This window comes from Petaurus breviceps, unplaced genomic scaffold, assembly GCF_028583685.1.
Source record: "Petaurus breviceps papuanus isolate PSGF00001 unplaced genomic scaffold, PetGlider_PUasm1.0 220, whole genome shotgun sequence".
NCBI lineage: Eukaryota > Metazoa > Chordata > Mammalia > Diprotodontia > Petauridae > Petaurus > Petaurus breviceps.
The window spans coordinates 21,103,454-21,229,171 of NW_027185876.1; the positions used below are offsets into that span (position 1 = coordinate 21,103,454).

Consider the following 125,718-nt stretch of genomic DNA (forward strand, 5'->3'; position numbering starts at 1 on the left):
ACAGCATTTCCCTTTCCTTCTCCTGTCCCAGGGGGAATTATTATACTACCTTCCTAACCCATGACAAGTTTTTTATTTATTTTTTTTTGCTTTTTGGAGGGGGGAGGGCAGGGCTCTTGGGGTTAAGTGACTTGCCCAAGGTCACACAGCTAATAAGTGTTAAGTGTCTGAGGCTGGATTTGAACTCAGGTCCTCCTCACTCCAGGTTCGGTGCTCTATTCACTGTGCCACCTAGCTGCTCCTATGACCAGTTTAATGTCATTTTGGACCCCTGAAATAATGCTGTGTGATACTGGGCTACAATGGTAGAACCTCTCTACTGCTGACGTGGAGAGGGAATTGCTATTCCTAAAGCACTGTATCTGGAGTTTAGAAGACCTGAGTTCACATACAGCCTCAGACACTAGCTATGTGACCATGTGCAAGTCTCTTAACCTCTGCTTGCCTCAGTTTCCTCAACTGTAAAACAGGATAATAATATTACCCACTTCCCAAGATTCTTGTGAGGATTAAATGAGATAATAATTATAAACCACACTTAGCGTAGTTCCTGGCACATAGTAGACACTGTGGAAAAGCTTCCCTTCCTGATACAAGCTTACAAGAACTCACTTTCCAGTCAGTGGAGAACAGATTAAATTTATTCATTTTATTTTCTAAGGAAATAACTAATCATAGGATTGTAGAGATAGAAGGGAACGTCCAGATTATTCTAACTCTAGGTAGAAGGAAGGGTTATTTTGTGGAATTCAGAATAGAATGTAAATTCATTTTTCAGATCTTGCCAGAATTCTGATTTCTAAAATAAGAATGATATTTTGTATTTGAATAATTAATTTTTCAAAATGTTTTATCATTAGATTAATAGGGGAAAAAATTCTACAACTTTTCCTGATTCTATATTTTAGTTTTTTATAATCTTGTGGTAAAGAAATTATTTCTGCTGTTTTCTTAATACCTGCTATAATTTTAGTTGATTTTTTTCTTGTTCTGTCTCCAGTAGAGGCAGCCAGGTGGCCTAGCAGAGAGATTGTTGATCTTGGAGTCAGGAAGACCTGAGTTCATATCCAACCTCAGCCACTTAGTTGTTGTGTGGCCTTGGGCGAATTACTTAACCTCTGGCTTCTGTTTCCTTCTCTGTAAAATGGGGATAATAATAGTACCTAACTCCCAGAGATGTTGAGGGTTGATTGAGACCACACATACAAAAAAGCTCCTATAAAGTGCTGAGTACCATCATCATTATCATCTTTATTATTATCATAAATGGTTAACTAGCAACTTACTGTCCTTTATGTATCCTGGAATATTTTAAATAGGAACTAAAGCAACAGCAACCCTTTGGATTTTCAGCTTACATCCCTTAGCTTTCCATCCAAGACAGTCTTTGTCAGCCTTTAAATCATTTCCATTGCTCTTAGATTGTGCGGCCATGACTGTATGCAGCATTCTGGGAAAATCCTTGCCAGTGCTGTAGAACAAGAGGATAAGCCGTGGTTCCTGTTTCCCAGACTTCTACCTAATTAATGTCTGCTTATATTTGGGAATGTCTCTCCTGAATTTGCATGAATATACCCGTTTAGTCTCTTGAAAGAAGAGTAATATGGTTTCCTTGATTTGTTTTGAGCTCAACTCATGAAGTTTGATGCTAATTTTTTAATGAATTCATAACAAAATTAAAAATAGAATGCATGTTATTGAAAGTACATGGGACATATAGCCATAATTTGAAAAGAATCTAGTTGATGATGAGGATTGTGGCAGAGGAAGGAAGCAAAAAAAGGAGATTAGGAATTTCTGCTTTTCGGCTTTCAGTAACAATAGCCACAAACATTAATTAAGCATTTACTGTTGACTCCACCCAGGGGGAGATGTAGAAAGTTTTTTCACATTCATTTTGTTCCTTTCTTTTTTATTTATTTAAATCTCTATTACTCCCATCTCTAAGATGGATTTGAATGATAGAAGAAATATTGGGGGTGGGACTGGAGAATTGTTTTCCTTGAGATTCCTGAAACTTCTAAATTATTACTATTATTTTAATAATAATATTATTATTTTATTTTACATATTATTTTAATAATAAAAAAACATCACTTATATAGTTTTTAAAGGTTTTCAAAGCATTTTACATATATTATTTTATTCTCAAAACAACCTTGAGATGTATGTGCTGTTATGCCCATCTTACAGATGAGGAAACCGAGGCAAAGAGAGGCTTAATAACTTACTTTCCTTGGTCACGTATCTAGTTAACACCAAAAGTACAGTTGAAACCCAGCTGCCCTTGAACTCCCAATCTAGTATCATATTGGAGTTTAAAGACCTGAGTTCTAATCCTGTTTTCCACTACTTACAAGATAGGTAACTGTGAATCAGTTGTCTATTCTGAGTCTCGGTTTTTCCATCTATAAAATGGGGGGAATAATGCCTTTTCTACTTAACTATAGAGTAAACAGTATATAGAATTCATGTAGTACCCGAGGTTCCTGGGATAAATTCTCTTGGAAAGTTTGTTCAAACAGATCATACGTGTTGAAGAGGTTGAGTAAATGGAAGGCCACGATATTTAATATAGGGGGCAGAAGTTAGAATGGTGAGTGTTATGAAGATCTAGTGAAACACCACATATTAAGCATTCTGTAAGCATGTTGTTGAGATCTTAATACCATAATAGTATGGCACAAATATAGGTTTCCTTAAAGAGAAGAGAATGGCTTCTGCAAGCTATTGGGCAGTAAGCTTTACTTGGGTTCCTAACAAAATTCTAGACTGTATTAATTAATTAAGGGATAGCAAACATCTAGAAAAAAAAAATACATATTACAGGTAGCTGACATCAAGAATAGGACTTGTCGGGACGGCCAGGTGGCGCATTGAGTAAGAGCACCAGCCCCAGAGTCGGTATGACCTGGGATTGAATCCGGGGGCTCAGATACTTAGCACCACACCCAGAAATAACTGGCTGTGTAACCTTGAGCAAGTTACTTAACCCCAGTTGTTTAAAAAAAAAAAAGAATAGGACTTGTCAGACTAATTTTTTTTCTTCACAAAGTTTTACTAGACTGCTAGGTCAGAAGAATGCTGTTGAATAATATTTACCTGTATTTTAGCAAAATGTTTGATAAAGTCTCTAGATGATTGTGAAATTTGGTGAATTTGGAACTGATACAACGGGCCTGAAGAGTGACCATTATGAGTTCTGAGGCAGCTTGGGAGGTGGTTTCTGCTGGTGTACACCTGTACACCTGGGCCCTATGTTTGTTCCCAGGATCATAAGAGTCAGGACAGTGTACAAATGAAGCAGCATGGGGCAAGGGCCTCGAAGGCAGGAAGTCCTTGGTTTCAAATCCAGCTCCAGATACTTAACAGTTGTATCACTGTGGACAAGTCACTCTCTCCATGCCTCAATTTCACCACCTTCCAAAGTTGTTCCTAGCTCTCAATTTGTGATCCTTTGTCATTCTTATCAATATCTTAGGTGCAGACACATGTGACCTACTTAGCATATTTGCAGACAGCACAAAGCTGGAAGGGATAGCTAACACAGTAGATGACAGGTTCACATTCCATCAAAATCTTCAGACTAGACTCTTAAGGCAGATTTAATAATATAAATTTTTCAGGGATAAATACCAAGTCTTAAATCACTACCGTGAGTTAGTAAATAGGTGGTGCCTCGGGCCTGTAGTCCAAAAAGCACTGTTGTGGCCAAATTTATAACACACACTTTGTTCAGCTATACATACATACATATGGATGGAGGGACGGACAGATGGACACACATACATGTAGCCATTAATTTGTCATGCCTTTTTTTTTTTTTCCGCTTTTTGGAGGGCAGTTAGTGACTTGCCCAAAGTCATATGACTAAGGGTGTCAAGTGTCTGAGGCCGGATTTGAACTCAGGTCCTCCTGACTCCAGGACCCGTGCTCTATTCACTGCACTACCTAGCTGCCCCAAAAATATAACTATTAAAATAGCTAACTATAGGAAGTAATAAATAGTGGATAATGTTACAAAGCAAATATGTAAAAGAAATGGCCTTGGGGCGGCTAGGTGGCACAGTGAATAAAGTGCTGGCCCCGGAGTCGGGAGGACCCAAGTTCAGTTTTGGCCTCAGACACTTAATACCCACACAAAAATACTAGCCGTGTAACCTTGGGCAAGTTACTTAACCCCAATTGACCTCGGAAAGGCAAAAAAAAAGAAAGAAAGAAAGAAATGGCCAGGTACAATTCAGTACCTTTTATCAACTCTTTTAATTTCCATAGCTCTAATTTTATACAGATACTTTAATTCATATTTTCATTTCAAAATCCCCCTTTTAGTGTCTGAAGCTTTCCTTGGATTTTATTTATACCTCCAGGCCTTTAAGCCAGCTTGGCATCAAATCTCTGAACTGTTTTCCTTAATTGCAGTAACTTTGGTTTCTTTAACAGAAAATATTTTCTATGACTACTTTGTGCTAATTATATGAAATCCTTTTGGTTGTAGTTTCTAGCATTCATCTCTCTTTTTGGCTCCTTTCCCTTTAGCTCCATGTGTCAAATTTTAAAAGACATAAATATAGACACAGATATACAGGCCCATGCACATGCATATACATATATGCAAGTATGTACATGACATATTTCCTCAGCTTCCACCCCTTCATCTAGGTTCCTTCCAAATGGAAGGAAGTAATTTGGGGAGTTTTCTCTTTGAGAAGATTAAAAAAACCACCATCCTACCAACTTTCCAGATGAATACTGCTAACCACATGCAATTTTAATTTAAATGTAGTACTTCTATTAAATCTTGAGACATTACCTTGATATAAATTGGAGGGGGAAAGGCATTAGAACCTTTGATTGAAAGAGCCTGAATCTTTTATGTAGAACATAACATTTTAAACAATAGACATAAAAACAGAGTTTTTAACAGACTTTTGAAATAGTTTTGTGACAGTTATGTTTACAGAGACCTCTTTGCTACTGGATAAAGCTAAGATTGAAGGTGAATACAGAGTTTCTCTCCTGAGCTCAACCTCTTAGCCTGCTTTCTCACCTCCATGAACTAGTAAAATATGGAGCCACATTAGAATCAGTCATTAGAGCCAGGAGGGACCTCCAGACCCCAGAAGATTAAATGACTTGCCCAAAGTAAACTGTGTAGTTAACTCTAAGTAAAAAATGTATTCACTACTTTTGTTATCTGCCAGTTCTCTTCATGAAGCATATTTAAATATCCAGGGCTACACAAAAAGCCAACATGAATCAGGGTTGTCCCCCCACCTTTTGTATTATGAGGGGTCTTGGCTCTAGAGCTGGGATGGACCTGAGAGGCCGTAGAGCTCAGGCCCCTCATTTGACAAGTAAGAACACTCAGGTCCATAGAGTTTGTCATTTGGCTGAGGTCCCATGGGTGGTAAATGGCAAAGCCAGGACACACGTCCTCAACTCTTCTGTAACCCTCAATGTCTTCTATGTGATACCTTTAATTTTCTAACATGAACAAGTGGAAGAAACTCTGTCTATCTAGAGTGTGTATCACTTCACATAAGCTGCACATGAATTTTGCCTGCATCTAAGTTGTGTTTTTATAAAACTATCTTTTATAAGCCAGTGTGTCGCATGTTACTTCCCCTTTTCAACCACATACCAGAAATCTCCCAAGTTACCTCTTTAACTAAAAAATTTGGTTTTAGTAACTCAACTAGTCTGGTGTAGTCTCCCTTGTGTCTGCTTTCTTATGCTTATGTTTGAGGGTGAGTGATTGTGGTACTATGAAATACATGTTTTGTGATTTTATTGTATTCCCCCATCGTACAGTGGACTTCATTCACTGTTTTCTTTATGTATGTAGGCGATCCGCTGTTGCCCGAATTCAGGAACTCTTCAGGCGAAGGAAGGAAAGGAAAGAGATGGAGGAGCTGGACACACTGAACATTAGGAGGCCCCTCGTAAAGATGGTTTATAAGGGTCATCGCAACTCCAGGACAATGGTACCAAGTGCTCATTGGAGTCTTTGGAAAGATGGGCAGTTTTGTGTTTTGGATTAAAATAGTTTATTACCTTGTGCATGTTTAAATTGTAAAGATTGTCCTGGCTGGGGTTCAGGAGAGGTTGCAGCAAAGTCCAGGGGAAAGGAACTTTGCCGCTGAACTTGGAGTTGTTGTGGCTCTACCTGTGAAGCTCTGGGCACATCCCTTCATCTCCTGGGGCTCTGTTTCCTCATCTTTGAAAATGAGGAGGTTGGACCAGATGGTCTCTAGGGCCCCTTCTGCCTCTGCATCTCAGTGATCCTCTGTATGTGTTCTGTAGGCATGAAATATTTCATAGAGTTATAATAGTTATTTTTGTGTGACACTTCAATGTCCACAACACACTTCACTCACATCAGTTCTGGGATATGGGTAATGAAAGTATTAGGATCCTTAGTTTACCAATACAGAAACTAAAGCTCAGGAAGGTGATTAAGTGACTTGCTCAAAGTTGTGTAACTAAGGAGCACCAGCCAAAATCTGGACCCAGACTTCTCAACTCTTAAGGCTTTTCTTTTTCCAGTACACCATGCTGACTCTCAAAAAAAATCTTTTTGTGCTAAGGAAATGTTTATACATTTTTAAATTTTCGCCTTTGTAAATTGTAACTGTCCTTTGAATTCTGAACTAGAATGTAGAAGTTTGCTTATAGTTGCTTTTTTGAGCTGATTAAAACAAAAAGGAAAGCCTCAGTAACTTTTCCAGTATTTTATATTGCTTCCATCTCATTGCTTTAGAAATGAAAGAATTTTTTTTCACTTCCTTTCTATAATGATTTGTTATTATTTAGTCATTCAGTCATGTCCAACTCTTCATAACCCTGTGGACTGTATTATGCCAGTAATGTTCATGGGTTGGTTTGAGGGGGGGGAGGGTGGAGGTTGGCAAAAGATACTGGAATGGTTTGCCGAAATTCCTTCTCCAGTGGATTAAGGCAAACAGAGGTTAAGTGACTTGCCCAGGGTCACAGAGCTAGTAAGTGTCTGAGGGCAGACTTGAACTGAGGTTTTCCTGACTCTAGGCTCAGCCCTTAATCCACTGAGTCATCTAGATACCCAGCTGCTAATCAGATGTTTGGTGCTTTTTGTCTGTTCTTGTACCGTAAAGCAAAAATACAAAAAGATGCCCATCCATGCTTCTGTTTTAATAGCTCAGAAAACTATACAATCTAGATAAGGCAGATAAAAATGGAACTGTTGTCCTAAACTGTCTTAGCATTAATTACTTGTCAGTTCTTTTCCCCTACAAATGGTCTGTGGCACTGTGTTAGCTAAAATGAGCTGATTGGAAATCTAGCAAAGATCTCTGTAAATTGTTCCCATACTGCTGAAAGCCCAGAAGCCTATGTAGCTGTCTCCCTGATTTATTGTCAGACTGACTGCTACTGATAGCTTCCCAGTTTTGAATGTAAGAGGCAGGGCAAAATCTCAAAGAACTTTTTATTTTATTCTTTTCTAAATCAACATTTTATTTTTAATTTGGGAATTAGCTTTAATGTTGGTCTCCTTGTCCTTGCCATCGTATTGTTCTTGCCATCATATAATTGACATTTTTTTTAAACTCATAGATAAAAGAAGCCAACTTCTGGGGCACTAATTTTGTGATGAGTGGCTCCGATTGTGGCCACATCTTCATTTGGGATCGCCATACTGCTGAGCATTTGATGCTTTTGGAAGCTGATAATCATGTTGTGAACTGCCTACAACCACATCCATTTGACCCAAGTAAGATAGTTCTCTGCCAGAAAGACTAATTAATGAGCTTGAAATCTTTTATGAGATACATGTTCCAAACTTTCTCTAAGTGAAAATAACAATAATAATAATAATAATAATGTATATTAAACTCACTAGATGAGAGGTGATTCCACTTTACTCTATACAACAAATATCCATAGCAAAAAATACAGAGAAACTGGTAGAAGAATTTATTTTTATGAAATTTTTCCTAGTTTTAATGCCTACAAGAGGTTTCAAATGTTTGAGCTTTTAAATACTCACCCAAATTGAGCCTTTAAGACTTACTTCTGCCTTCATAAATCTCCATGAAGCTTACTGAGAAAACAGTTAACCATCTTTTGACTTTCAAGTAAAATAGTTTCTCTTTTTAGGAATAAGCTATGGATAGGGGAAAAAGGAAAAAGTTGGGAGGTGAGGCTGGAGGGAAATAAATGCTTGATGATTTTAAAAAATAGGTGATTTAAATGTGACCTTGAAATTATATCCTCAATAATTTCAAAGCTTATAAATATCAGAAGATAATCTTCTCAGTAAAATGTACTAGCATAATTTTCAAGTATGTAATTAAAGTCCACAAAGTTCATTTCCAAGTTTTACACTAATATGTAAATTTATTTCTAGTTCTAGCCTCATCTGGCATAGATTATGACATAAAGATCTGGTCACCACTTGAAGAGTCCAAGATTTTCAACCGAAAACTTGCCGATGAAGTAAGACCATTAGTTTTTCTTTTCTCTTGAATAGGCTGAGTAGCACATTTATTAACTAGTAAAATGAAGCAAGTTAATTTATATTAGTGGAAGTATACAGTTTTTTGAGATGAAAAAAGAATTCAGGTAAAACTATAATAATAGGGTGGCTAGGTGGCGCAGTGAATAGAGTGCTGGCCCTGGAGTCAGGAGGACCTGAGTTCAAATCCAGCCTCAGACACTTAACACAAAAACTAGCCATGTGACCTTGGGCAAGTCACTTAATCCCAATTGCCTTACCTTCCCCCTCCAAAAAGCAAAAAAAAAAAAACAAAAAAAACCATAATAATAAAGACCAATAAAATCAAAACAGACCTCTTTACTAAATGTAATGTTGCTATATACTGCTTTTAGGCATTTAGTGAAATAAAGAAGCATTTAAAAAATCATCTAATCTTTTAGTCACGAGGCCTTTGGAAATAAGCTGTTATTTTTAATTACTTACATATAATTTTTCCAGTTTTTTTTTTTATTCTAAGTTTTTGTTTTAAAATAGAGGAACTATAGTTGGGGGGAAAAGTTTGAAGAATCTTCTCTGTCATGAAATAATCTCTTTTTTATGAAGTTTTCTTGTACTAAACTCTAGAACAGAGTTAGCTTGAGGTAGTGTACTTCACCAAATTCACTTCTCTCCCTCCTCTTTCTGTCATCCTCTTTTTTCACATCTTTGCTTTTTTCCTACCCTCTTTGCTTTTGCTCTTCCTTTTTTTTCATTTTCTCCATGGTTATTATGAGTTATGTTTCGTTTAAATGTTGGCATATTCTTTAGTCTTATTTGTGCTACTCAAGACTTAAGAGTTCCTGACCTCTCTTGTAGAGGCTTGTTGATCGAAAGTTTATACCCTGCTCAGGTTAGCAAAGAGGTGAAAAAGATTGCTGGAGATCTGTTCCTCTTTAGCCAGAATACATGTAGTAGGCATTTCATAGTTGCAGAGATGGAAGAAAGCATTCCCCTCAAGACAGTTTTAGGAAAGGCCTAGTATAATTCATCACTAGAGTGTGCATGAAAGTGTCAGCTGTGTCTTGGGACCCAGAGAGCACATCATGTTGTCCCCTCTGGGGAATAAACTACAAAAAATGAGGGTCTAAATTGTGCTTTCAGATGGGTATGAGCAGCCCAAGAATCGAGTTTTGACCTTGGCTGTCTGTGGTCTTTAAAGGAGTATTTGTATCTGACCTTGCTACCCCCACTAAGCATTTTGGCTTGAAGAAATCATTTTAATATAATCGAGGAGTTGCAGGCATTGTAAATTATCATAGGTGTAATTGTGAATTTATTTTTCCAATTTCCTTATGATTTTCAAAGTTCTGTTGATAGGTTTTTGATGTCACTGTGATCTCTTAAGCATTTCATTTGCCTTACAGGTTATAACTCGGAATGAATTAATGCTGGAGGAGACCAGAAACACTATCACTGTCCCAGCTTCTTTCATGTTACGAATGCTGGCCTCCTTGAATCATATCCGAGCTGGTAAGAGTCATAGATGGGGTCTCCCTGTCTTTACTGTCACCTTTATGAAATACTTTATTAACACTATACTGTCCAAGACATAAAAGAGATCACACCCATTCTCAACATGTTTATGGAGCTTTCATAATGTCACAGAATAAAAGACTTAACATCTAAGTCTTCAGTTTCATGCTATCATATGTCCCTATAAAAACTACTCATGAGCAGAATTTTATTGAAATTTATTAAAAATTATAGAAAATTTATATTTTAAAGCTTTTACCAACTACCATTTCAAATAAACCAAACTATTCTAGCTTAAGGTGCATTATGTGATACCCTTCGATAATATACCACATTTGGTCAGACCTAGCTAACTCCTCTAAAAAGTCATTGCTGAAAACCAGGAAAAAATACAGTGTACCAAGCCATAGAGGAGAACCAGAAACCCACTTTATTAAACCAACTTGTAAAAATTCAAGGAGATAAATTATGAGATTTGGTGCCCTCATGCAACCAAAAACATATGTTATAGTAATTGTTAAATTATGAATTGAATATTTATTATTCAGTAAAAATTTTAAAAAAGAAATTCTGTTAGTGATTGTGAACCAAAGCCAATTTGAGATAAGATTTCTGTGGCTGTTTTTGTACTATATGCAAGAAGGTAATTAGTAGAAAGGGCACTGAATGTGAAGGAAATATGCCTTGGTTTTGAAAACAAGTTCTGCTGCTTATTACTTGTGTGACCCGGAGGTAATTGACTTTATCTCGTAGACCCCATCTGTAAAATAAGCATATGGACTAGAGGATCTCTTATGTCTCTTAAAAGCTCCAAGTCAAATAATCTATTTATACATTGGGTATTGTCATGATGCTGGCTAAACTGGATTGGTAGTAGCTCCGTGAGTGTTTGAAATCATTGGTTCATGCTTCTGGGTTAAATTTGTTGCACATATGTACAAAACAGCTTCACAAGGAGTGACATCCTCCCCCCTCCCCACCCCACACGTCTTCTGTAGAATGAGCATTGTAGTGCCTTCTTCATAAAATTGATGTTACTAAAGAAGGTGAAATCACAGAAGTAAGAAACACAGGCAGAATATTTTAGGGTCTGGAGTAGGACTCTAGATAAGGAACTGTTTTCTTAGTGGTCATTCTGTCCATCAACAAGCATTTCTTTAACATTTATGGTTAGTTTTTGTTAAGGTTTCTTTTTCTCTCTTCCTTCCACCTCCCTCTACACACTGAAAAAAATACAGAACCTCTCCTCCACCTCTTGCCCATCACATACACCTGCTTCCATAAAACATATCTACGTTGGTCACTTCAAAAAATATGCTTTTAAAAATTCTTCCTATGAGTTCATCATCCTCTGTCATAAAAGAGGCAATGTTCTTTCTTTATTCTTAGTCTTTTGAAATCATGGTTTTGTTGCTTAGTTGATCTGAGGTGGTTTTTTTAAGATTCGTTTTTATAATATCAGTGTAATAGTATGTCATTCTAGCTCTATTCACGTGTCCTCTGTATTAGTTCTTTGTCCTTGAAATAGTCTTTCCCCTCATTTCTTAGAGCATTGATATTCTAGTAGTATTCCATTACGTTTGTGTTCCACAATTTGTTCAACCGTTCTCCAATTGATGTGTATCCTTTAGTTTTCCATTCTTTTGGATTCACCAAAACAAAACCAGAAAACCCTTATAAATATTTTTATACATATAGGACCATATCTTCTTTCTTTGATCTATTAGACTACCAGTGATGTAACTGGGTCCAAAGGAGATGCTTGGCTTAGTAGCTTTTTAGTGCATAATTCCAAATTATATTCTCTGAGGGAGCCCAGAAAAGGACATTTTCTCTGAAAAAAGGCCCCCACAAGTTGAATCTAGTGAGAAGATTTCAGCCAGGGTCAAACTTTGCTGGTGGCTAAAACCATTACTTAATTTGAATAATTTATGCATGAAAGTATTATGTTCATATTCCAAGTTCTACTAAACGGGGAAAATTGTCATTTTAAATAATCATTTCAAACCAATTTTCAAATTAAAATGCCCATAGTGGAAGCTTCTTTTTTCTAGAATCCTTTACCTTCACTGGTTCAACCATAACTCCACTGGATTGCTTTGAATTTTTTAGATACTATTCCCAAAGCTTTGTAAGAAACATTTAAAAAAAAAATAGAAGAACCAGAGCCTTGAGATTAGAACATAGTTTTTCTTTTCCTTGGCAACTTAATAATCAGGCAACACTAATAGTTCAGTGTTTTGAACCCAAAAATCATGTATTGGCATATTAAATTCTACTACTACAGATACCAGATAAATGAACCATAGAACCATGAGTAGAATGTTAGAGCCAGAAAGGCTTTTGGAAGTTCTCTGAACCAACTCTGTCTTTATATGGATTGGAGTAGAGCCACTAAGGCCTCTTCCAGCTCTGAAATCTGTGAATTTGGCCTCTCAAAGTAAGCTCTGAGGAGTAGTGGGTGGAGTCCGATGGACCACCCAAAATGCAGCAAGAAGATATATGGGCCATCCACAGGAGAACCACATTGCCTTTTCCATATCATTAGTAGGCATAATTTTGGTAACTGAATCACAAAGGAATATAGGCCTTGTGCACTAAGCTTCATGTTAGGTATTGTGGACAGACTGTTAGAAATTCGTCAAGAGGCCCTTAACATCCACTGTTTTTTCCCACAAGTCCCAAAAGCCTAGTAGTATACCTTTAGATATTCGCTGGGTAATTGGTTCCCACTGATTGGTCCACAGATCCTGGGATCATGTTTCCTTAGAGATTCCATCATATTGTCACAGTTGTTTATAAAGATAATGTCCACACTAGTGTTCTAGTTTCATAGCCCTTCTTTAATTCCCAAAGTATGGGGGCATCCGATTCATATTATTTCCCTCTTAAAGGTAGGCACAACTCCCTTTCTTCTTGTTAAAATTGCCAACTAGAAAGTTACCAGAGTATTCTTGAAGAGATTTGTTTGGCAGTTTGGATGACTCAGAAGAGCGGTGGCATATTTTTTATATTGGTAATACTCAGTGAACAAGATGCCATTCATTGTGACATTGTAAATGGCATTTGTGACCCGGATGACACTAGGACGCAGTGATGAATAAGGAGAGCTGAGTTTGAGGAAAAGAACTAGTTCTCTTTTTCCTCCTCACAGAAGCATTTATGAAATGCTCCCTCCTGTAGCGGGAAGATTCCCATCTTCATTTATTGCTCGGGAGATTGTCTTGGAACTCTCCAAAATCCCAAGCTCCACCACAGTCTCTTCACATTAAAAAACAGTTGGTTATCACTGGGCCAATGAAGTTGTGACCTTGCAGCCCCATTTTGTGAGGACACAATCAAAGAATGAGAGTAATATTAGCTCAAGTTTTATATGAAGCACCTTAGCCATGTGCTTTATTCATAGCAGTCCTTGTTTTATGAATGAGGAAACTGAGGTCCAAGACATGAAATGAAATATCTTGTCCATAGTTACAAAGTTAGTAGTGGCCTGCCTAGGACTTAAATCTAGGTCTTTGGATTCCTCACCCAGCAGTCTTCCTCCTGCCTCATTCTGCCTCTTAATTCTTTAATTCTGCCTATGAGACAATTCTTAAAAGGACCTTTTGGTGTAGTGGAAAACGCCTTTCATGAGAGGTCTTGGCTTTGGGTCTACAACCTTGCTGTGTGACTTGAAGGAAGTCAGTTCACCTCTCTGGGCATAAATTTCCCCATCTGTAAAGTAAGGTTAGGCTTAGATGATCTCCAAGGTTCTCTCTAGGTCTCAAATTCACTTGTTATGTGATCTCAGAAATGCTTCACAGCATGTTCAGGAATATGTATTGGTCATGTATTTCATATCAGCTCCTTTTTTACTGAATTTGGCAGAGCATAAGGTTCTTAAGAAACTAAAAATACAGTCACTCTCATCTTCTTTGAAAGGTCATCTCAGAAAACTAAAAAACCACCTTCACACATGTATTTATAGCCAATTATATATTATCCTTGCTATTGGAAAAGAAACAAAAATAAGGAGAATCCAAAAGTCAATTTTTACTCATCTATAAAAAATTTACATTGTATCCCTTGTGGGGTAATAAGGAAAGACTTTATAAACTTTAAAGTTCTCTGGAAATGAGAACTGTGATTCTTATTTTTTATGGGCATTGACAGCCCAGACTTAGTAGAACCCAGGGTTGCAGACTCACATCCCACCCTACAACATCGCAGGCTTTGCTGGTGTTATCCAGCTTGTGGTTTGCCCTTCATTCTTGAAGAGGACCATGACACCAGGTAGATGATGACATGGCTTACAGTTGACTTTGACTTGAGGGCTAGGGAGGTCACCAGCCTCACTCTCCCTTCCAGAGCCCTCTGGAGCCAGATCAGAGGTGGCCCAGGATGCAGTGGGAGACCTTGACCCTTTTAAGCTAAGATCTTCTCAAGTTCTCACTTTGAGTGAGGCAACGCCCATTCAGTAAATAGGCCTCTTTAACAATTGAGTCAAGAGATGGCCCCTTTAATCAAAAAAGGGAGGGGGGAGGGGGAACCCTCTGGGTTTTAGGCCAATAGAGAAACAATCACCAGGAGAGCCCCAAAAACAACCATTAAGTGATACTTGGGCAGGGACCTAATGTCTAATCCTTGAGATCCAGGGTTTAAAGCTTGGTCTTTTTGAGAAAGAAATCTAGCCAGCAAACCCCAAATTAACTAGGTAGTTGGCCATCAAAATTTATCTTCCTTTGGGCAGAACACCCTCAGGTAAGGGGAAAGGAGAGGAGATGAGCTGAGTTGCTCAACTGGGACTGGCTAGGTGGGTCCCCATTCAGGCAACTCGGGCCCCTCACCAGTTGTGATTTGTCCTTCCTTCTTGAAGAATGCCAACTATCTCTAGCCTTCGGGAAAGGAATGGTTTCTCTTTCCTCTCCTATGGAAATTCTTGCCCTTAAGTAGAACAGACACATTGTCCAAGTCTGACAACATGTGCTTCCTTTTGTGCCTGGAGTTCACCTGAAGCTTCTCTACTTAAAAGTGGGGAGTGTGTTTCAAACCTCAGTCCTCAGAAAACGTGACTGGCCATTGCATCTATCTGAGTCGAGGTCTCCTTTTGTTTTCTTTTATGTTAATTGTGGTCCTTGTTCTGCTTTCTTCATACTGCCTCCTTTCATAGTTTCTTCTCATTTTGGGATCCGGGAGTGGGATTGCTTGACTTGGGAAAATGGAAGGACAGAAAAAAATTAAGTTCGAATACATGCAGACTAAACCTATAGGTTTAAGAGGAATGTTGGGAGGGCGGGGTAAATGGCCCAAACTGGCATCCAGGAGTCCTGCTTTCTTTGACATAGGAATAGTAACAATAGCTTTTCATGTGTCTTGTACATTTATCCTTTATCCTAGTATTGTTAAGATTATCACTTCTTCACCAGTCAGGACAGAGACTTAAAAAGGGAAAGTGACTTGCCCAAAGTTCCAAATCACAGATTTAAAATATTACTTCATTGGCAACAATACCTGTCAAAATAATGTTCCTAAGGCACTAATCTTCCCATACTCAGAAATTGTCAGTGACTCCCTGTTGCCTATAGAATAAATAGAAACTCCTTAAGCTGTGCTCACAGTCTTGTCTGTCGCCTGCCTTCCAAACTGACTCCATGCTATTCACAGATTCTATATTCTAGACAGACTGGACTGACAGCTATTCCCAGAATTCAGCCAGATGGCTCTTATCTTCATGCCTTGGCATAGGCCGTTTCCCATACCTGTAATTCCCTCATTTCTCACTTCTACCTTTTAGAGCCCCTCACCTTCTTTGAAGCTCAGCTCGTTGTAGATGAGTCCTTTTCTGCTTCCCTATTGCTAGTGCCTCCTTCCCAAAATTACCTTGCATAGATTTTGTGTGTCTTTATTTGTACACGTTGTCTCTCCACATAGAACATAAGTTCCTTGTGGACAGAATTCCATTTTCGTCTTTGTATCCCTCAGCAGCTAAACACAATACCTGGTACATAACTGGTGCTTAATAAACGCTTGTTGATTGATTAAAACTGTTCCTCCAGGAGTTTATATAATGAGAACACTGGTGTTATCATTTGTTCTTTCTCCTTCTTTAGATGCTGATTTTTTATAAGTAACTTCTGTGAAATTTATGTAACCAAAAGGTTCTGATATTTCCAAAAGATGACTGTATAGTAAATGTTTTTGTTTTATTTTTAGTTTTCAACATTCATTTCCACAAGATTTTGAGTTACAAATTTTCTCCCCATCTTTCCCCTATCCCCTCACCCCAAGATAGTAAGCCTACTGAATACCCCTTCCCCCAATCTGCTCTCTCTCATATCCTCCCCCATTCCCCTCTGAATTTCTAGTAGGGCAAGATGGATTTCTATGCCCCAGTGCCTGTGTATCTTATTTCCCAACTGTATAGTAAATTGAAAGCTTTTCAGTACATGTCTATATAGTAGCACTTAGTGCTCATTTAAGTCATTCTCTTCTGATTTTCCAAATCCCTTCCTTCTTCAATATGGGAAATAATATCCTCTCCAGTTTACTGACAGATGGGGGGGTGGTATCCGTCACCAGAGGCTCCTTCCAACTCCTCATCCATTGCTTAACCATGCATAGCTCATGGAACTCAGATTTTGCATTATTCCAGCTACATTCTAAGCTAATAGCATCACAGCTTCCCTTTTCCTTCTCTTTTAGGAACACAGCTCCCATCTTCAGAAACATATGATAATCAGTGGAATATTATATAGTTTTTTTTTTTAATGAAAACTATTTCAAGCTGTTGACTATTGTAATGCTAGATATATATTCCCCTTACTAATTCCATATTTATGATTGCAGACCGTTTAGAAGGTGACCGATCAGAAGGCTCGGGTCAGGAGAATGAAAATGAAGATGAAGAATAATCAGCTTTACTCAGCAAGCACTTAGATGTTCTGAAATTTGTATACAACATTTATTATATTTTTCCTTACAGAGCTTTAGCACAATATTAAGGGTTTTTTTTTATAACATAACATTTATTTGGAACGATTGTGTGCATGAATTTGGGAGAGTGTGCAAGAAAAATTAGCAAAATGTTTTTAAACCTTTTGCCACATATGAGGGGTGCTAGAAGACACAGAGTGCAATATTTTCCCTAACCTGCAGATGAGGGAGCTTGGATCAATGTTCAAAAATAATTTTCATTATAGTGAAAATATTGGTTCAAATAAATTTCTATACCTGCTATTTGCATGTTTGTTGCTTTCTAATTAAAGGAATTGGTTGTTTAAAAATGTTCTGAATTTGGCTTCTTATATTATGATTGATATTTTCCTACATTATATTTATCCTTTTTTTAAATTATTATTATGCCAGCATAGATGGGGAAAAAATAATCTGAAGCTAAAATCTGTTTTTCTTAAGTGTTAGTGAAGTTAAAAAAAAAAAACTTGTAAATTTTTACTCCACAAACATTCCACCCCAGCTCTGGTACTTGCTAGTATGTGACTAATGATACCTCATTAGAAAAGGGCCATCATAATTTAGACATATTTCAGCTATGAATAACTGAGAAAAGCCGGGCTAGCACCCAATGGGAGAGATTCATTGTTTAGACAAAAGCACAAATTCTAATGATACGATAAACAACTGTTATCAATAACTAGTACTTTAACATAAATGTTTATCTAATCCTTACCACTTTCTCTCTGCCCCACTCCTAAAGATTGTCCTAAGCTACTTTCACTTGACTGGTTCAGTTTCTACCCCCTTGCTAGATATTATTACTGGTGTTAAATACCTCATTTGTGCTCTTCTTTGCTCATTTAAGCACTGAATATTCCTCAAGTAAGTTGTAAATTCTACCAGAATAAACTATCTGGCCCTATGTCATCCACAAGCACCTGCTTTGTGCCAAACACTATGCTAAATTCTGAGAGTAAGGCAAAAGACAGCCCCTGCCCTCTAGGAGGTCACACACAATATGCAAATATGTGACTGTTTACAAACAAGATACCTACTGTATAAATTGGAGATAATCAGTAGAAGGAAGGCCCCCTAGCATGTAGAGAGAGGCTTTTTGTAGGAAATGTAGTGGAAGTTTGGGGGGTGGGGGCTCGCCAGTGAAAATTCATGGAGTTGAGAGATGGAATATCTTGTTTGTGGAATAGCTAGGAGGCCAGTGTCATGGGATCACTGAGTATATGGAAAGGGATCAGGTTCTGAAGAGTTTTGAAATCTGTGTAGAGGGTTTCATATTTGATCCTGGGGGTGATAGGGAGGTACTGGAGGTTATTGATCGGGGATGAAAAATTTCACTTTAGGAAGATCGCCTTGATAGCTGAGGGGAAGAGGGACTTGAGACAGGGAGACCAGCCAAAAGACAGTATCTAGTTCAGGTGTAAAACGATGGTACTGTCCGAAGGGAACATACACAAGAGAGATTTCAAAGGCAGAATCGACAGGACTGGGTAACAAATCGGATGGAGAGTGCTCAGGGGAGAGTGAGGAGTCCAGTAGAACACCTAGGTTTTAGGCCTGGGAGACTGCAAAGATGACACTCAACCCGACTGGTTCCACAGCTCTGTGTGGGCCTTCGGCTACTTGCCAACACCCAGCTCCAAATCTCAGCATTTATTCTTTGCCCTCTTTTGTTCTAGGAACTCTGACTAAACTGCTGTTTAAAAGAGAAAATTTAAAAATTAAAATTAATTTAAATTAAAAATTAACAAAATTTTAAAAAATTTAAAAATTGAAGTTATTATTTTTGATCTCCTTTTTAAGTGTTGTTTTGATGCTTCTTTTTAAATATCACTGGCACTTGTCAGTGGTTTCCACCCTGTCCTCGTAAAGCCATCTCTTGTAATTAATATATGTATAGTAAAAACAAATCAATACATTGGCCTTTCTGAAAATGTATGCCTCATTCCATACCTATTGTCCACCACCTCTCTCCTGAAAGGCAAGAAATATACTTCACCATCACAGCATTGATCAGAGTTGCAAAGTCAAGTCTTCGATTGTTTTCCTTTTCATTATTGAAGTTGTCTTGTAAATTGCCTTTTTGGTTCTGCATCACTTCCTACAGATCTTTCAAAATGTCTCTGAATTTTTCATATTTATTTCTTACACGGCAAACATCACGTTAAGGTCATTGTAATTTGTTTCTGATTCCTTCACTTAATACTCCACTCCAGAAGGGCCTTTTAAGTAAAATGGATAATTTTGATTATATTAAATCAGAAAGACTTTGCACAAACAAAACCAGTACAGCCAAAGTCAAAAGGAAAGCAGGAAACTGGGTGGGGAATTTACATCGAGTGTCTCTGATAAAGGCTTAGTTTCTCAAATATATAGAAAGCTGAGTCAAATTTATATGAATGTAAGTTACTCCCTAATTGAATAAATTGTCAGAGGATATGAATAGGCAGTTTTCAGAAGAAGAAATCAAAACTATCTGTAGTCTTTGAAAAATGCTTTAAATCACCATTGATTAGAAAAACGCAAATTAAACAACTCTGAGGTACCACTTCACACCTATCAGATTGACTAATATCACAGAAAAGGAAAATGACAAAGATTGGAGGAGATGTGGGACAACTGAGACACTAATACATTGTTGGAGTTGTGAGCTGATCCAACTATTTTGGAGAGCAATTTGAAACTATCCCAAAGCACTATAAAACTGTACACCCTTTGACCAAGCAATACCACTACTAGGTCTGTATCCAAAAAAAGATTAAAGGAAAAGGGAAAGGACCGATATGTTCAAAAATATAGCAGCACTTTTTGTGGTGCTAAATAATTGGACATTGAGGGGAGGCCCATCAATGGGGGAATGGCTAAACATATTGTGGCATATGGTGGTGTGGCATACTGTGCTATGAGAAATGATAAGCAGAATGCTTTCAGAAAAATCTGGGGAGACTTAAATGAACTGATGCAAAGTGAGGTGAGTGGAACCAGAGCAATGTACATGGTAATGTTGATATCTCATGATAAATTGAATGATTTGGCTTTTCTGATCAATACGATGAACCAAGACAATTCAGAACTACTTAAGGGTGAAAAATGCTGTCCACCTCCAGAGAGAGAACTGATGGAGTCTGAGTGCAGATTGAGGTATAATTTTTCTCACTTTATCTTTCTTGCTTTTCCCCCCAACATGGCTAATGTGGAAGTGTGTTTTGTATTATTTCACACATATGAATGATATCACATTTTTTGCCTTTTCAAGGGGTAGGGAGGAGCAGAAGAGAAAGGGAATTTGGAACTAAAAGTTTTTGAAAGGAAAGATGCCCTTTTCTCACCTAGAAAGCTATGAACATGACTTTTAAAATTTTTTTTTTTACTTTTTGGAGGGGTGAAGGCAGGGCAATTGGGGTTAAGTGACTTGCCCAAGGTCACACAGCTAGTTTTTGTGTTAAGTGTCTGCAGCCGCATTTAAACTCAGGTCCTCCTGACTCCAGGGCTGATGCTCTATTCACTGCGCCACCTAGCCGCCCCAACTTCTAAATTTTTAAATAGTATTTTTCCAATTATATGTAAAGATGATTTTTAGCATTCATTTATACAAGATTTTTGACTTCCAAATTTTTTTGAGTTTCCCTCCCTTTTCCTTAAAATGATAAGCAATTTGATATAGGTTATATATGTGTAATCATATGGAACATTTCTATTTAGTCACAGTTGTGAAAAAAGAACAAGACCAAAAAGAAAAAAACATGAAAAAAGTAAAGTAAAAATAGTATGCTGTAAGGGTTATGGGATTTAAAGATCTTCCATGCCCCGTTGGACTTGCTGATGTAGCAGGAAGGGGCGGAGCAAGAGGAAGCGGAAGCCAAGCTAGCGTTCCTGCGTTGGCTGGCGGTGATGGTGACGGCGGCAGCAGCAGAGGCAGTGGCAGCACGAAGCCCTTTTTGAGTTAGGACTGCTAAGGACTTTCTGCTAAGGACTCCTGCTGAAGACTGCCAGGGGCCGGAGCTGCTGGGAGCGCGCTTCCAGGACGCTGGGTGGTTGCTGTGTGTGGGGAGAGGAGGACCTTTGCCTGAGGTAGCCTGTTCTGTTTTAAAGGCTTGAAAATGTGGGTGCTTTCTACTTTATCTACCTGTGTGAGCAGGCACCCTGGGGACACTGGGGTGCTTGCTGCTACATATGCGTCAATCCACGTTCATAGTCCATCAGTACTTTATCTGATGTGGATAGCATTTTCCATCATGAGTCCATTGTAATTGTCTTGGATCATTGTGTTGCTGAGAAGAGCTAGGTAGCTCGTAGTTGATCATCACACAAAATGTTGCTGTTACTATGTACAGTGTTTTCCTGTGAACCTGACTTTTTAAAGGAGCCACATCCTTATTTCTGCCACATGGTGTGAACCCAAAAAAGGTGAGCCATTAACCCACTTAATAAATTTTAATAATTTTAATGTCAAATATACATATTAATTTTTAAGAGATGCAAATCTCTGTTGCTAGCTTTGCAATTTGAAATTATACCTAAGAAGTGGAGAACAGGTCACCAAATGATTGTGTGAAGAACCAGGCATCCAGATGCCTCCCTGTTTACATCTGAACCACTTTTCAAAGAAGAATTCAAGCAGGAAAACATAGACAAGTATCCAGAGATAAATGATGACAGACAACATTACCTAGAAATGAATAGTGGACGTTTGGTTGGCATTACATCTGCTGAATAAGAACTCTTCAAGCTTACTTTTTCAAATCTGTTCCTGACTGAAGTAAAATGACTTCATCTGGGCATGTTGAATTTGAGATCCCTATGAGGCATCCAGCTTCCTCATTTATTTGCAAAAAGAATGTGATTAGATGTCCAAGCTCTAACATTCCTTATCTTGATCAATTCTGATCCACTTTCAAAATCACTGTGCCCGCATGCAGTGTGTGTGTGTGTGTGTGTGTGTGTGTGTGTGTGTGTGATGGGCTAACTTCTCCCTGCCAAAACAGAAAATAGTTAACATCTGCTACATACTCAGAGCAGCTTAGTGCTTTTATGTCAACTGCTTAATGCTCTTGCCTTTGGAAAAGGGGGAAAAGTGATTGGGCAAAAAAAAGAATTCTAATCACCTACTGCACACATATGTAAACATATCCATATAAATGCAGGAGAGGCTGCATGGTGGAGTGGCTAGAAACCTGGCCTTGCAGTCAGGAACATCTGGGTTCAGATTCCACCTCTGAAACACTGGCTGTGTGATCCTCCAAATGTCATTTATCCTCAGTGCCCTGGGCACCTCACAGTCTAGAATTCTGAGCTGCTGTAGTAGAGGGGCATTTTCCTTATTGATAAATTCCCTGTACTGGTGAAATCACAGGTCTAGTTCAAAACCAATATACAACACAAACAGTATGGCACAGAGAGCTAAGAAGACCTATTTTCAAGTCCTGCTTCTGACACTTGTGTCACCCTCCCCACCCCCCAGCCCGAGTCACCTAACCTCTGAGTGCCCCAGGCAACTTGGACTTTTAATTGTGGAGCAGACAATCTGCATTGGTTGAAGAACTTACCTGTACCAATAAAATCACAAATCTGGACCAAAGGCCATATAGATCTACATACCCACACACAAATAATTAGATATATCTCTATACACACACACTCACACAGAGTTATTTATAATTTATGTAACTGTTCAGTTTCAGTCATATCTAACTGGGATTTTCTTGGCAGAAATGCTGGAATGGTTTGCCATTTCCTTCTCCAGCTCATTTTATAGATGAGGAAACTGAGGCAAACAGTTAAGTGACTTGTCCAGGGCCCCACAGTGTCTGAGATCAGATTTAAACTGAGGTCTTCCCGACTCCAGGCCCTACACTCTATTGATTGTGCCATCTAGCTGACCCTATATAGGTATATTTACATATATATGCACATATATGTGGGTGTATATGTGCATGCAATACATGATACACATGTGTATATGTGCATTGATCATCTATTGTGTGTTGTACACACTATGCATATACCCACATGTGCATATGCATATATGCAACCTAGCACTAACACACATGTGCACGTGTATGCATTCACATGTGTGTACATATAGATCTGTATGTATGCACACACATCTGAGTGTCACTAGGTTCCAAGAGGCTCTATGCCCCAGCAATACATCAAATTTAACTGAATAAGTCACCCAGGACTCCCCAATCAAAGCCTCTACATGAGCTGCCTCATACACTCGGATTCGGCTTGGATTTTATGTCCTCTTACTTTAAAGGTTTAGGAATGTTTCACATGAGAAGTACTAAGCCTGAAGTCTCATTTTTTGTTTGAATAACTAAACTAGTGACTACCTAAATGTGATCTGTTGTTACTCAGATTGTGTACAGTGATTCTTCTGCCCCCAGGTGGCCAAGAATGGAAGAGAAAGTAGGAAAGCATTTCCATTATTTCTTCCTAACCTTTGAAGATATATGGTACCACATTTGGATCTGTGAAAGCCTGACCCCCACGGCTGTTAGGCCAAGAAGGATGAAGTTGTGAGTCCCACCATTGACTTGCACAGCCATTGGGTGAATCACTAATATTCTGCATTTCAGTTCTCGCACAGAAGTGGAGGAGGTATTAGGAAAGTTCTTTGCTGTTGACAATATTGTACATCCAAAGACATTTCTGCTCACTCAGATCACCTGTGCAGATACTAAATGCCTGCCTTAAGAAGAGGAATCTTTTGGCAGCTATGTGCTGACCTGCTTAAAGATCTCACTGGAATATCAAAATGAGTAATAAATGTGTTGACTATCTTGGGTGTGAATCATGAACATCAAAGGATACTGTGGAAAGATCTTGCCATGGAAATAGCTCCATCTTTCTCCTTTCTTCTCCATTAAATGGTATAAATACCAACATTTTTGCAGACAGCAATTGTGATTAGTTTAATTAGACGTTGTGGGATGCTTTTTCCTCATTGTGGATTTTGATATACATTCATTCACAGGATCGTGACAGAATTTCAATACAGTCGATCAGTGAACAGCTAGATATCCTAGCTCCTTTTAGTTAACTGATTAATCCTGGATTGCTAAAAATCAATTAAAAGATAAGTACAGACAAATAAGTAAGTTATGAAATGGCATTCACGTAGTACTTTAACATTTGCCAAACTCTTCACAAATATTATTTTATCTTGACAGCAACCCCAGAATGAAGGTGCTATGATTCCCTTTTGTACAGATGTGAAAAGTGAGGCAAAGGCTGTGACTTCCCCAAGGTTACACAGCTAGTAAGTAAGGGCAGATCTGAATTCATGTTCACTGCTCCACATGCCTCTCACAGCCAAGTTTAGAAAGACAGTTTCATGTCTTATTCAAAGGCTGTCCTCTAGACCATGAAATAAAAACAGTTCTCTTTTGTCTACTAATACTAAGGAGAAATAGGGATGGTGAGGCCAGGCTGTGGGATTCCCTTAACTCCTTGTTAAGAGGTTTAAGGAATTTTTGGAAAGGAGCCTTTGTTGTGACATTCATGATGGCTCCTTGATAATGTATGAGCTTGCTTTATACTGCATAGTGTTGGTCACTGATAGCACATGAAGAACAATTGGTTGATTTGTGACCTGTTCCAGACCATCTCCTTATTTTGGCCTTTAAAATGGAGAAGGCAGACATATGAGATGTCCCAGAGCTGAGGTAGCCAGACACCGGTAGACAAAAACTGATCACCTCAAAGGAAATCTGTGACCTCTCCAGGGGCCTGAATGACCCTAGAAATGGCAGCAGGTAAGTGACAAGATCTCTGGCCAAGCTTAATTATCTAGAAGCGACAGAATCATGAAGGGATTTCTGGACTGAGACAACACAAATTTTCTGAACCCAGTAAGAGCTGTAGCTGAAGAACAGTGGGAGCCAGGACTAAAACGTGGAGGAGTAGACCTAGACCTTGCCTGTTATGGGAATAGTTCCAATCCAGAGAGAAAGGAGTCACATTTCTAGAAGTCTCAAATGCTTCCCCCTTGTAGGGGAGCTTCAACTCTAGAAGAGCAATGGTAAGGTAGCAGTCTGGAAGATTTTATAGTATATATATATATAGTAGATTATATAAAATATATATTATATTATAGGATTATTCCACCTGGAGAATGTGGAAGCCCATCAGAAGAGGACAATTCTCTTGACTTTATGAACTCAAGCAAAAATATTTTGTGCTTTGAGTTTGTATCACTTAAATGAAGCTAATTAATGTATTGTTGGTGAGATGAAGGAAAAGCCTGAAACAGAGTTTCTGTGTAATTAATAATCATTTATTAAGTAGGCTAGCAAAAAATCCCTTCCTCCTTTATACTAATTGTATGCGTGTGGTGGCTGAGGAGGGATGGAGGTCATGGACAATGAGCAGATTGATAAACTAGGAAGTGAAGGTGTTTGAGGGAGTACCAATGTTGGTGCTGAAGTCACCTAGAACAGGGGACAAGAACAGAGGTAGAGAAAGACTGAGCTAAACACTGAACACATTGAAGAAGGAAAAAGAGGGCTCTGGGGTTTGGTAGACAATGCTTCCAGAATCTGGATGGAGTGATAAATTGGGACTGAATGAGCCTCAAAGGAGGAGAAGTAACTGAGTGATGGAGGGAGATTCTCAAGTTTGCAATGGGGACCAACAAGTATTCTGACACCAGGGCCATGAAAGATTGTTATACCCTTGATTCTGTCATCACTTACAAGTGTCCCACTTCCATGTTTCTGAACTCTGAAATCCCCAGTCTTTTATCATTTCATCTTTTCCTCTGTATTATTACCTCTATCACAGCTCTTCATCCTCTCTGTGACCTCGAGTTCCTCTACTTCTAAATTCCTTTCCAGGCTATCATGCTTGTACTGGCTATATTTTCCTTCCTTCCCTATTTCAATCCCTCAGTGAATCAATTAAACTCTTGGATATACTCTCCTCTATAACTGAGTTCTTTTCTCACTTATTATGTTACTAATTATGCCTTGTCAAGACACAATATTGGATTATTTCCACCATCTGCTGCTGCTTTTGCTTTTCTTCAAAGAACTGGAGAACATCATAAACTGAGGCTGAGTTCATTAATATAAATAATAATAATCGTAACTAACATTTATATAGTGACTAGTGCTGGAAAGAGTATCCAGGGAATCATGAAATCAGGGAAGAGCCAGGTCTCAGCAAAAGCTAGAAGATGGAAGGAATGGGAAATGAAGAGTTTAAAATGAAATCAAGTTGTTAACTTATGGAACAGGCATTCCAGAGCACAAGTGGAAGGGGTAGGTGGATCTAAAGCAGGATATTTTGAGAGTAGGGTTGAAAAGCGTAGGAGTTAGTGGGCAGTTCTGGATGGTGAATTGGGTTTATATGACATCCAGGAGTTCAGAATCACTACGATGAAGGAAGAGAGTATGAAAGGTGGAGTGTGTTCATCACTGAGAAATAGGTCTAGGCAGAGAATCTTAGGCTGTTCAAAGTTCTCCCTTGAGGTAGAACCTTGGGGCAGGTGATGATCTTGTGTCCTTGTGGCCCAACTCACAGGTGACAGGATTAAACAAGCAAATGGCCTCAGAAAGTCTAATGAGGAGTCGGGGTAGAATAATGTGCCTAAGTAAGCATATATGGAATATATACAAAATAAATATTAGGCAATTTTGACAGGGAATGCACTAGCAGTTGGGAGGTGGGGAACAGAATAAATCAGGAAAGACTTTAAGAAAAAGGTAGTCCTTGAGCCCAGACCTGAAGGTCTGATCCAAGAAACAGAGATGAAAAGGAAGTTTATTCCAGGTTTGGGGGACAGCCAGTAAAAAGGCAGAGAGGAGAAATGGAGACCATAGATTACATGAAATGATAGAAAGATAGGTTAGGGCCAGGTTATGAAGGGCTTTCAATGTGAAACAAAAGAGTTTATATTTGATGTTGGAGGTAATAAGAAAGTGCTGGAGTTGAGTAGGAGAGTAACATGGACAGACATGTACTTTAGGAATATTATTTTGACTGCTCTGTGGAGAATAGATTGGAATGGGCAGAAACTTGATGAAGGGAGATCAATTACAGAGACTATTGCAATAGTTCAGATGAGAAACGTAAGGAAGGCCTGACCTAGAGTGATGGGGATGAGAATGGAGAGAAGGGAATGGATCTAAGGGACAATGTGAAAGGAGAAATAAGATTTGGCAACTACTTCAATATGTGGGATAGGGAAAATGAGGAGTCAAGGATGACCTGAAGGGTGTGAATCTGGGAAAGATGTTGACAGAAATAGGGCAGCTCAGAAGAGGGATGAGTCTGGGAGAGAAAGAATGGGTTCTACTTTGAAAAAAGTCACATCCAAGATGCTTACAAGATAGGCAGTTTGGAACTGGTAAAGTAATGATAACGGATGATGGAGAGAAGACAAACACTGAGCTCTTATTTCACTTCTGTTTCCTCTGCCAAAAAGAGTGATTTTTGGACTGAAAAGGATAAAGCAAATGGCTCCTAGAGAATTAAGTTATAAGTAGGACAATTGTAAGTGAGCATCTCTTTCCTTGATTAACCAAGTCACCAAACCCAGACAAACGATATCCAAGAGTATTGGAAGAAATGGTGAATGTCATAGCTAAGCCACTGTCAATGGTCTTTGGATGATCATAGAGAATGAGAGATACCACAGAACTGAAAAAGGGAAAATGGTCCCAATTCCACTTTTTTATTTTATTTATTTATCTATCATCTATCTATCTATCTATTCATTCATTCATTTATTTGTTTGTTTATTTATTTATTTATTTTGGGAGGCAATCAGGGTTAAGTGACTTGCCCAATGTCACACAGCTGCTAAATGTCTAAGTCTGGATTTGAACTCAGGTTTTCCTGACTCCAGGACTTGATGCTCTATCCACTGTCCCAAGTAGTTGCCAGCACTGTGCTAAGTGCTTTATAATTATTGTCTCATTTGATCTTCACAACAACCCTGGGAGGTAGATGCTGTTAGTTCCATTTCATAGATGAGGAAACAGAGGCAAACAAGGTTAAGTGACTTGCCCAGGGTCACAGTTAGTAAGTGTTTGAGGCCAAATTTGAACTCTGGTCTTCCTGACTCCAGGCCCAAACTCTGCGTACGATGGTGCCACCTGACTGCCAGATCTTGATGACTGCCAAATTGCTCCAGGATTATAGAAATTTCCCAAAGGAGATGGAGTACTACAAAACCACCTAAGAACTCATATGATTTAAACCCCATGGAAAATATATGGATTATAATCAAGGCAAGATTTGGGGGAAATTGACTATTCATCCAAGGGATTTAATGCCCAATATGATAAAAGCATAATTTTATGATGAAGAATTAAAGAATACATCTCCAGATTTTGTGAATTCAATGGCAAATGATGTAAAATAATCATTGCTGCAGAAGGAGGGCATGTTCCAACTTAATCATTTTTTTTTCTTTTTGGAGGGGGAAAGGCAGAGTAATTGGGTTAAGTGACTTGCCAAGGTCTCATGGCTAGTAAGTGTTAAGTGTCTGAGGCCAGATTTGAACTGAGGTCCTTCTGACTCCAGAGCTGGTGCTCTATTCACTGCATCACCTAGCTGCCCCCCATTTAATAATTTTTTTTTAAGCAATTGGGGTTAAGTAACTTGCTCAAGGTTACATGGCCAGTTATTTCTGGGTGTGGTGCTAAGTATCAGAGCCTGGATTTGATCCCAGGTCATCCTGACTCTGGGGCCGGTGCACTTACTCTCTGTGCTACCTGGCCACACCGATTTAATAATTTTTTAATGTAAAATGTTGTAAGGTTTATTGAATGCCAGGAAATTGAATTTGTCCCACTTTGTCCCAGTTGATTTGCATCCCTCTATAGCTTGTTGAGATCTTTTTGGATTATGACTTTATTATTCAACATTTTAGCTCCTCCAAATTTTATATCATTTCTAAATTTGGCAAATTTGGCTTTCTGTCTTGATCCAAAGCAATGATAAAAATATTGAACAGTGACTGATCCAGCATAGCTGAATGAGAGGGCTAAAAGGACCCAGACTACTAAATTAATCCCCCAATACACAAGAAGATAGAAATTTGAAAAATTAAAATTACAGTGAAATAAAATCACGGGAATTGGTTCTGTGATTTCATTGGTTCGGAAACTCCCCAGATGAGGAAACACTCTACCAAAGCAGGTTCATATCTTCCCTGCAATTAGAGATGCCTGCTACACTAGGAAGTAAAATGACTTGCCCAGGATCACAGAGCCAATGTGTGTCAGAGGGGACACTTGAATTTAGACCATATTGTCTCTGAGGCTAGTTCTCTATCTGCTATGTCATACTGTCTTTCAATGAATGGTCAATAAAATCATAAAAAATTAAAACATAGAGGCAAGAATACCAAGGCAAATTTTCTTTTTTTAAAAAATAATTGTATGTATATATATATTTTTTTAAATATTTGATTTTAAAACTTTGAATTCCAGATTCTTTCCCTTCCCCCCCTCATCACCCACCCTCACTGGGAAGATAAGTAATTCAATATAGGTTGTACATGTGTAGCTACGCAAAACATTTCTATAGTGGATATATTCTGAAAGACTGACTGTATTTCCCTCCATCCTATCCCACCCCCAACTTGTTCTATTCTCTACTTTGATCCTGTCCCTTTTCAAAAGTGGGTGCTTCCAACTACCCTCCCCCCCCCAGCCTGCCCTTGAATTCCAGATTCTTTCCCTTCCCTCCTTGTCACCCACCCTCACTGGGAAGATAAGTAATTCAAAATAGGTTATACATGTGTAGCTATGCAAAACATTTCCATAGTGGATATATTGTGAAAGACTGACTATATTTCCCTCCATCCTGTCCCTCTCCCCACTTGTTCTATTCTCTAATTTGATCCTGTCCCTTTTCAAAAGTGGGTGCTTCCAACTTCCCTTCTCCCCAGCCTGCCCTCCCTTCCATCATCATCCCCCCCTCATCCCCTTTCCCCCTACTCTCTTATAGGGTGAGATACCCTATTTAGTGTGTATGTCATTCCCTCCCTAAGCCAAATTCAATGAGAATAAGGTTGACCCATTCCCTTTTGCCTTCCTATTCTTCCCCTCCATTGTAACAGTTTTCCCTTGCCTCTTCTATATGAGATAATTTACCCCATTCTGTCTCACCCTATCTCCTCTCATTATATTCCTCTCTCACCTCTTAATTTCACCTTTTAAGTAACATTCCTTCATATTAAATTGGTCTTGTGCCCTCTGTCTATGTATACCTATATATATATATATATATATACACACATAAACACATTCACATATGTATTCATAAGCCCATATACCCTCCTATATAGACATACATATGTATGTATACATATATATGTATGTGTGTATATATATATATAAGTTTATATTCCCTTCAACTATTCTCATACTGAGAAAAGTTTCATAAGTTACAATTATCATTTTTCCATGTAGGAATATAAGTAGTTCAACTTTGATAAGTTCCTTATGATTTCTTTTCCCTGTTTACCTTCTCATGCTTCTCTTGCTTCTTGTATCTGAATGTCAAATTTTCTATTCAACTCTGGTTTTTTCATCAAGAATACTTGAAAGTCCTCTATTCCACTGAATGATCATATTTTCCCCTGAAACATGACACTTAGTTTTGCTGGGTAAGTGATACTTGGTTTTAATCTCAGCTCCTTTGACCTCCAGAATATCATATTGCAAGCCCTTCTATCCCTCAGTGTGGAAGCTGCCAGATCCTGAGTTATCCTGATTGTGTTTCCACAATATTGAAATTGTTTCTTCCTGGCTGCCTGTAATATTTTCTCCTTGATCTGGGAACTCTGGAACCTGGCTATAATATTCCTAGGAGTTTTCTTTTGGGGATTTTTTTCAGGAGATGATCAGTGGATTCTTTCAACCTCTATTTTGCCCTCTGGTTCTAAAACATCAGGGCAATTTTCCTTGAGAATTTCTTGAAGGATGATTTCTAGGTTCTTTTTTTGATCATGGCTTTCAGGTAGTCCAATAATTTTTAAATTATCTCTCCTGGATCTATTTTCCAGGTCAGTGGTTTTCCCAATGAGAAATTTCACATTACCTTCTATTTTTTCATTTGTTTGGATTTGTTTAATAGTATCTTGATTTCTCATAAAGTCTCTAGTTTCCATTTGCTCCAATCTAATTCTGAAGGAATGATTCTCTTCAGTGAGCTTTTGAGATTCTTTTTCCATCTGGCAAATTTGGCTTTTTAAGGCATTCTTCTCCTCATTGCCTTTTTGAGTCTCTTTTGCCATCTGAGTTAGTCTATTTTTTAAGGTGTTATTTTCTTCAGTCAGGCTGTTGACTCTCATTTCATAATTTTCTTGCATCATTCTCATTTCTCTTCCCAATTTTTCCTCCACTTCTCTTATTTGGTTTTCAAAATCCTTTTTAAGTCCTCTATGGCCTGTAACCAGCTTGTATTTTTCTTGGAAGCTTTTGGTGCAGGAGTTCTGACTTCACTGTCTTCCTCCTGTTCCATGCTTTGATACTTTTTGTCCCCATAATAGGACTCTAATGTCAGAATTCTCTGTTTGCTTTGCTTCCTTTGCTTGCTCATGTTGTCACTCAATTACTTGACTTTTGACCCTTTTGCCACAGTAGAACTCTGCTACCAGAAAGGGGAGTTTTATCCCAAATGCTGGAGTTTTCGCAGCTGCTGGAGCTATTAGTTGGGTGCCCTCTCTGAAGCCTCCACATGCTCTGGCAGACTGTTCATGCACCCCAAGACCTCCACCGTAGACATCAATCCAGATCAAAGAAGGTTAAAGCAAGAGCAATTACCCCTCAGACTGGTCGCTTTCTCTCCCTACAATCTGCAGACCAGGAGCTCTGAAGCAGCCATGAGGTGGGCAGCTGGATGGCCATGGAGCCTCAGCTGCTTCTCACCCTGGGAGCAAAGGCCAGACCTCACTCCCAAATTCCCAGATCCCAAAGTCCACACTGTACTGACCTCTCACTTTGTCCTTAGCATCTATGGGTTAATAATTCTGGAAACCACCACAGCTGCTGGTGATCTGAAGTCCCTCCAGCCAGTGGCTGGTCAGGCTATCCTGAGGCTAAAACCTGGAGCTCACACAGGGCTGGGCTCAGCTCCCAGAGCACTGGCCACTTCCTTCTGGCCTGCCAGGCTGTTCTCAGTGGGAGGTTAGCTTCTCTCTTTCATTTTGTGGGTTCTTTAACTACAAAGTTTGTTTAGAGTCATTTTTTACATGAATTGGAGGAGGTGGAAGCCAGAGCCACGCAGAAGTCCTGTTTCTACTCCACCATCTTGACTCTGCCCCCCAGCAAATTTTTAAAAAGCTGTTGAAGGTCCTAGAATTTAAAATATATCAGAAAATAGACATAACTCATTTCTCAAGCTGAGAACATTTGCATTAAAATCTACTCATTAGTGGAGAAAATGATGAGTTGATGCTGAGTATCTAGGTGAGAGGCAGAGTTGGTGTGAGAGATTGAAACAGGAGACAGGTTCTTCTTCTGTCCTCTTAGAGAGAGAGAGAAAACTCTTTCAGGGACAGACTCACACAAATGTCTTTAGAAGGCAGGCATGTAGAGGAAAATATGCCCCTGGTTTCCAGTTTGCCTTCCTAAGAAACTTTGGGGAATTTACTCTTGGATCAGACCACAGGCTCTTTCTTAATTAAGCTGAAATATCTTGCTTCCAATGAGAGAGCTTATTCACTGTTAATTGTATTTTCTTTTTGTTCTTTTTGGAGGGGGGAGGGCAGGCCAATTGGGGTTAAGTGACTTGCCCAAGGTCACACAGCTAGTTTTGTGTTAAGAGTCTGAGGCCGAATTTGAACTCGAGTGCTCCTGACTCCAGGGCCTGTGCTCTATTCACTGCTCCACCTAGCCGTCCTAACTGTTTGTATTTTCTAGATGGGCAGCTACATGTCACAGTGGATAGAGCACTGGGCTTAGAATCTGAAAAATTCATCTTCATGAGTTCAAATCCAGCCTCAGAAACTTAGTAGCTCTTTGACCCTGAGCAAGTCACTTAACTCTGTTAGCCTCAGTTTCTTCATCTATAAAATGAACTATAGAAGGAAATGGCAAACCACTCTGGTATCTTTGCTAAGAAAATCCCAAATTGGGGTCACAAAGAGTTGTACATGACTAAAATGACTCAACAACAAATTTTCTGGATATTCTAATCTGTGTAACTTCTCTGATTTTCACTTGCTGTCTGCTTGGATAAATGTGTTTACTCACTATTCACTATTTGTGATGGCCTTTTTTTTTTTTGGTGGGAGGAAGGTACATCTACAGATAGAAATTTGGAGTATTCTATTCCCTTTTAAGGGATATTGACCAACCAAGGAAGCATTTAGAACTTGAAAAACAATCATTCCCCCTAAAAGCAATGTTGACCTTGAATTGAATTTGTGGAACTGACAAGGCATTTGGGTCGAGATAACTAGCAAGTAATCGTAGATGTTGGACTGGAACTCGGGACTGATTATGCGCACTCACAGGTCATTTGCCTAGAGGTCATAACTAGTGTTGTGGAAATAGATGAGACTGAGACTGCTAGATGGCATAGTGGATAGAGCACCAGTCCTGGAGTCAGGAGGACTTGAGTTCAAATCCAGCCTCAGAGACAAGTCACTTAACCCTGAGTGCCACCAAAAAAAAAAAAAAAAAGGAAATATATCAGATTGCAAATAAAGATTGCACCCAGAGAAGAAGGTACAGGAAAAACCTTAAGGGAGACCTACACTTAGTGGACAGGAGGAAGGCAATGAATCTATGGAGAAGCCTGAGAAGGAATGATCAGGCAGATAGGAGAGCCAGGAAAGAGCAGTATCACAGAAGCCCATGAGAGAGAATATGAATTTCTTTTGATACAGTTGTTTTGACTAAAGGCTACCTCATATGACCTCCCTCTCCTGGGTCTCCAAAGTCAAATCTATAGGAGGTGAAGAAAAAAAATAGGCCTATCCTTCTCAGTGTTGTCATATTTGCAAAATGCAAGCAAATGCCATCCCATGGTGTGAAATAGCAAGCAGTAATGGTGCTGTAAGAGAGACGGATGGCAAAGGGAATTTAGGGAATTATTTTTAGGGAAATTTTAGGGAAACCTAAGAAGACTTGTATGAACTGACACAGAATGAACACAACCAGAATGACTTGTACAATGACAACATTGTAAAGAAAAAACTTGAAATACTTAAGAATTCTAATCAATGCAATGACTAACAACAATTCCAGAGGATAGATGGTGAAATGTGCTACCCACCTCCCAAGAGGCAATGGACTCAGGGTTTAGAATGAGACATTTTTTTGGACGTGTCAAATATGGGAATTTTATTTAGCTTGATTATGCACATTTGTTACAAGAATTCTCACCACTCCCCACTGAGGGAGAGGGGAGAAAGAGAAAATAGATGTTAGTTGGACAAAAAATAAATTTAATTTTTAAAAAGATAGATGGATGCTTAATTTAGAGACCAAGTGTTAAGATAGCTAAAAGGTTGACAGCTTCTACCAAGCAAGAAAAGGCTGATCATTCTGTTGAATAAATGGAGAGTTCCTGCTGGTTCTGTAATGGGGCACAGTGGAGTATATGGAGCCTCATAGTTTATATATCATTTAGTTCAGTTCAACAAACATTTATTAAGTGCCTACTATGTGCAAGATATCGTCTAGGCACTGGAGAGACAAAAACAAGACAGTTCCTGCCCTCAAGGAGCTTACATTCTACTGGAAGAAAACATGTACACAGATAAATTACAAAATATATACAAAGTATACAATATAACAATGGAGTAGAAGAACAAAGCCCACTTACAGGAGGTGGTGCGTGGGCAGACTTGTAGGAGCTAGGAGCTCCAAGATACAGAGGTGAGGCAAGCATTACCATGCATGTGGAACAGCTTTGTGCGGAGGGAGGCATAGGCACAGGAGGTGGAATATTTAATATGTATAGGGAATACCAAGCAGCCCAGTTTGTCTGGAATGTAGTGTGTGGGAAGGAGAAACATGAAATCAATTTGGAAATACAAGCTGGAGTCAGATTATAAAAGGCCAAGGTGGGTTATGCTATCCTGGAGGCATAGGGAGCCACTTAAACTTCTTGATCAGGGGAGGACCCAAGCTTTTGGAATGTCTGGTTGGCAGCTGTCTGGAGACAAAAGAGACTGGAAGCAGGAAGACCAATTAGGAATACAATTGAATACAATTCAGACCATGGTGATGGTCTGAATTAGGGTGGGTGATCATGCGAAGGTGTAAGATGATGGAGAAGAAAGCTGTTGGGAAGGTGGAGTCAGCGAAACTAATTCTCGTGGACAAGGGCTCATAAATTACTGATGGTCCAACCAGCAACATGGTTGGTGGTAAGGGTAAGTGGTTGGAAAAGACAGGCAATCATGGACCAAACTGATAGGGAGGTGCCAAGACTTAGTGGAAAGTGCCAGAGTCCCAACTCCCAGTGCTAATGCCATCACCAACTAGTCAAGGTGTCTCATGAGCAAGTTACTCCATCTCTTTGGGCTTCAGACCCCTCACCTATAAAATAGAGAGAGTAATATCTGCCCCCATCTCCTCACAGGGATATTGTAAGGAGCAAATGAAATAGTGGAGCTGGAAGCCTTTTGAAAAGTCTAGAGAGTAATACACAAGTAAAGCATTATTATTATTATAAATGCTTAGGTGCTTAGTGGGTCCTGAAAAAATTGGAGAGCATTCTGCATATGCTATGCCTCTCTCTATTTTCCCCTCCTCTTTGTACCTATGTGTGAATGTAAAAGGAGGTTGGGAATTGGGCTTGCCTATGGGAAACTCACCTTAGATCCCCATGCCTATGCATATCAGTCACTCACATTTTACACACTTACACATATATACCCAAACAAGTGTTTAATTAAAGAAATAAAACTGTTCTAAATACATTTTTCATTTGCTTATACTGATTTACAACAATCCCAAATTCCCTTCCTTTGTTTGCTTACTCTTTTTAAAAATCCCCAAATTTTAATGCAGATACCAGTTTCTGAATGGGTATGTTCCATGATTCAGAGCTGCATTCTCAGCACACATATAAGAGAGATCTGTTTCTGTCATCCATCTGCATCATGGAATGACACATTGTTATGCCTCCCAGGAAGACAACTTCCAACCTTTACAGTATGCTTATATGGCAATGGTGCTACATAGCTTTCTGCCATCTTTGCCCTACATCGAGACAGAGTTGCCTTTCTCCATGATTTGTGGTATCTTCCAATACTAGGGCAAAAACACCCAACAATTTAATAGAAGTGGTTTAAAATTCTCTACCAGTTAACACTATTCAGAGAAAAGGTTTAAGAGTCTTTGAGCAAAATGAACATGGTGACTTTGTGATACATATCCATAAACATAACACTGGCCAAAGTTGTGCTCTTGGTAATCTGTGAAGATTTTAGTTTGTGCTCTGAGCCAATCCCAACTATCTTCTGTGGGTTTATTTTTTTAAGGCCATACAAGCAAATACTCCCCACAGAGCTCATGTTCTTCAATTTGCCAAAGTTTGAAGAATATCCCTCTGTATAAAAGTCAGTTGCTTGTTCTTCTGGCATCAAAGCCTTTGAACACTTTCCCATCTTTCTTGAGTGGCACAGAGGTTCCTCCCCACCCCAAGCTACTGTAAAGACAAATCCATCTTGAGTCATTAAGACCTTACTTCAGATCCCAGCTCTGCCATTTACTATGTGACCTTAGAACAGTTTTCTTACCTACAAGATGGAAGGGGTTGGACTAAATCGTTTCTCAACTTAGGGTTTGTGAACTTGTTTTCTAAAAGTGTTGATAACTACTTCAAATATAATTGATTTCATTTTGCAATACTATGTATTTTATTTTATGCATTTAAAAATATTTTTCCAAGAAGGGGTCCATAGGCTTCACCACACAAAAAGTTGACCTACCTTTGCCCAGATGATGTCTAAGTCTTACCATTTCCAGCGGTCTATGATTCTAAGATGTGCAACCCAAACAGAAGACCCTGCCTCTGGACCTCACTCCTTCCTAGCTTCATGTTCTGAATTTGGGGCCTTTTCTTCCTAAAGCACAAAGTAACCATTAGCTTCCAAAGAGAGAAGTATCCCCAGGTAATCTAGCCCCTTGGGGGAATGAGACAAAGACCATGCTAGTCAATGAATTTGCCTGGGCACGAATAGCTTGGCTGACGAATTTCCTCCTATCCAAGCCCATAACCATATATTGAAGACAAGTATTAAAAGATATTAACTGTAGTCTTTCCATAGCATATAGACTAGGAAACCCAAATAGGGCACTTTTTTGGGTACTTCTCTACATAGCTGCATGCTATATCCTTATCTTCTTTGTATTTTTTTGTAGAAAAGGCATACAATCCCTCAAAATGGCACCCACTATCCTAATCCCTCCTCTTAAACCCAGGCTTTCTTTCAATGAAGATAACAGGGATAACTTTCAGAGCAACAATTTTCAACATCTATTGCTTAAGATGGTGAGGTTGACAGCAGGTCCTTCATATGTCAACTGCTTGCCCCCAAAATCCCAACAACCCCCAGCAAATGATGCCCTTCCTAGACACAGAGTTTCTCATTCTAGCAGCGACACTTATAGCTTGGATGAAGTCAATGTGGCCAGGAATCTCAAATGAACTGAGACAGGGTCTTGTTGCTTTTTGGTGAGGTGGGAGGGAGCAGAGGTTGGTTTTTGTTTTTGTTCTAGGCGGGCAGTGTTTTACATGAAATTCTCTTAGCTCAGATTCTTCTGGACACAAAGGGAAATGTTAGGATTTACCTTAGAACACACTCTTTCTCAATGAACTCGTACAAGGTAGTTTGTAAGGCAATAGAAAATACCTGGCAAATTGTAGAAAGCCTAGAGACAGCGTGACTCACAAGATTAATCTTAATATTACCCGGTTAGCTATAGATCAGCTTATAGGAAAGGGCTAGCTTCCTAAGGCATTTTCCCCCAGAGCTTTAGCTACTCAGGGAAAAGGCATCCTAAACCACCCAACCTTTAAAACTTCTCTTGATGCACTGAAAAAAAATCAAGGTTACCCCATGCTTGGCCCTGTTATTCCCTGGCACCCTTCCCTCCCCCAGCAGCTGGGCTCAACATGAGGGACAGTGGTGAAATGTCAGGGACTATCTCATCTTCAGTCACTTGCTCCAGTTCCATCCTTATGTCCCTAATGACTAGTCAGAAATATAGCCCTTATAAATACTGTCTCAGGTGAAGTCTTGGGGGAAATGAGGGCAGGGAAGTTTCAGAAAGAAAAGAAATCTTTTCCTGATATCAGAAATTAGACTGACAGGTGGGGCAGGAGAGTCAGATCTGATGAACCTTCAAATCTCACAGAAGGTCTGGCAGTTCATTTCCCTTTCTTCCTTGGGGACAGTGGGGGGGGGGGGGGGAGAAAGGAATCTATTTCTTTTAGCCATCCATGCATCTGTATAACCCATCCCTGCACCTAGAAGTGAATTTCAGGCCCTCAGAATTGGAATTTCACAGGCCATTTGAACAGAAATCTTCTCTATGACATCTCTAACAAGTCATTCAGTTTTTACTTGGAGACCTCTCATGATGGGGAACTCACTATTTCCTAACAGGGCCCATTCCACTTTTGCTTAAGCTCTAATTGCCCCAAATGTTTTTCTTTACATTGAACCTAAAAATATTTCTCTGCAGCATCTAGTTGTTGCTTGTCATTCTGCCCTATAGGATAGATAGCAAGGATAATTACTCTTCTAACATGGCAGCCTGATACTTGAAGATCAGTCATGTCCTTAAATCTGTCTTTCCTCCCAAATTCTCCCTAAGGTCTTGAATCAACAATTGTATGGCCTCTCACTATCCTGGTCTCCTTCCTCTTGATTTGGTTTAATCTGTCAGGGGCCTTCATAACTCAGAACTGAACTCTGGACTCCACATGTAGCCTGACCAGTGTAGAGTACAGTAGACCTATGAATGGCATGGCACCAAAGCTCTGGCTTTGGGGAAAGAGGACCCAAGTTCAAATTCTGCCTCTGACTATTACTCCCCAACCTTTGGTAAGTCATTTAAGTTTCTTGAAGTTCAGTTTCCTCATCTGTAAAGTAAGGTTATGGACTAGACAGCTTCTGCAGTCCCTTCTAATTCTAGATTTCTGATCCTATGCACTCCTTCATTTTGGACATGAGGTTTCACTGAAGGCTGTTTGTGAATGCAATCGCCCTCTGTGGCTGCCATGTCACATGGCACACTGGACTTGTCATCTGCTAAATCCCCTGACTCTCCTTCATGAAATCCCTTGTCTAGTCAGGTCTCCCTCATAATGCACCTGATTTCTTTGTTCTTTTTTTCAACCCAAGAGTAGAATGTCACACTGATTCCCAATCAATTTCATCCTGTTAGTCAGCCCATGGTTCTGGGTGGTTTAACATCTTTGCACTCCCAGCTCTACTCTCCCATTTGGAAGCCCTCTTGCCATTTGCCATCTGACAGAAGAGGGTATTAATTTGGTAAATGTTAACAATGGCCTAATTTCTGAAATGCGAGAATGTCAAGATTGCACTATGAGCTAATACCATAAGCTCTCTTACAAAATGCAATGAAAGATGCCTTCTATTTACACTATTGCTCTACAGAGTGAATACTAAGAATGCCTAAAAAGTGTAATGCTTCCACCCTCCAAACTTAGCCATGTCCCAAATGAAAGTGTCACAAGGACAGAGAAACCTGGGAGAGTGGCTACTTGAAATCAGGCACACTTGGACCACTTGAAAACTTAGCTAGTCAAAGTGATAGAGTCTGGACCTGAGATTTTTTAAGTATTGAAATTCCTGGGATGGGAAATTCCCTCTACCAATGCAGAATGGCATCTTTTCTTAAACTCAGTCTTAAAGGGTTGCTTAGAGTTTTAAGAGATGTGAAGTGATTTATTCAGGGTCACATGGCCAGAATGTGTCAGAAGCAGGACTAAAATCCAATCTTCTTGGTTTTCAGGCCGGCTTTCTATCCACTATTCCATGCTGACTCTCACTCAGTCATATTCAAAACCCCCAAATCACAAATTGATTTTATTCAGCTTAGGATAATGTTATCCCATCCAGGTCAAAGGGAAGATAATAGGGAAGGAAGAAATTCTTCTGGAATCTTGGGTTCAGTTGGGTCCCTATAGTTATCTTCAACCCAAACCTCCAAGGTAAAGCTAAGGAAAATCCGACCCTAGGAAATTCATAGATTCTGACTATTCTTTGTACGTTTGAAGAACTCTTAACAATTCAGGCCCTTTCCTCCTCCATTTCCTGTTGACTGCTCTTCCATTGGGGACTATGCAATAAGTGGAAAGGTAGACTGAGAAAATGCCCAAGTTGTCCCTTCCTTGTATATGCCATAACTTAAAAAAAAAAGGTACCAATACTGTTCCCTGACTCATGTCCATCTTGAGAAGCAGTGACTAGCTTTTTCCACCATTAATTCATTTCTAATCCTAGTCCCCAGGAAGACTCTGTTCTAAGATCGCTTATAATAAAACAAATAGAAGCCCACTTGTGACGATAACTTCATCCCCAAATAAAAGTGAGAGCTGCATTGTACAGTTGTGCTGAGTAGCATTCCCCCTACTGAGTTTCTGTAATTACCCTATCCTGAAAGTTTTCCATCTAAAACACAAAGTCTATAACCCCTCCTCTTTCCTATGAATAGTGGTTTTCCCCTTCTTTTGAAATACAAACACCCTTGGGTGAGAACATCAAGCAACCTGGTCTTCAATAAATGAAGTGCTCTCTGGCAAGGACAATTTTACTTCCCTCTGACCTGGTCTGCCTATAACTTCAGCAACAAGCACCCACAAGTCAAACAGGTGAATGACCTGGGCACCAGCTCTTAGATGCTAATTCTTCATGTGCTGGGCCTTCTGCTAGACAGACCCTCTGCTTTTCCTTTTTCCAGTACAGACTGGAATCACTGCACAGAGCACCAAAGGGCACACACCAACCCAAAGAACAAGATACCAAACTGATGCCCTTAGGAACAATGTGGAAGGACGTGCTTCTTACGAAGTGCATTCACCTCTCTCTAAGGTTCCTGGTCCAGCTCATTATGAGGGCCCCTGGCTAAAGAAGGTGATGAGTAAAGCAGCTTGTTCAAAAGGGTGACTTTGTGCTACATTCAAACTTCTCTGCCCCATCTTTGTAGACCTGGTAACACTGTTCTCTCAAAATACAGCAGAACCATGCTACATCTGTTTATCTATGTGCCTTGGCTCCCCTCAGGGATAAAGTTACTAGAACCTAGGAGAGCGGCTACAGTGCACTGAGGAACCTAAACTCGTTGCCAGCTGCACAAGTTTGACTTTTCTTTTTTTTTTTGGTGCTTGTATATCAGCTGATTCCCCCCCACACACTCTCCACATAGTCCCTTCAAAGCCAAGCTGTGCCAACCCAGGGCCACAGCTTCCTTGGCATCACATAGAATGGCATCTCTAGCCCTTGCCCATGAGTGGTGTCTCTGGTCCCCTCACTGATGGCCCCAAAGCTAAATGTTCCCTTCCTCAATGCTCTGCAGCTGCAGCCTCTGGCTAGTGTGAGTCCTACTGCCTCTGCGGCCCCCAAAGCCTCCCCCTGGCATGGTCCGAGTCGCCAGCAGTACTCCAGGCAGAGCCTCCTCCCCAAACAAGCTAATCTTGGCATCGGCTTCGATGGCTCTGGCCAAGCTGGCTGCGTAGCTGTCCAGGGACTTGTGTACTTCAGCCTTCACATGGAGAATAGAGGTTTTGGCAGCTTCTACAGTAAGAGAGGGAAAGAAAAAGGTTCAATAAACAACCGAGGCCCGTTCCCAACTCTCAGATGCTCCCCCTACTGACTCACTGTCCCAGAAAACCTTGGCTGGAGGATGCAGAGCTGATCTGAGGGAAGGAGCTGACCATGCCTGCAAGCTCCAAAAGCTATTCCTGCACATGCTGTGGGGCTTCTAGTCCACTCTCTGCTCTGATCCAATGATTGACACAGGGAGGCATGAATGAAATTCAAAGATGAAAATCAGCCTAGTCTACTTTTTCTCAGACTCCCGGCTCCACACCTTTGCACAAAGCATCCCCTATACCTGAAACGTACTCCATCCTCACTTCTGTCTGTTTGAACCGCTAGCTCCCTTTCAGGTGAGGCCTCGGTGCCACCTGCTAGGCAAAATCCTTCTTGAGCACTGTTAATTTCTCTCTCTTCTCAAATTACCTTCTATTTATATGAAGTAATGTGCATAAAATACTTGAGATAATCTAAAGCACTGTATGAATAGAAATTATTGTAATTATTTTAACATTCATGTACATGTATGTACAAAACCCATGTGCACACACATTACATGCATGTGTTTATACACACATATACATATATATATGCATGTGTGTGGAACTCTTTGCCACAGTACAGTATGAGCTCCCTGAGGGGACAAACAATTTCCTTGGTGGGCTGGTTGGTTTTAGGATCCCCAGGGCCTTGCACATAGCTTGGGATCCCCAGAATACTTTGCACATAGAGGGCGCTATTTGTTGGATTGAACTGACAACAGATCACAGGAGAGTGATAATTGGATAAGAGCCTCACCAAAGTCTTTCTAAAACCCAATGAGGCCCTTAAAGGACCTGTACCACATTCTGATCACATGACAGCATCTCTTCTTATCCCTCACAAACTAAAATGGCCATAGAGGCCACCCCGTCTAGTGGATAAAGTCCTGGACCAAGTTCAAATCCTACCTCAGGCACTTGCAAGCTCTGTGATCCTGGGCCAAACACTGAGCCTCAAAGCCTCAGTTTCCTCATATGTAAAATAGAAATAATAAACTATCTACCTCATAGGTTTGTTGTAAGGGTCAAATTAGACAATGTATGTAAAGTGCTTTTACAAACTTGAATCTCAATCATAGGAGCACTGAGAAAGGCTGAAGATTCAGTCTTTGCCACAGGGAAGGAGGTGTCTTTATTGGGTATGTTTGTCCATTTTACAGATCAAAGCAACAGTACACATTTATAAAGCACTTTCTTTACAACCACCCTGTGAAATAGATAGTATATTATTATTATTATTATTATTATTATTTCCATTCTATAGATGAGAAAGCTGAGGTTCAGGGAGGCTACAGGATTTGCCTATGGTCACACACTAACTGTAGAAGCAGAGGCTCCAAACCCAAACTCTTTCTACTCTACTTCTACTCTTTCTGAGCTTAATAAACGCTTGTGGATTGTTGACTTGTTAATTCTGATGCCTCTGTAGAGGGCAACTAAGGCACAGCAAGGACATGGGACTAGGTTAGATATAGATTCAAGCAGGAAACTAGGCTTTCAAAGTTCTAGTTTGGGTTATGTGGAGCCCAGACGGAACTTGATCTTCTAGTACAACTTACTGCGTGACTAAGGTGTGGTTTATTTGAGGGGGAAGGTCAGGAGGAAGTGGTGGGAAGGAAAAAAGAAGTCAAGATGAGCCCTATGCACAGGCTAGCCTGGGCCAGGAGCTTGGTTAATGCCCCAGATTTCCTTAGCCTTTCTGGGAGTCATTCCATCACAGGAGCAAACCTTTCACTTGTTCCACCTCATCTTCAAACGTCACAGAACTCCGTCTCTTGGGAGGACAAGTACATCTCGAAGGAGGATTGTCGTCAGAACTGTAATCTTCGAGTAGCATCACATCAGTCCCTGAAACACAGGTCACGTTTTTCAAAATAAGAGAAAATGCCAAGACCACTCCTTTTTTCTTGGGGATTAGCAATAGCTTTAGCTTTCCCCATTCTTTCCTACCTCCATTTCATTCATTTAATATAACTTCTTTTAAAGGGGAGGTAGGGGAGGCTCTAGACCTATGATTTCATCATGAGTGTACTCTCTCCACTGATAGAGATTAGCAATTATCTGTTATTTATAGGCTTAGAGTTTACTAGAATACTGAGAGATTAAATGACAGCTAGATTATGCCAAGCAGGATTTGAACCTAGCTCTTCTGTCAATTACACCATGCTACCTCTCATTCAATCCAATTAAACCATTTAATTTAAAATATTTATTAAATACTTACTACATGCAAAGTGCTATGCACAGTCCCTGCCCTCAGGGTGCTTCCAATCACATAACATGAATAGAAATAATTTTGACATAAGGTAGTATGCAATAAGGATAAAAGAGAGACTGACAAGACAAACTCTAGGAAAACCTGAGGAAGAAGAGATGACTTTGGAGAAATAGGGATGATGGGAATCCTAAAAGGCTTCCTAGAGGAGGTAGCCAGTGGAAAGGGAGAACATTCCAACCATGGATGGTATGCAAAAGGAAAAAAAAAGATTCCTTTCCCTTATTCTCTTACTCCTCTGTTTATTTTAGACTTTTATTCTTTGATTCATGGTCTTTACACTTATTTATTCTGTATTCCTTATAGAATTAAAGCTCCTAAGGCACCTATTTTGAGTCCCCTCTTCTAAACAGATTCTATATTATTACATTGTAGATTTTGCCCACTCCCTCCTTATTTCCCTGGTGCCTTCCTCTCAGAAGTATCAATTCCAGCAAGAGATAGAGAGGATAGAAGTACTGCCACATTATAGAAATTTTCCTGTATCCCTGATTGAGTGGTTCATTATCACCCCCTTCCCTCCTATAATCACTTCTCCCTCTCCCACCCCCATTCAACATGAAATCTGCCCTCTGGGACCATCTCTTCCAACTCTTCTGGATATTAGTTGCTCATAGGATGTCTGATTCCTTCTCCGGAGGCAAGATACTCTTTCCACAGAGGCATAATATTGTTTCAGAGCTAGAGGCATCTACAATCACCCCATTATAGAATCTCTCTTCTCCCTCTCCAGCTACTATGAGAACGTTCTTCAGTGGGATGCTCCCCATCACTGGATCAAGATTTCCACCTTTGTTTTACCTTCTTTCAACCTTTCCCTTTGTACTTTCCCTACTGTTCAGACCATAAATTCTGCTTTCACAATTTTTACTTTTTTTCCCTGAACCATTCATGAACATCCTGCTGTGGTTCCATGTTCTCTTGGTCCGGCACCTCATCATTTTCCTTTGTCTTGCAATAATTTCAAAGACATTTGGACTCATTTAGATTTCCTGAAGGTCATCTTTCTGTTACTAAGTCTCCGGGTTGATTTATCTGCTTGTGCTCAAGGCCTCTGAGTCCTTTTCCTACTGAGATTTTGGTAATTTCAGTCTTTTCTCTCTTTTCCTCTAATTGCTCACTTTCTGACACCTTCACCTTTGACCGCAGGTCTCCTGAGGGCTAGACCTCAAAGCTGTGTTAGTCACTTCCTCAAAGTTGGATAATATACTTTTTCACAGCCTCAGGCTATGCCTCAAGTCAACAAGCATTTATTAAATGCTTTCTAAGTGATTTGAGGGAAGGCTAGAATTAGCCCCAGCAGAATGCTGGTCCCCTTTCCTTCAAGCCTGGTTTAGTCCCAAATACATGCTGGTACCCTGCCCCACCCAGCTCCCTGAGTTATTTTATTCTCTGGCTGAGCACAACTTTAACCAGTGTGCTGTCACCCTAGGCAGATGGTGCTTTTCTGATGGTGCTTCCTCCAAATGGCAGGGGATTGGGGATGGGGTGGGCTGGCAAGGAGGGAAGAGAGGAGAGTTCTGTTGCCTGATGCGACAGAACGGTGGAGTGAAGGTAGGAGAAGGGGACAAATGCTGACAGAGACTGCAACGGCAGCAAGGAAATTACTGAGTCCAGATTCCACTGGCAGCATGGTGGGTAAATAGAGCACCAGGCCTGGAGTCAGGAAGACCCAAGTTCAAATCCAGCCTCAGATACCTACTAGCTGTGTGACCCTGCACAAGCTTGACCCTGTTTGCCTCAGTTTTTTCATCTGTAAAATAAACTTGAGAAGGAAATGGCAACCCCCTCTAGGATCTTTGCCATGAACACCCAGATCATAACCTTTTGGGTCCCATTGTGTAGTTCAGTCAGGGAGTCTGGGCAGATAGGGGAGTAGTTGCTAAGTGAATGTATTAGGGTGGCCTCCTCTGGCTAGTTCATGAGGTTATTACCTCATTAAGGTTCTTAGTGTCTTGGCCTATAGGGATCTAATCACTTTAACCCTTATTATTTTGGAGAGTCTTAAGAAATCATGAAGACTGGAGAAAATGTCCAGTTCAAGGTCATGGCCTTGATCTGTTCTTGAGGAAGCTATGCTCAATCTTTGTGATCACGGTTTCATGCTCTAAATGTTCACTAATCATCAGCTCATTGGTCTATAGTTTACAGATTTCTAAATCACTCCTTTATTGCCCTGATCATCTTCACCCAAATGTTCTCTCCACCATGGCAGTCTCCCCATTCTTCCCCTGCCATCTATCCTGTTTGTTTGGATAAGGTGGACATACTCCTCCAGAGCTATATTCCAGTCACGTGTCTCATCCTACCAAGTCTCAATGATGCCTTTTAAGATCAAATTTGCCACCTTGTATTTGAATGTAAAATTCACTTTGTTTACCTAAACTTTGCTCTTATGTGCATACATATCTGTTCCTTTTTTGGATTTTATTTTCTGGGCTTCTAAGTATCTGATGAATAATTATTCTTTTTTTCTATCCTTGCAGCTATTTTCTATGGCATCTAATATGGTAAAGGTAACAGGTAGAGTTCTTCCCCTCCCCTTTTCTGTTCAGAGATTTTTCCATTAGAAGTCCGTTTAAGGGGGCCACTAGGTAGAGCAGTGAATAGAGCTCCAGCCCTGGAGTCAGGAGGACCTCAGTTCAAATCCGGCCTCAGACACTTAGAACATACTAGCCGTGTGACCTTGGGCAAGTCACTTAACCCCAACTGCCCTTCCAAAAAGAAAAAAAAAGTCCTTTTAATTAACTTTACAAGATTCCAGGTAAATACATTCTTACCAGCCCATGTTAGGTATACCCTGTGGTTCAGATATTTTAAGCTATGGTCTAGAAATTCAAATCCAAAACTCAAAAACCATCTTCTTAACCTTTACTGCCCAAATCCGCTCTGCTCTTCTCTCCTCCATATCCCTTGCCTTTTATGGGCAATGATGAAAACACCACCCGTGTCCCTGGGACCTTCAGGCTCTTGACTTGGGACTTCTTGACCTCTGACTGAATTCTCTTCTGGCTGTATCATTGTCCTTATGGGAATCACTGGAAATGGGTGGTAGTCACCAGTCTTAACTAGCCTTGGGAGGCTTTGTTATGTTTTTTAATAAATGTCCCCCAAAATGCAATAGACCTCTCTATTGCTGATATCAGGTGCTGATTCAATATCACAATCAAGATGCTGTTTCAATACTCTTCTGTAAGAAGGAAAGAAGCATTCATTAAGTTTCTACCATGTACCAGGCACTTTACAAATACTGTCTCATTTTGCCCTCACAACAACCCTAAGAAGTAGGCGCTATAAATTATCCCCATTCCACAGTTGGAGAAACTGATTCAGGAAAAGGCTAAGTGACTTGCCCAGGGTCAAATCGCTAAAATGTGTCTGAGGCCACATATGAACTGAGGGCTTCCTAATGCTAGGCCTGATTCTATGAACTATGGCGCCACCTAGCTGCCTTTAGGGCATCGAGGAGCAACCCCAATTTGTCTCTGCCTTTCCTGACCTTATCTAATAATCTCTCATCTATAAATACCAATGGAGTCACCAAATTGTTCCTCACAGGATAAGCAAATGCTTCACCCTCCTCAGGGCATCCAGTTCCTTCTTCTTTAGAAAGAGCCTCAAATTGATCCTTTTAGTGCCTAGAATTCAAAGGTCCTTATTCTCTTTCAATCAATAAACATTTATTAAACACTTACTAAATGCCAAGTACAGTGCTCAGCTCTTTGTGTGAAAGGTCAACACCATCAAACTCAGATCAAGATTCCTTTCTGCCTCTTCAAATACTTTTCTTTTTTTTTCATATTAAATTTCCTCTTTCTTTTCTGGAGGAGAATAATAAACGTCTTCAGAGTCGTAAATAGAGAACAAACCTCAGCATAAGGGACTTCTGGGTTCAGGTCTTAGCTCTGATACCTACTATACAAGGCTAACAGCTGCAGAACAGTTGTTGATTTACATCAAAGAGGCCACTGGCTTAATCCCTGCAGGGATATTCTCATGAGGGAAAGGAAATCTGCCCTCAGGAGAGCCTGGGAAGAGAAGTCAATGCCTCCAACTCTTCTAGGATCAATAGATGAGGTGAGGCCTGATGGTAAGAACCGGAGGCTGAATCTGCACTCAGGGTCTTCGACTTCAAATCCAGAGCCATTTCATCATCACACGGCCTCTTCTTTCTCTTTAGAGTTCCCATTCAGTCACGTGGACCCATGACCGTATCACTCCAGGCCATTCTATCCCCTAGATTTGCCACAGCTTTTCTTCCACAGGGCATCTCTTCATTACATAGCTGCCTGCAGTCGTCATCTGCAGTGATCTCTGAATCCAAGAATACAAAATCTGACGCTGCTTCCATTTCTTCTCCCTCTATTTGCCAGGACGTAGTGGAGCCAGTTGTCATGATATTATTTTTTTCTTTTTACGTTAAGCTTTAAGCCAGCTTTTACACTCTCCTCTTTTACCCTCATCATTCTTCACTTTCTGCCATCAGAGTGGTACCACCTGCATATCTGAGACGGTTGATATTTCCCACCACCTTAGTTCTGGTTTCTGATTCATCCAGCTTGGCATTTTGCAAAATGTACTTGGCATACAAGTTAAATAAATAAAGTGACAATATACAGCCTTATCATACTTCCTTCCCAGTCTTATACCAATCAGCTGTTCCATGTTTGGTTCTAACTGTTTCTTCTTGGCCTGTATACAGTTTCCTCAGGAGACAAGTAAGATGATCTGGTACTCCCATTTCTTTGAGGACTTGCTGCATTTTGCTGTGATACACACAGTCAAAGGCTTTAGTGCAGGCAACGAAGCAGATGTTTTTTTTCTGGAACTCCCTTGCTATCTCCATAATCCGGCAAATGTTGACAATTTGGTCTTCAGTTCCTCTGCCTCTTTGAAAACCAGCCTGCTCTTCTGGTAATTCTCAGTTCACATATTGCTGGAAGAATTGTAAGCATAGCCTTGCTGGTATGTGAAATGAGAGCAAATGTTTGGTAATTTGAGCACTTTGGCATTGCCCTTCTTTAGGATTAGGATGTAAACTGATCTTTTCCAATCCAGTGGCCACTGCTGAGTTTTCCAAATAGGAGTTCCTAGTAGACCAGAGCAAACCCTGGCTATTGTAGCCACTCCTCTACCATTTGGTAAAAGGGAAGTCCACTAGAACCCAAAGTTGCTTTGGAAAAAGCATGCTGGGTAGCTGTTTCAGCAAGTGCTTGACTGAGGAAATTGAGTGGAAAGAAGGGTTTGGGGACAAAGTACAAACCAAAACTCATTGAACAAGGTTCTGGCTTTCTGCAGTGATAACACATTTCTATCTTCTTTCCCCTCCCTTCCCCCAACACAGTCCATTACAAGAAACCAGGAAGGGTAACAGATGCTGATGGGCTTTCTTCTTATGAATCAGCAAATTGTAATCTGGTTGTTTTATTGACCAAGAGAGATTCATGTGCTGTGCCCACCCATGGCTGGTTGTGCAATGTTCCAGGGCTAATAAACCAGGATGCCAACAAGGGGAAGAAGATTCCTCAGCTTTAGTCAGTTCCCAGAAAAAGGTTCTGCCATCAGGAGAGGGTGTCACAAGGGAAGGAATTTACTTTTAAAAGCTTCTTTAGAAAGAACCAAGGTACAGAGACGTGGTTACAGGATTCAATACTAAGGCAATAAATTCTAGTAGTTATTTTATTATATTATCCCTTGTATCCAATAAAACCCCCTGAGAGAAATAATTATTTCTCTCTTATATTCATAACCAATTATTAATTGAGATCAAGGTTTTCCCTTTCTATTTCTTCATTCAAAAATAAACCACTGTAGGTTATTCAGTCAGTCTCTGAAAGACATTACTGATAGATGAGAACAGCCAAATCCTAGGGTACCTGCTTTTCTATCTTGGGTGAGACTCCACCCAACTAAAAAACTTTACAAAGACAATCTAATCTAGGTGAATTCTTGCCCATAGTGTTCTACTCAGGTAGGCTTGGGTGGAGGTAGATCTTTTTGTCTATATTGAGGGAAGGAGTCTGGGTAGAAATGAGAAAGAATAACATAATCAAAGTCATGACCCCTAATCCCTCATTAGAATAGGCCCTCCTCTGAATATAATATTCATTCTCTTTTAAAAAATATTTTAATATAATATTTTATTTCTCCCCAAATACCTGTTAAAACAAATTTTTAACATTTTTTAAAGTTTTAAGTTCCAAATACTAGCATTCTCTCATTAATTGTTAACCAATCAGACTTGATTTCCCCCTGTTGGGAACACCTACTCTTCCATGGGTATATAAGAGTTGATCAGCCTCCATGATTTATCTTTGGTTTATGAGAGATAGCCAAATGACCAACATCTTATTAATTATCTGCTAGCCATAATTAATAAAAACTGATTACTAATTACTCAGAAATTATGTCTCTTGAACTTTTTCTATGTTACTCCCTGCCCAGTTTGGTATTTAATACTCTTCATACTTACCTTTCCAGCCTCCTTAGTGTAACCCTTGGAGGCACTTTCCAGGTCTGCCATACTGGCTATCCTGCCATTCCTCCCACACGATATTCTATCTCCTGCCTCCGTGACTTTACACTGGTTGGGATGTGCTCCTGCCTCACCTCTGACTCTTGGAATCTCTGGTTTTCTTCAAGACTGAGCTTGAGTGCTGCCTTTCCTTTCTCTCCAGGTGCTAGTTCATTCCCCACCCCTTGGGATATGTTGTTATCTATACCTACATGTGTATGTCATTTCCCTCATTAGAATGTAAGCTTCTTGGGGACAGGGGCTGTTTGCCTCTTGTCTGCATCCCCAGTACCTGGCAAACAGTTCCTGAACGTTAAGCATGGACTGATACTATCCAAAGTCACAGGTTCGGAATAATTACACGAATAATCACGTTGCTGCCTCACCATCATAGAGCACTTCACAACAACCCATGTTTTCACCACTTTTTAACCTAAAGGTTAAACAACACTGCTGGGCAGCAGAAATAGAAATTAATATCATTTGTAAAAGGTGGAATACAGAAAAGTCACACAACTTGCCTGAAGTTATATAGCAAATGGGCCAGAGCCAGGATCAGAAACCCCATCTCCTACTTCTAAGCCCTACAGTGCATCCATGCTCCCTCACTGTCCCAACCCCCACCATTACCCCCAGGAAACCTTCATTCCTTTCAGCTTTTACAAACATGCGAGGATGTTCCTACCGACTCAGAATGGGTTACCTGAATCCTGAGAGCAGCTGAAGCCAGTGTCCCCGGTGCTGCTACTGTGACCCAACGGCTGCCCTACTGCCATGAGGGCGGTCAGGTGTGGAGACAGTCCTAGGTCTGTAAGACAAAAGGCAGCATTTGTAGATGGGAAGAGTTCAAGGCTGGATCAAGACAGAACTTTCTAAGTCCCCCTGCCCATTCATAAATCCTCATGCTTCCTCCGTCAGACCACCCCTCTGCCCCCTGTTTTGCCCTGTGGGCCTCATATGTAAATATGTTCTTGGCACCTGGAAAAAGATTGGATAGATTTAATCAGAGTTAACTGTAGATTACTATAACAATTCATTGCTCCTCCTCTCGGCTTTTGCATTTTTAAGGGACAAAATTTATTCCCCAAAGGAATAAATAAAACTTTCAGGAAATTAATGATGATGATAACTAACATTTATACAGTACTTTCGGGTTTGCAAAGCATATTATATACATGTATATATGTGTGCACACACACATTTGCATTTGATCCTCACAAGCCCCCTGATGAGGGTGCTATTTTTCTCCCCATTTTACAGACGAGAAAACCAGAACTCAAAAAGATTAAACGACTTGTCCAGAGGCTCATAGCCAATATGTGTCTTTGGCAGGATTCAAACCCAGGCTTATGATTCTAAGTCCAGCTCTGATGGATACTAGTCTATCTAGTTGGGTTTTTTCCAGCAACATAACAGATCCCAGGAATTAGTAAGTGGAGAAGCAAGTTGGGAGATAGTCACCATACTCTTAGGGAGTAATCTATTCTACTTTTCTTTTCTGGGGGGAGTGGGATGGAACTGGGGTTAAGTGAATTGCAGGGGGTCACACAGATAATAAGTGTCTGAGGCTGGATTTGCAATCAAGTCCTCCTGACTCCATCCACTGCACCACCTATGCCTCCTCTACCTTTTTAAAAAGTATTATCGATGTCTTTTTTTTATCATAATTACTTCTGAAAATACCTCCTCACTCCAAGCCCTAGGCTGAATCCTCCCTTATATAAACAAACACAGCCCCTGTAGACACGGTGACCCAATGATGGATACAACATTCTGCTCTCATAGTCCCCCACCTCTCTGCCTCAGGAGGAAAGTGATTTCATTAGCTGTTCTCTGGAACCAGGCTTTTTCAATTACTCAGACTTCAATTTCTGGACCTGCTTTTCTAAGATCAGTCCTAAGAGAGAAGATTCTATGCTAGTGTTTCCATGTTCCCTATGATGGTATTTGGTGATATAATGCATCCCTTTCCCTCTTGCCCTATGCAAAAGAGGTCATGATTGTTTATGGGTCAGCTGGGGTTGGAGGGGAGGGCACTCCAGGTCAGCAGCTCAGTAAGTGAGTAGCCTTTGTGCAGAGTTTCTATCCCAATGAGTTCTGTAGTCCCCCTTGTGCTTCTGATTAAGGCATCCGTACACCAGACTGAGCCAGCACAGAGGATGGAGGTCAGAGATATAGCCAAGCACTGTCTTCTTGCTCATCCTTGTTTGGGCCTTTAGCACTCGAGAGGTAGCTGGATTCCAAGAGCATAGTCCAGAGTTGGAGGGAGGGAGATGGCTGGCTGGCTCACCATCCCCTGTCAAACAAGATGGCTAGAACCACAGTTAGTTCTGGAACGCTCGCAGAGGGATTGTGGCGAGAGCCAGGAACAAGGCCGAGTCTCCCAGCAGTATATCAACATGACCGCAAGCTGGGAAACCATTTCAGTCAGTTCAGATTTGTGGAGCTCTTGCCTTTCGCCTTCATCTGGCACATCCTCCCGGATCAAGCAATTTCCCCTCATCCATTTGGGAGTAATGGGCTTGGTTCCCTTTTCACAGGGAGGACAGCAAAGGCATTGAGAGTTCAGACAACCAAGGGCCAGGAGGCTCATGGTAGGTGGAAGAGCATGCTGCCTAGAAGGATTTGTGCCAATTAGAAACTTCCTGAAGAACTCAGTAACAAGCTTTGGATGAAAACTTGGCCTGCTGATGGAACCAAAAAACTGAAGTTGAGAATATTTGGGAAAAAAAAATTTTTTTAAGTAGGGCTGGTTAGTGGCAAAATTATAAAGCAGGTGAACTAAGCAACTTAAAATATCCCTGTTGTGCAGCTAGGATCTTTGGGAAAACCTGAGCTTTACTCTTTCTTCACTTAGGGATGTGACTATTTGTATATGAGCCAATGGATCAGGAAAGACAAAATCCAGGAGTCATCTGCAGGCCCCGCTGAAAGCTATAGCTATTTACACCCTGAACATGTTTATACAACCCCTGGCATCCTGAAGGCAGCCAGACAGCTCTAGGCAATTGTAAAATTCAATTTCTGTTTAGGATCACAAAGCAGTTTTTAGAATAGTGTATGATTCTGGGTTTGTTTGTTTGTTTTTTAATTTCTTGGGTTGAAATTTTCCAGAAGAAACATTTCCAATAAAAATTTAGTGTAGTCAGCTCCGAGTTATCTGTACCAACAGAGGATGGAAGATGGGAGAGCAGCACATGTAATCCACAACAGTAGAGAATCTCAAAATATCACTTCTGTCTCATGTGGAAATGCATTTTTTACTTCCTTTTGAGAAATATGTTTAATTCCTAATTCTATTGTTCTGTTCTGCATAGGAGTGACTCTGGATGCTTGAAAGTTATCCAGCAGAAGATGAGTCAAACAATTGTGGAATGTGAGCCAACAGCAATGGATTGAATGTCATCTGTCAACCTTAAAGTAAGACAGACTCACTCACTCTCTCTTTCTCTATCTCTGTTTGTCTCTCTCAATCTCTCCTTCTCCCTCTGTGTGTGTGCGTGTGTGAGTGTGTGCACGTATATGTGCGTCTCTCTCTCTCTCTCTCTCTCTCTCTCATCTGAGGCCATTTTTTTTTTTTTGCCTTTTGGAGGGCAATTGGGGTTAAGTAACTTGCCCAAGGTTACACGGCTAGTTTTTTTGTGTGGGTATTAAATGTCTGAGGCCGGAACAGAACTGACTCCAGGGCCGGCACTTTACTCACTGTGCCACCTAGCCGCCCCTTATCTGAGGCCATTTTTGCTGGGTTTTTAGAGGCTCATCAAGCAAAAGTCTGGTCATCAAATATTTCATTTTTTTTAGTTGTAGTAACTTAACTAAAGGTGGAAGGACTGCAATCTGCATTGGTGAGCGGAGTATCCAAAACTTCAAAGGAAGGGACCTCAGAGGAAATCAGAGAATCATACATTTAGAGATGGAAGAGACCTGAGAGGTTATTCAGTTCAACCTCCTTTTTCTAGCTGAAGAACCAGGGAACAAGGAGGTGAATCCATTTTCCCAAGATAACATAGGCAGATAGTATGGTGAGAGGCAGAATTTGAATCCACATCCTCTGACTCCAAAGCTAGTTCTGATTCTACTCCATTATGTTAGTATGACCTATACCTGTATCCTCTCTTTGCTTAAAGACCTGCAATGAAGGAGAATCTGCTAAATCCCTAGACAATCCATTGCACCCCTGTGCAGCTCTCTCACAATCTTCCCTTGCATCAAGTCTAAATATGTCTCTTTGTAACATTCTCCTTATTGCTTTGGGTTCTGCACTTTGAAGACCAACCCAACAATCTCTTTTCCCCTTCCATAGGGTGACTACAATTTCTTGCTTAGGTCTTCTTTCCCCAGCCATACATAATCATTTCCTCCAGCCAATGCCCATATGACATGATCTCCAGGCCATTTCCCATTCTCCACACCCTCCTCTGGATGGTCATCCTCTAGCTCCTCAGTGTCCTTCCTAAACTGGCACCTGAACTGAAAAAGGAACTTCAGAAACAGGCAATCTCTCTAATGCCAGGACCCAAACCTCAGGAACAAGGACACCCTTCTCCACTCCAATGCGGTTATTCACCAGCAAAGCTACAATTTAGATCTCACTATTTCACTGACCTGCATCACTCCCAAGATTCTGAGATTCAAGTACTTCTATTGCAGTTTCTCATTCTTCCCTCCTCCCTCTTCCTTAACCTGCTCTCTGACTTCACCATAACCTCCAGTTCCTTGACCATTTCCTACTCTCTTGGATCACCTCCTAGGCTCAGAGTGACCTTCACCATCAGATTTTCCTGCTCCTAGTCCCAGACTGTCAAGGCAGTAATAAAGTCTTCAGATTGGAGAAAGTTATAAAATGTAGCCAATTTCACCCATTAAAGTAGTATGCTAGACAACTTCAGCTGTAAGATAATTCTTTTCCTTTTTCCACATCTTTTCTCATTCATCTCCTGACTAGTTCAAACTTTTTCTTCCCTTCCTCTGTCCCAATTCCTTCTCAACCCTGCTTCACAGAGAAAACTGTTATTTGACAGGAACTCCACTCCCCTCCTCCTTTTCTCAAATTTTCTTATCATCATTATCTCTTTTCCTTTCCCCTCCAGTCACTAAAGAGACACCACTATTACTCAACAAGGCTCACCTCTCTGTGCGTTTGACCCTGATTCCTCCACCTCCCCCAGGATCTTGCTGCAGCAGTTATCAGCTCCTGTATCTTCAGCATTTCCTCACCACTGGCTCCTTCCTATCTGCTTACAGTATATTCTGATCTCCCCAGTCCAAAAAGAGGCTTCCCTGAAATCCTATGCCCTCTCTCTATTCTTTCTTCCCTGCTCAATTATTTCAAAAGGTGTTTGACTCTCATTACCTCCAATTCTTTCTCTTCTCTTTTCAAGTCTCTCTGTCTCTCTCTCCTCAGTCCCTTTGCTATCTGGGTTGTATCAAATTGGACAGAACTTCATATGTCATTTAGATAATGAATGAAGTTTCACTTCCTGGGCAATTGAATAAGCTGGGCTAGGTCTATTTTAGTCATAGAAGAGATCACTTTTCTGCTTCATTTTGGAGAAGTATTCATAAAACACCACTCAAGTTAGCAACCATACAATAAAAGCCACATTTTCTTAATATGACTCAGCAGTGTATCCCCTACCTGGCATATCTATTTAACCTGATTCTACTGTATTCCAAAAGAATAAGGTAGCTTTCTATTTTAGATACAATTTAGGATTGGAGGGGAAGGAAGGATGACAGGGAATAAGGCAAAAAGAATAGGAAATGGTAACATTTTAAAGTCTAAGTCTTTCTATATAAATTAATTTCTTATTGTCTTAGGAAGAGTGAAGGTGGTATAGTGAACAAAATGTTGAACCTGGAGTAAGGAAAGCTTAGATTCAACCTTACACATGATATTTACATTGTGTATGTGTGCGTGTTTGTGTGTGAGTGACAATCTCCCATTGTGTGACAATGGGAAAGCCTCTCTAAGCATCAGTTTCCTCCTCTCTAAAATAGAGACAGTACCCTGGGTACCTGCCACATGGGGTTGTTCAAAGGATCCCACTCCCAGGATGTAAAGGAGCTAAAGCTAAGATGATAAGATTTAGGACAAGCCTAAAATAAATGCTGAATAGGGCAGTGTTTCTTACACTTTTTTGGTGTAACAGACGGCACTCCTTTGTCAAATTCATGGTTTTATGTCTACATTCCTCATTGAAGGAAATGTTTTTCAATTTCAGTTAAAGGCTAGTGAACATAAAGATGTAATATTTTTCCCACCCAAGTTCACAGACTTCCTAAAATCTAGAGTCAGCCCTAGGTGAATCAAATTAAATTTCTCCTCCTAATTTCATAGTGTTGTAAATTTCATGGATTCTCTTGAGTTAAAAGGGCCTTTTTAGAGGTAATCTAGTCCAACTACTTGTCCAAATATATAAATTCTCTCTATAATATCTCCAATAAATAGTCATTCAGGTTCTTCTAAATTATTTTTTCCATAAATCATTGAGTCCAAAGTTTGGTAGCCTTTTCAAATTAATATATCACATCTTCATGTGTTCATTTTCTTCTAAGAAACAACAAAGTGAATATTGATGGGGCAGTTCTCTCGTTATGGGAGAAGGAAAGCAATTCTGCCTTGTGAACTGTAGCTGGGAATCAGACAGTCATGCTGGTCCATGCATAGAAAAAATCACTGGCACACCCAAGGAAGTATTCTCTTAGTTTTGGGGACCTGGCAGTACAGGACGTAAGGAATTTCAGGGTAGGAGCAGAAGCTCAGAAAGATGAAGAAAGTAATAGGGCCAGTCCTCCATCTTCCAAGAAAATGCATCTTCTTCTTTTCCTACAACCCTGGTCAGTGAAAGAGCATCTTACTTAAAGGCCACTTTTGGCATAAGGACAATGGACCTCCAACCCCTGGAGTTGTAAAATGACTGCAACTCTCCACTAAGAGGAAGTTTAGTGATGATTAAGTGCAAAACCCTTACTTGGTTTAAAAAAAAACTCTATAAGTACAGGCTAGAAAGCAATTCAAGTGTAAAACAAAACAAAATAAAAAAACAAACCCTTGGGTTTAGTGGACTGAAAGCTTAGTATGAGTCAGGAGTGTGATATGGTGGCCAAGAAATCTACATTAATCTCCTGACTATTGAAAAGAGTGTCCAGAGTGAGGGTGAGAACAGTACTGCTGTACTGGGACCACATGTCACATCACAAGGTACCGTGTTCAGCAATGGTCGTTACAGTAAAAAGGGACACTAGCCAGCCTGATCTAGGCCATAGCAGGGTGACTAGAATGGTGAATAGACTTGATAATAATATGCCATGATATCCAGATTTACAGAACTAGAGATGTTTTAGCACGAATGGTATGGGGAATGGGCATTAAGCCATCCTCAAATATTGGTAAAGTTGGGATAGGGAAGAGAGATTAGGATCATTCTACTCTGCTCTAGAGGGAACAACTAGGAACCATTAATGGATAGATAATGCATGGAGTTGGCTTTCGGTTCAACAGAAGGAAATATCTCCCAACAATTGAAACTTCTCAAAAAATGGAGTTCATTACAATGAGATGCAGTGAATTCCCAATCACTGGAGGCCTTGGAGTGGAGGCTGGATGACCTTTCACCAAGGATGTTGTAGAGAGTTTTCCTGTTATGGAAATGCATTGGCATAGATGCCTGGAATACAGTAAGAACTTAATAAATGCTGACTGATTGACTGATTTTTTTTTACCTCCTTTCTAATCTTGCAATTCTATTTTTATAGACACAGTCCCTAAAGATGATGAACGTTTAATGGATGTAACAAATACTACTCCGATTTGTATAGCACTTTCCAGTTTGTAAAGCATTTCCCTCATAATACCATTTTATTTTCTCCATTTTACAGATGAGAATTTCACGTGCCCTTCCAGTACCACAAAGTCAGTAAATCTCGGAATCAAACTTGTACTCAGGTCTAATTAGTCAAAGATCGCTGTTCTTTCCCCTAAGCCATACTATACTGGCCATATTGATTCCCTAATGTATCCTGCATGTTTCCACTCTAGTCTCCTCTGGCGTCATTTCTAAAATAGATTTAATGATACTTAGCGACCGTTACCTACATGGAATAGCAGCCACTATAGCAGCCATGTCAACTAACGCTCAAAAAATCCCCAAACCCGTACTTGTTATCTATTTTGTTGGTGTTGTTCAGTCATTCAATTGTGTCTGACTCTTTGTGAGACCATTTGGGGTTTTCTTGGCAAAGATACTGGAGCGGTTTGCCATTTCCTTCTCCAGTTTATTTTACAGATGAGGAAACCGAGGCAAACAGGGTGAAGTGACTTGCCCAGGGTCATACAGCTAGGAAGTGTCTGAGGCTGGATTTGAACCCGGAAAGATGAGTCTTCCTAACTCCAGGCCCACCATCCTATCCCTATAGCGCCACCCTTGCTAAGTATGGTCATAATTAAGATGAGTTACCCTCCTACATTACCTCTATGTCCCCATTCCCTAAGACGTGTGACCTGGGTCTTTGGATGAGCAAAGTCAGCAAAAGAATCAAAGAGAGCATTTAGAGCTCTGTGATAGGCAGTCACTAAAGCATTGGTTACCTGTAATCCTGTTGGAGATGCTGAACAGCCTGGAAGTCCTTGGTCGCTGAACAAATGGTTCTCGGTAATACCGGTCTCCAAAGCACATGCCTAACAGTTCTTTGCGCACTGTCTTGTTCCAAAGTCCATAGATGAGAGGGTGGCAGATGGCACTGGTGAAGGACAACCATGTAGCTAAGGTCTCCAAGGCAGGAGAGACGCTGTTCTTCCCCCAGAGGGCCTCGGAAGTGATGACGACCATGTAGGGGCCCCATGTGACAACGAACGCACCGATCACTACCAAGATGGTGATGAGCGCTTTGCACTGGTTGGCAGAATAGACCACGCCTTGGAAAGTGTTCCTCCTACTGCCTGAGGAGGAGGTGGAGGTGTTAGAGTTTTTTCTCCCATTTCTTTGGGCATCCTCCTCCACGATGACCACTGTACCACAGTGGACCTTGCGGGCCTTCACCCTGGCTACACGGAAGATGAAGCCATAGCAAACCACCATGACCACAAAGGGCAACAGGGCACACCAGATTTGCCAAAAGGCCGTGTACCCAACCTCCCGGTGCCAGGCAGCTACACACATCCATTTGAACTCATCAAACTCCACAGATGACCAGCCAAACAAGGGGGGGAGGCAGCCGATGAGGGAGTGGAGCCAGATGTAGACAAGGGCAAGCACAGCCCGATTTCCAGTGATCTTCATGGGGTACACCATGGGATAAAGGACAGCATAGTAGCTGGCAAAAGAGATGTGGGGAGAGGAAGTCAGAAATGAAAGAAAACACGTGATGGAAAATGGCATTGGGCATATTCTAGGGAGAGTTAGGGAGTCAGCTGATGCCAGGCAAGGTAAAAACTGCACAGTTTATATACCAATGTAAAGCTATACTTGCATGTGTAATAGGTTAAATAATCACAAGATGGTAAAAATAATACTTTTTCTAAAATTATTAAATTAGTGATTAGTTATAAATTTTAATAATTTGCCAGGTTATTTTAAGGGAAAACTTTTGAAAACCTTAAAAACACTTATAAATATTTACTAAAATTAATAATAATAATAATAATATAATGATCTCCCTAACAGCTGGTGCTCTCCCTCCAAAATTACCTTGTAATCAACTACTTTGTAGATATTTTTTATTCACTTTGTGTTATATATGTTTATGTTGTTGTTCATCTTTCATTTTCAAAGAGGACTCATGACATCATGGGGTTGATGTCCTGACTTGTCCATGAATTGGATTTAAGTGAGGCACAGTTGAACAAAGTCGTCAGCCTCACTCTCTCTTCCAGAGTCATCAAAGTCTAGTGGTAGAACAAAAGTCAGACTGACTGCTGAGGGTCCAAGATGCAACGGATGACCTTGGCATCTTAGATATCAAGCTCTCAGCATTCCACAGTGCCACTTGAACAAATTGTTCTTATCCACTCGTTCACCGGGAAATGTCTTCACGTGCTTCAGTTAGACATCCCTCTAAATCACCAATGGGTTTGAGGTCTGTCAATTACCTTCAATCTGGTTTAGCCCACTATGGTTTTACCAGAGTGTGCTACTGCATATGCTACAGCTTCTTGAAGCCACAGGGGTGTGTGTGTATGTGTGTGCGTGTGTGTGTCTCTATGCATATATGTACATATATACATTTATTTATATATGTACTTGTTGTCTCTTCCATTACAACATAAGCTTCTTACAAATAGGGATTGTTTCAGTCTTTGTCCTTGTATATCTAGTCCCCAGCATAATGCTTAATACATACTTGCTGGCCAACTGACATTAGGGATAAATCTTGAAAATGTATTATATGTGAGGAAATGGCATTTATGGATTTTGAAGTCTTCAGAGGCTTAACTTTCTTGACACATCAGCAACTGCCCTGACAAGGACCTCTTTTATGATCACAATAATAAAAACAATGAGATACAGCTCAGCTCTAGCAACCTCAAGATAAACATTGGACAATCTCTGGAAAACACCATCATCCTCTGCATAACCAGACATGTCATCCCAATTTATTCTGTGGTTTTGGTTAACGCTATTTTTAGTAACAATGTCATCTGTCAACCTGTGGAATGAGACGCTGAAAAACATTTTCCGTGGGCACTGTTCCCAAGAACATTCGTTTCTAAGCTGGTTTAGCCTTAGGACTGTGTTATTTCATTTCCAGTGAAACTTTTCAAGTGCCTCATTCATCTTGCCCTGTTAGCAACTGTACAATTACTTCTTCCATTCCTGTTGGTTCAGAAACTGACATTTAAATGGCTAATTTATGCTAAATAGCTAGTTTCACTCCCATCAGCCTGTGCATTCTTTATGTTCTCCTTCTGGTTATGTTCACACAGGTCCACCATATGGTTTATGCTGACTCTAGTGACCAAGTCAATTCAGTCAAACCATCTGGTCTGATTTCTTTTGCCGAACTACTAATTTGGCTAAACTACTTAAACTAACCGGACAGTTCTTCTGGTATTTTGTAAACATCCCAGGTCTCCCCTCTCTTGATTTATCCTCAAATAATCTCTTTCTGGGGCAGCTAGAATGCCAGACCTGGAGTCAGGAAGACTCTTCTTCCTAAGTTCAAATCCAGCCTCAGAGACTTAGCAGCTGTGTGACCCTGGGCAAGTCACTGTTTGCCTCAGTTTCCTCATCTGTAAAATGAGCTTGTCTCCCAAGAAAATTCCAAATGGGGTCATGGAGAGTTCAACGTGACTGAAAAACAACTCAACAATCTCTTTCTAGCCTTTTCTCTATTTTGCTTTTCTCACTTCTATTCACTTTTCCTCATCTTCCTTTACCTGGTTGTGTTTGTGTGTTTCTCTCTCAAATCACATATTTACGTTTTCAACATACAGGGGGAAATGTAATTTCCAAAAGAACAAGAAAAACTGATTTCCCTAAAATGTCAGGAGTGGGGAATGGAGAGAAATTTGTTTAAATGTTGCTGTACATTAAGACCATGTTTATTTGTCAGGTCATTAGTGATTTCCCATTCAATGTTTTTAGATACATGGATAGCTAATTACCATAAAACAAAATCCTTCATTAGAATAACTGAAATAACCAAAGTGATTGTGTTAGTCCAGATACTTTAATCTTAAACATCTGGCCAATGCACTTTATGAAATTATCTTTTAAAAAGTAAAAAGAAAACTACATTCTTAGCCTAACATTCAAGGCTCTTCATGATCTGGCTCCAGTCTACCTTTACAGCTAAATTTCACATTATAATTCTTTAATTATTCTTTTTCAGTTGTTCAGTTGTGTCCAATTCTTCATGACCTCAAGAACTGTAGAGCATGCCAATACTGTTCATGGAATTTTCTTAGCAAAAATACTAGAGTGGTTTGCCATTTCCTTCTCCAGTGGATTAAAGTAAACAGAGGTTAAGTGAGTTGTGCAGGGTCACACAGCTAAGTGTCTGAGATCAAATTTGAACTCAGGTGTTCCTGACTCCAGGCCCTGCACTCTGTGCACTATGGCGCCACCTAGTGGCCTCCACTAGTGACATTCCAGCAAAACTGGACAGTTCTTCGTCATTGATCTCTTTCTGCATCCCTTCAATTGTAAGTAGATATGCTGAAATTCTTCTCTTCCTTTAAGGTACAGCACAGTTGCCACCTCCTCTAAGATGACTTTTTTGATGATTTACAGCTGAGAATGGTCTCTCTCAGAGAATTTTACTAAAGCACTCTAAGTCTCTTATTTTCCCTTATCATATTCTCTCTTAGATCATCCTGACGCCTACAGTTGGAAGCTTCAACCAACTGCGCCATCAGTTCTCCACTGCGTCATTTCCCCCCACATTTTGGCATCTCTTGTCCTAATACAGGTGCCTTTCACATAAGCAGGTACTTAATAAAAATTTGATTAAATAAATGAATCAACCAGAGCTGAAATGAAATCAATCTTTTGGGCTGTTGTCCAAATACAATCAAGTAATGGAAACTCCTCCATTCTTGCCGTCTGTCTTCCCTGGTAAAGCAGTTTGCCTAGGGGGCAGAAATCTTTTAGCTGTAGTCATATCTTTGTCTCCTGCAGACCCCAGCAAACTTCTAAGGGTCCAGGTGGATTCTAGCTCGAGCCCTATACCTGAAGTTCAAGGAGGAAAGTTGTGCTTGGGTGGGATTGTGGAGACATGTTCACCTGAATGTAATTGAACAAACATTTTATTAAGGTCTTACTCTGAGCAATGGCTCTGCTCAAGGGGTTAGATTTGAATCTCAGAAGTCAGTTTAAGGCCTTCTTGGTGTGTAGGCTGGGGATTATCAATCAACAAGCACGTGTTTACATTAATAATATTAATGTCAATGTAAACAATGTTAATTATATTATTGTTGTTAACTTACTATGTTCCAGGCAGAGTGCTAAGTTCTGGAGTTAGAAAGAAATGTAAAAACAATCTCTGCCCTCAGGGAGCTTACATTCTTTTTTTTTTTTTTGTCTTTTTTTCCTCTGGAGGGGGGAAGAAGGGCAATTGGGATTAAGTGACTTGCCCAAAGTCACATAGCTAATAAGTGTTAAGTATTTGAGGTCACATTTGAACTCAGATCCTCCTAACTCCAGGACCGGTGTTCTATTCACTGCGCCACTTAGCTGCCCCCAGGAGCTTCCATTCTAACAGGAGAGACAACTGTAAAGATAATAGGTCCATAGGTAGAATGGATGGAAGGAGATCTTAGCAGAGAAGGTCACTTTGTGGGAGTACTGAAAAAGGTGTCCTGCAGAAGGGAACATTTAAGCAGAGTCTTCAAGGAAACCAGGAATTCTGAGATGTGGAAGTGAGTGGGGAGAGAATTCCAAGCATGGAAGAGAGCCACACAAGACACAGAGATGGGTGACAAAGGGTGGTGTGTGAGGAACAGCAAGTCAGCCGATGTAGCTGTACTGTAGAATGGTGCATGAAGAATAAAGTGCAAAATGAGCAACATGGTGGAAAGTGGCTGGGTTACGAAGAACTTTAAAAGCCAGACTGAGGGCTTTCGATTTGATCCTGGAAGTAATGAGGGAGGATTCACTGGAATTTATTGAAGTGGGGCAGTAGGATGCAAAGACCTACACTTTAGGAAAATCACTTTGGCATCAGAATGCAAAGACACCTGCTTATTTAAAAACTCACTCTGCTTGAGACAATAAACTCAGACAAGTGACTTGCAGCTGCTTGAAAGCTGTAACTTAGCAGCAGTTACCGAACACCCAATGGTCTTGTGTGCTGTGTTAGAGGCACTCAGAGAACAAACACTTGCAATTCCTTCTCTCAAAGTATTAACCTGCTCTATTTTGTAAACCTCGGAAATACCTGGCACTCGGTATGTGACAATGGCTCAAAGACTCACTGAAAATGATGAGCATGATGATTACAGGAGAAGCTTCAACAGGAGTTATTCATCTGATAATCAACACTCACTTAGCAGCTATTATGCTAGGTGCTAGAGGACTTGTTGTTTAGTTATTTTTAGTCATGTCTGACTCTTGATGACCCCATTTGGGGTTTTCTTGGCAAAGATACTGGAACAGTTTGCCATTTCCAGCTCATTTTGCTGATGAGGAAACTGAGGCAAACAGAGTGAAGTGACTTTCCCAGGTTCTGAGGCCAGATTTGAATTCAGGAAGATGAATTCTTCTAGGGCTGGGCCTCCATCCACCTAGCTGCCCTACAGAGCTTAGATAAAGTTTAGATAAAACTCATTCCCTGCTTTCATGCAGTTTATACTCTCTCAGAGGAACTGTAAGCCTTCCGATAGAGAGTAAGCCTCCTGAGGGTAATGATAGAAAAAACTAAGTGTCTAGCATAGTTCCTTGAACACAGATGTTGCTTAATTACTATTGGATTGGAAAGGGACAAGACAATAACAGTGATATATGAATAATATACACAATACTACAGGAAAAGTTCACGAGGGTGCTTGCCTCAAATTCAAATAGAAAGGGATGCCTGTGGACTGTGTATTAACTTAGAAAACCACAAAGTAACATTATCCATGCTGCATTGCATATGTATTTATCTTGTGAAACATTTCCTAATTACAATTAATCTAGTTTGGGCTGAACTATTCTGCAGTACAGAGCTAGGGGAGGACCATCAGAGAAGTCTTTGAGGACTGTTGTCCAATACAGCTGTCATTCATCATGTGTAGCGAAGTGATGTTCAGAAGGGGAAACTGGGAGGGAGCACAGAGGAGGTAAGAGGGCCCCTGTGGCATTAGCCTTTTCTGGTTCCCATGCCAGCACATAATCATGTGAACTTTTCATGACTCCAGAGGCAGCATTACCTGCCTCACCTCAGATCTAAGGCATCACCTGCCTAGAATGGTCTTACCAGCAGTACTGCCTTGCTTTTCCAGTCTAAACTCTAATCAAGGTAAACATGGGGAACTCTACCAGCAAAATCCTATTGGACATTCCTGGCCTCTTGAGTGAGTGAATTGACTCAGGAGGTAGGAAATGCATTGACAAAGCTCCCCTCACTTATACAGTTGAGAGGGTATTTGGGTTACAGCTGGTATAGGGTTGATATCATTTATATAGTTTAATGATATTCAGGTAGCATAACAAAGGCTTAGTGGCATCCCATCACTCCAGTGCCAAGGCAGGGAATCACTAAGTTCTAAAACTATTAAAGTCTTTCTCCATTATCCCATACCCTTCTTCCCCTGTCAGCATATTATCCTTCTGCCCTTGAACCCTAGCACCCTATTCCACTTAATCAAAGCTCATTAAAGTCAAGAAACACATTTTATTGACTTTGATGTATCCCTAACATAGGTTTCTATTGACAAAAATTACTTAATAAATGTGTTTGAAATAAAATTTTTATCAATATCCCTTAGCTACTTTTATCTTCTGAAAGGGAGGGGGGGGGCTTTCCAATCTGGAATTTGGTTCTTCCCTCTAGCTCAGGGGTCCTTTCACCTTTGTTGTGTTGGGGACTCTTCTGGCATAGATTTTTGGTGAAATCTGTGGATTCCTCAGAATAATGCTTTTAAAATTTTAAATAATGTTTTTAGATAAAACATACAGGATTTTAAAAAAGAAACCAATTACGCTGACACATAGTTACCAAAATATTTTTAAAAATTAGTTTATAGCTGCCAGGTTAAGAACCTTTTGTTTTTAGTTTCTATTAAAAATAAACTATCAAGGAGGGAGCATGATGTGATGGAAAGATCAGGGTCTGGGAACCAGGCTACCTAGAAATTGCCTCTAACTAGTTATGGGACCTTCAGCTGCAAAAGGAGAATTGGACTGGATCATCTTCAACTTCGTTTCTAGTTAGATAATAACTACTCAGTAAGTGTTTACCATGCGCCAGGCACTGTGCTAAACACCAGGGACACAAAGAAAGGCAGAAACGTGGATTCTTTTCTCAAGGAGTTCATGTTCCAGCTCTCAGGTTATAACAGTCCTAGGATTACAAACATGAGATGAACTTACCGGTCAATAGCAATGACGCCCAGGGTGAGCATGCTGGCAGAGCTGATCAGCAGATACAGGAGAGCGGAGAAGTTGCACCACACCACCCCAAATATCCATTCCCGCCGGATGGAGCTTGTCGCCACAAAGGGCAACACCAGCACAGACAGCAAGAAGTTTGACAGGGTCAGGCTGAAGACAAATTTGTTACTGAGAGTCAGGAGATAGGACTTCTTGTACAGGGTGAACACTATCACGGAGTTACCCAGGCAGACAAAGATGGCGATGATGATGATGGCAATAGACTCGGTGATGGTGACTGCCCCGTCATCTCCCTCCGGGCCTGGGAGGTTGGCCAGTTCCTTCCCTTGGCTGAGAGAGGAGTTGATGCTCATGGTCAGCATGGCACGTGGTAGAGCAGGCAGAACATGTTGGATGGCTGGAACAGCAAAGGGACAACAGGAGGGGAGAAGAGAGAAGAGGAAGGAGAAGAAGAGAGGGAACAGAGTATGAGATGAAGGGGGTAGCAAAGAGGAAGAGGGAAAGTTGAAGGAAAGAGGGTGGGGAGATGGGGAAAGAGAAAGTGAGAGAGAGAGAAAAGAAGAAGGAGGAGGAGGGAGAGGAGGAGGAGGGAGAGAGAGAAGAGAGGGAAAAGAGGGAGAAAAAGAAGAGGGAGAGAATATTAACACATTGAATGACAGACTCTTAGAGTTGAAATATTTCAGAGATCATCTAATCTAACCTCCTACATAATGCCTCTTCTTCAAAAAAATGGCCCTTTGCTCTCAAACCCAGAGGGTTATATTCCAGTTTTTCTAGAGTTTCTCCCCCAAGGGACCCAAAGCACATCTAAACCAGGAACAGGACATTGCAGTAGAAAAGGGCACTAGCCTTAGAGGTAGACACTAAATATTTACACTCAATTGCTTCACTGATGTCCAAGGCCTCTAGCTTTCCTTCCTCACTAGCCTAAACAAGTACCAAGAAAGATAATTGGAATGAAGTCTGAAATTTTATCGGGTTCTTGAGGGAAGATTCAATATAAGTATTATCAGCACCAACTAAGTTCTAGAGAACCCTTGTTAGAGAGGGTGGGGTCATCAAATTATAAAATCAGTTTTAGTCAGTCAACAAGCATATATTAAGCACCCACTGTATGCCAGGCTCTATGCTAAGCACTGGGGATACAAAAACAGGCAAAAAATAGTTTCTCCTCTCAAGGAGCTCACAGTATGAGGAAGACAACACATAAACAAGAATATATCAATATACACATATATACACGTGTGTATACATACATATATACACACATATCCGTGTGTGTGTGAATATGTGTGTATAATGATAAATTGGAGGTAGTATCAGAGGATACTCAGATTAGGGATGATTTGGAAAAGTTTTATAAGCCTTAAAGGAAGCCAGATGGCAAAACTGAAGAGGGAGAAAATCCTAGGCATGGGGGATAGCCAGTTAAAATGTATAGAGTCAGAAGATGAATAGTCTTTTGTGAGGAAAAGCAAAGAGACCAGTGTCCCCATGCTGCAGAGTACCTGAAGGGGAGTATGGTGTAAGGAAACTGGAAGGGTAGGAGGGGACCAGGTTATGAAGGGCTTTCAAAGCCAAGCAAAGGTTTTATATTGATCTTGGAGGTCAAAGAGAGCCACTGGAGTTGTACCAATGGTCAAACTCCTTCCCGAGCAGTAGGCACAGGGTCTGAGGTCTTATTTCTCCCAAATTCAGTTCCTACCATAGAAAATGGAAACAACCACACCAATATAACAATGTAAACCAAATGTGGTGAAATGATGCTATGCAAGCATGGCCCCAAAGAAGAAGCCTCCTCAGTTTGCAGAGATGGGGGATGATGGGCACGGAACATTGAATTCAGTGTCACGCTTTCTTGACATGTGGGTTAGTTTTGCTGAACTGTTTTTTTTTCTTCTTTGCTGTAAGAAATGGCTTTGTGGGGGAGGGGATAAAGGGAAAATGTAAGTGATATAAAAACTAAAGATAGCAATGAAATTTTATTTTTTAAAAGATGAAGTTTCTACCAAGTAAGGTCAGTCCTGACCAATAATGATAACTATTATTATTGTAGTATTTCTATAGCAATTTAAGGTTTGTGAAACAGCTTACACAAATTCTTTCATTTAATCCTGGGAAAAATCCTGTAAGCTAGGTTCTATTATTTTCCTCTTTTTTGCCGATAAGGAATCTGAGTCTGAAAGAGGTTAAGTGACTTGCTCCGAGTCACTGAGGTGGGAAATGTCTGAGGCAGGATTTGAACTCAAGTCTTCCTATCTCCAAGTCCAACACAATATCCACTGTATTAATCTAGCTGCCTTGGCCAGATCTCAACAGTTCTTAATGTGAAAATTTTGTAAAAAAACAAAACAAAAACCCCCATTGGTTCTCCAATAAATAGACCATCTCATCCACCTAAAAGAACACAGAAGCCACTGGACAAATATCACCAAGAAAGAGCAGAACTAAAACTGATTTTGTGAAATAACCCATAAAGAATCTTAAGAGTTAGAAGGGGTCACAAAACATATCTTGTCTAACTCCCCCCAGAAACCTTTTTTAAGAGATGCCCATTCAGCCTTTGTTTGAACACATATAGTGATAGGGAAACTCACTACTAACAAAGTGGCCCACTCCATTTAGAAGCAGCTCGGATTGTTAGAAAGTTCTTCCTTTCAATGAGTCAAAATCTGTATTCTGCCCCTTAATTTCTACCCACTGATCCTTGAGCTACCTTCCAATATCTAAAGTCACTTCATCTTACTGGGCCTTAGTTCCTTCATCAGTAAAATGAGGTTGTTGTAAGGATCCAATGAGATAAATCACGTAAGGTACTTTGTGAACTTTAATGCACCACATAAATGCTAGCTATCATTATTATTATCATCATACCCGCTCCTAACCTTTTTCTTTTTTAGTTAAAAATTCCAAATTCCTTCACTTGATTCTTGTGACAGTTTTCAGATCCCTAACCATTTCGTTTGAGCTCTTTTAAATGAACTCTATATTGCCAATGTCCCTCTCAAAAATCTGGTGGCCAGGACTAACCATGGTATTCCCCGTGGAATCTAATGGGACCCAACGTGACAATACAGGCAGCTTGGTATAGTGAATAGTATCAGGAAGCCCACAAGCCAGATCTGCCCCTGGGTAAAGCACTATGTGCCTTCAGTGACTCAATGGAACTTAGCTGAGCTCTGCACTAGTTGCACCTGGGTTGGCAGGCATTGCTTCAGTGATTTCCCCATTCCACCTCCACATAACACTGTTGCATTGTTGGCTCATGTTGACTTAGTGCTCAACCAGGGTGTTTACCCAGGTCTTTTTCACATGAATTGGTGCTAAGCCAGGTCTCCACTATCTTGAACTTGTAGAAATTATTTCTGAACCAATCTGCAGGACTTTGATGAATGAATTGTTAAATCAGTGTTGTTCTCTTTAAAGCAGTCACCTTGGGAGGCTACGTCCTTATTTGGGATCTCTCTTGGAATTTGCACCACATTCTTCTGAATCGCTTCAATGGTGGGAAATCATTGCCCTTTGAGGGTGGATTTGATTTTTTTGGAAAAGGCTAAAAGTCATTTGGCCAAGTCTAATGAATGAGGTGGCTGATTATTCCTGTGAATTTTCAGTTTTTTAGATCTGGCCCATGTTTCCAGTCTGTTGAAATCTTTCCCAATCTTGATTGTGTCATCTGGTGGCATATTAACAATTCCTCCCCAATCTGCAAATGTTATAATGATGCCTTCTATGTCTATGTCTTTGTAAGGAAACTTGGAATTTATGTGAAATATCAAAAGGAAATTATCAACTCATTCCAGAAATCAAAGTTTCCAAATCAGCATAGATTATACATAATATACATACACATATGTATATGTGCATCTCATAAAATTTTTTTATCATATGCAGATGCCAAGCGTTTTCATTTTACAATATAAATATTGACAATAAAAGACACTGGCCCTTAAGCCACAGAGGGGATCCATACAGACCACACTCGGGCAAGGTGAGTCAAACTACCATACTATGGCTTGTTGGCCTCATTTCCAACCACAGCAGTGATGGAGGGACCTGGCCAACAAGGCAGGGGAGGCAATCAGTCACGGGGGAAATGTGAAGCGTCTGTTGCTGCCAATGGGGAGCAAGGGAGACACAAGCCCCAGCAAATCCCTCAGGGGTGTATCTCAAAGAACAAGGAAAGTTGGGAATTGGAATGCTCTAATCAGGTGTTGGCCTCTTGGCTCTCTGCCAACAATGCCCTCAAAGCTGCCAAGCCAGAGTCTTTTGAAAGGAAGCAAAATCAAGTTGTGACTCACATCACTTTACTGAGCTATTTGGATTCAAGGAGGGAGCACAGTCTTCTAAAACACCCACGCTCATTTCCATACCACCTTCCTGAAATCAACATTCTACACTAATATGACTGATTTTTTTTTCAAAAACTTAAGTCATTCTTTATTTCCATAAAGAGTTTTTTTCTAACTGAATTTCTTTAAAGTCTCAAGTGTGTCTTGGTAGATTGGCATCCATATATTTTATGCATTTTATAATTATTTTTTAAATGTGACTAATTTTCTAAACTGAGCATCCCAAAACTTGTTCATCCAAAAGAACACTTTCCCTCTTTAAAGTCATCATCTTCACAGGTTTCACACTGATTTGGGCTCTCCTTTTGAACCCTACAGCACCTTCTTTCAAATTGCTCAATGGTGTGAAATCTTGGTCCTTTGAAGATGGCCATGATTTTCTGGGAACAGCCAAAAGTCACTCAGCCAAGTGTAATGAATGAGGTGGGTGATTTAGCCAAGCAATACTGTTTTGGGTCAAAAACAAGGAATGATTATGAAGTAATGAGGTTAGTTCTCTTGTGTCAAAAACTGTCTCATCCAAAAATGATTAGAGGAAGGGCAGCATCCTTGGAATAAACTTATAGCCTCCCAAGGGGACATCTTGGAAGGAAAACATGCGCCTGGAAGTGTAAGTTCCATCAGGTTTCCTTTTTAAAATTCTCATTACTTTACAGAGGCACTAGGCATTCCATCTGGAAATGCTTCATCAGACCTGACTCACCATGGTCTTGGAGGTAAGAATCAACAAAACCCTGAGAAATATGTCTGCATTTTGGTAGAGAATGTGTAAATACGTCTGTATTTTGGTAGGGAGTTTGGGTATAAAATATATGTAGATTATGCCAGGGAAAAACTGGACAGAAAACATTACAATTAATTGGGTAATGGTTGAAGAAATTGTAGGTCCTTTTAAGTTTGTAAAATGCTCTATATATATTATCTCATTTCAGAATATACACTGTTGCATCATAAAAACTCCAATATGGAGAGTTTCAGAGCCATACAGGAAGACTTGTATGAAATGGTGAGCAAAACCATGCAAACAATACACAAAATCAGTACAATTATATGCACAAAAATGAAAGTGAAATAAAAGCTAAATTGCATTAAGTTAAGATCAATTCAATCCCAGGTTGATGACATGTGTCTCCCCTGAAGAAAGGAGTGAGGGGGGGCAACAGCTGCAGAATGCTGTTTGTGCTAGTGGACATGCTTACTAGATTTGAAGACCTTGTCTAGCTGGTTTGGAAGATTCAAAGTGTGTGTGTGTGTGTGTGTGTGTCTGTCTGTCTGTCTGTCTGTCTGTCTGTGTCTGGGTCTGTGTGTACCAGGTCCTGTTTTTCTTTCTCATGCCCCAGACTTACTCAGTTTGGTTGGTTTCAGCATGTGTCCTCACTGGGTTCTTTTATCCTGCTTGGAGTCTGGCCTCACTCCTCAGGCACTTTTTCCTCCTTGGCCCTCTCAGTCTCTCTTCTTGTTTTAGACCCTAATTGCTTTTCTAGACCAGAGTTTCTTAAACTCTTCAGTTTAAGAAGCACTGAAGGGGTCACGATAAGAAAAAGATTAAGAAGCCCTGTTCTAGACTCACTTTAAGCTAAAAACCTAAGTAATCTTTTAGCCCTAGATTCCATCTACTTTCTTGTCAGAGAAATTCTCCATTCCAGTTTGAGAGAGATGAAAATGGAAAAAGATGTAGTTATTGCCTCACTTCCTACAGTCCTGCCATCAAGTGGGGCCACTTAGCACCAAAACAACTCCTGGTGCACTTGATAACAACTACTACCTTGCCCTGTTCCTTCATCTTTCTGTTTTATTCCCCCAAAGCAAGGCATTGGAGCCTTGCTACGGGGCTAGTCCATCTTTGGCAAAGTCCAAGGTTAACCTCCTAGGGCCCTAGTATCTTAAACTATAAAATAAGGGGGCTGGACAAGGTGGCCAATGTGATTCCTTCTGACTCAAGTTCTATGAGCTTACATTAGGGAGGAGTCAGATACAAAGGTCTTTTTGGCTTCTCAAAAACTAAACACTTGTCAATACACGATCATAAAATCTTAGGATTTTGAGCAGGAAGAGATCATAAACATTTGACCACAACAACAGAAGCTCTAGTTAGCAGAGTCAGAATTTGAACCCACATCTTCCGACTCTAGATTGTGGCATCGCATATAGGATTCAAGACAAATCTGCCTATAGAAAATTTTGCCTTACAGTCAATTGTCAGTAAATATTTATTAAGCACCTACTATGTGCCATGCATTGTACTAAGTACCAGATTAATAGAGATAAAAATATAAATTAAATTAGGTTGAAAAACAAATCATTTCACACCTTAATGGCCTACCCTAGAGTAAAATTTTCATTTTTCTTAAGCAAGGAAGGTTGGCAAACCTTGTATTTCAACAGGAGTCTTCCCTCTCCTTAAACCAAAATTTCAGGGGAGTTAGGTACCTGGAGTGACTCTTTTAAAGAGAATTCATATTTGCACTTCCAGAGACTGGTACACAGAATAACAGAGAAGGAAAAAAACCAATCCTCCTAGAGAGGAAACAACCTTAAGACAACATCAAATAAATAGGGTGGGTCTGGTACATCATTGTGATGCTATTTTGGCAGTGCTCTCTGGGGCTTTCTTTTCATCCCAACAGCTCAAAGCATTCAAGTAACTTCAAGTAATAACACCTCCCCATGGCAACCACGATAGATTCACAGGATTTAAGACCTAGAAGGGATAAAAAAAAAAAAAAGAGGGAGAGAGAGATCCTCAAGGGCCAAGGTTTCATTTTACAGACAAGAAAAATGAGGCTAAGAGAGGTTCTAGTCACTAGCTCAGGGCTATCCAGCTAGTTAGAGGCAGAGCTGGGATCAGAACCCAATTCTCCTTTTTTCCCATCTCAGTGAGCTTTCTCCTTAGCCTGTACTGCCTGCTTTACAAATAGAGAAATGGAGGGAGGGAAACATTTCCTCAGGCCACACAAGGAGTCAGGAAGGGAGCCAGCACATGATCCCAGAATCCTTAGCTCTCAGCAAGTACTCAAAACAGTTGCCAAGGCTCCCAACCCAGCAGTCACTTCCAAGTTGTTGCCACAAAGAAATGACTGGTATGAACATAGGCTCCGTTACTCTCCAAGCATAGGGCCCTAGAGACGGAAGGGCCCCTATACACAAAGCTGGAAGACCCCTAACTACCTACTCCCAGAGTCTGCTAATTCAACAAAGGGTATTTGTAAGTGGTTCCCCCCCCCCCCCCCCCAAAAAAAATTCCTAAGGTAGCAATAAATATAACATTTACAAACAATAATCCTTTCAGCAAAACCCTCTGCATCTACAGGAGGTGCCTACTTGGGGCTCTGTTTTTCATGAAGACAAAGCAAAAGGAAATAAATGGAGAGCAAGAGAATCACAGCAAGGGAACCAGTACTCTACCCTTTCTAGCTGCCTCTTTTTCCTTTCTCTTAAAAAAAAATCCCTTAAGTTTTCCTTGTATGGGAGAGGGAGAGGCAGAGAGAAAATGTAGAGATGTGTTGGTTGGGTTTTTTTCTGAAGCTAATAGGGACTATAACTTTTGAAGTCTTTGTTTGAGGAGACATAAGGGAAGCAAAGTCAAAATCTAAGTATATTAGTATGTCACGGCTCCTTGCCCATTCTTCCAAGTGACATTTCACCTGACTGTCTGACAAGGTGGGGAGGAGGCAGTAATCAACAATGAATATATTCTGCTGATTTCATTAATTCAGCTAAATCTCATTTTAATCCACTAACTGGGAAGATTTGACAGACCTTAAGCTATCTTTTCCAGTTAATTTAAATCAAACTTGGAAATAACCTTTTTCTTCCGTACTTCATAAGAGCAAGTAAAAACTTTCAGCCCTGCAGTGCTTAAAGAATTTTGTCTTTATTTCACCATATGGAAGAAGGAATGAGCTGTTTAAAAAATGCAGACTGATTAATAATGCATATTAGTGAGACTCAGAGGAGACTTGTGGATATTGACCTATAGAAAGAAACTCTAGTAAACTATATTTCCCTCCTGAATCACCTGGGTACTTTTAGTAGGAGGTAAAGGGAAGGAGTTCATTTCTTCCACAAAATGCTCCTAGATGTTACTCTCAGAGCCTCAGCTGGGTGGACCACTGGTCCTACTGTAATGAAAAAAGGGGGCTTGGTATTCTGCTGGAGCCACAGCTCTCACAATTGCTAAATTTTCAGTCCAAGTATTTACACCTAGGAAATTAACAGATGCTACAAATCAGAGCTTGGTTTATTGCTTTGTTGATTGTCTATAGAGTCTTTAAGAAAATGTTAATAATGCAGACTGGGGGCCGTCTCCAGTCATCCTGATCTATATCTTGCCACTGGATCCAGATGGCTCCAGAGATCTTGCATAGCCCTCTCTCACTTAAATCCAATTCACTTGCAAATTATGGCATCATCTTCCAGATGTTGTGGTCCTCTTTGAGAATGAAGGACAAACAAGAACAATAATGCAGATTAAACTTAAAAGTGGGTCATGTTTTCCTTTTTTCCCCCAGAGAACAGAAGCAACTTGTTAAACATATATCAGTATGCCACAGAGTCTAGTCCTAACTCTGCCACTACCTAGTTGTTTGACTGGAAATGAAGAAACAGCACTTTCCTCAGCTGTCCAATGGGGATCAAATTATATCTGCCCCCTTTTTAAGGAATAAATGAGATAAATGACACAAGAAAACCTCAAATGATACATTCTTCTTTATGTTTTATTGCCTTGTATCAATTTCTTCTCTTTTTTCCCTTTCCACTCTGGCTCTCCATTACTTCCAGCCCTGAAGACAAGTCATCAGTGCAGCCCAGCTAAATTACTATTAACTCATATGCACCATCTAGATGGTGACCTTGGAAAACATGGGATCATCGGGATGAAAGGAATTTTAGAAATCATCTAGTCTCCCCACCCCACCCTGCTGTCCAATGCAGGAATACCCCATAAGGCATCTCTGAAAATCTTATTATGAAACTCCTGTTGTAAGACTACCCGAACAGGAAGTTCATTACAAGGGAACTCATTCCATTTTTTGGACAGTTCAAATTGTACAAAGATCTTCCTTTAAATTTAGTTGGTCAGTCAAACAGTTATTAAGCATCTTCTATGTGCTAGGCACTGTGCTGAGGATATGAAAAGATGTAAAAGACAGGGCCTGCCCTCAAGGAGAGCACAATCTAATGGGGAAAACAGCAAGCAAACAAATATGTACAAATAAGCCATATGCAGGGTAAATTTGCAAAGATTAACAGAAGGAAGGCACTGGAATTAAGAGGGATTGGTGAAGGTTTCCTATAGAAGGTAGGATTTTGGTTGGGACTTAAAAGAAGCCAGGAATAAACCCATATCTGCTCTTTTGAAATTTCTAATCATTGAGACTGTGTTCTAGAGATGTACAGGAGAAGATTCGTCTCTTTACTTCACCACATTAGCCCTTCAGATCTATAAAGAGGACTATGATTGTATTGCTTCCCTCCCCAAGTCTTCTCTTCTCATTCCCAGTTCCTCTTATGACAACCTTCCAAACAAAAGCATAAAGCCTTCCTTGATCATCATCCCCAATCATAAGTAATATTTCCTTCTGATGAATTAATAAAGTACTTTGTATCTATTGGCTAGTTATTTGAGCACATCTCTTATCTCCCCCACAAGATTGTTAGCTTTTTGAGGACGGCAAACGTGTATTATTTATTTATTTATTTTTTAAACAATCGGGGTTAAGTAACTTGCTCAAGGTTACACGGCCAGGTGTTTCTGGGTGGGTGCTAAGTGTCTGAGCCCGGATTCGATCCCCAGGTCATCCCGACACTGGGACTGGTGCTCTTACTTGCTGTTCTACCTGGCCGCCCCAGCAAACATGTATTATTAATCTCTGTAGCTCTCACTATGCCCTGCTCATAGTAGGTACTCAGCAAATATTTGTAGAATACATGAACATGACACAGTTTCTAGACCTTTCAACATTCTGCTTACCCTCCTCTCAACACATTTCAATTTGCCAACATCTCCCTTTAAATATGATGCCCCAAATGGAAAACAGAACTCTAGATGGTTCCTTCTGGTCACAGAATACGGTGGGATATTACATTCTTCTTTCTAGATACTATGTTTCTATTATTTTGTTCAATTTATCTCACAATTCCAGCCTGCTGCAACTTTTACAGATCTGGAAGATCCAAATCATAGACAAGGAGCCGGAAGAGAGCTTTAAAGATGTCTAGTCCATCCCCTTTTACAGATAAGGAAACTGAGACCCAGAGATGTACAGTGATAGGTTGTAGAGTCAAGAGCTGGAGTTGAAACCCAGGTGCTCTGATTTCAAATCCAGGGCATTTTCCTCAGCACCACACTGCTTTGGTCATCTAACATATAAGTGATCCCTCCTAACTTTATTCCAACTACCTTTCTGTAGACTTAATTCAAGAAAAAGGTAAGGCCAAGGTCAGAGGTTTAAAGCAACTGCTAAGAGATCTTTTTCTCAGCTGACAATAATACATTAATCAACACATTTTGAATCATTCAGACAATGTATCTGCCTGAATGCACAAAAGCCTTAGTGATGTATCTTGGTCAAGTTGGGCTAGGTGGTTGCTGAGATCCCTTCCAACTCCAAGATTCTGTGAACCCAATCCATGTGTCTCAAACCTTGTCCCCAAAGATATAATCAGAGCCCTTCTCAAATGCCTTGGTTGAAATTCAGAATAGCACATCTACAGGATTTCTCTGATGTTACAGGCTAGTAATCTTACGCTGAAACAGGAGCTCTTCACCTTTTTATAAAAAAATGTGTTCTGGATCCCTTTGGCAGGCAGACTAGAAAAGTCTATGACTCCCTCCTCAGAATTATGTTTTTAAATGAATAAAATAAAAAACATAGAATTACAAATGTAATTGGTTTACATTGAGAATACAGTTATCAAAATTTTTTTTAGAAACTAAGTTCATAGAACCCAGGTTAAGAATCCTATCTCTACAAGCTATAAAGTATAGAAACAAAGAGAGGGGAAAAAATACAGGACCATAAACATTATTCTTAAATTGGTCTTCCCTCTACCAGAAGAGGGACAGAATAATGAAATGGATGAAGAAGATGAACAGTGGAGAGACTGATAGATTTGGAGTTAGAATACGTAAGGCTGAATTCTAGGTCGGCCACTTACTACCTGAATGATATTGAGTAAATCACTTATAACCTCTCTGTACACCAATTTCCTCACCTGTAAAGTAACGGGGCTGGTTTAGACAACTGCCAAGCTCCTTTGCTACTCTATGGTCTTATGATCCTAATCCTGTAATCATGAGAAATATCAAGAAGGCTGTCCTCCAAAAGTCCCTTCCAATCCTACGTCTTTGATCCTACAGCCATCTCCATGGTTTGCCCAGAATGAACTGTGGCTCACCTTGTTCAAAGGAAGTAGTAGTCCCAAAGCTGTTCTGCTTGAAGAGTTATGATGCTTCCCCAATGTTCTGTAACTCCTCAAAGTATCATGTTCACTTAACCTCTCTCTGTCTGCCTCAGTTACCTCACTTTTAAAATGAGCATAGGAATATTTATGTTACCTACTTCATCGAGTTGTATAGAAAGCCCTTCACTATAAAAATGGTACTGGTCAAGAAAGCACAAATTTTCTTAAGAAACTATTTCTTTTCCCCTAGTTTGCCATAGAGAAAACAGACTCTGGGGACGCTTGGGCATTGGACAATTGAGGACTAGTCTGTAGATGGAATGCAGAAAGGCTGCACACACCACCTCAGTCAAGCTTTAAAAGACTCCTTTTTGTTTGCCTCATGCTTTCCATAGTCAAAACCAACGGGAGCAGTATTAGTTTCAGTTCTCCCAGAAAACCCCACACAAACAGCTTTGTATGATATTAAAGACAAAACCCACACAGGGGAGATTCTCCAGGTCTCATGATAAAAAAAAAAATGGTGTGAAGAAAAGTGGCCTAGAAAGGCAGGGCAGTCAGGCTTCCACCACTCTCTTCCTGGGAGGTTCCGGAATCTTTGTGATTTTTGTTTCCTTTACCCATGACCCCTCCAGGGTGAAGGGGTAAAAAACCCTCCAACTTTTTACAAGCCATCACAGTGAGAAGAAAGCTCAGTAGCTGGCCTGCAACCTTGCTCTCCTAGGCTGTGAATGCCAAATCCTGCAAGCAAAGCAGGTCAGGTCAGGTTAGGGCCCAGAGGAGGTTGAATTCTGTCTACCAGCTGAAAGAACTGGTGGTGGTGATTCAGTTGGCAGCCTGCCCCTGGAGCTAAGGATGAATTATTTTCATGTCTGGTGCTAGCAGAGGCTACCCTGAGGCGTAGGCTTTGCACCATGGGCAGCTTCCCCCCAGGTGCAGGAGGGGAGGTGGACAGGGTTACTGAAAGCTATAGTTCTGCTAATGACTGAGGACCTAGAAGTGATGTCAACCTCTTTGCTTCTGACCTCATAACTCATACATATGATGACACCCAAGTCCCTTTTGCCTGAGCAAACGGGATCCACAGAAGATACAAAGACTGGGTTAGAAAGAGAGAAGGTGGACTCTGTGTTTATTATTGCCACAATACACTTTAAAACTCCATCACAAGCTAATTACTTTTTCTACTGCAATGATCTCCTTATAGAGAAGGTATATAAATGAGCTAACTATGCTAAGTCATGGCACAACCTTGCCTCAGGAGCTGTATTATGAAATAAAAAGATAATTTCTTCCCCATTAACACCATTAATTCATCCTCTTGGTTCTATTTGTGTAATTCTCCTTCAGACAATTTTCAAGCTCAAATTTTCCATATCATTTCTTGAAGTTTTCTCTTCCCTTTTATTTTCACTTCTTAATACTCTTCATTTCACCCCATTCTCCTCCTACCCCCCTCCTCCTTCTAGCAGAAACAAATAGTGTAAGAGTAAGACCCAAAGGACCAAGGGAAAGGAGGATGAACCAAGTAAAGGACACTGGAAAATTCTGGTGGCCACAGTCCAGTGAAGAAACATACCTAACTTGTGCCATCTTCCTTCCTCAGCCTCATGCCTCTAGCTTAATCCTCAAACACACTGACTGTCTAAAAGTCTTTTGCATAGACTATGATCCAGTCATCTAAGTCTCTGGAAAAGACTGAAGCTCAAGACCAAGGGATCTTGAGCTCACAAGCAAAGACCAATCTCTATGGCTCTACTGGCTGACAACTGAGTTACGAATGGTACAAGCCCTGGGGATGGTTGCAGGAGAGTCTGTCAATGCACTAAGGAATTCCTAGAGATGGGATTCTTTCCTGCCTAGGGCAAGTCAGTCCACAATAAACCAGGGGCAATCAAGTCTCAAAATTCCCATCACCCCTGTAAAAAATCCAAACAAACCAAATGAAATATAAGCTCAGTTCAGGGAATATGTTGATGTATTATTATGATTTCCTTTCAAAATTGCTAAAAAAAAAGCCATATATCTGAAATTTTTCTCATTTGAAATTTTTTTTCTTTTGGCAGGGAGAAATACAGAATGCTTTGCACATAGAAGGCATTTCAAGAGCTATTTGTTGAATGAATGAATGACTTCTGAATATGGCCCATTCCACTTGGAGCCATTCTTGATTCCTCCAAATCCCTCAACTCCACTCAACCAGTTGCCAAGTGCTGTTCACAAGATTGTAGGTTTAGAGCTGGAAGGGACCTTACAAGCCATTGAGCCCAACCTCCTTATTTTACAAAAGAGGAAACTAAGGAACAGAAAAGTTAAGTGACTCACCCAGGGTCTGTTAATTCTACCTCTAAAATATCTATGGCATCCATCTTTCTCACTTCCACTATCACTATCCTTGCTCGGGTGTGCATATTCTCTTTCACCTAGAAGAGCAATTCTCAAAGTATGGTCCAGAGACCCTTAAGGCTCCCTAAGACTTTTTCGGGGGTCTGCAATGTCCAACACCATTTTTCATAATACTACGAAAACATCTTAATTTCTAACATGGTAAATATCAGTAGATATGACCCACATAAACAGAAGCTCTTTGAGGTCCTCAATAATTTTTAAGAGTCTAAAGAAGTCCTGAGTCCAAAATGTTTGAGAACCACTGATTTAGACTATTTCCTAGATTGTCTTCCAATTCCTCCCACCACTACAATTCATTCTTCACTTCACTAGGAAAGTTATCTTTTTTATATATAGGTCTGATAGCATCACCCCCTTATTAAAAAACCCTCCAGATTTTCCCAATACCAACCAAATAAAAATGTCAACTCAGCCTACTATCTGTGGTCTTCCAAGATTAGAATCCAACCTTATTTTCCAGTCTACTGGATTTCCCTTTATGTACTGTATGTACACTTCAGCAGAACTCAACTACTGAGCTTATCTTTTCTCCATGCCCTTGCTCACATCACCCATGTTTGGAATGGACACCCTACCCCACAATCTACATCTACTGAAATCCACCCTCCCATTCAAGACCCACTCCAATACCATCTCCTCCACGAAACTCAGTTACACTGAGCTGGGATGATCTCTCTTGATCCTTGAATCTCTCAGGCTGCTCTGTTTGACCCCTTCCCACTTAAGCCATTTTCATGCTTGTATTATAGTTATTTGTATACATCTCACCTTCTACTAGATTGTAAGCTCCTTGAGGGGAGATTATTTTTCATCTTGTTATTCTCTGCACCTAGCACAGTACATTACACATAGTAGGCACTTAATGCTTATTGAATTGGGCTGAATTCCAGACTGAAGTTCATAGTTTGGTTCAGTTCAGATCTAAAATAAGGATTTGAATAGAAATGTCCTCTTACTCAGAAGGGCCCTCTTTCTCACTCTTATAGCTAGACTAGGAGTTGGAGAAGAAGCAAGAATGGAGATATTTCCTACTAACCAATTTCTTCAATGTTTGGTAAGAGCTTTGGTGCACTCAAGTTTCTTGAGCGGAACATCAATGAATTCATCTACTGTCTACCTAGCAAAAAACTATCTTATGAGTGACATCACCAATATTGCCATATTAGCTAATTAGCAAAGAGCCCGGAACAGAATACTCTACTGGTGAACATTATCCACCTTCTCTTAGTAATCTCTTCCCTAAGTAATGGCTTACTCTGCATAAGGTGATTAAAAGACATAAGGAATGACAATGGGCCATCCAACCCAATAGTCTTTTTCTGACAGTGATACCAAAGGGCCATGGCATCCTCATTTGTAAAATGAGGGGACTGGACCAAATGACTTCAAATATCCCCTCCTACTCTAAACCCTATGTTGTGACACTTGACTCTTCTAATTACCCCCTTGGCATTCAAAGGCCGTCTACAATCTAGCTGTGGTCTAGCTTTTCAGCCCTATTTTCTGTTACTTTTCTATAATCCCTTGCTCTGGCCATATTGAAATACCCATCTCCCAAACACCCTACCCATTGATCCTCCTTGCCAAGAATGACCTTATTCCTCTCTCCATATTTCTGAATTCTACAAATTCTTCAAAGTCAGTTCTGCCTCCTCTGTGAAGCCTCCTCTGATCATCATAGACCACAGTGGCTTCTTTTTCTTCTAAACTCCCACGAGCACTTATTATCCACATTACTCATTCAGTATTATCACACACAGGGTTGCATTATATTATTAGTTGCTTTTTTGACTATGCCTTGTTTCATCAAACTGTAAGATCTTTGAAGGCAGGGCCACTTTTTATTTGTTGTTGTTCAGTCTTTTTCAGTCATACCTGACTTTCCTTGACCCCATTTAGGGTTTTCTTGGCAGATATACTTAAGTGGTTTGTCATTTCCTTCTCCAGCTCATTTTACAGATGAGGAAACTGAGGCAAACAGGGTGAAGTGACTTGCCCAGGCTCACACAGTTAGTAAATGTCTGAAGCCAGATTTGAACTCATGAAGATGAGTCTTCCTGACTCTGGGCTCAGAGCTCTGTGCACTGCACCAACCACTTTTTATACATCAATTTAATTCAATAAAAATGTAGCAAGTATCCTGTCTGAGGCATTGTGATAGTAATGGCAATTAAAGATTCCCCTGTATTGGCCTGATTTTCAAATTGATTGTGTTAAAACCCAGAGTTTGTTAATCCCACCTGTGGGATGGGCTTGTTGATGTGAAAAGAAAGTCCTGAATTGGGAGGAGCTGGTGATGTAGATTTGGAGAGACAAGAGAGAGGCGGAAGATTTTTTTGGAAGCAGCACCTCGTGGAGAGAGAGAGACTAAGAGAATTGCTGGTGGCCGCTTTGAATTGCCCTGGACTTTTGAGACCTGCCCCCTGAGCTGCCAAGGACTGAGGAGACATGGCTGTTTTGCTGGTACTTTGTCTGTCTGTTTTGATGTTATTTTGCCAGATTTGTCCACTGGTGAAAGACTGTCCTTTTGTTGAAGAAGTCCTGGAACCTGGCTGTTTGCTAAGAAGGCCTGCGACTGTCCTGCAGACAGAGAGTGAATACTGTCCACTGGTGAGGGACAGTACTGTTGTTGCAGGGGTCTGGAGACTGTCCTGCAGACAGAGTGAATACTGTCCACTGGTGAGGGACAGTGCTGTTGTTGCAGGGGTCTGGGAGCCTTTCTGTTGGTTCAGAAGCCCTGAAGAAGGATTTTCTTGTTGTATGTTTACAGAAATCCTGGGAGAGGGCTTTGCTAATGTGTTCAGGGGTTCTAGGACTGTTCTACAGACAGAGGATAAATTCATGAAGGGACTGGCAATGTATCTTATGGCCTTGCTAAGCCTTGTCTCCCCAGGAACTAAGATTGCTGAGAACTTGCCTCGTGTCAAGATGAAGAAAAGACCTCCATTTGGGTATTAAGTGCTGTGTTTAAACTTGATGTAACTCTGGGGTAGATTCAATTGTGATCCAGGGGTGGGGAACTTTTGACCTTTTTGTGTTCTATGGTTGAGCAAATGAATGTATTTTACTTATGTTTGGAAACTAATCTCCATTTGAGAAGAGGGGCTTTGTGGTGGACTTAATTAAGGTATAGCCTAGGGGTGGAGAAGTATTTAGAACAGAGACTTTGTAATTGATTGAATGATTGGAAGGTCCTGGGGTGGGGTAGTACTTGGAGATTATTTAATCACACTTAGTAAATGCTGTATTTTGAATGATGTCACGTTTTGATCTTCTCTGTTCTTGGTTTGTCACTGAATAAAATAGAGAGCACCTATGCTGGTATTTTGAACCTGGGAAGTTGCCTTCTTTTGGCATTACATTACAGGCATCATGCTAGGAGCTATGGTGATATAGACACAGGTCCTGTTCTCAAAGTGTTTACAATGTAATGAGGGAGGAGGAAGGACTAGTATACAAATAACTAACTAGTCAGAGCAACTAAAGACCTGGAAAAGAAAGTTCTCATCACCAAAGTTCTTGTCACTATCAAATGATTCCATATCAGAAACGGATATGGCTTTATCAGCAGACATGATATGAAACATGGTTTACCATTTGTTTTGCTGCTGCGCCTGAAAGATCAAGAGAGCTTTTCCATCTGACTCACAGCTGAAACCTCCTCTGCATGTCATGTCCTCTGTTAGAATGTGAGCTAGATGAGGAAACTGAGCACCCTGCTAGGGGCAGCTAGGTGGCTTAGTGGATAGAGTTCTGGGCCTGGAGTCAGGAAAACCTAAGTCAAATCCAGCCTCAGACACTTATTAAGTGTGTGACCCTGAACAAGTCACTTATCTCTATCTGCCTCAGTTTTCTCAACTGTAAAATGGGGGTAATAAGAGCACTGGCTTCCACAGTCTAGTGGCAGCTAGGTGGCACAGTGGATACAGCATAAGCCCTGGAGTCATGAGGACCTGAGTTCAAATCTAGCCCTAGACATTTACTAGTTGTGAGACCCTAGGTAGGTCACTTAACCCTAATTGCTCTCTTCCCCCCAAAAAAGAATGCAAGCTCCCTGAAAGCAGGAACTGTCTCCACTTTTCCATTTGTGCCATCAGTTCTCAGAACAATGCACTGCATATAGTAAACACTTAATAAATGGGTTTTTTAATTCACTCAAATATAAGAAAAAGGAAAATAAAATAAATATAAAGGAATGAGCTACAGGCAATTGCTTTAATAAATGTGAGGTAGTAAGGAGTACTTTCATCTAGAGAGGTCATGGAAGGGCTCATATGAAGGGGTAGCATATGTGTGCAACTTTAAAGGGGGACATTTGATTCAAGGAGATGGCAGCAGGGAATGAGTTCCTTTCACATACAGTATCTAAAAAGGCACAGACGGAAAGTAGGTTAGGTTGGCTTAGATGCAGAATATGTAAAGGGGAATATGAAATCAGTTTGGAAAAGTTACTTAGAGCCAGGCTCCAAAGGCCCTTGAATACATGGGTGAGGAGCTGACATTTCATTCTGGTGGCAGTGGAAGTCACTAAAGGTTTCCGTGTTTATGAAGAACATCATCACAGCAGCATATTAGCAACATTACTCAGACAGTGAGGCAAAGCACAGATTGGAGAAGGACTAGACTCTTGGCAAGAAGAGTAGGTAGGAGGTTATTACAATAGTTGAGATGAGAAGAGATGAAAGTCTAAACTCAAGCAGTTCCAGCACGAGTGGAAAGGAAAAAGCAGATGCAAAAGATATTGCAGAGATCAAAAAAGATAGGACTTGGCCACTGATGAGGCTAGAGGAGAGAGAAAGTCTTTTGAATCCCCATCCAATCAGATCAGAAGTCTCAAGCCAGGCTTCTTATCCCCACTATCAAATGAAAACCCAGCACTTTTCTTTGGATTTAAATTGAAAACTGAAGATGTTTCCTTTGCTTACTGGGCTCTACAGAGAATACAGAAAGAGAAGGCTGTCTCCAGGTCTTAGAGCACAGAAAGCACTGGAAAGTCATTGGTGGACTACTGTATGACATCCTTTCAGGGGTAGGACAGTGCCAAGGACTCTCTCCAGGGAATCTGATCTCAAAAATAAATGTGTTTTCCCCTCCTCTCCCTTAAACTATGAGCTCCTTGAGAGCAGGGACTGTACTTTGCCTTTCTTTGTAACAGGCAGCTAGGCAGTGCAAGGGATAGAGCATTGAATCTGGAGACAAGACCACTTGAGTTCAAATTCCACCTAAGAAACTTACTAGCTGTGTGGCCCTGGACAAGTCACTTAGCCTCTGCGTGCCTCAGTTTCACCATCTTTAAAATGGGGATAAGATAACACCTACCTCTTCAGGTTTGTTGTGATTAATCAAATGAGATAATATTTGGAAAGGGCTTTGCAAACCTTCATAAATACTAATGATTACTATTGGTACCCCCAGCTGAGCATAGTGCCTAGAACATAGTAGGTGCTTACTAAATGACAGGTGCATTTATTAGGGCAGTTAGGTGGTACAGTGGAGAGAGTGCCAGGCCTGGAGTTAGGAAAACTCCTATTTCTGAGTTCAAACCTGGCCTCAGACACTTACTAGCCATGTGACCTGGGCAAGTCACTTAAACCTGTTTGTCTCAGTTTCCTCAACTGTAAAATGAGCTGGAGAAGGAAATGACAAACCACCCCAGTATCTTTGCCAAGAAAACCCCAAATGGAGTTAGGAAGAATCAGATGCAACTGAAATGAAGGAACAACATCGATAACAATAAATGCTATTGATTGACTAAAACCTCACTCACCAAGACCATCAGTAGTCAGATGATGGGAATTCTGAGAAAACAAGTTCAACTTTAATTGATTTCCATTCTGTGGAACTGAATACTCTACTTTTTGATTAACTCATAGATCCTCCCCTCAAAAATTCAGATCTCATTCTAAAGCTAAAATTATGTCATTTAGGAGAATGAAAGTGGAAGTCCCTGAAAGTGACTAGGCAGACTGACTGGCCACGGGGAAGAGAATACTGAATTTGGAGTCAGGAGGCCTGGGTTCCAGTCCCAACTCTGCTTTGTTGTTGTTCAGTTGTGTCCAACTCTACATGACCCAATGGACATTTGTTCATGGACTTTTCTTGGCAAAAATACTGGAGTTTTTTGCCATTTCCCTCTCGGGCTTATCCCCATTTTACATATAAGAAACTGAAAATTACTGATTAACAGTAAGGTTTTAATCCATTCAAGGCCACTTAGATAAGTCATCAAATTAGAGCAGAACTAGATACAATATGGGTTCCTGAAATGCCACAAAGAACTCCTTATCAGTCAGCCTCATCTATAAGATAGCCCCATGGCAGGGACCCTAATATAACTTTATAGAGAAACTTTAGTGTGATCATTCCTAATGTCCAGAGAAAGGAGAAGTGGTCTCCCTGTGATACTGGGGTGGGGAATAAAAAAGTCAAAAGCTGAAGGAGATAGCCCTCAAATGCCACCAAGTTAAGCTAAGTTGGAGAATCTGTACCTGTGTATGGAAGGAAAAGGAAAACAGCTGAGCTCTTGAATTATGAGTGAAACACTGCATGAAAAAAGTTGGAAAGAAGAAAGGAAGTTACAGAAAGGGTCCCTGGAAGCCAAGGACCAGACCCCAGAGCTTCTCTGGGTCATGAAAGCTAAATGAGCATTCGTGAGTGATCTAACACTACCTTTCCGAAATTTCCTTTCTGATGTGGTTCTATGTAAAGAAACTGTCTTCCTTCTATTATGCTTCAAAGCAAAATGGGATAGAAATGAAAACTATTTTAATCAGAGAGGGATACTTGTGGTACAGTTAAAGAACAGGAGATATGGGCTCAGAAGACCTGGGTTTGAATCCTCCCTGTATATCTCTAGGTAAGTTAGTTTTCTTTAGATTATATCTTTTTTCATCTGTAAAATCAGAGTGTAGAGGGAGATTTGAACTAGATTGCCTCTAAACTTTCTTTCAGCTCTAAATACCATGATCCTATAAGCAGAATCTTTGGGTTTAGTATGGCCATAGAACTGAGAAATGTATTCTTGGGCAGTATGGGAATGAGGTGGCATGTTTATACTTATTAAAGAAAAGAAAAGAAAAAAATCACAGGCCACTAAATACCTAATACACAGTAGCAGTAATTTAGACCATGGTGGTTACTTTCTGAATGATTGGCCTAGACAGAAGATGACTTCTCTGAATGCCACCAAACACATTCACGTTATCCAAGTTTCTCTCATCTCACACATTATCTTTTCTAAAAGGTTAGTTACAGTAGAAAGAAGCTGTATCTGAAAGGCCCACAGGAGTACCAACTTACCCAGGAGGGTTACAGTCTCTCCTCTGAAGACCTTTTCGGCAGAAGGATAATGCCGCTCTCTCCCCCTGGGTGATGTGGTCGTAGCTCCTTCTGGCACAGCAGCTGACTGCTGGAAGTCTCCTCCAGCTCTAAGAGTCTAGGAACCTCCAAAGGCTGCAGGTGTCATGTGTTTCCCTAGACGCCCAGCGACGATGCTGCTCACCTTGTCCTCGATGTTCTGAGATCCATGGGCTCTGTGGCTGCTTTTTTCCACACCCCTCTCCCGGGGTGGGGGCACCGAGCCAAGCCGAGGAAGATGGACTGGACTGTGGGGTGCACGGGGACAGAAATCAATCCCCTTGAGGCCAGTTCAACAGCATCCATGACCACCCTTCCTAGGGATGGGGGGGGGAGGCTCCTAGAGAGGAGAAAGGGAGGGGAGAATTGGAGATGGAAAGGAACCGGCCCTTTCAAGGCTGCCCCCAAACCCTTACTGCTTCCTGGGGTACAGAGATGGGGGCTCCTCCAAGAACATGATGCCACAAATAGCACCCATCCCCCAAGCCTGACACTGAGGAGGAAGAGAAGGAGAAGAGTAGAGGACTGGCTTCTCCTTAACGTCCACAGGAAAAAGGGGAGCGGGGGTGGGTGGGTGGAAGAGAGATGGCTAGCGATAAAAGAAGGGGTTAGCGAAGGAAATACACAGAGTGAGGAGTGGCTGATGGGGTGCGTGTAAGGGAGGGATGAGGTAGTGGGTCTCCGGGGGTCCTGAAGGAAAGGGGCTCAGGGGCTGGGTCCTAAATCGTCGCCGCCCACCCTGCTCCCCCAGCCTCAGCTAAGGCCGCGCGCCACCACCGCCACCTCCTCCTCTTCCTCCTCCTTCTCCTCCCTCTCTTCTGCACAATGAAGCTCAGACCCACTCCGTCTCCCCCAAACTCCTCCCCTCCGGGCCTGGGACTCAGCAGTCCTCGCCCCCTAGCCCTCCCGTCCCGTAGTCCGTCCCGGTGCTAGGAGCTCACCGCCGAGGAGCCGCCGCCGCCGCCGCTGCTCAGGGCTGGGCCATCCCACCTCTACCTCCACCTCCCCTTTCTGCGGCCACCGGCACCGCCACCGCCACGGCCGCAGCTGCCCTGCTTGCTGCCTCACTCTCGGCCGCCGCTGCTCCAGGAGCGGGAGGTTTCGGGTTGCAGTCCCCGACCCCCCACCAGCTCTTCCAGTATCAGCTCCGCGGCTGCTGTAGACCCGCGGAGCAGGGCCGAGGGGACCAGGATCAGGCAAGAAACTTTGCTGGGCTGCTCCGCTCCGCACCGCTCCAGGATCTGCTATAACGCGCCGCGCCGCGCCAAGCGGGCCAAGCTGCTCTGCTCCGCGCTCTACTTGCACCGCCCGCCCCTCCTCCGGGCCTCTCTCTCCACCTCCCGCCCGCCTAGCCTACGCGGCCCCAGGCCCGCCTCCCTCATCCTCGTCCTCCCGCCTCCCTGCGCCCCCACTCACCTTTCTGCACTTCCTCTCTTACATTCCCACCCCAGCTTCCAGGCTGTTGTCCTCCTCAGTCCCCATCCCTCCTGTCCCTTGTCCATCTCTTGTACCCATCCAGCCCCTGGGGCCTGCTCCCCGCACTTCCTCGACCCCCTTTAGCCGCCCCCCCCCTCCCACTCTTCTGGCCCGGGTTCCCAGTTTTCTTTTCCTCTGATCTGTGCTCTAGACTGTCTTTGAATTCCTCCTACCGATATCAATGACTTGCCTCCTCGTTCCCCTTTGCTCTCCCCGGGTCCAGTCTCTTGGCTTCGTCCCTCAGTTCCATCCTCGCTTTTTTTTTTTTTTTTTTTTGGCTTTATCCTTCTCTCTTCAGCTTTGTACTTTCCCTTTTCCTATCTCTGTTTCTCATTTCCGGATTCAGTCTCTTCAGACTCCCCCTTTCCTATTTTCCTGCCATCCTCCAGTTCTCTCCTGAGCTTTCTCATCTTCATATCTCCCATCTCCCCCACTTAGATATATTTCACTAACTTCTTTATGTCTTTTAAAAAAATTAAATATATTCCTTCTGCTTTATGGTCTACTCTAAAATTTCCTCCTTCAGTCTCTTTATGGTTCCATCTTCACCTTCATTCTTTATCATCCCAGTCAGTTCTTCTCTCTCCCCTTCATCATTCTCCATCTCTTCTCCCATCCCCATCCCAAGAACACCAGTCTTAATTAGGAGAAAATATGAAGCAAAGTTTCAAATAGTTAAAAAGAAAGGGCATTAAAATAGGAGGGTGGTGAAAATTAAACCTAAGTTGTTTTTTTCAAACTCCATCAAAAAAGCCCAAACCAACAACAACAATCCAAACACTTTAGAGACATAATTGGGTAGCACACTGGACTTGGGAGTCAAGGTATCCCACTTTTGAAACCTGTTACAAGTTCTGTGACCATGGGGAAATCACCTAGCATCTCAGATCCTTAGTTTCCTCTTCTGTAAAACAAAGCTAATAACATTTTAATTACCTACCTCACAATCATTTTGAAGAAAGTATTTCTTAAACCTTGAATGACAAATGCTGGAGAGGATGTGGGCAAATTGGAACACTAATGCATTGATGGTGGAGTTGTGAACTGATCCAACCTTTCTGGAAAGCAATCTGGAATTATGCCCAAAGGGCTATAAATAATTTCATACCCTTTGACCCAGCAATACCACTTCTAGAGTTATATCCCAAAGAGATCACAGAAGTGGGAAATAGACCCATATGTACAAAAATATTTATAGCAGCTCTTTTTGTGGTAGCAAAGAATTGGAAATTAAGGGGGTGCCCATCAATTGGGGAATGGCTGAACAAGTTGTGGTATATGCATGTTATGGAATACGATTGTGCTATAAGAAAGGAGGAGCAGATGGACTTCATATTTACCCGGAGAGGCTTATACGAACTGATGCTGAGTGAGCAGAGTAGAACCAAGAGAAATTTGTACACAATTACAGACACAATGTATGTGTGATGGCCAACTTTGATAGACTGGACTCTTCTCAGCAATGCAGTGATATAAGTCAATCCCAAAAGACTCACGATGGAGAGAGATGTCTACATGCAGAGAAAGAACTAGAAAGAACTGAGTTTGTATCCAGATTGAAGTAAAATTACCTGATCTTTTTCCTTTTCTTATTTGGTTTTATTTCCTCTTTACCATTTTTCATTCCATCTGATACAATACGTCTTTATAACCTAATGTCTAATGTGAAAGTATTTACAGATCCTATACTTGACTGTATGCTGCCATAGGGGGAGGGAAGAGAGGGAGGGGGACAGAATGTGAAACTCAAGGAATTGTGGAACTGAATCTTGTAAAACTAAAAGTAAACAAACAAATTAATAAAAAAAAATTTAAAAAAAACCTTGAAGATATGTGTTTTACCAATCCTCATTAATAGACTAGATAAAGCCTTTGAAATCAAGTCTCTTCTCTAGGTTCATTAGTTATTCCCCAACTGCTAATTGGGTTCCTTGGGATGCTGACTTGAACACTTCAAGGAGCTGTAATTTCACTCTGCATTTCTGAGTACTTCCTCCACATAGCATATTGCAATCTCTTTTTAACTTAATAGATGGTTTCAAATTCTACATTTTGAATCACCTCAATATCACCTCCTACTCTTCTCCTTTGTTTGAGTCTTGGAAGAATCGGGTGTCTCTTTTCCTTGACAAGGTCAATCTTTCTATTTGTGCCTTTGATCCCATTACTCCCATTCCTTCCAGTACTTTGCCCCCACAATCACCTCCTCTTTTCTCTCTAATTTTCAGTCTTTCCCTATCCACTAGTTCCTTTCCTACTGCCTTAAAATGTGCCCAGGTCTTCCCCACCTTTAAATAGCCTTCACTTCACACTACTATATATCTCTTCCCTTTCACAACCAAACTCTCAGAAAAAGCTATACCCATTGCTTGCACGTTTTCTCCACTCAACACTTCTCAGTCTCTTGAAGTCTGACTTCTGAAGCCATCATTCATCTGAATCTGTTCTCTCCAAAGTTACCAATGATTTCTTAACTGTGATCATTTAATTACCAGATCTAATGATCTTGTCTCAGCTCTCATTCTCCTTCATTTGTACAACACAATTGACATTGATGACCATCTCTGCCTCCTTTCTGGGTTTTTGTTGGCATCGTTCCCACTGGGTTTTCCTTCTCCTCTGGTTATTTGGCTAAATCATCATCCGTGTCCTGCTCCCAACATGTGGATGTACCCAAGGGCTCCATTGTGGGCTCGCTTCTCTTCTCTCTTTATACTCTCTCTCCAAGATCTCATCAGTTCTGACATAGGTTGAGTCTTTTTTCTTGAGTTTCATTCCTTTATCACCAACTGGACATTTCCAATCAAATTTCCTGTAGGCATATTAAATTTAACATGTCCATCGAGATGTTATCTCTCCCCACAAATTCTTTCCTCTTCCTAATTTCCTTATTGCTATTGAAGTTACCACTATCCTTGCTATTCCTATTCTATCACTATCCTTTACCCATGTTCACAGCCTTAGAGCCTCATGCTTCCCTTTCTTCTCTCCTTCATTTCCAATCCCCCATGCCCATATCCAATCAGTACCTATCTCCTACCCAAGACCTATTTTGATGACTTCATTTGCTAGTGACCTTCCTTCATCTCCCTTCCCCTCCTCTCCAACCAGACAGTAATGGGAGCAGGAAGTCCACAGTAAGCAATTTCCTTTACTAATGTAAACCTGTACCTACCTTGCAATTTAAGGGGAGACTTGTCTTCCTGAGTTCAAATCTGTCCTTAGACACTAGCTGTGTGACCCTGGCCAAGTCACTTAACTCTGCTTCACTTTCCTCATCTGTAAAATGAGCTGGAGAGGGAAATAACAAACTATTCAAGTATCTTAGCCAAGAAAATCCCATATAAGTTATGAAGAGTCTGATGATTCAACAACATTAATTTGTGGTTTTCCAAGTCAATACAGGGGCAGCAGGGATTCCTATTTACAGTTTAGTTGCCCCCTCCTATTTGAGTGTGATACCACTGCACCACATCATGCTGCCTCACTTTTATCTGGCTTCTCTTTTTATTTATTTATATTCATGTCATTTCCCCCCAGTAGAGTATAAGCTTTGTGAGGACAAGAATGGTTTCATTTTGATCTTTGTATCCTAAGCACATAGAGCAGTGCCTAGGATATTGTTGTTCGGTCATTCCGTTGTGTCTGACTTCCGGGGAATTTCTTGGCAAAGATATTGGAGTAATTTGCCATTTCCTTTTTGAGTGTGTCCCCAGTTACTGATGAGGAACTGAGGCAGAGATTAAATGACTTGCCCAAGATCACATGGGTAGTAAGTGTCTGAGGTCAGATTTGATGTCAGATCTTCCAGACTCCAAGCCCACTGCATACCTAGCTGCATAGTATATAGCTAGTGCTTAATAAACATTTATTGAATAAATGAATATTGTGCAATGCCCAATATCTCCATTCATAGGACTGCTATACTTTCATTCAAGTTAGCCTTGGCAGTCAAACAGAAAGAGTAAATCAATTTATAAATAACCTGTACTCTGCATTTACTGTTATCCCCATTAAGAGTCATCCCAAGTTCGTGATTCATTGGCACAGATTTCTAGTGAACAAAATAATGCATAGATATGTACTTTCCTTTCTCCTATTTAACTCTGGATGAAATAAAATTATTTTCTATTCAGATATGTTACAGGCTGTTGTCGCTCTTTGGATCAAAGATGAAGAATTTCTTGTTTCTGGACTATATCAAATATAAAAATATTAAATAAGGGCAAAAACAAATAGGTTTTGTAAGGCTAGTAGCAAAAATACAACATTTCATTCCAAATCTCTTGTTGCAATTTCCTCAAAATCACAAGATGAAGATATTGACCTTGTGGTTTCTGTTGAAAAAGCAAAGGGAAAATAGAATTTTAAGAGTACCCAAATTCAAGTCCTTTCCTTAACAATCTCTGCCAGTGCCTAACATTTGAATATTTCATTAGAAAATATAATTTGCAGGGCGGAGCCAAAATGGCAGAGTAGAAGCACAAACTTAATGTGAGCTCCCGTTCCAATCACTTCCAATACATGTAAAAAAAATGAACAAATTTTAGAGCTACAGAACCCACAGAGTGACAGAGAGAAACAAATCTCCCACTGAAGGCAGCCTGGCAGGCCAACAGGAAGGGTCTATCGCACCGAGCTGGGAGCTGAGCACAGTCCCCAGTGAGCCATGTGATTCTGGCCCCAAGGCAGCCCTGACCATCAGTGGCCAGAGCAGATTGCAGGAGAGTGAATCATCATTAGCTGTGGGGGTTTCCAGACTTCTCAACCCATAAACACCAAAGAGAAAGTAAAAGGTCAGTGAGGAACTCTGTTGGAATAGGGAGATGGAAGAGCACAGTCTGGCCGCTGCTCCCAGGGTGAGAAGTGGTGGAGGCATAGCGACTGCAGCTGCTTCCATGTGGCTGCCTCCAGAGCTCCTGACCTGCAGATCATAGGGGGACCAAGCAACCATTCAGAGGGTAATTGCTCTTGCTTTAGCCTGCTTGTATCTGGATCATGGTCTTGGGTAGTGGTCCTAAGGTGTGTGGCCAGTGTGCCAGAGCTTGTGGGAGCTGTAGAGAGGGCACCCTCCTAATAGCTCCAGCAAATGCAAAAACCCCAGCAATTTGGGACAAAATTCTCTCCATTCTGGAAGCAGAGCTCTACCATGGCAAAGAGCTCAATGGTTAAGCAATTGACTGGCAAGATAAGCAAGCAGAGGAAACGTAATTGGACCACAGATTCCTTTTTTGGGGACAAAAAGGATCAATGGAAGGAAGAGGAAGACAATGAAGTCAGAACTCCTGCATCAAAAGCTTCCAAGAAAAATATGAATTGGTTACAGGCCATGGAGGAGCTCAAGAAGGATTTTGAAAATCAAGTAATAGAAGTGGAAGAAAAATTGGGAAGAGAAATGAGAATGATGCAAGAAAATCATGAAAATCAAGTCAACAGCCTGCTAAAGGAGACTCAAAAAATACTGAAGAAAATAACACCTAAAAAATAGATTAACTCACATGGCAAAAGAGGACCAAAAAGCCAATGAGGAGAAGAATGCCTCAAAAAGCTGATTTTTGTCAGATGGAAGAGGAATTTCAAAAACTCACTGAAGAGACTAATTCTTTCAAAATTAGATTGGAGCAATTGGAAATTAATGACTTTATGAGAAATCAATATACTACGAAATAGATCCAAACAAATGAAAAAATAGAAGGTAATGTGAAATATCTCATTGGAAAAACCATTGACCTGGAAAATTGATCCAGGAGAGATAATTTAAAAATTATTGGACTACCTTAAAGACATGTTTCAAAAAAGAGCCTAGACACCATCTTGCAAGAAATTATCAAGCAAAATTGTCCTGATATTCTAGAACCAGAGGGCAAAATAGAAATTGAAAGAATACACCCATCACCTCTTGAAAAAGATCCCAAAAAGAAAACTCCTAGGAATATTATAGTCAAACTCCAGAGTTCCCAGGTCAAGTAGAAAATACTGCAAGCAGTCAGGAAGAAACAATTTGAACATCGTGGAAACACAATCAGGATAACACAAGACCTAGCAACTTCTACATTAAGGGATCAAAAGGCTTGGAATATGATATTCTGGAGGTCAAAGGAGCTAGGATTAAAACCAAGAATCACCTACCCAGAAAAACTGAGTTTTGCTTCAGGGGAAAATATGGTCATTCAATGAAATAGAGGATTTTCAATAATTCTTGATGAAAAAAACAGACCTGAGCAGAAAATGTGTATTTTAAATACAAGAATGAAGAGAAGCATGAGAAGGTAAACAGGAAAAAGAAATGATAAGGAACTTATTAAAGTTAAACTATTTACATTCCTACATGGAAAGACGATAATTGTAACTCATAAGACTTTTCTCAGTATGAGGATAGTTGAAGGGAATATACTATGTATGTATAGGAGGGTATATGTGTATATAAATATATATGTGAGTGTGGGCATATGTATGTACATGTATACATAGAGGGCACAGGATGAGTTGAATATGAAGGGATGATATCTAAAAAATAAAATTAAGAGGTAAGAGAGGAATTTATTGGGAGAAGGAGAAAGGGAGAGATAGATTAGGATAAATTATCTCATATAAAAGAGGCAAGAGAAAACTGTTACAATGGAGGGGAAGAACAGGAAGGTGAAAGGGAATGGGATAACCTTACTCTCATTGAATTTGGCATAAGGAGGGAAAAACATACACACTCAACTGGGTATCTTACTCTATAGGAAAATAAGGGGGAAGGGGATAAGACGGGGGATGATAGAAGAGAGGGCAGATTGGGGGAAAGGGTAGTTAGAAGCAAACACTTTTGAAAAGGGATAGGGTCAAAGGAAAAAATAGAATAAATGGGGGGTGAGATAGGATGGAGGGAAATACACTTAGTCTTTCACAATATACCTACTCTGGAAATGTTTTGTGTAACTACACATGTACAACCTATATTGAATTACTTATCTTTCCAGTGGGGGTGGGTGAGGAGGGAAGAAGGGAAAAAATCTGGAACTCAAAATTTTCAAAACAAATGTTTAAAAAAAATGTTTTTTTTTTTAACAGATTGGGGGAAGGGGTATTCAGTAGGCTTGCTATTTTGGGGTAGGGGAAAGATGGGAAGAAAAATTTGTAACTCAAAATCTTATGGAAATGAATATTGAAAACTAAGAATAAATTAAGAAATAAATTGGAAAAATATATAATTGGCAATAACTGGTCTTTTAGTGGTAAGCTCTCCAATTCAGCTGTAAGTGCCCACAAGGACAAGGCAAGGAAATTGCAGTCCACTGAATAAGACTCCAAGACATCAGATTCCTATGGGCACTTGTGCTAAGGTGAGTAATAGTATCAGGAGGCATATATTTGGAAAAATATGAAAAAGGGAAAGTAAGAAATAAGAAAGAAGAGATAGAGGTCCATGTGGAAAAAGAAGTTGTGGGATGCTCAAGCAGCCATTACCAGAGAGTCCAAATGATATCTTGGGCTACAGTCTACTGAGTTGGAGATGCCAACCCAGGAAATCAATTCCATATGGAGAAAGTTAGTAGCCCAGAGTGTGAATATTGAGCCGTATGGGGCTTCAGTAAATCTTTATTCTGGCTACTGAGAGAATATTGAAGGGATGGGGGTGGGGGGAAACAATTGATAGTCTTCTTAACCTGCTCAGTCACACAATTAGGGATACTACATAAATTTTCCCTAGGAGGTTTCTATCCCATTCACCACCTCGGGAGGTATGGGAGACTGTATACTTTGTGTGGGAGTAGAGAATGGTACTATTACTTGATCCTCTTTTATTACATACATTTCTTTTTTGCGTTAATTAAATGGCTTCTCTATTGAATTTGTGGGCTGTTGTATATCTAAAAATAGAGAATATTGCACTGGGGAGGGGAAAACAGAGGTTCTCCATCAGCCAACACCACACCATCCATACGTGGAACCACTAGTTACAACAAATGGAGAAATGAAGGCTATGGATAAGTTCACTTACCTTGGCAGTATACTTTCTCAGGATATACACGTAGATGATAAGGTTGACGCATGCATTGCCAGAGCTAGGTCAGTATTTGGGAGGCTCAGAAGGAAAGTGTGAGAAAAAGGAGGTATTAGACTGACTACCAAATTGAAAGTCTACAGAGCCATTGTGTTGCCTGTGAAGCCTGGACATTATACCACCAGCATGCCAGGAAATGGAATCATTTCCATTTGAATTATCTTAGACAGATTCTGAAAATCACCTGGCAAGATAAGGTACTGGACACTGAAGTCTTTTCTCAAGCTGAATTGCCAAGCATTCAGACTCTACTGAAGAGAGTGCAACTCTGATGGGCTGGTCACATTGCTCAAATGCCAAACATACATTTAGCTAAAAGACTATTTTGCAAGAACTCACACTAATCAAGTGCTCACATGGAGGTCAGAAGAAGGGAGGCAAGGACACTCTCAAGGTCTCTCTGAAGAACTTTGGAATCAATTGTGAGACATGGGAGACACTGGCACAAGACCGTCCAGCGTGCCATGCCCATATCGAAGAAGGCACTGAGTGAAGCAGAATTGCAATAGTTCAAAACAAACAAACAAAACAACAACAAAACAACCCATGAGATGGCCCAAATTTAGAGACATCTCCACTCCAAATGTTCATAGGAACTATTTGTACTCAACCTGTGGTCTGATCAGCCACAATCAGACACACTGTACCTTGACTTCAGTTCAATGGCATCATTTTGGTCCTGTTTGAGAATGGGGGACAACAACCAAGCCCTCCTGGGGGACAACAACCAAGCCATCCTTTCCCTGTTAAGGAACAGTGATAAGGAATTTAGCTTAAACCTAAAAATTGCATCCCGTAGACCATGGTGTCAAGCTTAAATAGAAACAGATTCCCGTGGGCTGCACACCAACTTAGAAAACCACAAATTAACTAAATTATCTATGTTTTATTGCATTTTTACTTATTTTGTTAAACATTTACTTATCATTTTATGGTTTGACCCCTCAGAAGTTTTGCAGGTCACACGTGGGATAGGAGTTTACCATTTTTATTCTAGATTATTAATATTTAAGGGAGCAGATAAATATAATTCTAGGCTGGTACCCCTCTCTCAGAGGAGAGTAGAACATCCTCTGGCCCCAACCTCCTACTTCCCTTCTTGACAGAAATCAAAGTTTCCCTTGGAGAGGGTGGGGGAAGGAGATGCTGGAGAAGTATCTCTTCTGTGTCCCTGTGAGTCAAATTGACAGCTTCACTCCATAAGGTTTAAATGATCTCTTTTGGGTATAGACCTAGCCATGTTATAACTGAGTTGAAAGGGATGCATTGTTTAGTAACTTTTTGTATAAAATTCCAAATTGCATTACAAAATGGTTTTATTCATCCACAGGTCCATGAACAGTGCATCCATATGCTTGTTTTTTTCCCATAGTCTTGTCAATATTTATCATTTTCCTTTATTGTCATTTTTGCTCATCTGATGGGAGTAAGATAGAATCTCAAAATTGCTATTATTTATCCTTCTCTATATTTTAAATATGGTTATAGATAGACTGGGTTTTTTTCCCCCCCTTGGGTCTGTTCATATCCTCAGACCATTTATCAATTGAGGAATGGCTCTTATTCACATAAATTTGAATCAGTTCTTTATATGTCATTAAAATGAGACCTTTATCAAAGAAATTTGTTGCAAAGATTTTCCCATACTGTTTCTATTTTAATCTTAGACTTACTGAATTTGTTTATGCAAAAACTTTTAAATTTTGTTACCAAAATTATCCATTTTATCTTCAGTGATCCTCTGTACTCTTTTTTGTAGTCATGATTTTGTCCCGCCCCGCCCCCATCCATAGATTAAAGAGGTAATGTTTTTCCATGTTTCTCTAATCTGTTTATGATATAACCTTTTACATCTGGGTCATGTCTGCATTTGGAGCTTATCACTGATAAGGTGTGAGGTGTTGATCTGAATCTAATTTCTTCAATGTTGCCACTAAATTTTTCTAGCGGTTTTTGTCAAATTGAGAATTACTATTTTGTAGTATAGTTTGTAGGCAGCTACGTGGCACAGAGGATAGAGAGCACTGGTCCTGGAGTCAAGAAGACTCATCTTCATGAGTTCAAATCCAGCCTCAGACACTTACTAGCTGTGTGACCCTGGGCAAGTCACTTAGCTCTATCTGCCTTACTTTTCTCATCTGTAAAATGAGCTGGAGAAGGAAATAGCAAACCATTCCAATATCTTAATATCTTTACCAAGAAAACCCAAAATGGGGTCATGAAGACTAGGACATGACTGAACAACAGTATAGTTTGAGATCTGGTAGTGCATGGTCTTCTTTGGTCCTCTTTCATTTCATAATTTCCCTTGAATTTCCCGATTTTTTTTGCCTTCATATGTATTTTATTATTTTTAAAATTTCTATAAATTAATTCTTTTGTAGTTTGACTGGTACAGCATTGAATAAGGAAATTAATTTAGGTAGCATTGTTATTTTTATTATATTGGCTCATTTTACACATGAGTAATTAGTATTTTCCCTATTATTTAAATTTGTCTCTATTTCTGTAAACAATGGTTTATAGTTATATTTAGATAATTCTTGTGTATATCTTGGCAGATAGACTCCTAAGTATTTTATGTATGTGTGTGTGTATATATATATATATGTATATATATATATACATACATACACACATATAATAGCAATTTTAAGTGGAATATCTCTTTCTAGCTCTTCTTGCTGGATTTTATTGATGTATGGATTTTATTGATATTGTAGGGGTATGCTAATGATTTATGTGTGTTATTTATATCATGCAAGGTTGCTGAACTTGTTACTTTAGTTCATTTTTTAGCTGACTCAGGTTCTTTAAGTACATCATTATATCATCTTCAAAAAGTAATAATTTTGTTTTTTCTTTACCTATGCATATTCTCTAATTTCTTTTTTCTTGTCTTATTGCTATAGTCAGCATTTACAGTACTATGTCAAATAGGAATGGTAATTGTGGACACCCTCATTTCACTCCTGATTTTATGAGAAATGATTCTAATTTATCTCTGTTAACAAATAATGGTTATTCTTGGTTTTTACATATATTCTATTTATCATTTTAAGGAAAGATTCATTTATGTAATCCTATATTTTCTAGTGTTGTTTTTTTTAAGGCAGATCTGACCATATCACTCTCTACTTCTATCCTCATTCAATAAAGTGCAGTGATTTTTTTTAAGTACCTCCAGGAACAAATATAAAATCTTCTGTTTGATATTTAAAGCCTGTCAAACCTGGCTTCTTCCTACATTTCCAGTCTTCTAATACCTTATTCCCCTCTATGTACTCTGTGATCCAATGGCACTGGCCTCCATGCTGTTCCTCACCCAAGACATTTCCTCAGAATCAACAACAGGTCCCCTTGCCTAGAATTTCCCCCTCCTCATTTTTGCCACCTAGATTCCTTGGCTTCTTCCAAGTCTCAGCTAAGTCCCACCTTCTGTAAGAAGCCTTTCCCAGTCTTCCTTAATCTTAGTGCCTTCCTCCTGAAACTATTCCCAATTTATCATATATATATATATATATACATATAGAGATATAGAAACAGATATAGATATGTAGTACTGTGGCAGCTAGTAAGAGTAGCTAACATTTATATAGAGCTACTATGTGCCAGGCACTGTACCAAGTGCTTTACAATTGTAAATTTCATTTGATTCCCACGACTCTGGGAGATAGATGCTTTTATTATCCCCATTTTACAGATGAAGAAACTAAGGCAAACAGAGGTTAAATGACTTACCCAGGTCTATGTCTCCCCAACTATACTCAACTCCTTGAAAGCAGGGACTGTTTTTTGCCTTTCTTTGTATATCCAATGCTTAGTATCAAACGTGGTACATTGTAAACAATAAATGTTAGTTAGCTGGCTGACTGATGATCAGAAATGGGTACTATCCTTTGAAAAAAGCTTTTTCTGCATCTATTGATATAGTCATGTTATTTTTATTTTGCTATTAATATGTCTGGGACAGCTAAGGTATCACAATGGATAGAGTGCCAGGTTTGGAGTCAGGAAAACTCTTCTTCCTGAGTTCAGATTTGGCCTCAGACACTTACTAGCTGTGTGATCCTGGGCAAGTCACTGTACCTTGTTTGCCTCAGTTTCCTCATATGTAAAATGAGATGGAGAAAGAAATGACAGACTACTTCAGTATCTTTGCCAAGAAAACCCCAAATGGCATCATGAAAAGTTAGACCTGACTGAAAAACAACTGTAATTAATATGGTTATTTAAGTGTATAAGGTTTTAAAAAAATATTAAACCAGTCATACATTCTGGGTATAAATCCAATCTGGTCACAATCTGTAATTTTTGTTGTATGTTGTTTTAGCCTTTTTGCTCATATTTTATTGCAAGCTTTTTTCAATTAATATTCATTAGGGCTATTGGTCTATAGTTTGTTTCATTTCTTTTTTCAATTTTGATTCTCCCTGGTTTTTGTATATCAGTGCAAGACCTAATACACAAAAGAGATCAAAGAAATAGAAAAAGGACTTAAATGTTCAAAAAGATATTTAGTAGCTATCTCTTGTGTCCATTCTCTGGTAAGGTTATGTTTTACAAGAGCTCCTAACCTTTATGAATTCTAGTCCCTTCCTTAATTCTAGTCCCCTATCCTCTGTTGATTATCTTCAATTTATTCTGTATATTGTTTGCATGTTTCCTCCCCCATTAGACTGTGGGCTCCTTGAGAACAGGGACTGTCTTTTGCCTTCCTTGCACAGTATCTGACACACACTTGGTGCTTAATAAATTTTTATTGAATCACTGGCTAACTAATTCTTGAGTCTCAAGGGTGATGGTGGAAAGGATGGCAAGAGACTAATAGTTTTAGGACAGAGGTATAGGAAAGAGAGAAGAAAGAAAGAGAAGAAGGAGGAGGAGGAGGTGAGGGAGGAGGAGAAGGAAAGGACAATGAGAAGAGAAAGAAGGAGGAGGAGGAGGAGGAAACAGGAGAGGAAGGTGAAAAAAAGAGAGGACACAGTGGGCAAGTAGTGGAAGGAATATTAGACAAAAGACTCGAATTGAGTAGAGGTTGGTCCCAAATCAGTTTGGCCTCAGGAAAGTCCATTAATTTCTTTGGGTCTCAGTTTTCTCATTTGTAAAATATATTTCTAGAAACTAGAATCTTCCCTGGTTCATCCTCCTCTTCCCAATTTCCAAGTGTGGTTGTCCCATAAAGCTCTTGGCTAGGCTTTCTTCTCTACTTTCTCTGCACGTGTGTGTGTGTGTGTGTAACTGACTATTCCTCTACCTAGCTATCTATCAAGAAAACAATATCTATATCTATCTATATAAAATCTCTCACCCCAGTTCCAGTCCTTTATCCCCATCTATTTGCTAGGCACCTGCCCTTGGATGCCCTGCCAATGTTTCAACGCTTTCAAAGCTGAACTTGTGACCTCCCTCCCCTCCCTCCCCACCTCAAACCTTCCCTTATTGCTAACTTTCCATTGTCTGTTCATGGTACTGCTCTCCTCCAAGTAATTTGGGTTTGAGTAGTTAGAAAACCAGTTTGGTCAGAAGTTGGAGTGAGTGAAGAATGAGGGAAATAAGGCTGGAAAAGCAGGTTAGTGCCTAACAGTGAAACTCGAAAGCCAGACTAAGGAATTTGTCACTTACCCTAGAAACAAGAGAGAGCCACTGATGATTTGTGTGTAAGAAAGTAATATGCTCAAATGTTAGGAAGATGATTAGGCAGCTATTTGAAGGATGGATCTGGGGAACTGGTCTTTTTTCTAGGTGTGTATCAGAGAGACAAGGGTAGCTAGGTGGCACAGTGGATTGAATGCCAAACTTGCAGTCAGGAAGGCTCATCTTCCTGGGGTCAAATCTGACTGAGGCACTTATTAGCTGTGTGACCCTGGGCAAGTCACTTTACCCTGTTTGCCTCAGTTTCTTCTTCTGTGAAATGAGCTAGAGAAGGAAATGGCAAACCATTCCAATATCTTTGCCAAGAAAACCCCCAATGGGGTCACAAATTGTCTGACACCAATGAAAAATGACTCAACAACAACATTAGAAAGAAGGGCAGAATGAAGCATCAAGATTAAATGGGAATAGCAGTGGATTTGGAGTCAGAGCTCCTGAGTATGAATCCCAGCTCTATCACTTATTTGCTGTATGATGCTGGCTAAGTCACTTGCCTCTCTGAGCTTGAGCTTTCTGCTGATATCTATGGATATCTTAGGATCCTATAGCTACCAACTAGACCATAATAAGCTGACACAGAAGGAGTCAGGGGATGAACAACTTATCAAAGACCCACTAGTAGCTCATCCATCATAGGAAAAGGGCGTCCCTATAGTTTTGTCTTCTTCGTTACCTCCATCTCATAAAAGAACAAAAACAAATGTATTTTCTTCCTATGGAGCCCCCACTCAGAATGCATTGTGCACTCAGGATTGGTAATGTTGCCAAGATAAGTGTGTTCTCCCCTGTCCCCCCCTTCTCTCCCCCTTTCTCCCCCCCCCTGTCTCTGTCTCACACACACACACACACACACACACACACACACAAGAAGTTTAAATAATTACAATGGTAGTTATTTAACCCAGGTGATAAGTTTATATTAAGAATATGAATGTGGGTCAATAAAGGACACTTACTAAAAGAAAAAAAGGAAAAGAAAAAGATACATACTCAGTTTAACTCAGGTTATATTTCAAGAGCTATCTGCCCTAAGGCCACAAAACAAAGACATAAATTCTCCCTCTACATTTCTTTTATACCAAAACTCCATGATCTTATTAATGTGAGTACTTCCTCTAATGCTGATGGAATCCACATCTCCCAGTCCTGGGAGTTTCCTGTCCCTATTCTCCCATAACACTGGGCTTTCCTCATTATTTTGAGGATCTTCTTCGTGGTTCCTTGATAATCTCTGAGTACTAATGGAACTCATGATAACTTGAGATATGAATAATCCATCTTTTAGAAATAATTATACATTTCTCCATTGAAGCCCTTTACACTGCTCCTCTTTCTGGCTTCACTCATAGGGAAAAGGTCTAGATTTATGTGACATAATCTCTTCAGTAATATGTCCACTCATTTAGATAAATGAACTCATATTTAGCATATTAATGCTAAATTAGCTCAGTTATTGTTTATAGATGGTCTAAAATTATGGGATTCTTAGTGTTCTCTACCCCTGAGGTTCTTAAACTTTTCTTTTTTTTTTTTGTCTGCCACCCCAGTCTGATGAAGCCTCTGGATCCTTTCTCAGAATAATGTGTTTAAATGTATTAAAAAGAACTCAATTGGGGTGGCCAGGTAGCACAGAGAGTAAGAGCACCGGCTCCAGTGTCAGGATGACCTGGAGATCAAATCCCGGGCTCAGATACTTAGCACCCACCCAGAAACACACCTGGCCGTGTAACCTTGATCAAGTTACTTAACCCCAATTGCTATAAAAAAAAAACAACTCAATTGGATTACAAAGGAAAACAATTTTGTTGAAATATAGATGTGTGTGTGTGTGTGTATCCACATACAAGTTCAGTTGAGTGCTAGGCAGTTGAGTGCTGGTAACAATTTAACAACCAATTCTATGAGAATTTTTTTTTTTACAAAGGACATATTTTTCACCTTAATCTGAATGATTACGTCTACATAATCAATAAAACAATAAATCAAGCTCTGATTTGTAGCATTGGCTGATTTCCAAGGTATAATGAAAGTTTAACAATTGATTCTCCTTTGAACTGGTTCCAGCACAGCCCTGACTCCAGGGTTAAGAACCCCTGTTCTACTATTCTGTCACTGTCCTTGTTGAAACAAAAAGAGGCAACCTACCACCAAGGGCCATTTTGTATTTTCCTCTTTCATGGTTGCTAAAGTCAAAGAATTCATCACCATGTGTCCAGTTGACTGGTGATACACTTTAGTTTCTAGACTGGTCCTCAGAAAGCAGACATAGTTTATTGCCAGGACTGGACTTGAACCATTCTTTCCAGAATGGGAAAACCTGCCAGAGCTTGTGCTCTGTTCATGAAGCCTTTGGGAACCTAGGGTTACCTCCATGCCATGATAAAGCACCAAAGAAGGATTTTTAGAAAAGTCTGTCCCCGTCTAGCTTCCATAATTCAGTGAAATATGCTTTAAAGTGGCTTTATATAAAATTATAGGATATATTCATTTGAAATTGTTCTCTGGGCTACCATTTTGTGACAACACGGCAGACTGCGCCCTATATCCAACTCAAACCACCCTTCATTATGGTGCCAAATATGGTCAAAACCTGTCAACTCCTTTGAAAGTTATCCTGGAAACAGACACACAAATATAAAATGACCAACAGTCTGGTTAAAACTGAGACCTCACCTCATTAAGTCAATAAGTAAATTATTCATTTCCATTTCTATGTGTGGAAACAAACAGGCACAAAATAAACCTTTGTTGGTAAAATATTAAGGAATCTTTCTTGAATTTTTTTAAAGGCCTAAACTGCCTTAGTCACTTTTTCCTGTAATCAGCACCTTTTACAGAGCATTTGTTACAAGTCAGTGGTTGCCAGAGAGCTTGGGGGCCTCCTCCCTAGGATGAAAAGCATTAAGGCAGCAGTAGCAGCAGCAAGCATAAGTTTCCATCTGTTAGAAATGGGTAGGAGGCAGATAGGAGTTCAGTCTTCCCTTGAGATGGAGCTATAGTATTAAAGTTTGGACCCATTCAATGTTACTAAAATACGGTTGAAGTTTAAAAGTTAGTTAGATAGAACAAGGATTTTTTTAAAAATACAAAATTTTTTTCAAAAAAAATACAAGCTGCTAAGGCAATAATCATAACCAGAAGGACAATTTATATACCAAGAACATTATAAGGAAAAACAATTTGGAAAAACTTAAGAACTCTAATCACTGAAATGACCAACCACTACTTCAGATGACCCATAATGAAGCAGGTTACCCACAAAATGACAAAGGGGCACTGGATGGAATATGCAGAAGGAGATACATTATTGGAAATGGCAAATATATGGATTTCTTTTGCTTGGCTATGTTTGTTACAATGAATGTCTTTTTCTTTTTGTTTTTCAGTGAGAGAGGAATTTGAAGGAGAGGAGCTAGTCATTGATTATACTCCCTGCTCTGTCCCCCCAAATGTTTAACAATTGAGTCCACAATATACTTTTAGGTTTAATCAAGGCTATTAACTTTTTTTTTTTTTGCTTTTTGGAGGGGGGAAGGCAGGGGAATTGGGGTTAAGTGACTTGCCCAAGGTCACACAGCTAGTTTTTGTGTTGTGTCTGAGGTTGAATTTGAACTCAGGACCTCCTGCTTCCAGGGCAGGTGCTCTATTCACTGCCTACCTAGCCGTACCACTATTAACATTCCCTACTTCACTTTCTTAAATCTAGACAATCAACAAAATACATATTCAAGCCCTGATTTGTAGCAGTTTGTCCATTTCTAAGGCAAAAAGGTTCAAAATTAATTTAACAATCTGCTTTCCCAAACCAGTTCAAGCTGGCTCCTGCACACCTAAACCCCCTCACCTCCAAAAAAGAAAAAAAGAAGGGAAAGAGGGTCTTGAAAGCAGTTAAAATGCATAGAGAATAGAAGGAAATTTAGAAAGAAAAACAGACAAGCAGGAAAGCTTTGAAAGTCATATGTAGAATTTACTATGTAGTTTTTTTTTAAATAAGCTATACATAAGAGATATTGACAGTTTCATAATAGTCTTTTTTTCTATTCTTTTTTTCACATAGAAATATTCTCTTTTTTGGTGTTTGTAAAGTTCAAGTATTTAAAAATGGTACTATCTATGATAATAATCCTTCATTAATTCAGAAAGACCAGTGTGGGGAGGGGGGGGAGAGAAGCAATATACTGTCTGAATTCCTGAATTTTTTCAAAAGAAATGAAGTTATTTCTTTTGTAACATGATTGTGTTGCCCTATGCTCTTGAAGATAGGCCTATTACATTTTTTTAAAGCAATTGGGGTTAAGTAACTTGCTCAAGGTTACAGCCAGGTGTTTCTGGGTGGGTGATAAGTGTCTGAGTCCAGATTCTATCCCAGGTTATCCCAGGTCATCCCAACTCTGGGGCCGAGCTCTTACTCACTGTGCTACCTGGCCGCCCCAGCCTATTACATTTTAATCCACTGCTACCCATCTCCCAGGGGTTCTACAGTACCCTTAAGGAGTTGGAGAAATCTTTTTCTTCTGCCAGCAACTCAAGCCCTCATCAGCTGTGTTCCCCAATTTATGTCCCCAGTGATTGACACCCGAGTTCTACTTAATCACTTAGCATCGCATCAGGTTTTACAAAGTCTTATTTACTTCAAAGATATAGCAAGAACAAACATACATTTTCCCCAGAACTTTGGGTACATAACATAACTCCCTTACATAACATAATATATGTATATATATATATGTATGTAAGTATAACTATTTGTATTTCCTTCAATTATTTAAAAGCATTATTCTGAGGAGGGAATACATAGGCTTTATTAAATAGTCAAAGGGATCTACAACAATAACACAAACAACAAAAAAACCCGCCCCCAAAACCCCCAGTGCTAGACAAAAGCCTGAGCTGGGTGTATGTAGTTTTAAAAGGTGTAAACTACTAAGGTGGAAAGAATGTTTTCCTAGGAAGCAGTACCCTTAGGCAATTTCAATTTCTCACAGTTTAGTCTCAGGTTCTTCCCCCACCCCCATCCCTTTTAGAAACTGGGTCTCCCAATCTCTCTGAAGGAAGTACAGTGACAACTCTCAAATCTGATTCCACAGCTATTACCGAGACTTTAACCTGCTTGGTTTTACTTGAGTGGGTTTGCCTTTCCTAAACCAGGCAGTGAACCTCCCCTCCCAGGAGAGGGTAGTCGATGGGGCTGGGGTGGGGGGAAAATCAAGTTCAGTCTGACTGAATAAAATAGTGAACTTGAGTCAGGAAAAGTTGGGTGTGAAACTGTGAAATCAACCACTCTGAACTTTCATTTCCTTAAATGTAAAATGTGGTTAATAATACCTTTTGTAAGGGTTGTGGCGAGGCTAAAATGAGAAATGTAAAATGAGTATGTAAAGTATTTTACAAACTTTAAAGTGTTAGGTAAATGTCAGCTATTATTATACTTTTTAAGGTTTTTCAGGTTCAAATCCATGCTAGGTAGGGCAGTAGTTAGTGCCAATCTTCCAGTCAGGAGGACCTGTCTCCAAATCTGTCCTCAGACACTTGTTGACTATGTTAACCTGGACAAGTCATTTCACTCTGCATCAGTTTCCTCATCTGCAAAATGAGTTGAAGAAGAAAAGGACAAACCACTCTAGCATCTCTGCCAAGAAAACCCCAAATGGCATCACTGAACAGTGGAATTTGACTGAACAAATGAATCTAAAATGAGATAATGTATGTAAAGTATTCTGCAAACTTTAAAGTGTTATAGAAATGTCAGTTATTATACTTTCATTCAAGCCCTAAACCTGTGATCTGATTTGCTTAGCAAGCCCTTTCTTCTTAACGAAAAGGTAAAATCTTTTCTCTAAATCCAGATTGCTCCAATGACCAAAAATTACAAATGAATAGAATATGAATCAATGAAGGTTTACTATTATTATTTTCCTCAGGTAATTAATACCACTGTACACCAAGGATTTCACTGTTCAAACTGAAAAACAAAAAGATACTTTCCTTTTTACCACCCCTTCTTCTTTGTCTTCCCATCCTGGTTTAGTGCATTACTAGAGAGCATTGGTTAACGCCTTCTTACAAAGGTCCATCTGAGACCATATGAATGCCTTTTATCTTTAACTTTTCTGAGTCCTTCCAAATGAATACACCCAGAATAAAATAGGAAAGTGTGGCTTTCTTTTTACTCAGCTCCTGAGGTCTCCCCAGGAAGTGAATGTTACTATGTTATCAGTTATCGCTACATTGTTGTAAAACAGAAGGAAACTCTGGGATTCCTGTTCCAAGCGCACAACTTCTCCACCCTGGTCCAGTTAGGTTTGGCAACTGCTCAGTGCGTCTGAGATTTGTTGTTCTCCACCCTGTCTGTTGCCCTTTCAACTAGCCATGCTTGGGCTTTAGCTGGGCCATCTGGGGCTCAGTTTGGTAGCCTACCCCATAGAGCCAGATCAGGGGATTGTAAATGTAGAACTGCCAGGGACCACAAAGAATGTCCAGTACAATCCCCTCATTTAAAGGATAAAGAACTGGCAGCAAATGGCAGAGTCAGGATTCGAATTCAGGTCCTCAGAAACCAAATCCAATTCTTTTGCACATAGATGATTAGAACCAGAAGGAACCTCAGAGTTCATCTAGTGCTCCTCCCATTTTAAAGATGAAGAGAATAAGCCTCAGGGAGTGAAAGTGACCACCCAAAGGCACATAGCTGGTACCGTAAGTTCCCTTTCTGCTAGAACACATGGCCCTATCTCCTAGGAAAACTGTACATACCAAATTAATAGAGTTTCTCCAAGCATGGGTGGTTTGGAGGAGAGAAAGGCAAGAGCATTTCAGGATCATAGGACTGGGAGCTAAAAGAAACTTCCGAGTTTGAGAACCACTTGCCCTTCTACCCATTGCTTTTCTAAACAGGCTTGTCCTATCATCCTTCATTTTCATCACCCAAGAGGACCAATAACATCAAGGGGTGATGTCTAGATTCATGCATGAACTGGTTAAGTGAGAAAGATTTGCACAAAGTCATTAACCACACTCTCCCTTCCAGAATCATCGGGGTCCAGGCAAGACAAAAGTCAAGACAACTGGTTTTGGCCTGAGATGCAGGGGATGATCTTGGCAACTTCTGACCAGGCTCTACATACTCCAGAGCACCTCCCACAGTCACCTACATGGGCACTTTAACAAATGGTTCTCTTTTGCCCATTTTACCAGGAGAAATCTTCACATTCTTGGGGTAGACATTCCCCTAATTCACTGATGGGTTTGAGGCTGGTTTAGCCCATCTGCTAATGGGATGTGGCTACTTAGCATACTACAGTTTCTTGGAGCCACAGGTGAGAGTTCAGTGCCAGGTGGACACCAATGGTGGATGAGAAGCCCTGCAAAAGGCTTGGCAAGACCTCAAAGCTGAGGCGCTAGTATTCCCGAACACCCCATACACCCAAGTTATGAGTTAGTCTGATGGAGAAGGCAACATGGAAAAGCAGAAGGATGTGGAATTGAGAGGCATAAGATCTGGATTTGAATCTCACCTCATTATCAGGTTACTCTGAGAAAACCACTTTACCTCTGAGCTTCAGTTTGTTTTTTTAATCTGTAAAAAGAAAGGGATTCGACTGGAAGATTTTAAGGCCCTGTCACCACTGGGTTTGAATTATAGATCCTGGCTTAAACCCTACCTGACTACCTACCACATTTTATCTTTCTGAGCCTCAGTTTCTCTCTCTCTCTCCCTCTCTCTGTTTCTCTCTCTCTCTCTCTTTCTCCCTTCCTCCCTCCCCCTCTCTCTGTTTCTCTCTCTCCCTCTCTCTCTCCCTCCCTCTCTCCCTCCCTCTCTCTCTCTCTCTCTCTCTCTCTCTCTCTCACTCTCTGTCTCTCTCCCTTGCTCTCTGTCTCCCCATATATAGATACATAAGGATATAGACAGATATTATAGCTATATGGAGATATAGTTATAATATACATCTATATATGGGGGGGCAGATGTAGATGACCTTTTTAGAGGCCTTTGTTGCGCTCACAATCTATGATTCAGATTACATAGTTATAAAATCTCTGGAGCCCCTAGTCTTAGAGGCTAGACTTCTGATTATAAATTATATTTTGGGGGTACTTTGTTATTGATAGCAGGATAAATTTTTGCAAATATAATAAGCATTATATCTATGCCTTTATCTCAGTCATTAACTGGGTCAAGAACAGATCCTTGGAGAACTCTACTAAAGACTTTTCTGAAACCTGATATTGACCCATTAATTATTCTTGGATCTGGTCAGCCTTTCAATTCCAAATCCTGCTAACTATACTATTGTGTAGCTCAGAGGTTCCCCAACTATGAGCCTTTGGGGGACTATGAAGTTTTTGGAAGAGGTCTATGGATCCATAAATAAGTAATCATACTTTCTATAACCTATACTTTACACACATATTACTATTTTTTAAATGTGTATGGATGCCATCATTATCATTATTGATAAAATACAAATTCATTTAAAACAGACTAAATTAAAAGTTGCTTTTTGTATCATGTATTTTTTCCATCTATAAGTACAAACAGTGGAACTCTCATGTGCACAAAGTTTTGTTTTTGTTTTTTAGCATCAAAAGGAGTCCTCATACTCTAAAACCAACAAATCAAATGTTTGACAGTAGAGTTAATGTTCCAACTCCCATAGTACACCATCTCTGTAAAGAAGGGAGGAAGCTGTGTTTTTTTCTCTCCTCTTCAGGGCCAAGCTTCATCATGATAATATTCAGTTTCAGTTTCTTGGTTGTTGTTTTTTTTCTTTTCTTCCTTCTTTATCTTTAAATTTACACTGTTGTAATCATTTTGTACTTTGTTTTCCTTGTTTGGATTACTAAATTTTGCATCAGTTCATATGAGTCTTTCCCTGCTGCTCTGAATTGATCAAGTTCTTCATTTCTTATAGCACAGCAATATTCAATTACATTCATTTACTACAACTTGTTTAGTCATTCTCTAGTCAATGGGCATTTCCTTTGTTTCAAGTTATTTGCTACTGTAAAAAGTACTGTTACAAATATTTTATATGGAAACTTTCCTTTTCTTTTTTCTTTCTTAACCTCTTTCCTAGCATGGAACTCTTCCAGTTAAAGGTAATAGACATTTAAGACACTTTCTCTGAATAATTCTAAATTATTTTAGATTCTTTCCAGAATGATTGGCCCAATCTACACCTTCAACAACAGCATTTTCATGCACAAGTGTGTCCACAACCCCTCCAACTTTGACTATTCCCATCTATGATATTTATACAAAATAATTTCAAAAGAGAGAGAACACTAGCACCTAGGCTCAGGAATCGGCAGGTTTGGCTGGAATAGATAGCAGTTCCCTTTATTGGTTCTTCTATGTTTTGAAAAAATGAAAATATCGTTAATGAAAGCCAAGAATTTATCATTTTTTCTGCCTTTGGCAGAGAGAGAGCACTTAACAGATGTCTAGATAATTGAAATACTCTATCTCCCACCCAACTATTGTATCATATATCTGTGCCAGGTTCTTGATCTGTTTCCCAAATTCTTTGTATATTTCTTCCTTCTGTCTAGAAGATTCATGAGTAGGTGGTGTGATCTGAGGAAGTACCGGGACATCTTTCTGCCCCCAGAATATTAATGTGACAGAGGAAATACTCAGATTTGCTCTTCATGATCTAATATAGAGAATATCACAGACACACACCGCCTAGTTCTGATCCAACACGTGAAACTTTGGGATCAAATCTTTGTCTATGATGACTCAAATGTTGGTACTATGAAACCATACAAATACTTCTAATTGGCTAAAGACCTGAAAGAATGAATGACTCAATAGTGCTTGAGCCAGAAATAAAGTATACATATAAAAGGTTTGACCAGCTGAGTTCTTAATATTTTTTCCTTGGCAGCTTTGAGTAAGGATGACTATTTTGTAAAGGGCAGCTGCTCTGTCTCTCACCCAGTCACTATGTGTCTATGAGCATATACTTTCTCTATTTCTTTTGTCTTATCTTTTGTAATTTTAGCGAAATGAGTATGATGAAATGTAAGTTCCCAGGAGACCTGGTAAGTTTGGGAGATTCAGGGATCCCATCAATGGCCAGAAGCAGAAACAGTGACTGCTGCAGCAGGATAGAGTATGGCAGAGAGAGAGCTCCTATATGTGTATGAAGAAAAATAGTCGACAAAAGAAGCTGGCCACTTTAGAGAATCTGATTCCTTATGACTAAGAGATATGCCAGCAATGGATTCTAAGAAGGCATTGATCCTGAGAGCCCAAGAAATGACTACACCCAAGGGAAACTTCATGGGGATTTTACACGATGAAAAAAAATACTTGCAGGTCCAGAAGTGGAAGGTACCTTTTTGACAAATGTGTTCTCTATATGCATTACTCACTATATTTGTGCTATTTTGAACCCACTCTCTCAGAATCCTTTTAAGAGCAAGGGGAGAACATGTTCCTGCTTTGGGGGAGATGTTTTTGTACCAATTGTTTCTGCTATGCTTTCTTCTTTATTTTTTTTTTTTGGAAGGCAATTGGGGTTAAGTGACTTGCCCAAAGTCACACGGCTGGTAATTGTGTCAAGTGTCTGAGGTCACATTTGAACTCAGGTCCTCTTGACTCCAGGGCTGGTGCTCTATTCACTGTGCCACCTAGCTGCCCTGACTCTGCTATGCTTTCTTGGTAAATCCCTTTTATAAAAGCTAATGGAGTTCATCTGGCTGATTGATGATGGGAAATATACCAACGAGGGCTCAGGAGATAAACTGTGCCAAAGCTATGACCCTCAGGATCACTTACATTACCTTGAAGGGACAAATAATAAGCAAATAAATAGCTGCCTGGGGGGAGGGGAGGGCGTAAGTGTGAGTCAGAGTTGGTAAAGTGGCCCCACAGGCGTCTGTAAATTAATATTAATCCCATGGCCTCTTATGCTACCTTTAGTTTCATTCCTTTGGATCTTTGGTTTTTTTTTTGTTGTTATTTGTTTGGCTTTTTTGAGTCTAAATCTCTCGATGTTTCTGAAGCTAAAAGAGCAACAGTCACACCAGAGGCTGATCACTCCAGTGATGGGCCTGGAAGCTCTAACCTTCTCTGTTTTTCTGACCTGAGCCAGTCCATCCCTCCTACCGTGTTTCCCCGATAATAAGACACTGTCTTATTAATTTTTTTTGACAGAAAAACACCAGAGGGCTTATTTTCAGGGGATGGCTTATTTTAATGAACATTGACAGCAATTTTAATAAATAGGTAAATGTGAATCAAAAAATGTACCTTTATTCAATAAGCAAATCACTGGGGAAGAACAGGATGACGGGCTCACTGCTGCAGCTCTGATTGGATGCAGCTCGGAGCGCAGCGTGCGTTTCAGGGGAGGGGGGGGACGGTGCATACAGAGGGTACCGTAATGTAGCGTATAGCGCAGGGGATCACCTTCACTACAGTAGCAATCTCAATAGGGCTTATTTTCTGGGGAGGGCTTATTTTAGAGGAATCTTACACAGTATGGGGAGGGCTTATTTTCAGGATAGGTCTTATTATCGGGGAAACACGGTAAGACAGCCCAGTGGCCCTCTGCTACAAGGAGCCATGTTGGTTCTGGATTTAGCGTATATATTCAAATGTGCTTTAGTCCTACCGCAGCTTAGAACTTCAGAGCTAAAGCAACCCCCCTGCCTCAGCTTCCCCAGAAGGAGGAAATGCAGGCATGTGCCACCCTCACCCAACCATTACTTTGGATCTTTAAATCTATTCCAGAATTTTTTTTCACTTAAGAAAAAGTAAATACCATGGAATGCCCATGGAAGGCAACAAGTTTTGAACACCTTAGTTACTCCCTCACTTCCCAGGGAACCAAACACAGTAAGTCTTCATGGGAATGGGATATGGGATAAGAGCCTAAGAACAAGGAATGGATCTGGGCCAGGGGGTACAACTGAAAGAGGTAGGAAAATTCTAAAGGTAAACTTGACTGCCTTCATAGTTATTATGCCTAGGCCTGTCCCTGCTTGTTTAGCAAGCTCCTTACCTCCTCTGGCCACCTACTGGCAAGTCAGGTAGTTGCTATTTCTAAGAGGCTGCTGCCTCTCAGCAGCTCACTTTATCCACCCATAAAATCTAAACCCAGTGTGTATTTTTTTTCAATGTGTTGACTTGTTTTACTTAGTTGTACTTCTATTTATAAATGTCATATTTTATTCTAAACTATTCATACAGGAGAACACAAAAAGATAATTCTATATGAAACTGTAAATCTCCATTTCACACCTCTTGCTTTTTAAAAATTAACATTAAATTCTACACATCACGTTAAAAACCATCCTGCTTGTTTGTGCTTCCTTCTGAATTTATTCCTGTTCTCTTCTAGCCATTTAATTTTAAATAATATTTTATTTTTCCCCAAATACAAGTAAGAACAGTTTTTTAAAGTTTTGAATTCCAAATTCTATCCCTCCCTCCCTCCTCTCTTTCCTCCTTGAGATGGTAAGCAATATGGTATAAGTTATACATGTGCAATCATGTAAAACATTTCCATATTAGTAATTTTGTGGAAGGAAACTTGAAAAAGAAAGAAAAGAAGGAAGGAAGGGAGAGAAGAAAAAAGGAAGGAAGAAAAGAAAGAGAAAAATACTATGCTTCAGTCTGTATTCAGATGCCATCAGTTCTTTCTCTGCAGGCAGATAGCATTTTTCATCATTTGGAATTGTCTTGGATCATTGTGTTGCCGAGAACAGCTAAGTCATTCATAGTTGTTCATTATACAATATTGCTGTCACTGTGTACAATGTTCTCCTGGTTCTGTTCACTTCACTCTATCAGTTCATGTAAGTCTTTCCAGGTTTTTCTGAAATTATCCTGCTTGTCATTTCTTATAGTACAATAATATTCCATTATAATCATATACCGCACAGCCATTCCCCAGTTGATGGGCATCTCCTCAATTTCCAATTCTTAGCCACCACCAAAAGAGCTGCTATAAATGTTTCTGTGTAAATAGTTTCTTCCCCTCTCTGCTTTAAAAAAAAATCTCTTTGGGATACAGACCTATTGGTGGTATTGCTGGATCAAAGGGTATGCACAATTTTATAGCCCTTTGGCCAAAGTTCCAAATTGTACTCCAGAATTGTTGGATCAGTTTAGTAGTGTCCCAGTTTTCCCACATCCTCTTCAATATTTATCATTTTCCTTTTTTTGTCATATTAGCTAAAACTGATGGGTGTGAGGTAGTACCCCAGAGTTTAAACCCAATGTGTATTCAGAGAATACTGCCAAGCTGCCAAAGCATAAGTCTTTAGCCACCAATAGGTTCTAGGCAATAACTAGAAGAGAATTTAATTTTTATTGAAAAAGAAATCAAAGCACTATGATTTTTAAAATAACAGCCACTGAAGTCAGTGGAAAACAATTGGACAACCAAAGGGGAAGAAGAGCAAAAGAGAATGCAAGGAAGAATGATAGAAAAAAAAACAGAAAAAAGAAAAGAAAGAACTTAGAAAACCATCAAGAGGATTCAAGTGATCAGAAATCCAAAAAGTGCAAGAGGGGCCAGGTAGAAGAACTTGATGCTAAAAATTAGCAACACAGGAAAAAAAAAAGAAGAAAAAGCAAGAAGGAATCTGCAGCAGAATCAGAAGTGAATGGAAGAGGGGATCATGTTGAAAGGATGACAGAGAAAGAGACAAAATCACCTGTAGATTAAAGGAAACATAAGCATTCAGAAAAAATTGATTCTAAAAATGAAAAATACAGAAGACATTACTGTGGAGACTGAAGAGACTGAAACCCCCTATAAAAAGGAAATTCAACCTGAAAGGAACTCTCAAAGCTGTTCTGAAACAAGCCCCAACAAATATCAATTAAAACGTTAAGGAAAAAGGTTTTAGCGTGATATTATGCAGTGGTTAATGAACACTACAGATCTGAAGAGGAGCTGCTAGTCATCTTTAACAAGATCAGCAAGAAGCCCAGCTTTAAGATCTTAAAGGAAACAGTTAAACTCGTGAAATAAATGTTCCTACTTTGGTAAGGAATGGACATTATTCTTGACTTCTGCCTCCACCATCCATCACTATTTGTAAAAGAGAGAATTTGACAGAGTCACTCAGATTTTATGTTGTTTTTAAAATGGCAAGGAAAATGTATGTTTTTGGTAGAGCTTTTAACTGTGAAGAAAGATATTTGCTGCCCACCTCCCAAAAGCAAAGAGTTTAGCTAAGAAGGAAAGGAAAAAATTTAGGACAATAGCTGGCTGAAATGATGAGATCTGGTGAAGGGTTTTTGTTTAATTGTTTTTCAGATGGGAGAAACTTAGAAATGTTTGTAGGCAACTAGGAAAGAATCAGTAGATATGGATAGATTAAAGATGGGAAGGAGGATAATAGTCAGAACAATCTTCTAGAAAAGACGGGAGAGAGGCAGGGATTTAAAGATATACATAGAAGAGTTGACCTTAAAAAAGAGAAACCACCTCTTCATCAGAGCCTAGAGTGAAGAAAAAAGTAATGGGAGAAGGCTTCAAAGGGATGTGAAATGAGGAACAAAGAAGAGGGAGCTCTTGGGAAATGTTGGAATTTTTTTGTGTGTGAAGTATGAAGGAAAGTTGGGGCATGAGGGGAATGTATGTGAGATTTGAGGAGAGAAGAGAAGGTATGGAATGGCTACTATGGTGAGTGGGATTCAGGATTAATTGGGGAAGAGTAGAAAGACTGCCTTTCAACACTATTACTCCTTGGTAGTGACTACAGAGGTCAAAGGCAGAAGAAAAGGGTCCAAAGTTACAAAATTACAGCAGTAGTTTTTGTTGTCACAAAGAAATTAAAACAAAACAAAAGTGGGTGCCCATCAATTGGCAAGTGACTGAAAAAACAATAGCCTATTAATGTGATGGAATATTGTGATGTAAGTCATGACAAATATAACAAATCAACACCAAGAAACTTGGGAAATCTTGGGTGAACTGGTACAGAGTGAAGTGAGCAGAATCAGGAGAATAATTTACATGATGACCCTGATAATGTAAAGTGAGGACCCAATTGAGATTGGCTAGCACAAATTTGTTCTGGACCTTGGCAGCACAGTTTCATGCTTTTCTCCATTTCTGCTAAGTGGTACATGAGTATGAACAAAGGAGGCAGATGGTGGAAATAATACTGAGCTGAGACTTGGCAAGTTGGACTAATGGCAAGACATGAAAATGGAATTTGAGTTACATTTACCCCTGATCTGCCCATTTTTCCAATGTCAAAGCAGAAGAGAAAAAGAAACAGATCATGGATTATGGTCAAGTTGTACAACTATAGGTAAACAGCAGGAATTCCTCTGATCGTGTTTTTTCCTATCATGGGTTATTTTTTTGCTCCCCATCTTTTAGGTTGTTCCAGGTTTCCCTCTCACATTAGAACTCCAGATGTTATGGTAGAATTGTTCCCTTGAATAATGGCTGTGATTTGTCTGTTGTTTTTTTAGTCTAGCTTCTGACACAGTCCAATTTCTTCCATGGGGACTTGAAATTATCAAAGTCTCAGCCTACACCAGAATTTAATCTTTAAAAAACATATTGAAACAGAACAGAAACAGCTTTTAAACAGAGAGATAAAGTTGTTTCCTCATGGCTGTAAAAAGGAACTTGTGAATCAAGGTTTCTTTATGAGGCTGATAAAGGTTTAGTGGGGAAAAAAAGCAGAAACAAAATTTTAAAGCTGAATGGGAGTTTAAACACTTTTTTTTACAGATGAGGAAATGGAGGAAAGGGGAAGTGACCCGGGAAAAGGTTGCATAGAGATCAAAGGATATGAAGAGGCAGTTTTTAAACAAGTAAATATAAACTGTCAACAACCACGTAAAAGTGCTATAAGTCACCAATAGCAAGATAAATGAAAAGTAAAATAACTCTGGACTTCTCACACCCATCAAAATGGCAATTATGACAAAATGGTCCAAAAGGATAGGGACAATAATGGAGGGAGGGCAGACACACTAATGCACTGCTGGTGGAGTTGTGAATCGGTCAAACTATTCTTGAAGGCAGTTTGGAACTACACCCCCACTGCACCACCTACCTGCCCATTTCTTTAATTGACTCGCTCTAAGAAAAAAAACACATTTTTAAAACATTACAAGTCACTTGGAGCATATGGTTTTTTGTGCCATCATTTAAAAATTTTGTTTCTGTATTTCACTGTCTGTTTTTGTTGATGGTTGCTAAGTTTAGAATAAGAAGACAAGTCTGGAAGAGAAGATCAAATACATACTTTTAGTTAAGGAACCTATGCCAGAATCTGACAAAGATAAACATCATGGCAGAATGAAAAGAGCTCAGGGTCTTGAGGCCAAATATAATTCTGCTTATTCTCTGTGATAGGTAGGTAGGTAGACAGACAGACAGACAGAGATACAGACAGTCAGCTAGATAGGTCGACAGACAGACAAATAGATGATAGAGACAGACAGACAGTAAATGAATGAATGGATGAGTAGACAGATATATCAATAGACAGAGATTGGCTCATTGGACGCGGCTAGAAAAGAATTAAAACTATCCGTGACAACTATGTGAATGTCACAGATTGTAACTACCAGATCATTTTGCTGCTGGTGCTCAAAACAACAGTTTTGATGTTTATCAAAAGTAACATGATGGAATCTGAATTACTAAGCAATCCCACTTACTTAAGCAGCCATTAAAATTGACTTTCTGTGTCTTTTACAAATGTTACAGAGAAAACTGAGTAGGAAATGCCATCCAAAGCAGCATGATATCAAACCAGCATTGGAAGAACTCGCTCTTCACTGTGCTGAAAGGAATAGTGATCTTGCAAAATGTGTCTTGTTAAAAGAAAAATGTGCTGTCTCTATATGAGAGAGCAACAGCAGTGAAACCCAGGTTACAGAAATTCAAGTGAAATAAGCAGATAAAGAGGCATTTGAAGTCAATGTCAAACCCACAAAAATCTGGAAAAGATATCTTCAATTAGAATGTCAGCTTTGGAGAAACAGATACCAGACCAAAGAGAACCTGATCCACTAGACATTGTTTTAGCAATGTGCAAAATAAATGGTGTTCAGGGTGGCTAGGTGGCACAGTGAATAGAGCACCAGTCCTGGAGTCAGGAGGACCTGAGTTCAAATCCGGCCTCAGACACTTAACACAAAACTAACTGTGTGACCTTGGGCAAGTCACTTACCTCCCCCCCCTCCAAAAAGCAAAACAACAACCAAACAACAAAATGAATGGTGTTTACAGGTTTAAAAAAATGTACACACTCTGTGTGTGTGTGTGTGTGTGTGTGTGTGTGTGTGTGTGTAAGAGAGACTCAGAGCCTTTTCAACCTTAGCCAGGAACAGATGAAGCAGAGGGAAAAGAATGTCCTTGCCCCAGAATTTAGCTTTGTTTCTATTCCCTTTCCCCAAACACTCCTTTGCACATGATAGCAGAAGAGGATTAAGAGCTGATGAACACTAGAGTTATATTGTCAGCTTGTGGTGGGGCAATAGAGAGAGGCTAACTAGGTATAATGCAGATATTTAAGACACAAAGGAAATCCAAAGGAATTCTCACCCTAAGCTAAAGTGAAGTCTTCCACAATAACACCCAAGCTCTGGACTACAAAGTTGTGTTCAAGAAGTAGATCAAGCCTCAGGGAATCAACCAGATGAGAGCACCCTAGTTACTGCTTCTAAAGGGGCAGAGAATCTCCTATTGGCGATGGAAAGCTGCTTTTAGCTAAGCCTCTAAGAAACAGAGAGGCAGTCCCTTAAGGGAAAAAAAAGACAGGAAGGTATATTTTCTTCCCCTAGGGTGGACATTTTGCTGGTTCATGCCTTTAAATAGCCTTGAGGCTTTAAACTAAAAATATATGGCAGAGAGCTTTCTCTCCTCCTGACAGGTAGTACTATTGTCAGGGATTCTAGTTGATACCAACACCTAAACAGACAGAAGCTCCACAAAGCCATATGACTAGTGTCCGAAAGAGCCCCACACCCACAAGGCAGCATTGAGCAGCAAATGGTAAAAGCAATTCAGGGACTACTCAGAAGAGGCCAGAAGGGAACAGAACCAGTAAGAACAGCACAATGACATCACCAGAAGACTTTGGCAGACCTTTAATGTTAGATTGTGGGTTCCCATGTGCTGGGGCCAGTTTGAACTAGCCAAAAAGAGATGTACAAAGAGTTGAACCTGACTAAACAACAACAAAGACAACAAAACTTGAGAGCCAATTGTTAAAATTTTGGCTAGAGCATCTACATCCCAGAACCCAGTCAAAACTATAGATTATGACTTGATTCATTATTTTGTTGATTATCTAGACTTAAGAAAGTGATGGAGAAGATGTTAATAATGTAAGTTAAACTTAAAAGTGTATCAGGAATACTTTCCCCCAAGAGAGTTGTTTGTTAAATATTGACTTGCATACCCCTGCCTATGTATGTGTGCCCCTTCCTGTGTAAATCTTGGACATGTGTTCCCTCCAAGCATATTTATTACATATATACACTCTTCTCAGTGGTGACAAATATACTTGTAGCAGAGTATGCCCAAGGCTTATTGGGGATATGTTTTATTACCATTTCTCCTACTATACAAGTTTATTTAGAGCCTTTGCTTGTAACTGAGTCTGCTAACTATTAAAAGTAAATACATCAGGGTGGCTATGTGATACAGTGAATAGAGCACTGGCCCTGGAGTCAGGAGGACCTGAGTTCAAATCTGGCCTCAGATACTTAACACTTACTAGCTGTGTGACCTTGGGAAAGTCACTTAACCCCAACTGCCCTGCTCTGCCCCCCTCCAAAAAAAGAAAAAAAAAGTAAATACATCAGTGGAGACTTGTGAACTATAAGTTTGAGTAGATACAGACCAAGATAGTATCGTTGACCTGGGGTAGCTTTGTCTGGGGAACCACTTGCTAGAAGAAAATGGACAAAAATTATGCAGCATCTGGCCATGTTATTCCCCTGTTAAATAAACTCCAGTGCTTCTCTACTACTTCTAAAATCAAATGTAAACTCTTTTGTTTGACACTTAAAGTCCTTTACATACTGGTCCCAACTCCTTCATGTACTTGACAATGAAGCCAAATTGGCATCCTTGTCATTGCTCAATCACAACATTCCATTTCCCACCTCACTGCCTTTGTAGAGGCTGAATCCTATGCCAGTAATGCACTCTCTCCTCACCTCTGCCCCTAAGAATCCCTAACTTCCTTCAAAGCTCAGTTCAAATGTTGCCTTTTGGTCTTTCCTGATATTTCTCCTCTCCCTCCTGTTAGTGTCTCTTTATCAAAATTGACTTCTATTGTGTGTGTGTGTGTGTGTGTGTGTGTGTGTGTGTTGTCTCACCCTATAGAATATAAGCTCTTGTCAGCAGGGATTTTTCCTTCCTTCCTTCCTTCCTTCCTTCCTTCCTTCCTTCCTTCCTTCCTTCCTTCCTTCCTTCCTTCCTTCCTTCCTTCCTTCCTTCCTTCCTTCCTCCCCTTCTCTTCTTTCTTTTTTTTGTATGCCCAGGACCTACCATTGTGCCTTGCACATAGTCAGTGCTTAATAAATGCTTATTGACTAAGTGATTGGGGCTGGGAAGGTGTGGATGGGTTAAGGTCTGCACTGATTGAGGGAGATACAAGCATTAGTGAAAGCAGAGCTCCAGGGCAGAATTGAAAAAACAACAACAACAACAAACAAAAAACAAAACACACAAAAGTCCCATGTGAAAGCTGAAACATTAAAGCTGAAATGACAAAGTAACAGTTGATGGGCACTGACCAGTACCTAATTCAGAACCTCAGACCAGAGGAGCAATGGGGCTCCTCTTTGTCTTTGGCACCAAGCAGAGAGATTTTATAATAGCATCCATCCATCTATTCATTCACTCATTAATTTGTTCCAATTCAATTAAGAACATAATTATTGTAATATAATAGAAGATAATGTTATATCCCCTCTCTTATGTTGTAAACTCCCACCAGGCTTCACTCCTCCAGATTTTTCCATCATGTCCCAGAAACCTCTTCATTCTGGAAGGTCTTTTTAGCCCTGGAACTCACCTTCTGTACTGTCCTCTACTCTTGAGTACCCAGTCCCCTTATATATCACTGATTGTACCCTAATAAGCCCTATCATTAGATCATGGATCACTCCAGCATCTGTTGCCTTCACTGCTATGCACATACTTATGCTACTGAATGAAGGTGGAGAAAATCACATAATTGTTAGGAGTGGGTCCACCACAAAGATGCTATATAATCTCACCTGGGCCTCACTGCTGCTAGGCAATCCTTTCACACTTCCCTTCTCAACTCATTATGCAGAGCAGCTCTTTCAAATCTTTTCATTCCTCCTTAAATCTCCAAAAGTTTCCCCTCTCCTCACCCTCTCAGCTGAGATCCTTGTCTCATATTTTACAAAAAAAAAAAAATTGAGGTAATTCTCTGTGAACTCTCTCTTTTCCCTTCTTTCTCATCTCATACAACTCAGATACCTTCTGCTACAATTTCCTCCTTCACCCCTGTCTCAGAAGAGGTGGATTTACTCATGACCAAGGTAAACCCCTCTACATGTAAGTGATGCCATTCTATTTTGTCTCTTCCAACAGACTGCTTTCTCTTTCATCTCTACTCTTATAGCTTACCTTCAATCCCTTGCTGTCCACTGATTCCTTTCCTACTGTCTACAAACATGCCCATGTCATCCTACCCTCAAAAACTCTCACTTGATCCTTCTATTACCACTAATTATCATCCTATATCCCTTCTGTTCTTTGTGGCTAAACTCCTCAAGGAAGCCATCTACAATAGTTGCCTACACATTCTTTCCTATTACTGTTTTCTTAACCCCTTATGATCTGGTTTCCAACTTCATCAGTCCACTGAAATGGCTTTGTCCAAAGTTACCAATGATCTCTCTCTCTCTCTTTTTTTTTTTGCCTTTTTGGAGGGCAGTTGGGGTTAAGTAACTTGCCCAAGGTTACACAGCTAGTTTTTTTGTGTGGGTGTTAAGTATCTGAGGCCAGAACCGAACTCGGGTCCTCCTGACTCTGGGGTGGTGCTTTACTCACTGCGCCACCTAGCCGCCCCACCAATGATCTCTTAATTGCCAAATCTAACAGCCTCTTCTTAATCCTCATTTTTCTTTCTGCAGCCTTTGACACAGTTGATCACTCTCTTTTCAATATTCTCTTTTCTCTAGATGTTCAGGACACCATTTTCTCTGAATTTTTCTCTCACCTTTCTGAGCTAGGTTTCTCGGTATCTTTGTTGGATCCTCATCTAGGTCCTGCTATCTGACCACAGGTATCTCACAGTGCTCTGTCCTGGGCCCTCTTCTCTTCTCCCTCTATACTGCTTCACTCAGTGATCACATCAGCTCCCATGAATTTAATGACCATCTTTGTGCTGATGATTCTCAAATCTACCTCTCCTGCCCTAACCTCTCTGCTGACCTCTAGACTCACTTACCTTTCTGCATGTTTTTCAAACATCTCAAACTGGACTTCCAGAGTACATCTTAAACTCAACCTGTCTAAAACAGAAATCATATTCTCTATCTCCCTAAACCCTCTCCTCTTCCTAACTTTTCTAATACTGTAGAGGGCAACATCAATCATTCCAGTTCTAGGCTCACAACCTAGATGCCCAAGGCAATAGAGCACCTGAGAGAATGGGGGAGACTCTTGTGACTCATGACCTTTCTCCCTTCTGCTCCTTCAGTCTCCCTCTCTATTCTATTCACCAATGTATAGCAAACACACAGTTGGTTATTTAAAACAAATTAACCATTTTACTTCTGCCCAAAGGAATGTACATTTTGATCACTGAAACCTGGCAAGATATCTTGGGGTTTATAGGCTAGATTTATTTCTTAAGGACCACATCTTAAATCCAAATCACTCTGGATCTCATTTATTGGCCAATAGGTCCCAGTCCAAGCCTCACTTAGTCATTGTTTGGGCCCTGAAGACTCAGAGTGAGTGCAAAAAGCAATTGTTTCTGTTGTGGCCAGAAACCCTGAGCATCTTCCCCTCTCGGTTTAATTTTTTTTTTTACTAGGAAAAAGAGACCATTCTTTGAGTCATTTCTTACCTAGCCTTAATCACTGAATGTGTTTTGCTTCAGTCAAACTGAGACCTGGAAAAGATCTTAGTTTAAAAAGGCCAAGGTTTCCCATTGCATCCCAGGCCATCTATAGTAGTCCTGATCTATATCTTACCACTGGACCCAGATGGCTCCAGAGGAGAGACAGGCTGGTGACTTTGCACAGAACCTTCTTACTTAAATCCAGTTTACTTGTAAGTCATGGCATCACCTTCCTGATGTCATGGTCCTCTTCAAGAATGAAGGACAGGTGCGGCCCTGGAGTCAAGAGGACCTGAGTTCAAATATGACCTCAGACACAGAACACTTATTAGCTATGTGACTGTAGCAGCAAGCACCCCAAGCGTCCTCAGGGTTTGCAGCTACCACA

At 40.3% G+C, this 125,718-nt stretch overlaps 2 protein-coding genes and 2 pseudogenes across 8 annotated transcripts in view; 3 read left to right on the forward strand and 1 right to left on the reverse strand.

Annotated features, from left to right (window-relative positions):
- Positions 1-17,250, forward strand: part of DCAF6 (DDB1 and CUL4 associated factor 6) — a 141,021-nt gene extending 123,771 nt beyond the window's left edge. For all 7 annotated transcript variants that reach the window (XM_069094718.1, XM_069094715.1, XM_069094719.1 and 4 more), the window contains 5 exons: positions 5,849-5,987; positions 7,594-7,750; positions 8,387-8,475; positions 9,880-9,985; positions 16,814-17,250. In XM_069094718.1, the coding sequence (XP_068950819.1) occupies positions 5,849-5,987; positions 7,594-7,750; positions 8,387-8,475; positions 9,880-9,985; positions 16,814-16,878 (556 nt within the window). In that variant the 3' untranslated portion in view covers positions 16,879-17,250. The remainder of the gene's footprint in view (positions 1-5,848; positions 5,988-7,593; positions 7,751-8,386; positions 8,476-9,879; positions 9,986-16,813) is intronic.
- Positions 17,251-34,219: 16,969 nt separating this feature from the next.
- Positions 34,220-89,447, reverse strand: GPR161 (G protein-coupled receptor 161). The gene is made up of 7 exons (XM_069094723.1): positions 89,035-89,447; positions 88,037-88,433; positions 66,549-66,966; positions 59,126-59,850; positions 51,239-51,343; positions 43,475-43,594; positions 34,220-41,684 (listed from the first exon to the last, which is right to left on the reverse strand). Exons 3-7 carry the CDS (start codon positions 66,929-66,931, stop codon positions 41,437-41,439), a joined length of 1,581 nt encoding a protein of 526 aa, XP_068950824.1. The 5' UTR covers positions 66,932-66,966; positions 88,037-88,433; positions 89,035-89,447; the 3' UTR covers positions 34,220-41,436.
- Positions 89,448-113,285: 23,838 nt separating this feature from the next.
- Positions 113,286-117,268, forward strand: LOC138166078 (cell growth-regulating nucleolar protein-like; annotated as a pseudogene).
- Positions 117,269-117,913: 645 nt separating this feature from the next.
- On the forward strand, positions 117,914-120,278 carry LOC138166079 (spermatogenesis-associated protein 4-like; annotated as a pseudogene).
- The last annotated feature ends 5,440 nt before the right edge of the window (positions 120,279-125,718 follow it).

Excerpts from the sequence above, each read along its gene's own strand:
- GPR161 (XM_069094723.1), bottom strand. The coding sequence starts at position 66,931 with ATGCTGACCATGAGCATCAACTCCTCTCTCAGCCAAGGGAAGGAACTG. Across the intron at positions 59,851-66,548 it reads GGCGTCATTGCTATTGACCG|CTACTATGCTGTCCTTTATC; the intron begins GTAAGTTCATCT and ends CTCTTTTGCCAG. Across the intron at positions 51,344-59,125 it reads CATCTCCAACAGGATTACAG|ACCTAGGACTGTCTCCACAC; the intron begins GTAACCAATGCT and ends TTTGTCTTACAG.